At 49.4% G+C, this 138,748-nt stretch overlaps 1 protein-coding gene across 2 annotated transcripts; it reads right to left on the bottom strand.

Annotated features, from left to right (window-relative positions):
- Nucleotides 1-22,192: 22,192 nt before the first annotated feature.
- On the bottom strand, nucleotides 22,193-124,912 carry SH3BP4 (SH3 domain binding protein 4). 2 transcript variants are annotated; one of them, XM_025404976.1, is made up of 6 exons: nucleotides 124,715-124,912; nucleotides 81,334-81,407; nucleotides 42,890-43,139; nucleotides 34,912-37,271; nucleotides 25,131-25,319; nucleotides 22,193-24,292 (listed from the first exon to the last, which is right to left on the bottom strand). In XM_025404976.1, exons 3-6 carry the CDS (start codon nucleotides 43,005-43,007, stop codon nucleotides 24,068-24,070), a joined length of 2,892 nt encoding a protein of 963 aa, XP_025260761.1. In that variant the 5' UTR covers nucleotides 43,008-43,139; nucleotides 81,334-81,407; nucleotides 124,715-124,912; the 3' UTR covers nucleotides 22,193-24,067. The 2 variants fall into 2 exon arrangements, with proteins under 2 accessions (XP_025260761.1, XP_025260762.1); XM_025404977.1 differs by lacking the exon at nucleotides 124,715-124,912 and adding an exon at nucleotides 97,205-97,402 and having other exon boundaries at nucleotides 22,197-24,292; nucleotides 42,890-43,055.
- Between the last annotated feature and the right edge of the window lie 13,836 nt (nucleotides 124,913-138,748).

The following is a 138,748-nucleotide window of genomic DNA, read 5'->3' as shown; positions in this document are numbered from 1 at the left end:
TTTTTTTTTTTTTTTTTTTTTTTTTTTTGAGACGGAGTCTCGCTCTGCCGCCCGGGCTGGAGTGCAGTGGCCGGATCTCAGCTCACTACAAGCTCCGCCTCCCGGGTTCACGCCATTCTCCTGCCTCAGCCTCCCGAGTAGCTGGGACTACAGGCGCCCACCACCTCGCCCAGCTAGTTTTTTTTTTTTTTTTTGCATTTTTAGTAGAGACGGAGTTTCACCGTGTTAGCCAGGATGGTCTCGATCTCCTGACCTCGTGATCCGCGCGTCTCGGCCTCCCAAAGTGCTGGGATTACAGGCTTGAGCCACCGCGCCCGGCCAAGGTACCTTTGTCTACATCATAAGGCTCTCTTGACTCACCTGGTTGAATGGGCTTCTTTCTAGAAACCAAGTGTGATGTTGTGAAATATACATTTGGTCTTCCTCACTGTTTCCTAACACACAGCTCCTAAACTCCTTGGAATCTCCAGAGCGATAAGAGTGTCTTTTGTATGCTAATGAGATGACCAGTGGCTGGCAGCCTCTAGGTGGCTTCAGGATAGGAGCTGGTCACAGGAAAGACCAAGGTGTGATTGACGATTGGGACTTTCAACCTCAGCCTGCAACCTCCAGGGAGGGGAGAAAGGTTGAAGGTCAAGTTAATCACCAATGGCCAATGATTCATCAATCATGCCTACGCAATGAAGCCTCCATTAAAACCCAAAAGGACTGAGTTCAGGAACTTCCCAATAACTGAACATGTGGAGGTTCCTGAAAGATGGTGTGCCTGTGGAGGGCCTGGAAGCTCGGCACCCATTCCTCCATCCCTTGCCCTGTGTATCTGTTCTTTGGTATTTTTTGTAATATCCTTTACAATACAGTCATGTGCCACATAATGATAGACCACATGTAGAACAGTGGTGCCCTAAGAGTACCATACTGTGATTTTACTGTACTTTTTCTGTGTTTTGATATGTTTAGATACACATACACTCACCATCGTGTTATAGTTGCCTACAGTGTTCAGTACACTAACATGCTGTACAGGCTTGTAGCCTCGGGGCAACAGGTTATACCATATAGCCTAGGTGTATAGTAGGCTATACAATCTGTTTGTGTGAGTACACTCTATGATGTTTGCACAATGACAAAATTACCTAATGACACATGTCTCAGAATGTATTGCTGTTGTTAATCAACGCTTGACTGTATACCAGCACATGTGTCTCCTTGAGTTCTGTGAGCAGCTATAGCAAATTAATTGAACCAGAAGAGGGAATCATGGGAACCTCAATCTACAGTCAGTAGGTCAGAAGCACAGCCACAACCTGTGCTTGCAACCAGCATCTGAAGTGGCATGGGGGAGAAGCCTTGTGGGACCGAGCCTTCAACCTGTGAGATCTGATGCTACCTCCCAGTAGGCAGTGTTAGAATTGAATTGCATTAGGGACACCCAGCTGGTATCCATTGCAGAATTGGTTGCCGGTGGAAAGAAATCCCCACACATTTTGACGAACAAGGGTCACAGAAGTATTCTGTGCTGACTGTGCTATGATGAGTAGAGAGTAGGGGAAATGGAGTCTGTTTTTTCCTCTATCCTCTCACCAAGTGATTCATGAATGAGACTGAGAGGCTAATTGTGTGACTAACACATTTTAAGAAGACCGTATTTGGTTCATAAGCCACATGTAGAACAACCAGGAGAATAGGGTGAGAATGGCAAGGGCAGAGAACAGAACCCGCATCACCCAGTAATTCTGTTCCTAGTTTTTTACCCTAGAAAGATGGAAGCATTTGTCCATACAAACACTTGTCCATGAATGTTCACAGCAGCGTTACTCATGATAGCCTGGACACAGGAACACTCCAAATGGCAAAAGTAATCAGCAGAGAAACAGATAAATTATAGTATATCCATGCAGAAAGACATCCCACCTCAATAGAAAGTAACAAACTACTGACACATGGGCAATGTGGATAAAACTTTAAAACTTCTTCCTGAGCAAAAACAATAATTTCTTTTACGTGAACTTTTAGAATGATAATACTTAGCTATATTACAAGAAACTAATCTGTGGTTGCCCGGGGCTGGAGTTGGGGAATAAGATTAATGGCAGGGGCCAGGAGGAACCTTCCAGGGGTGATAAAATTATTTTTCCTCATGGCTGGAAGCAAGGATCCAACTTTACCATTTCTCAAAAAAAAAAATCATGGTCAGGCGCAGTGGCTCACACCTGTAATCCCAGCACTTTGGGAGGCCGAGGCAGGTGGATTGTGAGGTCAGGAGATTGAGACCATCCTGGCTAACACGGTGAAACCCATCTCTACTAAAAATACAAAAGATTGCCCTGGCATGGTGGCGGGTGCCTGTAGTCCCAGCTACTCAGGAGGCTGAGGCAGGACAATGGCATGAACTCAGGAGGCGGAGGTTGCAGTGAGCCCAGATCACGCCACTGCACTCCAGCCTGGGTGACAGAACGAGACTCCGCCTCAAAAAAAAAAAAAAAAAAAAAAAAAAAATCATTTGCCAGTCTAGATGTTTCTACTAAATGACCAAGGCAGAAATGAAGTCTTGACAAAAATAGGGTCAGTGGTTTTCAGCCAGTATGAGGAATATCTAAGGGAAGAGGCTGGTTTTCAGCCATTGTGAAGAATATCTAAGGGAAGAGGCGACTATTACTCACGATATGCTCTTATTTCTTCAGCAGTTTTCTTTGCAGGAAAAACAATGGAAAAATAAAAAAAGAAACATAAAACAATAAACAACAATAGAAAAGGAAACAGGTTCCTATAGGCCTGAAAGACTTTGGAAGAAAATGAATTCCTCAGAATGAATAGTGAGCAAGTTAACTAGTGAAAAGCTGGAGCGTCCTTCCTCCCCAGTCCCTGCCAACAGTAGGTCTGGAGGACGTGGTCTGTTACCCACTTGTAATCATGTCGGGATTCAACACCTTGTAAACGTGCATCATCTCATGCCATGTCCAGAGGGCTTTGAATTTTCACCACCAGCACTTGAGTGGATAGGTATTGGTATAACACCACTTTTATTAAGAGTGCAAATGCTAAACAAATAAGCCTGTTCGAGAGCAGTGGACGGAGATGGAGAGGAGGGGTAGGAAAATTTCCAGACATTTTTCTTTTAGGAAACTGTCTTCTCTCTCAAACCCTCAGGTCCAGAGCGAAGCAGGCTTCCCTAGGTGCTGGGCGAGTGGTTGGCCTGGCTGAGATCACATCAGATCTTCCAGGGTGGTCAAGGGCATGGCCTGAAGTGAAGGTCAGGCCGGGGGACGCCAGCCAGCTGTAGCCAGTTGTTGTCATGAATGCAGCCATACCTCCGACATGCCAGGCCTGCCTCCTTGCTGATTTCCACTCGAAGCACCAAGAGTCAAATCATTTCTCCTTACGTGAGGTCCAGGTTGACTTCTCCAAGGCTAGACCATGTTTTGTCTTTCTTCATTCGACTCTGGATATGTACGTATAACTCAGGCAGAAAAAGCACCGACGGATGGTGTCTGTTGCAGAGCAAAGTGTAGCAAGTGCAGTTAAAGGCCGTGAGTTTTCCCGGGAGACTAGGAGACTAACTTCAGCCGAGCTCTTGGGGGCTTATGGCGGTCTTTCATTTTGACAAAGTTGGGCTATTAAGTCACAGGTAATAATATTAGAACCAGGCACCTGCAGGCATTTTCAGGAACCTACCATACATCCAGGCCTCTGGGCATGAAATTGTTTTATCAAATATGATAGTAGTTTTGTTCCTTTAAGCAACTCTAAGCACCAATAGAGGATGCTGCTTAAAAATGACATTAAGAAAGGTGAATGAGCCCCAAGAGCTGGCTGACTTCTCCAAATGGGGGAAGCCCTCACTCTAGCACTGACAATGGCTGGCTGTTTGCATTCAGATGTAAACAGCCAATTAAACACTATGTCCAGCTCCAATTTTGAGTTCCACAGGGTTGTCAGATCAGACTGCCCGTATGAGAATTTGGATGGCCCAGCAATGGGATCCTTCCTTCCCTCTTTCCTTGCCGTCTCTTCCATTCCTTCTTTCCTACTCAATGTTCAGTGTGCCAGCCCCTATACTGCCTGCCAGGGATGCAATGGTGAGCACAGCCAGGTGGGACACCACCCAGAATCTCGTGGGGAGGTAGCATGAAGGAAATAGTTGTATTAAAGATGGTGTAGGCTGGGTGTGGTGGCTCATGTCTGTAATCCCAGCACTTTGGGAGGCCAAGGCAGGAGGATGGCTTGAGGCCAGAAGTTTGAGATCAGCCTGGTCACCATAGTGAGATCCTATCTCTACAAAAGATTTTAAAAATTAGCTGGGCATGGTGGTGCATGTCTGTAGTCCCAGCGACTCAGGAGGCTGAGCAATGGGAGGGTATCTTGAGATTATGGCTGCAGTCAGCTATGATGGTGCCACTGCACTCCAGCCTGGGTGACAGAGCAAGACACTGTCCCAAAGAAAGAGAAAAGAAAGATGAAGTAATTATAAAACAAGGTAAGTTGCCCAGAGTAAAGGGTTATGGGGCCTGTGAGACTTTAACAAAGAAGCCTCCAGGGGTTCAGAGGGCATCCCTAGGAAAGTGTTAGAGGGAGTGACCCAGGGGAGGGTTAGGAAGGGATGTGATGGAGACAGTCATCTCCAGGGAGGGGACCCCACAGACGGCCAGAGAACCAAGAGCAGCTCCCAGATGTGCTTTTTCATGTGTGAAATGTGACCCTTCCGTTCATCTTGTTCTCGCAGAGGCCTCTGCTAAAGAAGTGACATCCAGCTTGACAAGATGTTATTTTGAGTCCTCTGGAGTCCATTCAGATAAGAGATTCTGGCTGCCTCTAATCAGAGTGACCGGGCTGGCCAGTCACCCAGTAAATGTAGACTGACTTTAACAACAGCACTTGCGGGTCCCTGCATTTTTGATTGCATATCTCTTTAATTTTTTATGTAGCTCCCACAAGGGCATTTTAAAGATTTACAAGCTGTTCACAGGATGCCTCAAGATACTCGAAAGCATCAGACTACATGAAATACACCTGTTTTAAAATATTGTAGAGAGAGCTGTGATAAACAAAACCTATGTTAAAGAAACATGGCTTTCAATTTATCCTCAGAACCTTAATGGAAGGACTAATATTTTCCAAAATTACAGCTTTTGAATTGCCTTATGGCTATTTCTTTGCGTGTATGGAAAACATAAATCAAAGGTACTTTACACGATTTTTTTAAAATACCATCTTGTGTAACAGTGAAAGAGAAGCTGTGATCCAAAATCATTCTCCAGTAATTTCTTATAAAAAGCTGAGCAAGTATCTGTGTATTTTGGATTTTCTCTATTGGAAACTAAGAAAAAACCTTCCTCTTTTTCTTAGACTGTGGGTTTTTGCAAAGATACACTCAATTATTTTTCCTCATGTATTAAGTCATACAAATTTTCTGATTCTGGCGATTTCCGCTGCATTCAGGGCAACCATTATATTGCAATAAACAAGAGGGAAAATTTGGAGACTATACTTTGCAGTAGCATCTGTTTAAAATACAAAGGTCTCAAGTTAAACTTTTGGAATTAATGTAAAGAACATGGAAAATTTCCAAGGAAGAGAATGCTTTTAAGTTTATATTCATAATAGTTTCTGGTGAAATGTTACTATCAATTAGTAAGTTATTGTCCTTTGGAGAAATATCACACTGCAAATATTCCATTCTTGTTTTTCTTTATTTTTTTGAGATGGGGTCTTATTCTGTCACCCAACCTGAAGTGTAGTGGCACAGTCATAGCTCACTGCAGCCTTGAACTCCTGGGCTCAGGAGATCTTCACATCTGAGCCTCCCCAGTAGTTGGAACTACAGGTGCTAGCCACTGTGACTGGCTTTTTTTTAAAAAATAAGCTTTTATTTTTTATTTCCACAGGTTATTGGGGAATGTTTGGTTACCTGCATAAGTTCTTCAGTGCTGATTTCTGTGATTTTGGTGCACCCATCACCTGAGCAGTATACACTGCACACAATTTGTGGTCTTTTATCCCTCATCCCCTTCCCACCCTTTCCCCCGAGTCCCCAAAGTCCATCATGTTATTCTTATACCTTTGCATTCTCATAGTTTGGCTCCCACTTTTGAGTGAGAACATATGTTTGGTTTTCCATTTCTGAGTTACTTCACTTAGTATAATAATCTCCAATCTTTCCAGATCACTGTGAATGCCATTAATTCATTCCTTTTTATGGCTGAGTAGTATTCCATCATATATATATATATGTGTGTGTGTGTATACATATCATCATATATATGTGTGTGTGTGTGTGTATATATATATCACAGTTTCTTTTTCCACTCATTGATTGATGGGCATTTGGGTTGGTTCCATGTTTTTGCAATTGTGAATTGTGCTGCTATAAACATGCATGTACAAGTATCTTTTTCGTATAGTGACTTCTTTTCCTCTGGGTAGATACCCAGTTGTGGGATTGCTGGATCAAATGGTAGATCTACTTTTAGTTCTTTAAGGAATCTCCACACTGTGTTCCATAGTGATTTTACTAGTTTACATTCCCACCAGCAGTGTAGAGGTGTTCCCTGTACACCACATCCATGCCAACATCTATCAGTTTTTGATTTTTTGATTATGGCCATTCTTGCAGGAGTGAAGTGGTATCGCATTGTGGTTTTGATTTGCATTTCCCTGATCATTACTGATGTTGAGCATTTTTTCATAGGTTTGATATTCATTTGTATATCCTCTTTTGAGAATTGTCTATTCATGTCCTTAGCCCACATTTTGATGGGATTATTTTTTCTTGCTAATTTGAGTTTGTTGTAGATTGTGGATATTAGTCCTTTGTCAGATGTATAGATTGTGAAGATTTTCTCCCACTATGTGGGCTGTTTACTCTGCTGACTGTTCCTTTTGCTGTGCAAAAGTTCTTTAGTTTAATTAAGTCCCAGCTATTTATCTTTGTGTTTATTGCATTTGCTTTTGGGTTCTTGATCATGAAATCCTTGCCTAAGTCAATGTCTAGAAGGGGTTTCCCATTGTTATCTTCCAGAATTTTTATAGTTTCAGGTCTTAGATTTAAGTCTTTGATCCATCTTGAGTTGATTTTTAAATAAGGTGAGAGATGAAGATCCAGTTTCATTCTCCTACATGTGGCTTGCCAATTATCCCAGCACCATTTGTTGAAAAGGATGTCCTTTCCCCACTTTCTGTTTTGTTTGCTTTGTTGAAGATCAGTTGGCTGTAAGTATTTGGGTTTATTTGTGGATTCTGTATTCTGTTCCATAGGTCTATGTGCCTATTTTTATACTAGTACCATACTGTTTTGGTGACTGTGGCCTTATAGTATAGTTTGAAATCAGATCATGTGATGCCTCCAGATGTGTTCTTTTTGCTTATTCTTACTTTGGCTATGTGGGTTCTTTTTTGGTTCCATAAGAATTTTAGGATTGTTTCCTTCTAATTCTGTGAATAATGATGATGGTATTTTGATGGGAATTGCATTGAATTTGTAAATTGCTCTTGGCAGTATGGTCATTTTCACATTATTGATTCCACCCATCCATGAGCATGTGATGTGTTTCCGTTTGTTTGTGTCATCTATGATTTCTTTCAGCAGTGTTTTGTAGTATTCCTTGTAGAGGTCTTTCACCTCCTTGGTTAGGTATATTCCTAAGTATTTCATTTTTTTTTGCAGCTAGTGTAAAAGTGGTTGATCCATGCAGTTATCCTGCCTAGAAAAGGCTTTCAGTTAAAATTCAAGGAAACTCACAGGAATAAAGTTGATCTTACTTCATTCGACTTGAACTCTGTGTAGATGGAAGTCTTATGGCCCACAGGCAGTCACTGTCTGCACTCTTAAAGACTTGTTTGGTCCTTTGGTTCAAGATCATTTCTTGTCAATTCAGCTCCCACTTTTTCTATCAAGCCACTTCCCTGGTGACCAGACTCATTCTCTGCTCCACCTGTGTCATATACTTTTATCAAAATAAAACTTGAGTAGTTAAAAATCGTGTCAGTACATTCATCTTATATTCCAGTGACACTAATGAATGCAGGTTGTGAGTCAGACCCTCTGGCTGCACCTTCACAATGGGGCTATGAGATCAGTTTTTAACCCCAATTGATCCAGGAATCTGTGCTTGCCAGCTCACAGGGGAAACAAAGCCATACATGGCAGACTCCACTTGAGGCCTGAATAATTTCTCTTCACTTCTATTCTTCCCGATGAGCAGCATCCCTAGGGATACATGGTTAGATTGTAACCAATGAGTGAACATAACCCTCCACGCCCCACCCCAGGCTCCCTATAACCAGGGGCAACCATGGAGCACAGCTTTGCTAATGCAATGCAACAGAATTCCACTGAATGCAGTCACCTGCAAAGTCCTTGTTTCCCTTTCACAAAGAGACACACTGAGCTAGCAGAGACCCCTCCCCTTCCTCCTGCCTGAAAATGGACCTGACACCCAGAGGCGGACCGTGGGACAAAGCTACACTCTAAGGGAGGCTGTGTGTTCTGAGTAAGGGACGCTCACCCACCCTGGACAACACATTAGGTGAGAAAATGAAACCCTTTCCTCGCCACATCCGCTCTCGGTCGGGTTCCTGTTGCAGCCAGTGGAGTGCAATCCTGCAGACTGCTAGAGGTGCAGGTGCCTGTTGTGGGTGTGCTTTGCCTGATGTGTATTTGCTGAGAACATCTGGGCAAGGTGTGCCTGGGCATCAGAGTCAGTGAGTTGGTCCCTGGAGACTAACAGCCTCATACCTTCATTTTGTTTAGCTTTGTACAGGAGAATCCCTCACCAATACTCATTAACCTTTGAACAATATACTGACATCCTCCTTTGCCTACTTCTAGGCTAATGGTGATTAAGCTTTTGTGGATCACAAACCTGTGTGAGAATCTATTAAAAACTCTGCATAATCTCCTCAGAAGATGCACAAGCCAAAATTATCAAAACATTTGTGCATCATTTTAAGGGTTTCATGGACCCCCGATATGGTTTGTCTGTGTGCCCACCCAAATCTCATCTTGAATTGTAGCTCCCATAATTCCCATGTGTCATGGGAGGGACCTGGTGGGAGATAACTGAATCATGGGAGTGGTTTCCCCCATACTGTTCTCATGGTAGTGAGTAAGTCTTATAAGATCTGATGGTTTTAGAGGGGAAACCCCTTTTGCTTGGTTCTCATTCTCTCTTGCCTGCTGCCATGTAAGATGTACTTTTCGCCTTCCACCACGGTTGTGAGGCCTCCCCAGCCATGTGGAACTGTGAGTCCATTAAATCTCTTTTTATTTATAAATTACCCAGTCTCGGGTATGTCTTTATCAGCAGTATGAAAATGGACTAATACACCCCCTAAAACCCATCCATGGACCCTGGCTGCAAAAGTCTTATAGGAATACGCAATTCGTTTTGATTATCTGTCTGTATATGCCCACTTTGTTGATTAACAACATGTTAATTAGGTACTGGTTTGATTTTTAATTTTGCAAATTGGGGTATTTGCTCTATTCCTTGGGTACTTACAGACAATTCTAAATTGCTCTCATTTCATAAATTATCTGTCGCAAAAAAGTCTGTAGAATTATGAAAATTACATGGGCACTGAGTAAGATGCTGAACAACATCAAAGGAAACACAATGGAAACTGGGTCCTTCTCCAAAAGTTGAACTGCAGGTCCCAGCAAACTCATGACCAAGTTTCTTGAGTGTCATTTTAGAAATACTTCACGTACAGCTCTATTTTTTTTCTTTCACTATAAACGAGAGATTTTATACTCACTGCTCTCTTTTTTCCCTTTACTGTATCTTGGAAAGCCTTTCACACCAATAATTATAGAGCTGCCTTTTCCCTTTTAATGGTGGAACAGGATGCCATTGTCTAAATGTAGTGCGAGCTCTGTAACTACTCCATTATTGACAGACATTTATGTTGCAGCAAATTTTAAAATCCCTCTTGGTTCAGGAGGTCTGTGTGCTGTCTCCACGCCAGCCATCAGAGTGTGCAGAGAGAATGCAAACTAATGATATCTGCTTGGCCAAAGGAAATCAAAACAAAAAGCATCAAATCGATGGCAAGTCTTTTTCCACTTCTTACCGTCCTCTTCATGTCAAGAGTGAGAAATTACAACTTTTGCTATTTACCACTTTGAATTAAGTCACTATTTATTTATCTTGCTGGTTTATTTTTGTTTTGTTTTGTTTTTGTTTTTTGGCTTTTTGAGACGGAGTCTCGCTTCTTCGCCCAGGCTGGAGGTTTTTGACTCAGAAAACCATCACCTGAGCATGATGGCAGCAGGATACTGCACACACGTTACAGCCTTGGAGCCGCATTTAGATCTCGGCTCCACACTTCCTAGCTGTGTAACCTTGGGAAAGTTGCTTAACCCCTCTGTGCCTCACTTTTTTAAAATTATGCTTTAAGTTCTGGGATACATGTGCAGAACGTGCAGTTTGGTTAATTCTGTCTACTTTACAGGCTGTTGCCAGAATCAAATGAGTTAAAAATCTCTAAAGTGCTTAGGACTGTGATGGGCACAGGGTAAGTGCTAAGTGAGTCTTGGCTGTTATTAGTCCAGGTGGCCTAGGAATAAAACTGGAGCCGCTTTTGCTTCTGCAGTCGTGGTGTTGCCCAGGGTAAGGAATGCCAGGAACTGGGCTTGTCTCAGAACCCTCCTTGACCCTGGTGGACACACACACACACACATACATACGCACACACATCCTCACCTGCACACCTCCCAGGGACTTACAAAGGCCTACTACGCAGGTACCAGTGTGCAAGAGGGGCTTGAGCCAAGTCCTGTCGGAAGACTGGCATCAGCCAGATGTGAGGACTGTGGATCTGCCCACGTGGTACCTTCCACAGAGACAGGGAACCTCTGTCCATCCAAACAGCCATGGCCCTTAGTCCCTGAACATATAGCCCCGGGTCAGCCCCAAGCCTCAGCCTGGCCAGGGGCACATGCTGTCCTGTTTCAGAGTTTCCAGCAAGGGGATAAGAATCACTCTCTCAGGCCAGGCGAGGTGGCCTATGCCTGTAAAGCCAGCACTTTGGGAGGCTGAGATGGGCGGATCACCTGAGGTTGGAGGTTCAAGACCAGCCTGATCAACATGGAGAAACTCCGTATCTACTAAAAATTTTTAAAAAGCAACTGGGTGTGGTGGTGCATGCCTGTAACCTCAGCTACTTGGGAGGCTGAGGCAGGAGAATTGCTGGAAGCCGGGAGGTAGAGGTTGTGGTAAGCGGAGATTATGCCATTATACGCCAGCCTGGGAAACAAGAGCAAAACTCTGTCTCAAAAAAAAAAAAAAAAAATCACTCTGTTGGATGCACAGAAAGCCTGAGACAGACACTGGGTAGAGAGAGGGGGTCCGTTGCTAAGCCCTGGCTGGCTTCTTTATCCCTCTCAGCGGGGGCAACCCAACAGATCCCACTCACATGATCTGCATCAAGAAGGCTCCCTGAACACCACTGCCTGGATTTTAATTACACTTCAGCGGGAGGTGCTGCAAGTCGGACAATGATTGGAAGCCAGGAGATGCAGAAGGAAGAGGCTGGAGCTGTGGCTGCTGAAATATTTAGAAACCACAAACAGAATCCCCGCTCCTCCCCTCCTCTCCAGACATGGCAGTCATTTGTTTCTTTTCTGTCTAGAATTTTACCAAAAAATCAAAAATGGAGCTTGTCCTCGCACCTTAGGACACGGAAGAATCCGAGGGAAAGCTTGCTAAAATGTAGATTCCTGGGCCTCTACAGGCATCAGATTCAGGAGACCTGGGAAGGCCTTGGAAGCTGCATTTTTACCAGGCGTTCTCCTGCTGAGTTTTCTTCAGGAGCTCCATGGGCTACACTTAAAGACACAGATGAGTGGCCACAGCAACTATGTTTTCAGAATGATATTAAATAGCGGAATTCTTTCATTTTCTCCAGATTACTAGGCTGGTACCTAGTTGGCCTCCTCCCAGAGCTGTGAATGAAAGAATATACATGGAAACCCAAGGTAATTATATTTCAACCAGAGCTCTGTTGTGATCTGGTTGATTTGCAAAATACCCAAATAAGAAAATTTTATAAAAATTTCAATAACGTGGCTGGGTGCCATGGCGCATGTTTGTAATCCCAGCACTTTGGGGGTTCGAGGTGGGAGGATGGTTTGAGGCCAGTAGTTCGAGACCAGCCTAGGCATCGTGGCAAGACCTCATCTCCATTAAAAGTTAAAAAAGAAAAAATGTAGCCGGGCACGGTGGTGGCACACAGCTGTGGTCCCAGCTACTTGGGAGGCTACAGTGGTAGGATCACTTGAGCCCAGGAGGTTGAGGCTGCAGTGACCTGTGATGGTGCCACTGCACTCCAGCATGGGCAACAAGAAAGAGATTCTGACAAAAAAAAAAAAATCAATAATGTAAGGAAACCATATATTTTTTTAAATTGTATTTATTCATTTATTTATTTTAGAGATGGGGGTGTCGTTATGTTGCCCAGGCTGGCCTCGAACTCCTGGCTTCAAGCAATGCTCCCATCTCAGCCTCCCAAAGTGTTGGGATTACAGGTGTGAGCCACTGCACCCGACCTAGAAAACATATTTTTAAGACATTTCGAAAGTAGTGATACTAATAATGACACTAAGAAACTGCTTTGTTTGAAGTGAAGTGTGAGTAACCATACAAAGCTCTTTTATTGCAGGAGAGAAAGCTGCCTGACTACACCAAAGGACTTTAATAATATTTGAAGTAGAATTTTGGAATATTGTTATATGCACATCACAAACAGAAAATGGAGTTGTTTTTGCTTGGTTATGAATTTCTGAATGTGAAAAAAAAAATCCCTGTTTTGATATTCTTGTGCGTGACATGGTGACATCAGCCTTTGGTATATCTGTGTATGTTTTGGACAAACTTAATATTTGAAAAATGATAGCCACCTCCCAGGACCTGAGAAAAATCCATAAATCTCTAGGGTCTGTGTGAATTATTTTTAAGTAGGTCAAGTGCCCTGAGTCCCTCAAAACACACACACATCCCCTTTCCTGTCTTTAATTTCTCAGCTCATCTATCATGTGGAAAATGTGATAATGAGGAACATATAAAGGTGTTGTACAAAGTGCCTGGAAGAACTGGAATCTGATTTTCTAAAGAGATGTTTAATGCATAATTATATCCTTATGAATTCACTGGCTGTGCAAAGAATCCACCCCATCCAGCACTCCCGTAAACAGGCACAGAGTTGCGTTTGTACCTGTCAGCGTTGCAGGTTGTTATGCTGATCTGTCGGTGTGAATTTTGCTGTAAATTCCTCATTCTATGTATGTTGGTTCTAACCAGGCTCAGAATTAAAAAAATGTAAGTGACTCTGTTTTCTGGATCTTTTCTTTCCTAGACAAAAAGGATGGCTTTGAGCCTCCTGGAGTTGCCAGGCAACCTCCCTACCCCCCTCTACCTGTCTTGGGCTGGCTCAGGTGTCAGGGGACTATTCAGAGAGAACTTTCAACACCCAGAAAGCTCACCTGAGGCTATAGATGTCCACCAAGTGTACCCATACTTGCTATTCTCGCCTAAGTGGGATCATCTACACCCTGGGTGTGAATTGATTTTACACTTCAAGTGCAGAAAAATATGTGGGTGTGTGAAAAATACAGCAAGCACTTGTTATTCCAAAGTGTGAGCTGCAGCTGAGTTAAACATACGTAACATTATAGCGGGAAGACCAGCAAACTAGAAACGAGTAGAGATGAAACTTTCTAGAACAAAGTCTGGATTCCCCCACAAAACATGTATTTGTTTGATTAAGAAAGAAGGAGTCAGCCGGGGATGGTGGCTCACGCCTGTAATCCCAGCACCTTGGGAGGTCGAGGCAGGTAGATCACAAGGTCAGGAGTTCGAGACCAGCCTGGCCAACCTAGTGAAACCTCATCTTACTAAAAATACAAAACATTAGCCCGGCATGGTGGCGGGCACCTGTAATCCCAGCTACTCCGGACGCTGAGGCAGGAGAATCACTTGAACCTGGGATGCAGAAGTTGCAGTGAGCCGAGATTGTGCCACTGCACTCCAGCCCGGGCGACAGTGCGAGACTCCGTCTCAATAAAAAAAAGAAAGGAGTACCACAAGGTACTCACAAAGCTATTCAGGCACTGGGACGTGGCCTCCATGCCCCTGAGGGAATTTCTCTGAAGATTTCATTCATCCAAGAATGTACTGAGTGTGAGTTTGAATTTATTGAGTGTGAGTCCAGTGCTGTGACATCCTCTTTGTCCATTTCACAGTCTGTGGGGTACACCAGGCAAAGACTCAACTGTGATACAGAGAGATTCAGGTTCTATTTGTGGTGAGGTCAGAGAGCTGTGGGAAAACGAAGGAAGGACCTTTCACAGAGGGAATATCCCAGAGGACTGTCCTAGGAGCGCGATTTGTAGAGCTGAATCCTGAAGGAGTAAACAGAGTAGGAAGTCAAGGTGCTAATTTGAAGGCAATAGAAATTGCCAAGGGTTGATTCTTCACCAAAGGGGCTTATTAAAGGAGACTTGGGCAATTCACAACAGGGTTGGGAGAGCTGAGCCCCACACTCCGCGCTAAGTTTCCAGGAACCCCGTCCAGAACTGACCTGGCGATAAACGTGTGGCTGCAGCGGGCGTGCCTGGCCCTAGAACAAACTGCCATGGCCGTATGTCCCCCACGGACTCTCAGCCGGGTCAGGAGCTCACCCTGGCGACCACGGCTGCCCTGACACTCCCGCCAGCTCCCTTCCCTCCTTCTGCATGAGTCAGAGCCTCAGAGTCCAAGCTCCACGTGGTGGATTCTGGTCATATGCTTAGATTTAGCTGCTAGGGAAGCTGTTTGTTTTTTAAGGGTCCTAAATACAGCAAGAGAGTTTCCAAGATGCTGAGCACCCGGAAGATAGGACAAAGGCCACCCTCCCAGTGAGGGCAGAAACAGCCGCAGGGGCAGACAGCGTGGAAATGCTGCAGGCAGGCATCCCGTCTCTCCCTCCCTGTGTTCAACAAGAGAAGTCTGGAACGATGTGTGTTATTGGCCAGCCTTTCACCTTGCCAAGCAAGGCATTAAAACACCAAAACAACTCCTGCCTCTATAATCCCCTGTCACCTTCAGTCACCAGGATATAGGACATTTTAACGCCAGAAAGAAGTGAAGGGCTTAACTTCAGGATCAGAGACAGTTATTTGATTTGCATCAATGTGACTTCATGAAAATCCTCTGTGCACCGTCTTCTTCTCTCATTTTTCGTGTACCTGTGAAAGCTTCATCGGGACCCACAGTGACCTCCAAGCTGGCATTTGGGAGCCTCCATTCATCAGCTTAAACCTGGGGACTGCTGATGGCAGAGGCTAAGCAGGGGAGGGGTATGAATCCTTTTTTATCTTGAGACAGAGTCTCGTTCTGTTGCCCAGGCTGGAGTGCAGTGGCACAATCTCGACTCCCTGCAGCCTCTGCCTCCTGGGTTCAAGTGATCCTCCCACTTCAGCCTCCCTAGTAGCTGGGATTACAGGAGTGTGCTACCACACCCATCTAATTTTTTGTGCTTTTAGTAGAGATGAGGTTTCACCATGTTGGTCAGGTTGGTCTTGAACTCCTGACCTAAGTGATCCACCCACCTCGGCCTCCCAAAGTGCTGTGATTATAGGTATGAGCCACTGCGCCCGGCCTGAATCCAATTTTTAATTTATTTTGTATTTTATTTTATTTTAAGATGTAGTCTTTCTCTTGTCACCCAGGCTGGAGTACAGTGGTGTGATCTCTGCTCACTGCAACCTCCACCTCTCGAGTTCAAATGATTCTCCTACCTCAGCCTCCCAAGTAGCTGAGATTATAGGCACACACCACCACACCCGGCTAATTTTATATTTTTAGTAGAAACAGGGTTTCACCATGTTAGTTAGGCCAGTCTCAAACTCCCGACCTCATGTGACCCACCCACCTTGGCCTCCCAAAGTGCTGGGATTACAGGTGTGAGTCATCGTGCCTGGCCTGAATCCATTTTAGAAGGACCCTTCTGGGGGCCATGGAGGATGAGCTGATGGGACAAGGCTGGAATTGCGGTTACAGTGAGAGGTGACAGTGCCCGGAAGTACAGGAGTCGCCGTGGAGAGGGAAGGAAGAGATGGAAGGCGGTTGAACCAGATGCCTAATGACCAACTCAATGGGTGGATACATGAGGGGCTGCTGACCAGGTTTCTACGTATTTCCACCTTTTCTTCTCACCGGCCGTCTCTCAAAGGCCTTTACCCTCTGGTCTACAATCTTCCAGCTACGCCTTAGATCCTCCCATTCAGAGCCGAGTCCTAGATCTGCTTTCCCTCCTGCTCCCCCATCTATGTCTTACTCAGCTTCTCCCCTGACCACAGCCTCCACCCCTCCTCTCCCCCAGTCCAGCAAAGCTGCTCACCGCAGCCTGGACCACATCCTCCCAGGACACCAGTCCCTCTTGGCCCAGCCTGCTCCTGTCCAGCCAAACGGCAGACGAGTTGACCCTCCCTCCTCCATGTCTGTCTGCCTTCTGCCTTCCCCATTCCTAGGCCTCTTCAGGCCGAGCCTGGCACTGCCTGACGGTCCCATGGCCTCCGCCTCCCTGTCTGCCAGTCCAGGCTGCTCACCACTGGCCTGTCTTCCCATCTCTCTTAGTCCATTTGTGCTGCTCTAATGAATGCCCAGCGCTGGGTGGTGTCAAGACAGCAGAAATGTATTTCTTAGTTTGGTGGCTGGGAGGCAAGGATCACAGCTTGGGCAGGTTTGTGGGCTGGTGAGGGCTGCTCTCTGCTTCCAAGATCAAACTTTGCTACCATCAAAGGGGAGGAATGCTGTGTCCTCACGGGCAGGGCAGAGGGGCAAGTGTGCCAAACGCTACTTGAAACCATTTTTTATTTTTTATTTTTTTTCAGGCAGAGTTTCATTCTTGTCACCTAGGCTGGAGTGCAATGGTGCGATCTCAGCTCACCGCAACCTCCACCTCCCAGGTTCAAGCAATTCTCCTGCCTCAGCCTCCCGAGTAGCTGGGATTACAAGCATGCACCACCATGCCCAGCTAATTTTTTGTATTTTTAGTAGAGACGGGGTTTCACCGTGTTGGTCAGGCTGGTCTTGAACTCCTGACCTCAGGTGATCCACCCGCCTTGGCCTCCCAAAATGTTGGGATTGCAGGTGTGAGCCACCGCGCTCGGCCAAAACTTTTTTTTAAGGGTTGTAAAGGCAGCAGCCTCCTGATCTAATCACTCTTTAAAGACCCACCTCTTCCTCCCATCGCACCGGCCATTACATTTCAACACCTGATGTTTTGAAACACATCGAAACCATAGCTCATCCCACTCTAATCCCCCCTTGCCCTTTTAAAGCAACTTACTCTCCAGCTTCTCTGAGCTGCTCACTCTTCCCCAGACTTCACCTCACAGGGGAGGCCTTCCAGGCTACCCTGCTCCAGCCTCGCCCTGGCCAGTGCATCACTGATTTTTCTTCCTAGCACCTCTCTCTCCTCGAGCATATGAGTCTAGTTCATTGCTGTTTCCCCACTAGCATGTGGGCTCCATGGGGACAGGGACCCCATCCCAGGGCCTAGAAGAATGCCTGGCAAACAGAAAATCAGTGTCTATCAATTAATAAACACCTCTCCCTGTCCTTTCTCTATCTTCTCAGGACCCCACCCTGCCTTGGGAGTCTCTTCTCACAGCCTTAGAATACTCAGCCTCGGTAGCATCCAAAGCTCCATCACGCACCAGGTGCTCTCCTCTTCCTCAAGCACTTTCTCCGCTTGCTGCCGTCTCCCTTCAGTTTCAGGTGTTGGCTCCTGGGTCTTTTTTTTTTTTTTTTTTCTGAGACAGGGTCTTGCTCTGTCACCCAGGCTGGCGTATAGTGGCACAATCTTGACTCACGGTGGCAGCCTCCACCTCCATGCTCCATGGTTGAAGCGATTCTCGTGTCTCAGCCTCCCTAGTAGCTGGGACTACAGGTACCCGCCACCACACCCGGCTAGTTTTTGTATTTTTAGTAGAGACGGGTTTTCACCATGTTGGCCAGGGTGGTCTCGAACTCCTGACCTCAAGTGGTCTGCCTGCCTCAGCCTCCCAAAGTGCTGGGATTACAGGCATGAACCAGTGCTCCTGGCCTGCTCCTGTGTGTTGATCTTCCTTATTGGATGCAAACTCCTAGAGGCCCAGGAACCATCTCTTTTCTCCCTTGCTGTCCCTTGGACCCTCTGCGTGCCCAGGACTGACATGGGCCGGCCTGTCTCTGACAAGCAGCGAGTGGCCCTCTGCCAACGCCAAGCTGCCTGCAGCTCACTAAGATGTATGCTGCACCCTCCCAAAATGAAAATTACGTTGAAAGTTGTAATATATATATATGACATAAGCACAAAGATTTTTTTTAAGGCCAATTGAAATGGAAAATTAAGAAAGATGACTTTAGATATTTAAAAAGTCACAGGTGCAACCAATTAATTTCTTCACATTTTCCTTCTCCCTCATTAAACAGAAAATTCTATCAGAGAAGCAAAGCTTTAAAAATACAATTCTTGCTAGCCTGGAGCAGAAAAGACTAATACAAGCACTTAAAAAATGTGTATAGCAAATCTGGGTGACTTCAGTTTCCTTAGGACAAGCTCTTTTTTCTTGAATAAGGAGAAAACATTACGTCTTTATTTTCATTAACCTGCAACTGGACGTTGGTGCTTCCTTCAAGAATGCACTTAGGCAAGGAACCTCTCTAGTATTAGGAGTTCCTGTGATGTGCCAAACATAGAAATCTCTGATATTTTTATTTCCGTCAATGCTTTTGCAGGTAGCGAAAAGCTCATCACTATTTTGAGTTTCCGGCGGATGTAAGATGAACTACTAGATTGTGTTATTTAATGCGTAAAGAAGTACATATATTACACCACAATTTCTAAAAATTGTTGGTAATTGTACGTAAACATAATTGCTTTCACCTGTGAGCCCAGGGTTTTTTTTTTTTTTTTTTTTTTTTTTTTTGAGATGGAGTCTTGCGCTGTGTCACCCAGGCTGGAGTGCAGTGGCGCGATCTCGGCTCACTGCAAGCTCCGCCTCCCAGGTTCAGGCCATTCTCCTGCCTCAGCCTCCGAGTAGCTGGGACTACAGGCGCCCGCCACCACGCCCGGCTAGTTTTTTGTATTTTTAGTAGAGACGGGGTTTCACCATGTTAGCCAGGATGGTCTCGATCTCCTGACCTCGTGATCCGCCCGCCTCGGCCTCCCAAAGTGCTGGGATTACAGGCTTGAGCCACCGCGCCCGGCCGAGCCCAGGGTTTTTATGTGCGTTTCCATAATACTGAGGAGTTTATTGCCTTTATCAAACTGCCAGAGGGGTTGATCTATGGCACAGAAGAGCTAAGTTGTTCATTTCAATCTATTTTACATAAAGCCAAATTTTATTGCAGCATAAATCATGGACCAAACTGACCACATTTCCCTCATGCCAGAGAATGATTCATTAAGGAACATAATGGTTCTTGGTATACACTTCATTGAGCTCCATCCCTGCAAGGATCATCTTTGACTTCTTAAAATCCAAGCTGGTTTTGATGCATTCATTGGTAGACAACTTTTCACTTGTTTCTTACATTGGTTGTAAACACAACATGAAGCCATTTTATTCACTCCAATAGCCAAAGCCGTCTTATTTGGAGATGCATTTCTATTGCAGAGATAAGAACAATTCCTCCAAGAAACCAATATTGATTGTGTTAGGCTCTTGGAATTCAGAGATGAGCCAAGACAAGGTCGCTGTCCTCAAGGAACTCAGTGTGTGACTCTGCCAGGTAGGGAAGGAAAGGTGCCACAGCCTAGGTACAGCTTAGACCAATGCAGGGAGCTTTATAAAAAGATGGTCGAGGGAGTGCTGGAGGAAGTCCGTGTGTGCAAGGACAGAGCAAAGGGGATGAGCCCAGAGTTGACCACACAGCAGGATGCAGGAAGGGCTCCTGTGAAAGGACTCCTTTGTCCTTTGGATAGAGGAGGACAGAAATGGAAGGGAGGACCAGGGGGAGGGTGTTGGAGTAGCTTGACCAAAAAAAGAGGATGAGCATCAAGAAAAAAAAGTCTTAATTCTGGTCATGGCAGTAGGAATGGTTGTGAAACCTGAGCTGCTGGAATCTGGACCACGGCTGGGGAAGGGCCCCAGGACCGAGTCTGAGCTTGGGCACTACTGTGGGGTGATGGATACTCAGAGGGGCTGGGGCCTGGAGGATTACAGAATAACTAACTTGACACATGCCCCAAGTGACTTGACATAAAGATGGCCAGGTGCAGATCAAGGCAAGAATTAATCAGGGACAAAATTGTCCTTTCCTCAAGAAGTCAGAGCCTAACTCTTTTCTAACTAAATCTTTTCTCCTGAATGAGGTCCTGAAGAAGACCTACAAGTACCATAATGTTAATTATCATTCTCAACAATGTCAATGTCCAAATCAATATCAATAACAAGCTGGAGGTTTAACTGAACTGCTTGAGCTGGCCTAGGAGTATTAGGGAGAAAAGTCATTTATATTCAGACTGGTACTGACCAATTGTGAACATGTGTAGGCCAAGAAAAAATTGTGTGAAAGGGGGATCTTGTTGCCTGAAATAATGAGGCGTGGTAGGGATGTTTCCCAGTTAAGAACAAGCTGCATTCCCCGCCAGCTTGTAGATTACAGTGATCATCTGGGCATAATATACTTGAGATAAGGTAAAGCAACACCAGCCACTCTAACAAGTAACTCTCACCTTCTCAGTGGCCAATCACAGTTTTATCTCTCTAGATACCATGTGACAGATACTCTGCTGAACAGAGCTTACGGGGGGTCCCTAAGGGACCTGGGGTCCTTCTGTCTGCCCCTGCCTCACCTTTAGGAACTTGGAGTTCCTCACGATCAGTTGGAAGAATGGAGGATTTCTGGAAGGTTCCTGCGAGCCAGACTCAACAGCAGGTGGCCCATAGCATTTTGGTTCCCATCCTCCAGTTGGACTGCACCTGACTGCAAGGGAGATGGGGAAAGACAGCCCAGTTGTTGGCTCAGGAAGAGGATGGGTCTTGGGGGAACACAGCAGTCCATCAGAAGAGCTTTCTCCCTTTAAAGAATTGCCTTCCTCCACCCTGGCTTTATATTGGGCAGAGGGCACCAAGATAGATTAAACCTGATTCGTGCACCGTTCTTCCCAAGCAGGCTACGCCCAAAGGGCCAGGCATGGAGCAGGGTGGTAGGTGAATTGTGCCTCTCAAAAAGACGTGTCCAAGTTCTAAATTCCACTGTGAATGTGACCCTACTTAAAGACAGGGTCATCCTAGGTGTGATCAAGTTAAGATGAGGTCTTGATGGATTAGGGTGGGCTCTAAATCCTATGACTGGTGCCCTTAGAGACAGATTTAGTCACAGACACGGAGAACAAGCGACCATGTGATAGCTTGATTTCAGACATCTGGCCTCCAAAACTGTGACAGAACACATTTCTGTTGTCCTAAGCCACGCACGGCACTTTGTTACAGCAGCCCTGAGTCAAGGTCCCTGCCTCTCTTATTGGCTATGTAAATTATGGGACCACATTGAGCCCTGTCCTCAATTGCAAAATGGGTGTGAGGACCCAGCTGGCAGGTGCTGCAGGGTGGAATCAACACAGGTACAAGGGGTGGAAAGCGTCCAGCTAACAGAGGGCTTGTGCTCACTCCCCAAGTTCCAGCCATGTGGCGGGTTCAGCCTCTCCTTGCCCCATGTACTGTGTTATCAACGTTGCTGACACACTGGTCCCCAGGTCTGGCCTGTTGGTGGTCTGACTCCCACTCAGCCTTCAAGCCTTGCATCAAAGTCATGTTCCATAAGCCCCATTCCTCCCCCTACCTCCAGGTGGAGTTGGTCTCCATTAGGAGTCCCCCATAACACGGTCTTCCTAAAGCAGGGTGTGCCCTTGCTTGCTGCAATCAGCACTTCAAGGCTGACGCCTGACACACAGAAATGACTCCATCCTAAACTTTTTATTGCGGGATTGGGGTTGCCAATTCACAGGACCCAGAAAAAAGCAAGGCATCGATGTGCTTTCCTTTGGGTGCCTGACGTAACACCAATTCCCATTTGGTTAGTGATGACTGAGTGACTCTTGTTTCAAGAGCAAGTTAAATGAATAGCAAGAAAATAGACACCTGCCACACCAGCTGTCATGCTGTCATCTAGGGGTGACTATTTTGGGGAGGCAGCCATTGGTCTATGTATAAATACTTACATTAGGTTTTATTTTTGTTTTATTTAAAGTTTGGTTGGGTACAGAAAACACACACACACTTAACAGGTGAAAATATCCAAATAAAATTTACTGCAACTTTTGTAGAATTTTATTTGTGCTACAAGACACGTTGCATAGGAAACTATTTAAAGCCCCTGAGGAAAAAATATCCATGGTTTAAGGTGCAACTGGTTTTGTTTCTTCTTTGGGGAAAAGGTGATAGATGATCTCTGGGAGAAATTATGGGGTGGAGTTGAGAAGCACAATCGAAGGTTACATGGTGGGATGATTGGCGAATTGTGTGTCCTGGTTCTTGCAGCATAAAATAGCTAGTGTTTGTTCTTATTTTCAGTCCATCCGTCTTCAGTATCTGAATAAGTAGCTATACAATGTTTCAGGCCAGTAAGGGAGTATACATTGATTACACTAAGGAAGTAACATGTTTCAGGAAAGCAGTTTTAGAGAATGAGATTTGGGATCCCAAATGGCCCCTGACAACTGCAGGCACACAGGTGTGTCCTGGCGCGTTGCTGGGGATCACCTCACTCTACTGATTTGCCAGGTATCAGTCCTTCCTCCTGCTCCCTTCCAAGACGTGACATCTATGAGGCATTGTGAGATTCACACAGCACGTCTGCACCCTAAAGTTATTAATGCGACACTGTGCCAAGTTCCTGATTTTATGGGAGACACATTTTCATTTTTACAAAATGCTCATCTTGCTCAGATGATCTTTACATTGTACAAAAAACCGTTTCATCCAAACTATTACTTCCTTCGAGGAGACGTAGGTACACCAGGAAGGAAGAGGGGTTAAGCCTTAGATGAAATGAAATGCGGAGTTTGGCAAATGGTAGCTGGCACCTGTGCACATCAGCATAAGGCGTTGCTTGTGAGGCCAACCACAGCATTTGCAAGAAGCACGAGAGTCGGTGGCCACCAAGGCTCTGATTCGCTCGTGAAGTTTTCTTCCTGTCCACAGAAGAGGCAGCAAACTCTATGGGAAGCACTGCTTTGACCCCAAGGAAAAAACAGTACAATGGCCTCGTCGCAGTGGGACCACTTCACTCTCAAATGGCATTGTTCTTGTCAGTGACTAAATGCAACTGGCACGGCTGCTTTCTAATCTATTGGTGGAAACAGCTCAGGGCACCTAAATGCTAACGCGGGACTTCACTCTGCCCACCAAAGCTCACCAAAGATTCACATGTTCTGTGGATGGTCATTCACTACGCGTGAGGCAAAGCTCAGAAGACAATCCAATCCGAGGAGGGAGCAGGACCTCAGGCCTTCCCAGAAAGAATAAGCTGTACCCGTTTATTGAAAAGCCACTTTTTCCCACGTGATTCACGTTCTTATGTGTAGGGAGTGAAAGAGGTCCAGCAACCGAACGAGTGTCTTTCTGGGCTGAGTGCTGAAATGCAAAGTGTGGCCGGGAATCAGAAATGCCCCCAGTGACCTTTAAATACCTATAGACATCTCTAACATAATTTAAAAAGGTCTATAACAACATAAAAACCTCAACAGCCTGTGCCCCTATTAAGTTTTCTTTTAAACCTTTATGGTCCATAAAAAAATTAGACACCACCTTTCTCATAGATCCCTTCCCCCCATTCTTTAGAAAAGTGATTTTAGATTTCAATTTACACTTAACAAATAGAAAGCTATGTGATTGGCAACGAGCTGCAACAGGCAGTCCCTTCAGGCCTCTCCCTCGATGGAGGAGGGTGGCACAGGATGGGTGTAGGCCTAGCTGGCGGGCCCTAAGTCTGTCTGAGCAGCTGTCCCTTCCTCCCTCTTCAGCTCCGTGGTGACCGCGGCACTCAGGGCAGAAGAGGGCTTGCACTCCAGAGCAGCAGGAGGGGAGGGGACCCACTCAAATCACGAAGTCGTCCTGGTCCGCGGGGCTGAAGGCGGCTGCTCTCAGAATGTCCAGGGAGTTCACCAAGATCAGAGTCCCCGTGAGGTGCTTCCAGCGCTTGGTGATGGGGTTTTTCATCTTGTCCAGGCCCAGGTGCAGCTCCTGGATGACATCCCGGTAGCTGTCCCCGATCTGATGGCTCCAGGTGAGTAAGAAGTCATACGCAGGCTTCCACATGGCCTGGGAGGTGGAGTCGTAAAAAACAAAAGGAGGGACAGAAGAAGAAAGATTAGGAGACAGAACGAGATTTGTTCCTATTCCTCGGTGCAGCTTCTGTAGTCACTATTTGAGACACTCTTTCGCGAGTGAACGAGCCCACAGAAAAAAACAGGGGAACCATCTCGGGGCCGGGGTCCACACACTCCAGAGGGAAAAAAGCAGGGGTTTGTGCAAGAGTAGGTGCACAACAAATGAATCATCAGAAAGGATTTCTCTTTCCTTACAATCCTTATGGCACTTTCTCTCTGTGCCATTCATTTGGAAATTCATCCCATTCATAAAACACAGCCTTGCGCTTGGGACTTCCTGCTTCCTGGATCTTGCAAGCCTGAACCGCCTTCCGGGAAGCTTACTAGGGTGCCCTCCGCAAACAAGCAAGCATACAAAGGACCTCTGAGCAACAGCCCGGCCACACCGGCTTTGGCCCAAGTTATGTAACGTACCAGGTATCACTCCAGCCCAGAACAGCTCACAAAGGCCTCTGTGTATGCGTCACTGCATTATTCAATCCTACTGATGGTAATTTAAGATCGAAATGAGCAAGCGACAGGCAGTTCTGTTTGTCTTTCCCATGTCGTGTGGGAAGGACATCCTAAAGCCAGGGCTCATGGCAACCAATCCAGAGGACGGTTCCCGCTCAGTGAGGCGCACCCAGTGCTGGGCACATGCGTGCACATTTCCACCCATCTCACCCTCATGGAAATGCCACGAGGCAGACCTTTTTACAGCTGCACTGCATGGGTCCAAAGAGCCAAGGGACAGAGGGGCTCAGTGAGCTCGAAGCTCAGCCGCGGCTCACCTCGCTGTCCACAACCCCGTTCCTGTCCCGGTGAGGAGACTCGTAGGCGTCCATCTGCTGCTTGGAGACCTTGGCCAGCTTCTCGGCCAGCTCCCGCCAGCGCTGGGCCACCTCTACGGCCGTGGTCAGGAGCACGAAGTCCTGGATGAGTCTGACCACCAGGCCCTGGCAGTCCATCTTCAGTAGGGCCTGCAGAGGAAGAGGCACAGTGTGACACAGTGTAGGGAGCAGGGCAGGCTTGCTCCCCGCAGAATTCCAGCAGATGGCGCAGGAATGGCCATGGGCTCTCTATTCTCCATGTTCCCTGGCCTACCAAATGTCCCCTGAAATCGATCACTGCCAGGGCTCACGGGAGAGAAAAGATGATGTGCAGAGCGTGCTGGGTTCACCAGTGTCTCCCTCCAAAGCCCACATCCCCCCAGAACCTCAGAACGTGACCTTACTTGAAAATGGGGTCTTTGCAGAGAGAATTAAGATGAGGTTCTTCTGGATTAGGGGAAGTCACCAACGACTGGCGTCTTCATAAGAAGAGAAAGCAGACACAGAGGCAGAGGGAAGAAGGCCATGTGAAGATGGAGGCAGAAGCTGGACAGACGCAGCCACAAGCCAAGGAACAGAAGGAGGGTTGAGCCAGCAGGGCCTAGGAGAGGCAGGCCTGCAACACCTTCTCCCCCACAGCTTCCAGACGGGGCCACCCTGGGAGCCCTGACTGAGACCTGTGGCCTCCTGAACAGTCAGAGGACAAGTATCTGTTGTTTGAAGCCCCTTGGTTTGTGGTCATTTGTCTTGGTAGCCCCGGAAAGCTAACAGACAGGGTGAATATGGAGTATAGTTGTCACCATTCCCACTCTCTGGGGATGCCAGAGAGAAACGAATGCATTTCACCAAACAGACACCATAGCCTGAGGCTGAAAGGGACAGAGGGCGAGCTGGACCTGCTGAGCGTGCAGTGCTGACCTTGTCCAGTTAGAGAGCACTGCGGGCCCACGAAGGCTGGTGGACTCAGACACAGGCCACCCAGGGAGGAGAAGGCAGAGAACAGAAGAGGCCTGGGGCAGAGACAGAGGGTGTACCACCAAGAACCACAGTGATCAGGAGATCCACGGACCTCCCCCAGGACTGTGCAACATGAGGAAACAGTTTCCACAACTGGTGGGACTGCTCCCATGCCAAAGCTGCAAGAACTTTGTACTGTGTCTTTAGGACAGGGATTACTAACCACAGAGGAAGTCAGAGGGGAGTTAACAGGACAGACAGCCCTGCTGGGACAGTGAAGTCCCAGCTGAGGCTGGAACAACCACATGCCGCCTTGGGACTCAATTCCCACCTAAAAACGGGGGCTGGATGGGACAGGCACTGAACATATGGCTCAATAGCCTAATATACGTGGCAGACCCCAGGCTGGGGTCAAACTCACATTTCTGGTTTAAAGAAACAAATCAAATTGGCTAGCGCAAGCCAGCAGGCCTGCTAGTCCTGCACACCGTGCCAAGTCACATGACTGCCACTGGGTGTCATGCGAGCGGCTCTGGCGCCATCCTAATTATAAATGAGGCCACACATGGTTAGCGTGCGGCTCTGAGCCAGTCAGGATGATGTCACCAGGAAGGCAGGAGAGCCGCACGCTGGGTCTGATTCTCGTCTGAGTCTCCTCTGCCATAGAAGGCACCGCTCACTGCCACCCTTCAAGCTTTCTCTCATCCAACAACGGGAAAGGCTTGGCTTCCAGGGCAAAGCGGCCCGAGGCAGCCCAGAGACAGTTTCTGAGGCTCCCGTGGGCCCTTGGACAGGCGAGTTGCTAAGAAGAGAGGAAAGTCACCAGGCCTGGCGTTCTTTCTCCCTACGCTCTGCTTTAGCACCTGAGGTTGTCATTTTAGGACTCCAAAGTGTGCTAGAAAACAAACAACTCCCCACCCCCGCCAACTGCACCACTGGTTGCCAGCGCTGTTTGGCCGACTATTTTGTGCGGACAGCTGGGTCGTCTTGCTAGCGCTCATGCAGTCGGCTGGGCTGCTTGCTTCAAAGCGAGCCCGGTTGTTTTAGACTGAGTATTCTGAGGTACATTGTAAGTTTACTTGGGGGGAGTCTAACAATACAAAAAGGTGACCTTTCTGGTGACGTGTGGCATGCATCAGCCAGAGCAGGTGACTCACGGTCCTTCTAGGTGGCCCCCAGCATCTCAATCTGTGCAATTTAAAAAGAACCATGAGCATCGGGCACGGTGGCTCACGCCTGTAATCCCAGCACTTTGGGAGGCTGAGGCGGGCGGATCACGAGGTCAGGAGATCGAGACCATCCTGGCAAACACAGTGAAACCCCATCTCTACTAAAAAATACAAAAAAACTAGCCGGGCGAGGTGGCAGGCACCTGTAGTCTCAGCTACTCAGGAGGCTGAGGCAGGAGAATGGCGTAAACCCGGGAGGCGGAGCTTGCAGTGAGCTGAGATCAGGCAAGCCTGGGCGACAGAGCGAGACTCCGTCTCAAAAAAAAAAAAAGAACCATGAGCACCAGGCGCGGTGGCTCATACCTGTAATCCCAGCACTTTGGGAGGCCGAGGCGGGTGGATCACGAGGTCAGGAGATCGAGACCATCCTGGCTAACGCGGTGAAACCCCATCTCTACTAAAAATACAAAAAATTAGCCGGCTGTGGTGGCGGGCACCTGTAGTCCCAGCTACTCGAGAAGCTGAGGCAGGAGAATGGTGTGAACCCGGGAGGCAGAGCTTGCAGTGAGCCGAGATAGCACCACTGCACTCCAGGCTGGGCCACAGAACAACTCCATCTCAAAAAAAAAAAAAAAAAAAGAACTATGAGCGACAGATCATTCTGATGGCTCCCTAGATATGAGAGGCTGAGGCTGACAGCTGGCTACCAACGAGGCTGGCCAGAAGCAGGGGGTTTGGGGACCTGGTGGCCGTTTCTGTTTTTGTAGAAGCTACTAGAAACTGAGGGCTTGCTGCAAGCCAGACACTGGGCTCCTCCACTCCCCAGAGCCACCCCACAAAGCAGAGCCTGAGTTCAACCCACTTTACAGAAAAAGCTGAGAGAGGCGAAGTGGGTTTCACACCTAGAAATGCCACAGCCAGAGCTGCCTCCGGGCACCCATCCCCAGCTCCTCCCTGCTGTGTAGGCTGCAAGGCGTCTGTTCTACAGATAAGCACAAGAAGCCCGCAGACGCCAGGCTTGTCCCGGGTCCCACAGCTGGAAGTGACAGGCGTGGGGGCAAACGCAAACTTCTTGGCACTCGGCCAGCGTCCTTCCCGATGCCGTGAGCCCCACAGGGCATTGGGAATTGAACCAAATTTAATACTGGTCTGGATTATGCTTCATATCAACTATTTATATATTTCAGAAGAAGGTCTGTTTCAATTTGAATTTGGATATATTCAAAATAAATTGTTTTAAAAAATGAAATGTTGCTAGATTTGTTTCAGCAGATAAAAGCATACAGGTGTGTATTCATGTGTCGGGAGGGTGTGTACTAAGTTGGTAGGCCGTCACATCCTAATTTTCTTGCTGTGGTGGGAGCCTCGTCTGCGGTCCTGGGAAGGTGCGCTGGACAACCACAGGGTTTGATACGAAGTCACTCAATGTTCCCCACTCAGGTCTTTCGTGGCTACTCAGCACACATCAAGCCCATCTGGCTGTGTGCACAGGTGCCTGGCTCCAAAGCAGCCTCATTTTCTAGGTAACAGAACACGTCAAAGTCACCTGCTTCTGACTCGAGTCATTCCTGGCACGAGTGATCAGAACTGCTCTCTCCCCAGGGGAACTGAGCACAGGTCCCCAACGTCCTGGGAAACACAGGTGTTCTCTGGCCCCTGGGAAGAAGGGCGCCTGGACTACACTCCAGCCAGGGTCCCATTTTCCACGGATCCTGGATGAATGGCGAGGTCGGCACTTCCAACACCAAGAATGAAGGCATCTTTCCCTCACTCACTTTGGCTCCACTTACACAACTTTTACTGAGTCCAGCCCTGGTTTAGTTTGTTACAAACCACCCGTACCATCGACAAGGCATAATTGATGCATATTTTCAAAGGGCAAATTTTGGGTGCCCACCAATTGTTAGCAATAGAAAAATCTCACAGCAGGAGGCTCTAGCTCTATGAGCCTGGTCCCTGCAGCTTCCTCTTTGTATGGGCACACAGGTACACCAGGAAGCACTCAGTGGACTGATGCACTATCCTGATTTCAGTTGGAATTTTGTTAAAGTGAGTACACTGTGAGTTCAGTCAGGGTTACTGAACTTTATAAAGGGACAGATAGTAATTTTGGCTTTGTGGGACGTACGAAGCCTGAAAGCCACAGACAAAGCATATGGGAATGGGCGTGGCTGAGTTCCAACAAAATGCCATTGACAGGAATAGCAGACCTGAGGGCTAGAGTTCGGCAACTTGTTTCAAGAGACATTCTTGGCCAGGCAGGGTGGCTCACCCCTATAATACCAGCATTTTGGGAGGCTGAGGGGGGAGGATTGCTTGAGTTCAATGAGTTCTACATCAGCCTGGGCAACACAGTGAAACCTTGTCTCTACTACAGACAAAAAAAAAAAAAATTAGCTGGGTGTGGTGGCACGTGCCTGTGGTCCCAGCTGCTTGGGAGGCTGAGGTGGGAGGACTGCTGGAGCCCAGGAGTTTGAGGCTGCAGTGAGCTGTGATCACACCACTGCACTTGCACCTAGGGGACAGAGCAAGACCTTGTCTCAAAAAAGGGGCGGGGGGGGGGGGGAATATTCTTATAAAGTACAAAGAAATACAATTCAGGCTTTTTTGCTGCATGTTTATTCCATCCTGCTTCCTTCCCAACATGTCCCAACACTGGAAGGGAAGCCTTCTGCACACAGCACCTGGACAATGGGCCCAGCCTCCTTCCCTTTCCCACGTTAACAGCCACAGGCTCTGGCTCTGGGGCTGCCTGGGAGGAACCCCCCAGGACCCCATCCAATGCACACTGTCCATCAACTCTTCCTCTTCTGGAAGTTAAAGTGCGTCTTCTCCCAATTCACAGAGAGTCCCTCCACACCACTCTTTCCCACCCCAATGCGCCCCACGCACTTGCTAGCTTCCTTATTTCTGTTAGTTTTCAAGTCTCTTTGGGTTTATTCCAGCCCCCACTCCACTCCTAAAACAACCACCCTCCCTTGCTTTGCATCCCACAGCAACTCCTCTTTCTTTCTCTTAGAAACTTCTCCACAGAGCCTGACACGCCTATTTCCCTACCTCCCACAACTTGAGCAAAAAGTCCCTGCTACAGCCATCACCGATGGCTCCAGGTCACCACACCCTATGGCTTCGTTCTTATGGTGGATCCAGGACCAGTTGTGACAGCTCACTCTGGCCCCTTAGGAAGTTCTCCCTGGGCCTGAGACCACCGTGGGCTGCTTCTGCCCCCATGGCTGATGGCCACTGCCCATGGCCATCTCCAGCCAACTCCCCTTCCTTCCCCACCATAACAGAGACCACGTGCCGAGTGCTGACAGTATGCCGAGAATTGGGAATAGTCTCTTGCACCAAAAGGGTGCTGCTGAATGCAAAGTTTTCTGATTCTCAAAAAGCTGGGTTCCCTTTCAAAGGCCTCCACCACTGCCAGATGCTGCTCCTCCTCTTTGCCTGACAGGAATCCACCAACCACACAGTGTTTCTGGCCAGTCTACAGAGGATGCACTGTGAGGGTTTCATGTCCCCTGCTTCCCCTCTGATGTCTCAGGGGGCTGAAATAAAACCCCACCCTCGAATCATGCCATTGCCACCATTTTTTTGAACATGGGACCACGAAAGAGCATAAGGCTTAAATGTGAATGTGCACGCTTCTCCTTTCATAAATATTTATGACTCCCCCTACAGCTTACTGAATATGTATATTTGGCCACCAATATCCATAAATTCTTGTTGCCTTTGCTCCTCCCTTGAAGTGTCTGTTTTGGCTTCTGGCAGGAGGCTGTCCTTCCCAACCTGTCAGAATAGCCACCCGCAGGCTGCAACCCTGTATGAGGAATGAGGCTCTCCTTTCCAAATGCACAAACCTTGTCATTCTTCAGCTGACACCATCACAGACAGAGGCTCTAGTGGGAGAGAGGTGGCCAGGACAGAGGGGTACTCTGAGTGCAGCCACATTATGTTGCTGGGAAGGGGCAGGCAGAGGCACTGGGATGCCTCACGCACGGGCTCTATCAAAAACAGGCGCAAAAATAATGGAAAGAGGAAATGGAACCACAGAACAGAAGCATGGTACGGCCACGTGAGAATGCCTCCAGCTTGAATTCTTAGCCCAGCCCAAGGCCTGCATTCATTCATTCATCACTCATTCATTCATTCATCACTCATTCATTCATGCATCACTCATTCATTCATGCATCATTCATTCATCACTCATCCATTCATTCATCACTTATCCATCGAGTGCCTCAGTGATTCTTACGTGCCGGGGCCCTTCCTCTCATGCGACCTATGTTCAGTTAGAGTAATAATGAGAAACAAGTGCACAAGAACATAAACTTGTTTCTTTTCTTTTCTTCCTTTATTTTCAAGACAGGGTTTCACTCTGTTGTCCAGGCTGGAGTATAGTGCTGCGATCATAGCTCACTGCAGCCTCGAACTCCTGGGCTCAAGCGATCCTCCCACCTCAGCCTCCGGAGTAGCTGGGACTATAGGTGTGCACCACCACATCCGGCTGATTTAAAAAAAAAAAAAAATGGAGAGATGAAGCCTCACTGTGTTCCTCAGACTGGTCTTGAATTCCTGGGCTCAAGCGATTCTCCTGCCTCAGCCTCCCAAAGTGCTGGTATTACAGGTGTGAACCTCCATGCCTGGCCAAAACAAACTGCTTCTGATTCAAGAAACACCACGGAGACAGAGGATGATGGGGTGCACGGGGCTGCAGGGAAGGACGTCCTGGAGAGATGGTATTTGAGCCGGCAGCTGAGGGAGATGAGGAGGTCTGGGAAAGGGAGCTTCAGGAAGAGGAACAGCATAGCATCTGCAGGGGCTGGAAGCCGGGCGAGCTGGGTGTGTTCAGGGCAGGGATGCACGGAGCACAGTGGCCTCCAGGGGTGGGATGGGTAGGGCAAGATCTTACAGGACTTTATGGGGCAGGGGCAGGGGTTGACCCCGTTCTAATGGCAGTGGAGAGAGGAACAACCCAGGTCTCATTTGATTCCTTTTTCCTTCCCATCTCCCTGCATACTGACCGTCTCAAACTCTCACACTTTCCCCATTGTTTAGACACTGTTTCCAACCCAAGGCATCAGAACAAGGACACAGAAAGCCATGATAAAAATAAGAGGCAAGGGGTGGCCGGGCTGTGACTCTCTGGGAGGCGCAGGTAAAGTGGTGGCAGAGGCAGCAGAAATTGTGACAGCCCTGTGATGACAAGCAGAATAGAACAGCCAGTTTTCAGGGTCTCCTAATAAACGCCCTGGGAGAAATCCATCTGCGGTTTCTAGAAGTTTGGTCAAAATGATGACTGACACAGGTGTCGGGGGGGTGGGGGAGGGGGGGCGGGTGGAGACACTGCAAAACCAGTTTTACTTTATCACCACAAAATCTAACCTTGCCTCAGGGAGCCGACCTGGCCAAGGGCAAGTTTCACTTCCTCCTCTCTGGGTAGAGGAAGGACTCGGGCATGGAGGACACACCCGTCCCTGGAGCGGACGGGGAGGCCCACCGATAAATCCCCTCCCAGAGATGCCAAGCAATTTGATTGAAAGAGTTTGATCATTTACGTCTTTTGGAAAAAGACAACAAAGCAGGAAATGAGTGTAAAAGCCACCTCCTTGGAGGTTATTTTCCGCCGCTGGTGTAGTAGTCCCGGTTGTGTCATTTTTCCACCTCTGGTGCAACGTCGAGGTGAGTGTCCTGGGCTCACCAACGCTGTCAGGTTCCATGACGGAATGCACGGCCATGGCTGTGGTCTCGGGGCCGCCCGCACAAAGCCTCTCACAGGATGGAAGCGCTTTGTGTGCCACTGTGCTGGGTGCACCCGTGAGGAGACCAGGCCACGGCCAGGCACCAGGTTCTGGAAGGTTATTTTACTGGAGAGAAGGGAGGTGTGCTCTGAATCACACACGGGTGATGGGTGATGGCTGATGGGAGGGACACAGGCCATCCCCTCCCTGCAGGTGACCCCATGTGGGCCCCGGAGGCTCCCCTGCTGCGTTTGTTCGCCTCCTCCCCACCCAAGTGCAGTGCCTTCCTGGTTGCCAAGGTGGCCCCTCTGACAGCCGCTTCCAGTTCTATCTCCCTCCCCTAGCCAATCTCGTGGCTCCATGCTTCTGGTACTGCACACAACTGCACGACACCCAGAGAGGGTCTCCCATCCCACTCCTGCCCCACTCCTGCTGGGCTGCATCCCTTCTGTCTCCTGGCTCAACGTGGGCAGCTGAGCCAGGTATGTGCCATGTGCGCCCCTTGCCTGCACACCTGTGTCTACAGGACACTCTGGGCTCTCCCAGACACACAGGGCTCAATCCAGGGGAGCCGGGGAGGTGGCAGAAAGGCCAGGGCACCAAGAACCACACCTCTCAGAAGCCAGGACGCAAGAAAGGCTGTGGGTTCAGAGAAACGAGGAAAGGCGGCACATGGCAAGGTCACAGGGTTTTCCCACAGGAATGAACACCATGATGCGCCCCTCTCCGGAGGATGGGGGTGGACTCTGTTCTATCACAGGGGGAAGTCCACAGGGACTCTCCGCCACAAACACCCCTGATGCCAGAACACAGGTGTCGCTAAGCCTAGCCAAGGTAACCGCCAGGACCCGGCTCTGCTGACGGCGGGGCTGCCTGCGGGGAGCGGCGCTGACAAAGCATTGAGCAAACGCTCCCCAGTTGGCTTGTGGGCTGGGGTGTAACCCACAGTCTGACATTTACTTCCCCCTTTTATTTCTTTGGATTCCAGTTCACAGTTGTGCCGGCAAAACAAATGCTGTCCTCGCCCCACAACTCAAACCAACACAGAGGGGGAAGTGGAAACAACACAGAGATGTTGGAAGCTTCAAGGAAGCAAAGGCAAGAAAAACTCACATTACAATGAACTCAGGCTTTGGGGCAGTGGTTCTTGAGACTCTGGAGTCACAGACCCTGTTGGGAATCTAACGAACCACAGATCTGCTCCCAAGAGATCTAAACTGAAGTGGCGAGAGCACAGGCCTCCTTCTGCCCCCACCCGCAGCGGGTCCACTCGGGGACCCTCGAGGAGCTCAAAGACTCCGTGGGAAAAGTGACTGGAATGCTCTCTTTGCAGGGTTCTCGGGTGGTCTGGGGCCTCCCAGGATCCCCGGTACACCCGTATTGCCAGATGCACACTTCAAGCCCCACATGTATATCCCAGGCAGCGGGACATCAGCCACAGACACTGTCGTGGTGACTTACACCATGGCCGACGCCCAGGCATCTTGGGAAGGTAAAAGGCTGTGCTGAGCCGCACCTATCTCAGGCAGCGGGACATCAGCCACAGACACTGTCGTGGTGACTTACGACACCATAGCCCACGCCCAGGCATATTGGGAAGGCGAAAGGCTATGCTGAGCCGCACTTATCTCAGGCAGCGGGCCATCAGCTTCAGACACTGTTGTGGTGACTTACACCACGGCCCCATACCCAGGCATATTGGGAAGGCGAAAGGCTATGCTGAGCCAGCCGCACCTATCCCAGGCAGCGGGACATCAGCCACAGACACTGTCCTGGTGACTTACGACACCGCAGCCCACGCCCATGTGCACCGGGAAGGCAGAAGGCTTTGCTGAGCCGCACCCCTGACCTCCCAGGCACCTGCTGAGCACTCACCATCACAAGCTCCTTCTGGAAGGACTTCCGGTCTTTGCTCTCCGTGTTGTTACAGTCCTCCTTCAGCTTCTCCAGGACGGACGCCACCCGTTCGGGCTCACTATCCAGCTCTGCCCGGCAGAAAAAGGTGAGCGGCAGGTTCACGTAGCCCAGGGCGTCGGCGAAGGAGCGCCAGCTGCTGATGTTCTCCATGAGCAGGGTCCTCACGGAGGCATAGATGTAGGTGAGGAACTTGCAGGGCCGCAGGATCTGCTCCAGCAGCACCGAGGTGCTCAGCTCGGGGCCCGAGCACAGGCTGGGCCGGGCCCTGCCGACCACCAGCACGTTCTTGGCGTGCACGAGGCCCACCCTGCCCTGGTAGTAGCCGATGTACCACTCCTTGGTCCACAGCTGGCCCCGGAGCCTGACGCGCTCCTCGCTGAGCAGGGCGATCCCGTCGCCCTTCTTGTACTCTAGCAGGTAGTGGTTCTTGTTCTGCCGCACCACCGTCTTGAGCAACTTACCAAACTTGAGGCTGGACACCGGGCGGTCCTGGAAAGTTGGGTACTTTGTAGTGGTGGCAAATGGGGACAGGATGATTTTCCCGACTTCGTTCTTCTTGAGAAACCTCCTTTGCCCGGAAGGCTTGATGGCACTTTTAGGGGGTGGCTGAGGAGTCTGGACGCAAAACTGGGTGAGGATGGCCTCCTGGTCGTCCTTCACCTGAACCCGCAGCGTGAAGTCAGAGAGCTCGTTGGGGTTCTGGGAGGTGATGGGGAAGATCAGGCGGCTCACCTTGCCCAGCTTCAGCTGGAATCCTCGCACCACTTTGGCCTGCTCGCTGGCTTTGACCTCGTAATTCGTCATATTGGAAAACATACAGACCTTGAGATCCTGGGGCCTGGATAAAACGAACTGGTGCTTGCCCCATAGCTGCAGGGCCACCGGGGCAGGGTTGGGTGCCTGGCGTGTGACCTCGCTGACCAGGAGTGTCTTTGGGGCACAGTCATGCCCAAAAATGGTCACTACTGTCTTGAAGGATGGGTGGATGTGTTTGGGGCCGTAGAGACCCACCGTGACTTTTTTATGGATGAAGTCCCACACGGTGGAAGGGTAGAGGATGCTTGGGCCGTGGGCAACGATAGCCACGTACATACAGGGCTCCAGGTTGTGCAGCTGTGCCTGGACCGTGTCCCCACAGCTGCAGTTAAGCGGGACGGAGACATACGGCCCTTCCTTTGAGTCGCTCCTCAGGCACTGGAGGCCCACTGTGCTTTTGCTTAAAAGGTCATTTTTTATCTCTGCTGACACTTTCATCTCCAAGATGATAGAGGTTTTCACTTCCAGGTTGCTCAGCTTGACCTCCAGCACGGGGCTGATGCTGCAGGACCTGTCACTGTTGAGCTCCAGCGGGGGGTCCAGCAGGGCTTTCATGGAGATCTGCTGGGTCTCCCCAGGGGCGACGTGGCCCTCGGGCACGTGGATACTGATGCTGGTGTCGGGAAGCTGCACAGCACCCCCGGAGCTATCCAGCTTGCACACGATGTTTGTCTCCACGGCTTGGGTCTGGCCCCAACCAGGGCTTTGGCCAAGCAAGTCCAGGTCATGGCAAGACCGGGCCAGCTTCCGGTGGTTTAGCCAGGCAGTTCGGAAATCCTCCCGGCTCTGAAATTGCTCGGGGGCAGGTGATTTCAAGCCGGTGAAGAAACTCGACGATGTGGGAGCGTCGGACTTGGCTTGGAGGACGGAGAGTTCCGAGAGACTGTAGGAGCGCTTGCTCCTGAAGAAGGGGTTGTCCCGCCTGACCGGGGGCTCTGCGTGGAGCCCGTTTGTGACTGGAAGCTCGTCGAAGATGTTGCCAGTGCTATTCGTGGTGGCTGAGCTGGATTCAGTGAAGGAGGATGTGCCTGTGTCAAAAAGGAGCAAATCCACAGTACTTTTCGGATTCAGCTCATCCAGGCTGGGCGTGACGGGCACGTTCCCATTCAGAAACGGGTTGGTCTGGACCCCGTTCCAGAAAGGGTTATTACTGTACGTTCTGCCTGGTACTTTTTTGTCATCCGTCCATCCCCCGAGCAGATCCAGCTCCTTGGCTACCTCGTCTGGGCTGTCTGGAAGATTGTCAATCATACCGCTGTCACTCAGTGTTGAGTTCCGGTAGTTCAAGGGCTGCACGTAGGAGGAGGGGATGTAGCCCATTTCGGTGGTGTTGTGTGCGTACCACCACTCACCGCCAGATGTGTCCAAGACGTAGAGATGGTCGCCCTTGGAGAACTTCAGTGTGGTGAAGTTGGTGGGGCAATAGTCCTTGATCGCAATCACTTCCTTCGCATTTCCAAAAGGTGTGGGGTTGTCTACTAGCAAGGCACTGGGAGAAGGCACTGTGCAAAACACAAAGAAAACAGACAGTGAGGGCAAGGCCGGTGGTGCATCCAGAGTGCTTCCCAAAGGAGGGAGGAAGGTGGTAAACCAGACAGGTGGACAATAACCCAGGCAAGTCACCAACAGAAACAAACCAAAATGAAATTCGGTACGTCATTTACCTGGCCAATGAACTGGTTACTGAGAGCACCATTGCTACTTGGTTACTTTCGAAATCGACAGCCTATACCCGGCAGAAAGACCACAGAGGAGCCTCTCCATCACTCACAGAAAAGCAAATCAGTGCAATGGAATATTTAACATGCCCTACGCCCTAGACATCTCATTTTGGGCAACTTTAACTTCTTAAAAGAACTGCTACTAGATACAAAGAGAAACTGAATGTGATTTACCTAGAAAACATGGTGACATGATGAGTTACGTGACCACTGCATGTGACCAGGGACTGGAAATTTTGAACAGTCTCCCAAAATTCCCACAATGACATGTCTGAGCCGATTCCAAGCCCTGCCTCTGGATGGAAAGATTCCCTCAACCTGCTTCTTAAATTTCCAAGCTCAACCTGTTCCTCATCCAACTGTTTCCTCAGATAAAGTATGAATTCTGAAGTCAGTTCCTTCCAACCTCTTTTATTCTTATTTTATGTATTTATTTATTTATGAGACAGCGTCTCGCTCCGCCACCCAGGCTGAAGTGTAGTGGCATGATCTCAGCTTACTGCAACCTCAGCCGCTTACGTTCAAGTGATTCTCCTGCCTCAGCCTCCAAAGTAGCCAAGATTACAGGTGTGTGCCACCACGTCTGGCTAATTTTTGTATTTTTAGTAGAAATGGGGTTTCACCATGTTGACCAGGCTGGTCTCGAACTCCTGACCTCAAATGATCCTCCTGCCTCAGCCTCCCAAAATGCTGGGATTACAGGCATGAGCCACCGCGCCCGGCCCAACCTCTTTTAAATGATCATTCAAAATCACAACATGAAAATAGACTGTCCACATACCTTGAAAATGAGAGATTACACCTAGTCATAGCTCATACTATCATTGAAGAAGTGTTGAAGCAGTCTGAAAAATTCCAACCCTTTAAAAAGTGAATCAAGTTAATTTATGGTTCCTGCCATTAAACTCTGTATGTTACCAATGTAGACAGCAATTGAAACAGCAAAAATAAGTCAGTTAAACAAGTGGTGTGTTTTGAAAAATAATGGGTATGATTAAATATCCAAATGTTTTCTCTCCTTCCCATACATGAGAAGATATATTCAGAAGATGAAGAACATTCTTTCTGAAGAAAATAAGCATATACACTGCTCCCCAGGACTCCCCTCCCCCACCTCCTACACTGCCTCACTTTGGGAGTCTGCGGCCATTCTGGCTTCCTGTAATAAACAACTGAAAGAAAGAAAGGAAACGTTTCTTTTGCTTTTTCTTTTCTTTTTTCTTTTTTTTTTTAAGTTGCCAAAGCAAATGACCAAAGCAAGGAATCCATTTTTAGGTGAACTAAACCTACATCTTTTCTAATGTGATTAAGTCCACAGTCATCGTATTCTATCAAATTGCCCCCGCCCCGCCCCAGAAAAAATCACCTGCCAGTTTCCTTTTCCTTTGAAAGGAAATAATCACACTTCCTTGGGAAAGTGTTAGGAAATCAGGTAGACAGTTTCTATTCATTTACATGAACTGGGTCCCAGAGATGCGCTTGGCTGGGAGCATCCCTGGGCCTTGAAGCCCCACGTACCTCCTCCTGTGAAATTACAGCAGGGGGTCTATCTGGGTGTCTCAGAGAACCTGGCTCTGGGATCACTGAACCAAGACTTGAATGGAGCCCTTAGCAACTGTGTGATCTCCAGAGCCTAAGACTCTACTCATGGTGGAGAAAAAGTATATTTCCTCAATGAGCTTTGGAGAGGATAAAATGCAAAGACGTAGATAAGGCACTTGTCATAATATTGCTTGTCCCAACTTGAAGAGGCACAGGATGTTATGTGAAACAGACATCTCCTGGTCCCAACGTTATCTTCTTCCATAGTTCTTATCACTAACCACTACATCATGTACCTGATGGGGTTCAGAACATGCTACCTCAAAATATAGTACCATGCATATTTTAAGCTGGAGGAATTGGAGAAACAGCAGGTGCAGGAAGAACTCCCTGCCCACCCCCTGAAGCAGGTCATAGACTCTCAAGTGGGAGGGGCCCTCACTGTATGTAGGGGACAGAGCATCCTATCTCCAAGGACACAGGGAATCTGCAATGCCCAGGCCTTGCTATCCTCTGGCTCGTGACACTTGCTCATGCTTTTTTTAATCCCATCACATTTTTTCCAGGACTCTCCACACCTCATCGAACCCCTCAGGCTTAACTACTTCTTTAAGTCTTCATTTCCTTATGAAGAAATGTCTGCAATATACATAAAACATAGATTAAGTCAGTTTGCATGCTTTTCTCTTATTAATGTCTTTTGTTAAAGGGGCCCAAGCCAAGAACTCAGAATTTTTCCTTCTCTACATACCTTACATATATATATATATACACACAAAAAAAATAAAATATATATATGAAAAATAAAATATATGTACATATATATTTTTTTTCAGGAGGGGAGCCTCCATCTCCCCATTAGGATATCAGCACTATTAGAGCCTGTTTTGTTTGCTGTTGTATCCCTGGGCCTCGTACAAGGCCTGGCACAGAGCAGGGGCTCAATGAGTATTTGTGGAATGAATGATCATCGTGCGTGCATAAATGACACAGAGAAGCCATAGTCTGTGTTATTGGATCCTGGCGCTGGTCAAAGCAATGTCTGAATTCCCCCCGGCTATGCTCTTGTGCTCTAAAAAAATCATAAAACTGACAAATTATTTAATATGAGATGGAAGTGAACAAAAACCTGTGAAAGAAAATGGCTCTGATGGAGAAGTGGGAAGAAGTGACGTGGGTCAGGCTGAGGCCAGAGGATACAGAAGCTCTTCTCCCCTATTTCTGCTTGCTAGTCATGATCTCCAGGAATATCAACCATTTTGTCTCCTTGACACATCTACTGGAAATGTCACATAAAGATGAAAACTAAATGGAAATTAAATAAAGCTTGCCGGCCATCAAAATCTTGCCAGAATCCCTCAAAGGTTATGTCCTTATTATGCTCCCCCAGAATAATTGCCTTACAGTCATTTCAAAACTAAGAAACCAAAGCAATCAAGCATGCTTTGTGCATAGCCTAGAATGTATCAACGAGAATTATCACTCAATTTCATCCAACTGAAGAATTAAGAACGGTTTCACTTAAAATTCCCAGCACTCTCCTTGGAAGAGAAGTCGCCACAGGTTTCACTCAAGGGATCAGGCTTACCCAAGGGAAACCACCCCACTCTTCCTTTCCAGAATCCCAGGAAGGTGGACTGTTGTGTGATAACCCCTTCTAGACGAGGCCCTCCATCAGTCAACTGCCACCAAGCAGCTGGGGACCCTGGGGAAGGGCTTCCATCCCATCAAATGCCAAAGAATCCCTATCGAATTACATCTTAATGAATTCTGAGGAGTGTTACCCAGATTCACAGCCACCTTGATTCTAATACAAAAAATCTCCCTGGGTTTTAGGAAGTTCAGTGTACTGAATAATACATTTCCTATCCCTCTGCCTACGTTCTTCCGCAGGCAAAACATTCATCAGAGCAGAAGGTTCCACGGCAGATATTTTGGCTGAAATAAATTCCCACCTTGGAGCCTGTCTATCACCGGGATGTGCGTGAAGCCTCTGGCTGGCGCACTGCCCGGGTCACACGTGGTACCTTGGAGGTAGACTCCCCAGGATCTCTGGGCGAGACCGGAGATCCCACGGTTCTGTCAACCTCAGATTCTCAAAACACCCTCCTCCTCACGTTTGAGGCTGTCTTGTTTGTCTTCCTCCTCTAAATTCGGGAGTCTTTTAGGGATAACAGCCAATATTTCCTCTGGAGCACTGTCATCATTATTATTATTAATTTATTTATTTTTGAGACAGAGTCTCAGAGTGCAGTGGTGTGATCTCAGCTCACGGCAACCGCCGCCTCCTGGGTTCAAGTGATTCTCCTGTCTCAGCCTCCTGAGTAGCTGGGATTACAGGTACGTTCCACCATGCCTGGCTAATTTTTGGTATTTTTAGTAGAGACGGGGTTTCACCATGTTGGCCAGGCTGGTCTTGAACTCCTGACCTTGTGATCCGCCTGCCTCGGCCTCCTAAAGTGCTGGGATTACAGGTGTGAGCCACCGTGCCCGGCCCGCTGTCATTATTTTAAAAAGTTCACCTCACTTGAAGACTCTGCCCTCCTCACTGTAACACTCTGCCCAAATCACACAATCTATGCTCCCTAGTCCTAGCTTTGACTCTGATGAGTTGGGCCATAAAGTAAAAAAAACCAATGTCCATTAACAGAATCTGAAAAATAAATGCTTCAGTTATTTATGGCAACACCCAATCACTGTTGCTCTCTTATTAATAACATCTCATACTGGCTAGCCTTTTATTTTAAAGAACATTTACAGCGATGCTCAGGGATGCCAGCATCAATCAGAGGCAGGGAGAAGATGTTTGGGATAAAGGGGAAGGAGAAGCTACTCAATTAGACAGACATAAACACAGTGCGTATAATTTCCAGTACATCAGGATAGAGGATTACAACTTTATCTGGGGGATAGCGGTTTAGTTCAAGAAACATTTACTTAGCACTGACTTTAGGCCGGGGCTGAGGATACAAAGGTCAAAGTCAAGTTCCTACTTTTCAGCTGTGCTCCAGGCAAGACAATTTCAACAGCTAAGAGAAAGCCAAGGGATGATGATATTGATGATGATGGTGCCGTCACTGCAGCTGCCAAGCCCCGAGGAAGCATGTTGAGAGAGACTGAATGTGGCCTAGGTTGGGGCAGATGTCCAGGAAGAAAATGCCCTACTGGTATCAACCTTGGTGTCCAAAAGATAGGTCTTCTCATGAACTCAATTTTATGAGGCCACTGGAGAAACCCGGAGACCCAGGGTTATTAAACCTTAGGACTACCTTCTAGAACAGGGGTTGGTAAAGCACGGCCCTGGGGCCACACGGCGTTGTCTGCAAAAAAAAAAAAGTTGTCTTGGAACACGACTGTGGCTATTTAATGACTTACTTCTGTGGCTGTTTTCATGCAACGAAGCAGCAATGAATAGTAGTGACAGAGATGGTATATGGCCTGCAAAGCTTCAAATATTTCCTATCAGACCGTTTAGAGAAAAGGTTTGCTGACCCCTCCCCTAAGCCACCTTTTTTTCTCCTCTAGTGGTTCTCACTATTTCATCTATTTGCCACACTCTCTGTTCCCCTGGGTTTCTGTACCACCAAGCTCCCTACCACACTGTCACTGAATTTTATCACGAAAAAAGAAACATACCCTGTATTAAGAAGGGGTTTCACTAATAAGGGGGAACCAAAAAATAAGACAAGCGGTTATGATTCCAGGGCCAAACCTATGAACACGGTGAAGTTTAAAGAACTAAACTTTAATGATCTGAATGCTAAACTGGCGATCTTTAAAGCAGAAAAGTTCTTGAGTTCCAACTTGGAAATCCCAACGTTCTCCCTGAGCCACAGTCCTGTTCCCCAGAAGCTCACCTTTGACATCATTAAAGCTCGTCTCTGAAAACCCTTCGCTCAGGTCAATCAGGGTCCCCTCTGACTTGCAGCGAGGGAGGCCGCTGGAGTTGGCAGCTCGGATCCGCTGAGCCGCCATCTCGAAACTCGCTTCCCGGGTAAAGCTGCTAAGGCTTCATATTTCTTCCTCCAGTTATCCCAGCAGACGCTGAAGCTTCCGCCTCAAGCAAACATGCTGCGCGGCGGCATCCACTTGGCAATATGCTTCTTCCTGAAAGTAGAGGAGGAAAAAAAAGTCCCCTGAGCAAGCGAAACATGGGTTCAATGGTAATTTTATGGGAAGTGGGAATCCTCTTTCTTCCAGGCTGTTCCAATGAGGATAGACCCATTTCATCCCTCCTGGCCCCACAGAGCAGAGCAGCACTTGCTCCTTGGCCTCTGTGCCCACTTTGTGCTTGTCTCATTGGCACCCTGGGCACACACAGCCCAGCAGTGTTTTCTGGCTATTTGCACCTGCTCTTCTTGGGAGCACAAGAGGGTTTGTGAAATGTGCTCCAGGCCAGCCCATTCATTACAGTCAAAGAGGAGGACAGAGTAGGACTGTACAGTCCACGCTGCTAGCTGCAGGGCTCGGAAAAGGAAAAATCGGCTTCTGCTTGTTCCGAGTGGTTGATTCCAGTGCAGGAGGAGTCATCATGGTGACTCGGCCCTGGGAAGCGGCCATCAATGGCACAGCCCAGCAGAGGCCCCAAGGGTGATGCTCCCTACCCATCCGCTGCTGAAATCCCCCCTGCACCCCAAATAAACAATTCTAAACACAACACAGAGCGGCCATAAGGTATTCTCAATGCAATGTATGCAGATGCAATGTATGCAGATGAAACCAGGGCATATTTACTGAACCACTGTAACTAAGCAGGAAAGATCTTTCCGTGGAAGAGACCCCAAGAATCACCCCTAAGGCCTCTGCTTTTTTTTCTGGACGGGCACACAGACAGGACAGAAGCATGTTACGGGTTCTGGATATGAATGAGGTAACTGGCTTTGAGCAGGCCCTTCACCAGGGCCCAGGAGAAGGGACAGGAAGAGCAGTGAGCCGATTTCAAAGCGGTGAATTTCATATGCTCTCCAAGAGAAACTGGCAGACACTGTCATAGCAGGCCACAGTACGTAGAGCTCTGAGCAAGCAAATCTCACCCCTACATAACCAGGCACATATACGATGGTCTGAGGTCCCTTATTGCTCAATTGCTCTATCCAGAGACAGCTGAGAATGTAGCTTCTGACCCAGTGTGCCGCCTTTACCATGCAGAGACCCGGAGGCCCTGGCACCACCCTTTGCAATGTTTCTGCAGCAGCCGGGACGGAACCCTGACCATCCCCATTCTTCCCCCAGGCTCCAAGTGCAGTGAGCACGGCTTGGAGGGCCCCTGTGCAGTAAGCAGAGCCAGGCGTGTGTCCACATGCTGCTATAGGGGCAATCTTGTGTTCAGTATTTAACCCTGCCGAGTCTCAGCCACCGTCACCACTGCATCAGAAGCTGCAATTCCAGCTCCGAGTGACCGGCGGACAGTGGCTCAAGGGAGGCATCGTTTCCACGTCAAGGCCTCAGAAGGCTGCACTCTGCACCTGAATGCTGTCTGGACAGAAGGCATGTATTACGGACTGAACTATGTTTCCCTAAAGTCCTATGTTGAAGCTCTGTCCCCTAACGTGATGGCACTGGGAGATGGGGCAGTGGGGAGTAGTTAGAGTTACAAGAGGTCATGAAGGTAGGGTCCCCATCATCAGATCAGCACCTTTATTTGAGACACCAGAGAGCTTCTGTTCTCTCTCCCTCTACCACGTGAGGACACATGAAGCCAGGAAGAGGGCCTTCCCAGGAACAGAGTTGGCCGGCGCCTTGACTTTGGACTTCTGGGCCCTGGAACTGTGAGAGATGAGCCTCCCGTGCTGGAGCCGCTGGGGCTGTGGTGCTTGAACGCAGCCGGCAGCAGGAGAGGAAGGCACGGCGGCCACCTCTCTGGGGAGGGGCAGAGCTGCTCTGTTGGGGGCCCTTCCCTTAGAAAACACCCACCTGAGGCCAGCTTCGCTGTCTCTCCTACCCAGCATGGTAGGGAGGGGCGGAGTGGAGACCAGCACGCACACAGGCCAGTTACTCACAGGAAGGAATGAAGCTGTTCTCCCCAAACTGGGTGGTCACAGATGTTTCCATCTTTCCCTATGAAGTTACGATGGTCAGGTCTGCATGCTCATTCCCTATTCCCGGCCCCAGAGAACCGTGCGTTGGGGAGACCACAGACTCCCTGGATGCCCGGGACCCAGACTGCCTGGCTGGAAGTGACGGAGCTCAGGCCAGGAGGCAGCCTCCTTCCACCCCACACTCCACCCCTCTGCTGGGGTCTGGGACGCTGAGGCTCAACACTGACGGGACAGCACCCTCGCCCCCTACCAGAAGCGGTGACCGAGTGGCTCTGTCTGCACAGCCTGCGTGCAGAGCTGGATGAAGGGGTCTTGCCGCCACTTGAGAGACACTCCTACCACAGCCAGGTAGCCCGGCAGCCCCCAAATGCAAGGGCCACATGTGCAAGCCCCTGGGCTGCTTGGAGGCCACTGCGGAGACCTCAGTGACGGCTACCTCCAGAGCAGCCTGACTTCAACAGGCTGAGTGAGGAGTAAAAATCCTTCCTATACAAAAATGCGGGATCATTTACTGAAGAGAATTGATGCGGAGAGAAAATGAAGAGACCCATGAGTGGGTGAGGGGAGGAGCTTCAGGACAATCGCAAGCCCACAACCAGCACTTGCCATGCGGCCTTTCACATGTGACGGTGACAGTTCCTGCCTGAGAGTCTCCATCTGACTGCACCCGAGGAGGAGGAAAAGTCAGGGGGTGTCAGCTGTGAGGGCAACTGGAGCCCACCTGCCCATCCGGTCAGGGACTGGGGTGCCCCCACCCCCACCAGTCCAGAGCTACTCTGAGGACTGCGCCGGGTGAGACTCTGGGTCACCGTGGCCGAACGAAGGCTCCTGTTAATCACTAATGTGTGCCCTTCCCACCGGGGCCACGACTCTCCTGCAGAAGGGAAAGGGCTGCCTCGGCCACCATGGTCACCCCGCCCCCTCATGACTATAGCATTGCCTGGTTTCCCAGTCACACCAGGAAGAATTATTTCATGGAGGGTTAACAAAAAGTCCATCTGGGCACAAGAGGGAGGCATTCCCAAAAGCTGCCCGGCATGTCCTGGCTCTGCAAAGCTGTCAGCAGAGACGGGCGTCAGGCAGCTGGGGCTCCACGCAGGCTGCTCAGGACATCGCCAGGCCCGATGGGGCCGAGGGCAGTAACAGGAACGGGGTCTGGAGAGCATGACTGGTGACACGGTGAGGCCCAGAGAGCTCCCACATGAGGTGAGATGCCAGTGAATGTTCAGTGAGGAGGAGGAGGCGGCCCAGAGGCCTGTGGAAGGCCTAACAGGTGGGCGCAGTGAAGACCTGGCTACACCAGTGTGGAGGGGCTAGAGGGATGGAGGGGCTGTGGTGGGGCCCGCAGCGAAGGCAGGAGGCCAGGTAAGCGGGCGGAATGTGAAGGTGAAGGTCAGTCTTGCCCAGGACACCCCGGAAAGCCACTGCAGCTTTCTGATTGAGAAAGAGAACTCTGGCTGTAGACAAGAGAACTCTGGCTGTAGACAAGGGAACTCTGGCTGTAGACAAGAGAACTCTGGCTGTAGACAAGGGAACTCTGGCTGTAGACAAGAGAACTCTGGCTGTAGACAAGAGAACTCTGGCTGCAGACAAGGGGAAAATGGAAGCAGCAATGTCGTTTTCTTTGAAAACTACTGACATACGGCCTCCAGCACCCTGGGGGCAGAAGAAAGAAGTCACAGAACTGCGCACGTGCTTTCTGGAGATGCAGTAGTATTTGTGTTCATTATTGATGGAGGGGTATGGCCACTCCCCTGAACCAGTGATGAGACAAAAAGCTAAAGTGTTCGTGGTTCTAGAAAGAGATCTGCAGTCCTCTCCCCATAGAGGAAGCCATTCAAGGAAGATGTGTCAACAACTGTGGACTCTGCCACCCTTGCCCCTTTTCAGGCTGAGAGAAGCCAAGCAGGGAAGTCCCACTCCCAGGGCCCAGATGCCACCATGTTCCCACGGGCACCACTGAGCTCACTCACAGGCAGCCTTCCCCTCCACGCAGCAGGTGGGAGACGTGTGTCCTGTGGTCCTCAATGCTCTGTAAATCCCCAGATTGACAGCTTCTTCCCCAGGGCCAGAGGGAGGCTTCACCCATCCAGACATTCGGGGTGAGTAACGGAGATGCCCACTGTCTGAACCCTCGGGGCCATTTTTACAGTACAGAAAGAGAGCAGCCAGCCCTGGTGTGGACTGAGTGTGGAGGGCTCCCCACTCCCAAAACCTTCCTGAGCAGGTGGAGTCAGACCGAGGGCTAAAAGGGAAGCTCTGCTCCTCCAGACACCACCGCATCTACAGAGAGCTAGCACGGGATGGAGAACGCAGCCAGCACCACAGGGCTGCCCTGTGTGCTCCTCGCTGGGATGTCAGCTCTGTCCTCTCTCCTACAGCAGAATCCTCTCCCCTCCCACTTCTCCTCCTCCTCCCAGCTCAGCCTGGTGTGGCCGCCCTCTCTGGTCACCTCCTGGCTGATAACCTCCCAATCTCCCCCGGATCACCCACTTCCCCTGATGGATCCTAACAGCATCTCTTATACCGAATAGATGTGGATGCTGACGGTTACATGTCCTCCCCTTATAGCACAGGCTTAGCTCCAAGCCCCACCAGGCACCATCCCATTGCGTCCTCAAGGGCCCTAGGCAGCAGGTACCAGACTTGGCTGCACTTTGCAGATTCCATGAAAACGGGCTTGGAGAGATCACTAAAGCAACTTGCCCAGGGTAATGCAGCCAAGACGTGAGCCTGACAAAACACTCTCTGCTCCCAGCCTTGCTAACTATTTCTTCCCACGCCCAGGGTTGCCCAGGCCTTCGCTGCCAGTGGCTGCTGGGCCCCTGGAGCTCCTCAAGCTCCTCGCCATCCACCTCTGGTGAGCCCTTGATTTTCTCAAAGTCATGCTGCTGTCCTGCTCGAACACCTCTGGACAGTGCTCACTGCTTTTCAAAGAAATCAGTCTGCTCTCCCCTGGCCTGGGATGCAAAGCCCCCCGCTCCTCAGTGTCCACCTGTACCTCCAGGATTACGTATTGCCGATCGCAACCCTTCAATCAATCACCGGCCACATTCGCTGGAACTTGCTGTGTCTCCAGCCGGCCCAGCACTGTCCACCTCTGTATTATTCCTTCAACTGCTGCTTGGAGCAGCCAGGCCTCACCCAAGCTTCCAGGAAGCCCGTCTTCTCTCTCCCCATCTCTTAGTTCCACTGTTCCCCAGCCCAGCGAGGTCCTAGAGTGACTCACCAGTGCACGGCCTGCGGAGCACAGATAGCCCAGAGCCTCAGATCCGCCTTACCCAGCCTGAGTGCCATGCCCGTGAACTGGTCCTTGCTTTAGTAGAAAAGTAGGGTTGTAAAGGGCACGTCGCTGTGATTGACTTTATCATGAGCTCCCAAAGGTTCATTATGCTATCTTTCCTAAAATTAGGTACTTGTATGAAAATGTGCACAATAAAACATTTTTAAAACTAGAAAATATTAGGAAACATGCATTACCTACCTTCCCAGGCACGTGCCATGAGAGAGAATGTGTGTTCATGGGTGTGGCTATCTCCCCTTGGCTAGAAAAACTGCTAAGGAGCCACCAACTCAAATGCCCAGGCAGCCTGAGCCCCCTCAAAGCACAGGTGGACATGGCTACGTTCCCATTCTGAAGTGGTTGCTGAACCTCAGACTCAGACAACCCCCTGTCCACCAAGTGCTCCCTTCAGTACCTAAGGTGCAACTTGAATTTCCTGGATCCAAAGCCAACTCTGGAGCTTGCCCCAAACCCCTGCCCCTGGCCTCTTCCATTTCAGCCATGTACGGCAGCTCCATCCAACCAGCCAAGAAGCTGAACATCCCTCCCCGTCCTCCCTGCCCCATCCCTCTCTCATGCACTCCTGGTGGCTCCACCTGCAGAACACAACCTCTGGCTGACCTCTCCCCAGCACCTCCACGCCACAGTCATCTCCCAACGCAATTACAGTCATCAGCAGGCCTGCCTGCGGCCTGGAGTCCACCCCTCAATTAGCAGCTGGAACATTTTGAAAAGTCAGTCAGACACCCTCAGGACTCTGTTTGAAACCCTCCAAAGGCTCCTGGGCTCTCATCAGCAGCTTCCAGTGCCCTAGAAGCCCAACATCATCAGCTCCTGTCCCATTTCCTGCTGTTCTCTGCCTCCCGCCACTTGACTCTTCTGGTCTCCATGAAGTTCCCCAGGTACCAAGCCCCTCCCACCACAGGGCCTTTGCACATGCAGTGCCCTCAGCCCAGAAGGCCCTGGCCTAGACACAAGATGCTCTCATCCCCTCATTTCATTCAGGTCTTTGCTCAAATGTCAATGCAACAGAAACAGCCCTCACCCCATCCTCTTTCTCTGCCCTTCTTTATCACCACTAGGCACACCATGCATAGACTTGTCCCTAGCCCAATTTTTCCATGAGAATCTGAGTGTTCGCAGGACATAGGATCATCTGTTTGTCTTTCTCTGTTGCTGTCATGTGCATGGTTGCCTCTCAAACCCGAATCAATGAATGAATTCGGTTTCAATAAAGATGACTGTTTCAGAGTTACCTTGGTAGGTATCTCTGGGATAATCTTTAAAGGAGCCAAACGGCTGATGTGACAGGATTATACTCAGGAGACTGAATTTAGGAATTCTACTCTATTCCTGAAACCTAAGCCACACGTCCTCAAAACACCAACAGGTTCCCTTGGTGGGCACCTCGGGTCTACCTAGACCGCCCAACAAGCTTGGCCACCCTCTACTCGGCGGGTCCCAGTGGTCACTTCTCCAGGACAGCCTGCAAGTGTAGGGCCCACCCTGGGCAGGGCAGCCACCACTGGATCTCAAGACCCCCTAGAAGAGCAGGGCCCATCTCACCTCTTCTCTTCCCAGCCGGGGTCAGGTCTAGGAAGACAGGAAGGCGTATTTGAGCTCATAACTGATAAGTTTTTCCTTTTTCTGTGCAAAGGCTGATTCATCTAGAGACAAAAGAGGCTGCTCTTGGCTCCTCCCCAGGAACCAAGAGGGCAGCCTCTGAACAGACAGCATCACTGCATACAGAAGGAATCACTGACAGAATCTGGCGGCAAACTCAAGAACTCGCACACACCCCCTCTGCTACGGCTGCTGTCACGCCATGCGCAGACTCCAGATCACAGAATATTCTCCCTGTGGCCTCTGCCAACGATCTGCCCCAAGGAACAATTAGAGAACAAACCGATCCAGAAAAACCAACCTAACGAGAGCGTGTCTGGGGTGGAGAAGGTCTTACGGGAGCCTCAGGCTGAGCGCACGGACTGTTCATGTTCTCCTCTGTTCTCCTGCGGCCACGAACCTGAACCCTGCAGAAGGAAAGCAGCCAGCCTGGAGGGAATCGAGGCATAAATACTGCCCTTGCTCCTCCCCTGCCAATTCCCTGCGTGCCTTGTTTAGGATGACTCATTCTCCATGTTTGATGATAATTTCTGGAGTATCATGTTGATTTCATCAGATTTCCTCCGGCTTAGAAAACAAAGAGCGTGAGTTTCCACCTGCTCTCTGTAATTTCTGTCACCAGCCTCTGTCAATGGAAACTCATCACATCTCCTCACCTCCCTCCCTGAGCAAGAGTGCGTTCCGGAGGACCCTGAAATCCACAGACGTTCCTCCCCAGCAGGTCGGTCCTCCTGTTACTGACGGCCTAACACCCAGCACCCCGCGCTTTGGACCCCATCGCTATAGTGGAAAAGCCTTCGGGGTCTGGGGGCCTGGGGTGGGTGAGAGGGACACCTGGCTTTCAGAGTCACTTGATGGGACCACAAGGAGACTATGGGTTTAACACCCCAGCTCCCTCTCTCACTCCAAAAGCAAAATCATGGAAATCTGCCTCCTACTCCTGACCCGACTGGTCTGGGCAACAGCCCAAGTGGAGTCAACACGTGACTGGTGTCCCTGCCAGGAGGCTTCTGGGCGTGGCTTGGCAGGGAATGCAAGGCTCCGACTCAGGGCTAGGACCAGCCCAGCTGCAGTGAAATCCAAATCTTTCCCGCCACCTTGGCAGATGCCCCTCCCTGTTACAGAAGCCTGATCAGCAGAACCTTTCCTAATGCACCCGGAGCACTGTCTATGGTCATACCACCCTGAACGCGCCTGATCTCGCCTAACTCACCCAGGGCACAGGAGGAACATGCTGCCCGGGGCTCAGGCGGGCTGCCTCTTATTGAGGGAGAAAACAGCACGGCCCATTGGAAGGCACGGGCAGCCACCGACAGGCACGCCGGCAGATCAGACTCACTCACAGTGCCCCTCTGGGGTGCATTTCCCTAAACAACTGAGTTCAGTTCAGGAGGTGGCAGCGGTTATTCAGAGCCAAGGCCACGCCACAGAGTGAACGAATGAGGAACGAGGACAGGACCACGCGTTCCAGTCGGAGTTTGAGAAAGGTGGGCATCTCCCGGGTGCCACATCTACCTGGGACCACGCACAGAGGTCACCTTAGTGAACATCTACTGAGTGCCGGGCTCTAGCAACGAGGCTCTGTGCTCAAAACTAGGGACAGAAACAAATGGAAGAGGGTTGGTTTTGAAGGAACCCATATTGGAGACACACCAACAAAATGGAAGACCTGGAGGGGAAGGAGCGCTAAGCTTCTCCGTGCCAGACACCAGGTTATAACTTGCACACATTCAAGGCTTCACTGTGGGTGCAAAGCTGGTGACTCAGACTCCAGAGATGCATGGAAGACAAGGGCCACGAGTTGCCACTAGGAGCTCCTTGCTTGCTCAGTTTTCACTGTAAAAAGTAAGATGGCTAGCGCGGCTGGAGTCAGGACTCCAGATGTTTTCACCGGCCAGACTAAGAACATCTGAGGCTGGGGATCGCCCAGACAGGCCAGGAAGGGGAGGGGAGGGCATGCAAATCCCTCTCCAAGGCCTGAGTTTCTCACCTGGCCTCCTCCCTTTCCTGCCTCCCCTCTCCCCTGCTTCTTCCCTTCCTGGTCCCTCCCTCTCTGCCTCCCCTCGACGTGATGCCTGGCTGCGGGGTTGTTCTCAGCACACGGCACAGATCTCCTTGTGTTCAAAGCAACCATGACAGACTCTTCAGAGGCCCCCACAGTCTGTGGGAGACAGTCTAAGCTTTCCAGATTCTTCACACCTTCCTCCGTACATCCCATGGACTCACCAAACACAGCTACTGTTTCTTCCAAAACATCTCCAGACCTCGTGCGTTTCTTCCCACCCACTTTCTTGAAGACCCAACAGGGTTCCCTATTTCTACAACATCAAAACCTACCAGTTGGAGAATGACCCCCCGAAACAGTGCCTTTGCCTTTGCAAATGGAAGTCCACCTCTTTTCCTAGCTCTCCTGGACACATCGTCATCGTCTCTAGGCATTTACTGCTTTTATCCCGAGCGTCGCACCGTTCATCATGCTTGCTATTTTTTCTTAGTTCCCTAACTATACTCGTTTCCTTGAAAGCTGGTGACTTGGCTGCTCTGTCTTTATAATTTTCCAGCACTGAGCGCAGTGCCTAGCCCAAGCTTGGATTGTCTCCCACAGACTGTGGGGGCCCCCGAAGCTCGGTGCTTGGTGCCATCTGTGGCACGGATGACTGTTGCGCTCAGACATTAATTCAGCATCACATGCATTCAGGACCAGTAAATACACAAGGGAAAGCAGGACCCGGACCTTCCCTCTACTGCTTATCATTAAGCTGGAAAGATACACACGTGAAACCAACACCACAGGAGAGGGGTGGGGGTCCCCACCATGTCTTCTGGGCGTGGATGGGACTGGAAGTCTGCAGACACCTTCCCTGGCGTGCTCCTAGGTCAAAGTTCTTCACCTACATCCCTCACCTTCCCCACCCTCACCCTGCCACTGAGAATCATGAAGAGCTCACAGACACACCAGTGTGTACCTGTCAAGTGCTCATCAAGCCTGGGGTTTAGGTGGACATTCGTGGCAATGGGCTTCTGTCAGTCCCCTTGAATCACATGGGAAGGCTGGCCTGCCCGTGTCAGACGACTGACAGCAGACAGGCTGTGAAGTAGGACCTTGTGATCAGCCCAGACCAGAAATACTTCCAAGCTCAGGTCCCCAGCCAGTGACCAGAAAGAAAAAGTGCAACTGTCTCTGAAGACGTTTTAAGAGCAGCAAGCAGAGAGTCCCATTCATTTGACTGGGGCTGGCCAGAGGGCTGAAGTCAGACTCCTGGCTCCCACCTGCCACTTAAGACTGCAAAGCATCGGCACTGGAAGGATCTGTGCCCTCCAAACACTAGTCACTGACTTACCATCTTCTTTAAAAAAAAAATCAAATGTTATTAATACTTCTTTATCAATCAACCCACTTTTTACAACTTGGTCATTTTAAAGGAAGCTTTCTATCGTACTCTAAAGAGACTTGATAGGTCTTTCCTAGTGCACATTAACTTAAAGGAATGTTTTAAAGTGCATCTTAGGTGCCATTCCGAAAACTGCAGAGCTAGCCAGCCCTACACATCTTATAGATGAGAAAACTGAGGCCTCCCTTTTATTGAAAGGGGCTTTCCCTGATTAAAACGCTGGATCTGAACAGGCTGGAGAGGGGAAGGTGGCTTCTAGGGTTTAATACTGTTCCTGATTCTACTAACAGTTCTCATTAGTGACATACACATGCCATGTCTGAGGCTCAAGGAATTTCATACGGTGAGGACGTGAGTGGAGTCCTGAAGCCAAAGCAGCCATGCGGATGCCACAGTCATTGCAAAAAGCCACAAGCAGAAAGCAAAACCCACTCAATGGATCTGCTGAAAAAGCGCCAACACACCCAGGATGCCTGACCTGTCAACCCCCTACGTGAAAACTGTGGAAGGGCCCTCAGGGTGTCACTTAGGAGAGATGACTTTGCAAGGTGTCACTCCTTAGTTTATTGTTTTAGCCTCTGCCTCTCAGCCAGACCTTCAGCCACAAAGAAAGGGAGCAACTGCAATTTTATCCACCAATTTATCAAGAATCTGGCCTCTAAGCAATTAGTACAATTTGTGAATGAATGAATTTCCCCACTGAAGAGCTCACATGTCCATGAATTACTAATCGAGATATCTAGAGCAAAAAAGCAATGAAAACTCCATCCTTGACCAATATTTATTAAGAAAATGAGAGGGGACAGAATTCCTGTCCCTCCTCCCCTCCCACTGTCCCTCAATATACCTGTCTTTAGGAAATCAAAGATGTAGATAAAGTGTTTAGTGATATGGAAATGGGAACAACCTGGTTCCTCACACAGAGATTGAGGGCACCGTCTCTCCATAAACAGCCATGCAGCCATTACAATTCTTCTTAGGCTATTTAACAGAATGGAAAATCCATACAACATGATATTTAAACAAATCCACAGATTGTATAATAAAATCTTCTTCTACTTTGTTTTCAAAAAAATAGCTTTTATAGAAAAAGAAGAGTAAATTTCACACTCAATGCTGACATTATCTCTAGGTAGCAAGCATATGGAGAGCTCTTTTCCTCTTCAAAATTTTCTTAATTTTCCTAAGATTTTTCTATAATCAAAAATGCTTTTTATAAGATGAATTTCCATTCTTTTTTTTTCCCCCCGTCCCTGAGATGGAGTCTCACTCTGTCACCCAGGCTGGAGTGCAGTGGTGCAATCTCGGCTCACTGCACCCTCCACCACCCAGGTTCGGGCAATTCTCCTGCCTCAGCCTCCCAAGTAGCTGGGATTACAGGCACCCGCCACCAGTTAATTTTTTGTATTTTTAGTAGAGACGGGGTTTCACCATGTTGGCCAGACTGGTCTTAACTCCTGACTGCAGGTGATCCACCTGCCTCAGCCTCTGAAAGTGCTGAGAGTACAGGTGTGAGCCACCACACCCAGCCTGAATTCCCATTCTTATTCCGAAACATGAGGCCTGATTCCAGCAGGTCTTTGCAAACTTTATAAGGCCATGCTATGAGCAAGTGAAAAGGATGCCAGCCGAGCTGATCCTGGATGTTCTCAGATACTTACTTGACTGAGCACCTCTAATCGTGTACTAATCCCGGTGGATCTAACTCCAGGATTCCCAATTCCAGCTCTATGATCTGGGGAAAGTCATTTTGCCATTACATGAAAATAAAAGGTACACCTATTTCTCTTGGCCTTATTACTCCACTAAGTAGGAGATATGGGCTACCGGCTAGAAAGATGTGAGGAGGGACAAGGTCAAGGAGTGGGGCTCAGCCAGACTCATCAGGCCCCAGCTGCAGCTCTGCAGAGGGAGCACCACCCTGACCCCGCTCCTCCCAGCAAGACTGCCACATTTTTGCTACTGTAAGTGGCACAGCAGTGATCATCTTTATATCCAATCATACTCAGCATTTTGGGTTATTTTCTTAGGACTGCTTTCAAGTACAGCATGAAGGGTTGCCGAAAGCAGTCCTGGAAGACTGTGGCAATCCATCCTCTCCACAGCAGTGAGTGTCCAGTTCTCACCCTTAACCAGCAGGTCAAGAAAAGCCTTGCTCATCTGACAACAAGGGGATGGGCCGTCAATGTTTCGATTCACCCGCTTTCAACATCTCAATCCACCCTCCTTTGAATATTAGTCAGAAATAGTTCAAGTACCACCTCTTTTTTTTTTTTTTTTTTTTTTTTTGAGACACAGTCTTGCTCTGTCGCCCAGGCCGGAATGCAGTGGCACGATCTTGGCTCACTGCAGCCTCCACCTCCCGAGTAGCTGGGACCACAGGTGTGTGCCACCACACCTGGCTAATTTTTGTATTTTATTAGAGATGGGTTTTCAGCATGTTGGCCAGGCTGGTCTCAAACCCCTGACCTCAAGTGATCTGCCCGCCTCGGCCTCCCGAAGTGCTGGGATCACAAGCGTGAGCCACCGCAACTGGCCAAGTAGCAACTACTTCTTAGTCCTACCTGGTGGATTATCATTTTGCACCCTCTGCTCAATTACATCCTAAAATCTCAGCAGGTCAGCTGCAAATATCTCCTCCGCTCTGTGCTCGCTTGCACTAATCCATTTGGTAACTTGATAAAGTCTCAATTATGTAATCGTATCAATCTTTCCTTTGTCATTTCTCCTTGATGCACAGAAAGGCCTCCCTTGATGACAAATTCAATAAACATTCACATCTATTTTCCTTTACTTAAAAAAAAAAAGGTTTGTGGACTGAGATTAATGTACAAAGAATTTATTTTGCTTTTCGGGGAGGGATGTTACAAAATTAACTAGCAAACAGATGAGCAATTACTCCTGCATGAATTCCTGAACAATCTGTCCCCTTCTGACTCATGTGATGTCATCTTAATGCATTTTTAAATGTGTACAGACACTAGGGTCTGAACCGGGCTGTTCTGTGTCATTAGTTTGCCTATATTTATCACAATATCAACCTTTATTTAACCATGATAGTTCTGCTGTGTTGGGCTACATGGAAGGTCTAGTTTCTATGCACTATTCTATTTCAAAGTCCTATCAGTTATTTTTACCTTTTTTTTCTTCCAAATAAACTTTATTATTATCATTTTTTTTGGAGACAAAGTCTCAACTCTTTCACCCAGGCTAGAGCACAGTGGCATGATCTTGGCTCACTGCAACCTCTGCCTCCCAAGTTCAAGGGATTCTCCTGCCTCAGCCTCTTGAGTAACTGGGATTACAGGCATGTGCCACCATGCCTGACTTTTTTTTTTTTTTAAGTAAAGACAGGGTTTCACCATGCTGGCCAGGCTGGTCACTGGTCAGGCTTGAACTCCTGACCTCAAGGGATCCACACACCTCAGCCTCCCAAAATGCTGGGATTACAGGAGTGAGCCACTATACCCAGCTCTCTTCCAAATAAACTTTAGAATAATTTAATAAAATGTCTCCTATCATCTAATTTCTGCAAAAACGTATTCCCACTGGCATTTCCTGGGTACTGCCCTACAAGAAGTGACAGCTTTATACTCTTCCATCTTTTCTCCCACAAATGTCGCTGGGTCCGCATTGATTTAGATATGAGTCCCAGAGCAGTGTAGGGCAGGGATTGCCAAACTTTTCCTGTAAAGGGACAGAGAGGAAACGAAGCTTTGGGTGGCCATATATTCTCTGTCACAAAGACTCAGCTCTGCCCTTGTGATCCAAAAGTAGCCATACATGATACAAATACATGAGGAGGAACACGTTCCAACAAAAATGTATTTATAAAAAACAGGAGGCAGATACAGTTTGCCTCTCCCCGGTGTCAAGAGTATGAGGGTGGGACACTCTGCCTGGAGTCTGGCTGATGGACTTGGGGCCTTGGCACTGCCAATCACCAGCTGGGAGGCTTAGGGCAAAAATCACTTGACCTTGAAAGGCGTCCTTAACTGCAAAATGGAAACAATGAAAACGCAATGAGATAATAGGTACACAAAAAGCACTGCTTCTAGGGTTGATATTAACTAAAAGCATAACAATAACTGTCGGGTAACACCAGCACTACCACCAACACCAGCTGTAGTAGTAACAGTAGGAGTCAGAAGAGGACTCAAAGTGTTTTCTTTGCAGAAAATCTTTTTAATACATTACGACATTTTAAATTTGGGTTTGGATGTTGCCATCACCGTGAATGCCGTCTCTTTTTCCTGATTATATTTTCAGGAGATTATTGCTGGAAAACCGAAGTCACTTATTTTTTCTTTTCTTTTTTTTCAGACAGGGTCTCACTCTGTGGCCCAGGCTGGAGTGCAGTGGTACAATTTCGGCTCACTGCAACCTCTGCCTCCCGGGTTCAAGCAATTCTCCTGCCTCCGTCTCCTGAGTAGCTGGGATTACAGGCATGCACCACCACGCCTGGCTAATTTTTGTATTTATTGGCAGAGACAGGGTTTCGCCATGCTGTCCAGGCTGGTCTTGAACTCCTGACCACAGGTGATCTGCTGCCTTGGCCTCCCAAAGTGCCGGGATTAGAGGCGTGAGTTACTGAATTTGCTCAAGAAGTCACTTATTTCTATATCTAGGCATTTTCAATTCAGTAACTAAAATCTTGTTTTAAAGACACCCATTCCTATAAACCTGCTTCAAGGCAAGCCAGAGTCTGCCCAGCTCAGTGGTGTCTGTCTCACTGCCTTTCCCGTTCTCTCTCTTACGTCGCAAAGAAGGATCTTCCTAGATTTGGTGGCTCTCCCTCAGCGGGGGCCACAAGCTCCAGCTTGAGTTTCTTTCTCATAATCTGGTCAATAATCAATTAAAATGTCATTTACAACATTTCCATATAGAACATGTAACTTGCTTTTCTTTCTCTCTTTTAAAGTTTTTTTTTTTTTTTTTTTTTTTTTTTTTTTTAAGAATTTCAGAGTATAGTCTGGGAACTCTGGCCTCAGATGTCTCATCTGGAAAAGGAGGAGCGGAATGGACCTCCTTCTAGATTGAGAAGGTAGCAGCAGCAGAAACAGTGGTGACAACAGAACTCACCCTTCCCTGGCCAGGTGCGGGGGCTCACACCTGTAATGCCAGCACTTTGGGAGGCTGAGGCGGGCAGATCGCCTGAGGTCAGGAGTTTGAGACCAGCCTGACCAACATGGTGAAACCCCGTCTCCACTAAAAATACAAAATTAGCCAGGTGTGGCGATGCATGCCTGTAATCCCAGCTACTCGGGAGGCTGAGGCAGGAGAATCGCTTGAACCTAGGAGGCGGAGGTGGCAGTGAACTGAGATCGCACCATTGCACTGCAGCCTGGGCAACAAGATCGAAACTCCATCTCAAAAGGAAAAAAAAAAAAAAAATCACCCTTCCCGCCGTCAAGCCCATCATCCTCACACAAGAGGCTTTCCCTGCATCTCTCCCCTTTTTCTGCCCCCAATCCAGCCCACTATGTCCAGTCAGTGTGATCGCCACTGTATTCCAGTCTGACCTCCTCTCTCTATTACCTGCTCCTGGCCATGTGCTCCATCACTCACCTGGATGCCCTGCAGCGCCCTCCCGCCTAGGCTCCCTGGTTCCACTCCCTCCACCTACCCACCAACAAAACCATTCTCCTTAGGGCACCCAGGCCTCTTTCAACAAATTAAGTCTCTCCAGGGGCATCTCGCTGCATTCAGAACAAAATTTCACCTCTTGACTAGGCCCCGAGGCCCTGCCCGTCCTTGTCTCCTCCCTGGTGCACAATGGAACCGTTCCTGCCCCAGGACCCTTGCACTGGCTGTTCCCTCTGGCAGGCAAACCCTGCTCCAGAACATCACCTGGCTGAGAACTTTTGCCACCCAGATCTCAGGCCAATGCCATTGTGCCAGAAAGGTCGATCTTACCACCCACCACTGCAGCCTTGCTCAGCGGGTTTTGCTGTTTTCTGGAGGGCACATGACTTACCTCAATCAACTCTGTCTTCAGGTCTTGTCTATTTCCTGGCTCCCTCTGGAAGGTAAGCTCCATGAACAAACTCCCTGTTCCCAGATGTGCCCGGATTCCCAGAACAGCACCAGGTATGACTTAGTCACTCAGGAAAATGGGTTAAAAAAAAAAACCAACTGAAACCCAAAGACAGCATCACACACCAAAGGGGCCCCTCAGAGCACCCCAGTCCTGCCTCCCTTTCTCCCAGAACCACTTCACTGTGGAAACAATAGTCATAATAATACGTATCTTTTTTGATCAAAAATTTCAGGAACTTTTGCTTGCAAAGATCATGGAGGGGTGGAAGAATGATTTACCTATTCAATAAAGCCTCCCTGAAGGCAAGCTTATGCCAGAATCATGCTAGATGCTTTGGTAACTAATGTTGGTGTTTAAGAGGGAAGTGGCAGCTTTTCCTGCTCACCTGCCCAGAGGCCTGAACCTGGCTATTGCACACTGGCCTGGGAGGGACAGCCTGTACCCGTTCCCCACGAGACTAAAATAGGCACAGGCACTGCTGTTTTGTTTCATTTATGGCTCTACCCTGCCCCCTGCCCAATCCCCTGGTTTTTGGAACTGCGCCTCACTCCGAGCAAGCATCCAGACTCTACAGAATGAACTCAGGGCCATGGTCTGAAATGAGTTCAGACCGGAAACAATCACCTCATCCAGCTTCCTCCCTCCTGCAGTCTCCCTGCCCCGCACCAAGGGTTTGGCTACACCATAAGCCACTTAGACCCTTGAACACAGGTAATCCAAGACCCTGTAAGCTCTCGTCTGCCCCCACTCTCCCTGGGCCATGGAGATCTGCCAGGTCCCCGGAATTAGGGCCTGTGGCTCACTTCCGCACAGAATGTTTATGTAGGTGGTGTTGATAGGACCCAAGATACGAGGTACCCACAGTGCTTTCTGCTCCAGTGGACCCACCAAGAGTCCTGCTGTGTTTTAGAAAGAACCAAAAAAACTGGTTGAATATCAACCATTTGATGTGGTTCAACCTAAAACCAACATTCTAAAATAATTCATTACAGATTTAATGTGGCACTGCCTCTAATTTCCTGAAAGGGATTTTAACACTGATAACACTCTACCCATATGAAAAGGCAAGGGAGGGGGCCTGACACATGGCACCCAGGGAATGACTCTGGGCCCCTGGAGGGCAGGGGAGATAAGCACGTGTGCAGAAATATCAATGCCCACCCGTGTTGATAAAGCTACTTATGCCCAGCCATTCATTCTGAGAAGCCAGACACAAAAGCTCGAGATAACCCCACAGACAAGGGTGAAACTGATTAATTAAAGTCTGATCTATGGATGACAGAATGCCAAGCAGCCATTAATATGGCTTAGGACTGGATTTTTTTTTTTTTTTTTTTTTTTTTTTTTTTTTGAGACTGAGTCTCACTCTGTCGCTCAGGCTGCAATGTAGTGGCACAATCTCAGCTCACTGCAACCTCCACCTCTCGGGTTCAAGCAATTCTCTGGCTCAGCCTCCCAAGTAGCTGGGATTACAGGCACCTGCCACCACACTTGGCTAATTTTTGTATTTGTAGTAGAGATAGGTTTCACCATCTTGGCCAGGCTGGTCTTTAACTCCAGACCTCGTTATCCACCTGCCTTGGCCTCCCAAAGTGCTGGATCTCGCCCAGCCAGGAGAGCATTTTAAAACATGAGAAATGTGAATATATTAAGTCTTAGAGTATTTTACCAAACAATATTACAGCATGGTCTCAATTTTCTTTGGGTACATGAGAAAGCTACAAAAAAAGAAAAAAAGAAAAGAAAGCAAACAGAAACTCACTGCAGGAATTGAGATCTGGATGATTTACGCTGTTGCTTATAATTTTTTTCTGTGTTCCCTGTATCTTCTGAAGTCAACGTGGTTCGTTCTTGGGGGAAGTGTGAGGTGGCATCCCCATCTCCCATAGACAGAAACCCGCATCTCTGCATCAGCTTGGAAGGGACGGACGGATGGATGGATGGACAGACAGACAGGATGGATGAAAAGATGAGTTGTGGTGGCTCACACTTGTAATTCCAGCACTTTGGGAGGCAGAGGTGGGTGGATCATGAGGTCAGGAGATTGAGACCATCCTGGCCAACATGGTGAAACCCCGTCTCTACTAAAAATACAAAAAAATTAGCTGGGCGTGGTGGCAAGAGCTCAAAGTCTGTGAAAGTTTGTTTGACACACTTATTTTTACTCAGCCTTGCTGCTTCCCAAATGTTCCAGTGTGGTCTGGAATGCAAAGAATTACACCAGATTGGGTTAACAGGTGCTTCATTACATTGGGTAGTATGATTTCTTTATTAACTACTGCTCAGTTACTAAATTTTCCCTCCATTGATAGCTGTGGAAACTCTGGGCTGCGCTTAGTGAAGGGTTAGCAATATTCACTGTACCTTAGTTGCATTTGTTTGAGCCATTTAAGGCCCAAACAAGGGGTTAAAGGATAACACAGAAATGCTTGTGAACAAGCGCCTTTTGGCTAAAACCTAAATGCCACCAGGCCCTGGAGAGGATGATACTGAGAAGTCACTGTGCTCCCATTGTTTTAATACCCTCTGTCCCTTCTAAAGATGCTGAAGTCCTCATCCCCAATAGCTGTAAATGTGACTGTCTTTGGAAAGAAGGTCTTTGCAGATGATCAAGTTAAGATGAAGTGACTGGGGGGCCCCAATCCAGTAGGATTGGCATCCTCATTTATACAAGGAGGAAATGTGGACACGGAGAGACTCACACAAGGAAACGTGATGTGAAGACCCGGTGAGACGGTGACCAACTGCAAGCCAAGAAGGGATGCTGAGGAGTGGAAGCCAGGAGTGGAGAATGGCACAGATTCTCCCTCACAGCTTCGGGAGGAACGGCTCTGCTGATGCTTGATTGTGGACATTGGGCTTCCCGAGCCGAGAACAGACTTCCACGGGCAAGACACTCAGCTGGTGGTGCTTTGTTACGGCGGCCCCAGGAAACAAACATTTCCCTAAAGGCTGAAACCGAGAAGGCTCGGACGCAGATCCCTATTCTCAGAACTCACTCCCCTTAACGCTGTGTGGGCGCTGCTTCCCGGGTGCCTCTCACATCTAACACCATGCGGACTCAGAGCACACAGAGGGCGAGCTCCTGAAACAGAGGGACGAGGCCTCCACCGCGAAACTCGGCCAGCCTCCACGCTCACTGAGTGTACTTTCCTAAGAGCCCAAACTATCCGGCATCGCCCGATCCTGCTCGCCATTCTTGAAGGATCAGGCTGACGTCGGCAGGCAACGGGTAATTATACCTCTATATCCACCGTGCAATTTACTAAATCCTGCTACGTCACCTTAAGAGCCACGCAAAGGCATTTCTTAATGGCAATCAAATCACTGGGGCTTTCACGGTAGCTTTCACTAAGATACTGGAGCTACCTGAACATTGCGATTAACTAGGAATGCACTCAAACCATTAGAAAATGGGGGGAGGGTCTTGGGAATAAAAGGACAGAGCAGAATGGAGACCCTGTAAGAGACGGCAGGCAAAACCCCCTTGTCCTCAGCCCAGCAGTTACCTTGGGAGCTCTCGAGGCAGTGTTGATCTCCCCAGAAAATCAAGTTCCTCCTGGTGGGGCTCAACTAGTCTGCAGCAGTATACGCACCAACGAACAAAATAATTACTAATGCAAATGAATGCCCATCCCTAGTCACAGCGCTGAGATCAAACTCCAAGGAGAAATTTCCAGCAGCTAGTAGGAGCTGAGTGAAAACCGGCCAAGGGTGGGAGATCCCAGCTTGCAGGGGGGCTGGGAAGCACATGGACTGCCCAGAGACATGGGGGACAACTGGAGAAGGGGGAACAGCTCCATACACAAGGTTCCTGCGTGATCATGGGGAAGACGGGCCGGACCTTCCGCACAGGAGGGAGGAAGGGCTGGCAGCGAACCACGCAGGCCAGGGAGAAGGCCACTCAGACAGCAGAGGCCTGAAGACCTCCTCCCTTCCCACACTGGCCAGATGTGCCCGGCGAGTCGGCATTTAGGGTTTTAACGTGTCTTCTCTCACAACTGACTCTCACCTCTGCTGATTCAAGAGAGTCATTCTGGGAAAAGACCAGGGAACAGAAAGGCTGTTTCGGAAACATTTCTTTTTATTACGAGTGGGCTGGTTTCCACAGCCTGGGAGAAAAGCTGTGTCACCATCTGCATTTAGAGAGCAAGCACATTCAGCATCCGGCCTCCAGCCCCACAGCCGAGGCGCAGAAAGGCCAGTTCTGCTCCCAGAGGCCTGTGTACTCGTCTGATATAGTCCTTGGCTTTCTCACCTGATCCTTGGTAAAATATTAAAAACTCATCCCCATCTCCTTCCTCCTGCTCCTTGGACCACAGTGGAGACTAAGTTGGGGTGATGGCACGGCACGAGTTGGAAACGCGTGTTGGGGTTACAAGTGTGTAATGCACTCCGAGGAGTAAGGTGGGTGACAGTAAGGGCCATGGGCTGGTGTCAGGCCAGTGCACCCTGCAGGCACTGCAGCCTAGCCGGCCGGGCAGGTGAAAGAGGGGAACTATGAGCGAGGCTTGGGGTCAGGCCAGGCCTGTAGGCACACGGGTCACCGGCAGTAAAAGGAAGAGCCTTCCCTTGCAGTGTGGCTGGTCATTGTCCCCACTCAGACACAGGGCGTGCTTTCTTTAGGTGGGACGTACAATGATCGAAACATGACAACCAGGATGAAAACTTGGCAGACAACTCAGGCGTCCCCTCAGCTCCCGTTTATAGAACGTTACAGGACACATTTGCAGCTACTACCCTTCTCGACCTGTGTAGATGGAGCCTGGTCAGCATGACCTGTCTGTGGGGTGAAGACGCTGGGTCACTGGCTGTGGCTGTCAATCACTGAACTGTGCCATGTGCAGCAGAAACCCAGGAGATGGTCTGCCGAGGTCAGGACCCTTCCCCTTCCAGTTACTGTTCTTGTGTTTCCTCTGGGCCAGCTGTCCCTCCCAGTGCTCTGAGCCACCGTCAGTTCCCCGTAACACCCACGAGCAGCTGGAGGGAAGATGCCAGAGTGTTTAAACCAACAAGCTGCTCCCTGCGTCCACACCGAGTGTGCGGGCACCAGCCCCATGCTCTCCCTCTAATAGGACCTAATCACTTTATTGTAACAGCTTATTGAATTGCGTGTCTCTCCAGCCAAGCTGTGCGCTCTGGGTCAGCAAGGGCTGTGTCTGTCTCTCAGTATCCCAGCCCCCACCCACAGCCTGGAATGCAGCAGCAACCGCTCAATGGACACTAGTCAACTGCACAGAGGGCTTCAGGGTGGCTCCCATCCATCTCCTTCTATATGAATGGGGCTGCTTCCCAAAAGCAAGACATCTTATGCTCATATCCTTCTCATTTCCAGCTGGTACAGGCATATGTTCTGACAACCAGAGTTATCAGAACTCCAGTCTTCCTTAATTTAAGTCAAGAGGAAGGACATTCACTAAATACACAGGTACTGAGCCTTTGCCAGGAATACAAAGAAAAGCAAGACTGTCGCTGACCCCAGCAGGTTTACAGAAATGGCAAAGACGAGTGAAATCAAAGAGACTATGATCCAGGGAAGACAGCAAGAGTCATTGTTATGGGTGGAACTGAGTCACCCCAAAAGATGTGTTTAAGTCCTAACTCCTGGTACCTGTACATTTTACTGTATTTTGGAATAGAGTCTTTGCAGATGTGGCCAGGATGAGGTCACACTGAATTAGGATGGGCTCTAACTCCAATCACTGGTGTCCTTATAAGAGGGAAATTTAAATCCAATACAGAGACACCAACAGAAGAGGGCCACATAACAATGAAGGCAGACTTTTTTTTGCAGGAAGGCAGCTTTAAGCCAATGAAGACTGCCAACAACCTCCAGAAGCTAGGAGAGGGAGGAAGGGGTCTCCTAGGAGAGAGAGGAAGGGTTCTCCGAGGAGAGGGAGGAAGGGTTCTAGGAGAGGGAGGAAGGGTTCTAGGAGAGGGAGGAAGGGTTCTCCTAGGAGAGGGAGGAAGGGTTCTCCGAGGAGAGGGAGGAAGGGTTCTAGGAGAGGGAGGAAGGGTTCTAGGAGAGGGAGGAAGGGTTCTCCTAGGAGAGGGAGGAAGGGTTCTCCGAGGAGAGGGAGGAAGGGTTCTAGGAGAGGGAGGAAGGGTTCTAGGAGAGGGAGGAAGGGTTCTCCTAGGAGAGGGAGGAAGGGTTCTCCGAGGAGAGGGAGGAAGGGTTCTAGGAGAGGGAGGAAGGGTTCTAGGAGAGGGAGGAAGGGTTCTAGGAGAGGGAGGAAGGGTTCTAGGAGAGGGGGAAGGGTTCTAGGAGAGGGAGGAAGGGTTCTAGGAGAGGGGGAAGGGTTCTAGGAGAGGAGGAAGGGTTCTAGGAGAGGGAGGAAGGGTTCTAGGAGAGGGAGGAAGGGTTCTAGGAGAGGAGGAGGGGTTCTAGGAGAGGGGGAAGGGTTCTAGGAGAGGGAGGAGGGGTTCTAGGAGAGGGAGGAAGGGTTCTAGGAGAGGGAGGAAGGGTTCTCCTAGGAGAGGGAGGAAGGGTTCTAGGAGAGGGAGGAAGGGTTCTAGGAGAGGCAGGAAGGGTTCTAGGAGAGGGAGGAAGGGTTCTAGGAGAGGGGGAAGGGTTCTAGGAGAGGGGGAAGGGTTTTCCTAGGAGAGGGAGGAAGGGTTCTCCTTGGAGAGCAGGGAAGGGTTTTCCTAGAGTCTTTGGAGAGACATGGTACTGCCAACAACTTGCTTTCAGGCTCCAGCCGCCAGACTGAGAATGTGTTTCTGGTTTAAGGCACGCAGTCCTTGGCACTGTGTTACGGCAGCCCTAGGGAACCAGTATGCCCAGCAACATTCGTTGGCTGCTGGGTGTGTGTAAGGCACCATTCTAAGTGCTTTCAATGTGTTAATTCATTTGTGTATCACAAGTGCCCTATGAGACAGATAAGGATTATGACCTCTATTTCACAAATGAGGAAACCGAGATGCAGAGAAGCCAAGCCTCTTGTCCAAGGTTTTCCAGCCACCAAACAGCTAGACTGAATAGTTCTGAGGCCTACTGTGTGCACCTTGCCCTGCGGGCCTCCTCGAAGCAGGCTGGGCCCAGTACGGGAGGTCAGCACCACAAGACTCAGACAGGCAACTAGAGATAAAGTGGGGTGGGCCCAGGGACAGAGCAAAGGGGGCTCACAGAAACACCCATCATTTCTTGCGCGCGAAGGTGTACTGGCTCAAGGTTTACAGAGAAAACCTGGGGTGGGAGCCACAGGGGCTGTGTGTACCATGGGGAGGGGTCTCCAATCTGCAAGTCAGGCTGCCAAGGAGGGGATGATACACCCTACGTAGTTTGGGGGACTCCAGGGATGGGATGAAGGGTAGATAAGCAGGGGGTAACCCTGAAAAAAGCCCCTCCAGGAAGCTCCAGCACTCACCAGAAGGAGGTGACTGAACATCTCCACCACGGCAGGGAGGGTCTGAGGAGAGGTGAGACTAACACATTTGCCCAGGAGGAAGAGGCAGGGCCTGGGGGTGACATGGAGGTGGCGAGGGAAAACCACAAACAAAGACGTTATTAGCTGGGATCCCCAAAATAGGCTGAATGTGGGCAGCATGGAGAAAAAGGAAGGTAGAGGGTTTTCTCCTGGACACGCCAATGTGGGGTACCCATAGGAGGAGCAAACACATGGCTCTGGCAGCGAGAGGTAAATCTCAATTAGATCTGGAATAGACTTTTGGGGAGAGATCCATAGAAAGAGGATGAGATCAAGGATATGGGAAGGAGGCAAGGGTCAAGGGCAGGACCCCAGAGAACAGTTACCATCAAAGGCGGGCCAGCTAGCAAAGAGCAGACACAGATGCAGAGAGAGGCCAAGGAGAGAGAGAAGACACATGACGAGAAGCTGAGAAATAACGCAGGCCAACGGAAGGAGCTGAATCCCCAAAGCACTCTTGGACGCAATGACCTAGGAGCTCCGCCCTCCAGGGTCCCAGGCACACCACGGCCCCTCTCTCAAACTCTCCATTAAGATCCTTTTATCTCTGGCCCATTCAGTGACACTTTGGTGCCTTCAACCATCCCGCCATACTGGAGCGAGCCTCTGAGTTTTGTTCCTTGGAAGTGGAGGGGCCAACTGCCTTTGCAGAGTGGAGGCCACAGCAGACAGATACACGCTGCAGGCCAGACGGCACCTGCAGAGCTCAGAGGGGAGCTGGGCAGCAGGAGGGCCCAGAGAGCACTCCAGGAAGCCTGCTTATCCCAAGTAATAGTCCTTCAGGTGGTAAGGTAGCAAGTATATTCTACCCGGAACCATTTCTATTTAAACAAACTCACCAATGGGTCAGTGATGAACACTTAGCTCTCAGCTATGGGGAAACACTCTTATGCAAATCAGCTGATTTCTAGACAGTCCCAGAGAATACAAGCTGTCCCTCCACCTGTCCCTTGGGCGAATGTCAGCCCAGCCCCTGCAAGCCAGCTGGAACCCCAGTGTTGCGCTGGTGTGGTGGAGGTAACAGGGCAGACAAAAACCGGCAGGCAGCAGCCAGCTGCTCCCATTGCTTTCTTTTTTAAAGCAAAGCATAAATGAGCAAAGTGTGTGAATCACCCCGTTTTTCAGTAGGGCCTCTGCTACAAGCCCATACCAGGTGGAGATAAAATGGAACAAAACTTACCCAACAGGTTTCCGAGCAGGAGAATGAGTTCCCCAGAGGCCAGTGGCCTTTTGATAATTCACAGCTTGTTTGCCTTGGAGTTTTTACAGTGACGTAGGGAGAGGTGCTTGGAAAGGGCACCAAGAGTGATCCAGAGCCAGAGGATACCGCCAGAACCAAGGGGAGCTTGGAGAAGCTTCTTTCTTGTCTCCAACTAGAAAGTACCGAAGGAGCATTATTCTACACAGAGGGTACCAAAAACAGAATCAGGAGAAAATAACCACCTACAAGGAGAAGCGGTACAAGAGGCAGCACCTCAAGCGTTCTCCGCCCCTGCTTTATTTCACCATGGTTCCTGAGCAGGCCTCAGCGGGTTCTTCCTGGCGTTTTCTCTCCGGCCCTCCTGGTGCCCTGCAGGGAGGCTGCAGCCCAGAGTTCATGCCAGGCGACCACAGTGCCCCGGCTGCATCAAAGGGCCTCCCTCCCACCAAGGGGCTGTTCCAGCCCAGGGCTTCAGGCTGGCTGAGCTGGGAGGCGAGGCTGGCAAACAGGCCTTCTTTCTTTCAGCTTATATACATCCTGCGGTGGCCCCTCAAGCTGTGCCACACCTCTCCGGGCACCAGCTCCCACCTAACAGCTCACGACACCGTTCCCACCCAGGCTGGAGAGGAAGGCCACGTCCCAGAGCAGCTTTCCTGACAGCTCCGAAACCTCCGAGCCACCCAGCTGTGGCTCTCCCTTTCCCGTGGGGGTACAGCTCACAGGGCACCGGCCACCCCCCACGCTGGTCCTTCTTGGCCTACTTCAAAGAGTCACCTCCCCTGCCTGTCTTTGATGTCCAACCTCTCCGGTGTCCATCCCTGCTCTGCTGGTCTCCTCGCTGGCGCATTCTCCTCAGGTGCCTGAGTCCACCCTGGGAATGGCTAGGAGCATCTCTCCTGATGCTCAAACCTTGTCTCTACTCTGCCTCCTCAGCATCACCCACAATTGCCCCCACGGGCTCAGGATGGCCACAGCCCAGGCTCAGGATGGCCACAGCCTCTCGAGCACTGCACGCCTGGCCTCTTCTTCCCCAGATGGCAAGTGGCAGCACCCAGAAATCCCTCATCCTAAACTCCTCCTTCCTCCAAAACCAGTCAATCAATTCTCTAGGTGAAACAGCAAACTTTGTCTGGAAAATGATTTCTCCATATCACCACTGCTGACATTTGGGGCCAGATCCACCTTTGCTGTGGGCTGTCCTGGGCACTGTACGATGTGCAGCAGCGTCCTCAGGCTCTACCCACCCCACGCCGGTTGGAACCTCCTCCCTCCTCCCTGAGTGGTGACAACCACAAGTCTCCAGACATTGCCAAATGTCCCTGGGGGGCTGGGAGAGGCAAGGTCGCCCCAGGTGAGAAGCCCTGTGGTAAAGGATCAGAGAGTCAGTATCTGGGGCTTTTCAGGCCATTTGGTCTCCACTGCAACCTGGAGGAAGCAGGGAGGAGTTGCTCTGGACCTCACCTGCCGTCTCTCCATCTCTTACCAGCTCCCCTCTGCGTCCCCCACCCCTGCCTTTCTGTAGGGACTCACCTGTCTCACCTGGACTCTCCCCCTCAACTGCCTCCACTCCCTCCCCTCTACTTGATTTCTCAGATGTGGGTTCACCTGACCCTAGGAAATGGAATTCATTTCCATCCTGACCGAGAAGACGACACCCTTTACCCACGGCCAGGCCCTGTGCTAAATGTTCCGTCAGCTCATTGAAGTCTCTGAAGCAGGTCTGATGAGTAGAGGAAATGGAATGGATTTAGAGAATGAACTTGTCTAAGGACACACAGATGCAGCATGGCACCCCCAATCTTCATCACTAAACATTAGGCACCATCAGCCATGTTGCTGCTGTCACTGAGGTCCTGCCCTGGTCCCCCTCTCTTTATCTCCCCTAACCCAGCCCCTCTTCGAACCCCCAGGCAAAACCCAGGTGGAGGGTCAGAGCTGGAGGGTCTTGGCAGGCGTGCAGCAGCACAGACGGATGCTTCCATTTGGGAACAGGCCTCATGCCCTTGGCCTTGCCAGTCTCATCTGAGAGCCCGCAGGGTGCTGGCCCAGCAGAAATCTAGGCTGGGCGGCTCCTGGCAAAGCAGAGCGAGGAGGGGGCCCCTGAGTCCACGGGCTCCTGAGGACACAGGCCCCTGAAAGCACAGGCCCTCTGCTTCTGAGAGTCCTGTGGTCCCGACTGCAGCCAGCCCAGCACCATCGGGACCTTCATCCGCTGGCTTCCTTCCGGAATGCTTTTGTATCACAGCTAAAAATCCACTAGGAATAAAAGGCACTATGCTTCGTTTCCTAAAACAAAATGCTACCCCACAGATTTCTGATGGATCCACTCTTGACCAAACCCACAATGCGTATGATACCCCCCAGGCAGCAAGTAGCCGCTCTGAGATTTTCTGAACACACCCATGCCCATCCCAAAGGAAAAGGGCAGGTAAGAAAAAAGCCTCGTGGAACAAAGCCCGTGAAGACAAAGGAGACCGAGGCTGACTCCCATCTCCCACCTGCTGTCCTTTTTCCATCCCGCTCGCTAGGTCAGAAAAGCTGTGGCCAGCGTGTGCTCTGGGTACAAAGCAGGCCCCGTTCTCAGGTCACTCCGCTCCAGCCAGCCCAGCACCGTGCCAGGACAGGTGGCTCCTGCCCAGGATGAGTGGCTGGGGCCAGACAGCGGCAGGGGCTGGGCGGGCTTCCTACTCACCCAGGGATCAAAACCTGCCCCTGGCGACTCCCACAGCCAGGAACACAGGCAGGCATGCAACAGCGGATTCCAACTGCAGGAGCTAAGAGGGCTTGGCTGTGTGCAGCCCCCACGAAGCCAGCCTGCTTGGGACCCTGGGACGGCCAGCGCTGTCTTGTTTACAATGGGCCACCTTCCCAAAGCCAGCATGCTCCGGCTCTCCTCCCGTTCTGCCCCCACTGCATTTTGTAAGATGTGTGTGAAACCTGCAAAGCCTGGATCCCTGGGAGGGTTCAGCAAACAAGCGCTTCCTTTGAAGCTCTGAAAGGCAGAAGCACAAGAGAGGTCAGCCTGTAGCCTGGGCACAAGGAAGCCGAGATCAACAACTAAGTGGGGTGGCAGAGGCGGGGGGGTTCAGCAACTCTGAGGGGTTCATGGTGTCAGGGGAAGATTCGCTGAAATGCAGGTTCTGAGCCTGCCTCGGAGATCTTCACTCACTCGGGCTGAGACATCACTCAAGGTCCCAACAGAAAAGGGGCAATTTACAACAGTGCAGGGACCCCAGGGGGAAGTGACACTACAGAAGCCTCTACTGGAACCTGGGGGAGACAGGGACCCCCAGTCAGGGGAGCCGGAGTCAGCCCCAGGTGAGGGGCTCCCCGACATTTCCCTCTCCACTGCAAGCCAGAAGGCAGGGGAGACCCTGGGGTGCAGCCAATTCAGACCACTCCCTAGGCCAACAGCACAGCAGGGCTGGGAGGGACAGACAGACAGACAGACAGACATGGCCAGCACAGGGGAGGCCCAGGAAGCTGCTTTTTCACCACAAGCCTCCTGTGTGACACCTGGGCAAACACCTGGTCTAGGTCTGTTGTTGACTACCCTGCTCTCCACAAGCAGCGCTTCCTCGCATTCCTGTGTTAACACCCAGGAGGATCTGCAGGTGGAGAGCACCTAGCACAGGCCTTTATATGACAGCGACCCTTGCTGGTCCATGCCAACAGCGAGTTCAACAACAGACCAAGCCCTAGCTCCTGGGAGATCCATAAAATCCTGGGGATAGGCATGGGATGGGGGAGACGGAATCAAAAGCCTGGGACCTCTCCAAGAACTTGGGAATGAGAGAAGACAGCTCTTAGAATAGAATTAGATCATACATGAGTCTTAGTAGCACCAGTCAAAAGAGCCAGAAGGTGGCAATGACCCAAATGTCCATCAACGAATGAAAGTGTAAACAAAAAGTGATATAGCCATACAATGGAATATTATGCAGCCATAAAAAGGAATGGGATTCTGACACATGCTGCCACATGGATGAACCCTGGAAACACTCTGCAGTGAAAGAAGACAGTCACCAAAGGCCACATACTGTATGGTTCCATTTATAAGTCATGTCCAGAATACACAAATCCATAGGAATCCATAGACACCAACAGCAGAGCAGTGGCTGTCAGGGGCTGGAAGGAGGGGCAGCGACTGCTAATGGGGGCCCTTTAGGGTTGAAAAAACGTTCTGGAAATTGATAGAGGTGGTGGTTGCACAACTTTGTGAATATTCTATACGGCACAGAATTGTGACATTTCAAAATGGTAAATTATATGTTATGTGAACTTCATTTCAATAATTTTTTTAAAAAATAATGAAACCCGATAAAGAAGCAAAGTCACTCTAAAGAGGCCCAGTGCCACCGAGGCCACTACAGGCAATGACACCTTAAGAAGCTGCCCACGAGGAACCCATCTGGGGCTAAAATATTATACACATGCACAGAGAACAGTCTGGAAAGATACATTGATTAAAAAGAACTGGGACACGGACAGCATTTTTTTAATCATGAGCAATAAACTACTAAAGCAGAGAAAAAGAAAACCTATGTTTAGCTAGGAGTTAGAAGGGTCCCTAGTCAGTCAGGCCCAGGAACAACGCCACCAACAGGAGAAGCCGTGGCAAACTTCACCGAGTGACAGCCAGGAGCTGGGAGCCTTTGGGGTGCTAACAGGGAGCCCCAAAGCCTGCAGTCCCACTGGAGCAGTGCATCCCACAGAGGGCAGTTACCCAGGGCCATCTTGGGTGGGTTTTAGGACTCTAAAAACCCAACTCAAACCAGCTAAGAAAAAATAGGAACAGACTGTGGCCCCTAAAATCACACCGAGGTGAGGACAGGGCTGGGGCCATCCCTGGAGCCAACTGGATGCAGACACTCCAAGTCCCCCAGCCTCTAGCCTCTGTCACCATCGCTGTGGCTTCAGCTTCTGTATGCCAGAGCCACATCTCCCTGCATAGGAGCGGGACTGGGAAGGCGTCACACGCCCATAACTGTGACTTCTCACTCCCACTTTACAGATGAGCAAACTAAGGCCCAACAGAGGTCAGCGAGCAGAGCCATGCAACTGTTCCTCACCAAGATTCAACCCCCTCTACCCCCAAGACCAGATAGTTTAGTTCCAGAGTCCAGGCTACACACAGGTGCCGGCAAAATGGGAAGAAAACAGGGTCTGCTTCTCAGCAGATGAAACAGACTGTAAACAGACTGTAAACAGCCCTCATTCTGCTCTCATGCCCCTGACCTGTACAGTGAGGATGCATTATCTGCACCTCCAAAGTATCCCCTTTCTTCCTGTCAAATGAATACATTGGTACCCTAGATTCCATGGCCTGGGTTTGTAGGATTGAAGTCCACCCCAGAATCTGCTGTTTGAATGCCAGGCCCTGGCCAGAGGAGAGCTCTCCTCGGTCACGCTGGTTCCAGCCCTTGGGTTCTACCTCCCGGGTCCCCACTATGGAGGACTGAAAGGACAGGGCCACACTGGCCCTGCTGCCAGCCATGCCCCATCCACCAAAGCCCTGGGTTTATTCGATCAGAAGCCTATTCACGTGTGTTAGCCTGAAGGTTTTCTAAAGAAACGTAGTATCCGAGTTGGGCAAACTATTTCATAGCAACTTAGATGCAGACCTGCCTCCTGGCACACATCTATGCCTGGGCAGATGGCAGCCAGGTTCAAGTTACTTCAAGTTCTTTTGAAATCAAGAGATCAAAGGCAGAACGGAATCAGCATTCCCGTTAGAGGTTCATCCGGGCCGTCCTTGGAATCTGCTACTGTCAGCCAACTCCTCCCTCTGCTGACAATTCTGGAATCTTGTGTGGCCTTCTGTGATCTGAACCCAGCCCATTTGCTCTGGGTACACTATGTCATGGCACTGGGATCAGAAGTTTCTGTTTAGGCCCATCCCTGTCAAATGCCTGACCCTTTTTGTTTTACTTGTTTTGTTTTTGAGACAGGGTCTCATTCTGTCATGCGGGCTGCAATGCAGTGGTGTGATCACAGCTCACTGCAGCCTTGACCTCCTGGGCTCAATCAATCCTCCCACCTCAGCCTCCTGAGTAGTTGGGGATACAAGTGTCACCAGCACGACTGGCTAACTTTTTGTGTTTTTTATAGATACCAGGTTTTGCTATGTTGCCCAGGCTGGTCTTGAACTCCTGGACTCTAGTGATCCGCCTGCCTCAGCCTCCCTTGGATTACAGGTGTGAGCCACTGCATCCGACTTGACCTTGGTTTGATGACTGTTTAGCTTCTCTGAGGCACAAGTTTCCTCATCTGCAAAACGAGGCTGCTAATGAATACTTGGCTCAGCCCACCTGTCCTTGAGATTATGCAACATAACAAACCCAAGAGAGCCTGGCAATCTATAAACCACTGTGCACAATGTAAATATAAAATAAGCCTGCAGGAGAGTTCTTCAAAACCTGTATAGTAACAGTTCTCTCCCGCAGCTTCCTCTTCGCCAAATCTGATGATGGCCCCAGAATTGCATCACTTAAAAACTTACCCTCTGGCCCGGTGTGGTGACGCACACCTGTAATCCCAGCACTCTGGGGAGGCCGAGGTGGGTGGGTCACCTAAGGTCAGGAGTTTGAGATCAGTCTGGCCAACATGGTGAAACCCTGTCTCTGCTAAAAATACAAAAATTAGCCAGGTGTGGTGGCGCACACCTGTAATCCCAGCTACTCTGGAGTCTGAGGCAGGAGAATCACTTGGACCCGGGAGGCGGAGGTTGCAGAGAGGTGAGATTGCACCACTGCACTCCAGCCTGGGCAACAGAGTAAGACTCCATCTCAAAAACAAAAAACAAAAAGCAAAAACAACAACAAAAAAACACCTAACCCTCCTTTGAGAGCCAATTCATAATTCCTCTTCAAATTCAGCACTGAAATGTCCAGGCTTGAATACCAGGAAGCCCGAACGATTCGTGAGGACTCATGTCTCCAGTCACCTCTCCACGGGCTCCCTGGATGCTGCCTCTTGCCCTGGACTGTGGGTTTCTATTAACCTATCTAGGGGAGCACCTTCGACTCTCAGGTATCGTTCAGAAGAAGACCAAATTCAATGAAAAACCTAAAGATAATGTTCAGAAGCCAGGTCTTCCCTGTTCTGCAAGTGGGCAAAGAATATATGTACTTAATGAAAAGCACAAGAAATAAAAGCTACATAAAGGGAAGGAGAGTTTTACACTCTGGTTTCTGTCAAGTGTCATCTCTGTTTCAGCTGTGCACTCCAGCCACGACATTCAGGCCCCATTCAGGCCCCTTAGGTCCCACCTCGGCTTATCTTATCTCCAAGTGCGATAGGCTTGTCTGAGGCCTGCCTCCAGCTCAGAGGTTGTTAACGTTTTTTTGAGGGTGCAAATCCTCTAAGGAATCTGACAAAGTCTCTGGACCCTCTCTTTAGAAAACCACCTCCATCTGTAAAGTTCTGCATGCAGTTTTAGGGGTTTCACAGACCCTCTCAAAGGGCCACGCCAAGGGCCCAGGAGCCCAGGATAAACACATCTGTTCTGTTACTGATAACAGTTACCTTCAGAAGACCAAGGCTGGGAAGAGCAGCAGATGCCCCAGGTCAAGCCAGAGCCTCTGTCAACACTGTTTATAATTAATTTCTCAAAAACTGGAGGCAGAGACGAGGTTGTACGCCCCAGCTCAGACACAAAAGTGAGCACCGTGTAAACGGGATTTATGGGCAATGACAAGGTAACAAGAAAAAGAATCAAGTTGTGTTTACTGAGAGCAAAGTCCAGAGCTGCCTGGGGGAAGGAAAGGGGTCAGAACGAGGTGACGCCTGCCCACAAGCAGCTGGGGCAACTGGGAGATACCACCAGTGCAGAAAAAGGCAGCTGGCAGTGGGGACAGGCCCCAATGTGTGGGGCACCAGATGGAGGGTAGGATGCAGGACAAGTCCCTGGCCTTTATGTCTCTGCTTCCTCCTCTGCCAAATGCAAGGCTGGGCTCCGTGATCTTTCAAGTCCCTCTGGCCCTCCAACAGAGTGGAAAGGAGATTCTGGGCACACCACATGTGGGGCTCCAGGACCTGCCTCCATGCAACGGGGACATGAACATCGCAGCTTGACGTCCTCTGTGTCAGTGGCTCAGAGACAAAGGATCAGAGCCCGACCCCAAGATCCAGGCTTCCCCTTCTGGCTAAGCCTCTTGCTGACTTCTTGGAAGGAGGGGCCTCATGTTATTGACTCTGGCCAGTGGATCATGCTAATCCCTCCTCTGACCTTCCTATCCCCTGGAACCAAAGGGCGGGGCCCAGATCAGGAGAGCAACCTGCATGGGAGAATAGCATGAATGAAATGTCAGGGACAGGGGTGGCCCCCCTCGTCACATCAATAACATATTAACAGTGAAGCCACACAGCTCAGGCTTGGGGGCCCTCCATACGCAGATGAGAGAAGAGAGGATACAGGACTTGCTTAAAGTGATGGGGTTGTGGGGACTTTCGAAAGGAAGGAAGAAGGGAAGGAGGGAGGGAGCTTGCAGAGAAGCCCAGCTGAGGATGAGTGATACTTCCCTGATTGCCTGGGGGTCCCTGTGGCTGTCACTGCCTGGCCCAGGCACACCCCCAGCCCAGAAACCCCTATGGCCTCACCCCTCCCCAGATGGATCAGCGGTGGAGACCAGGTACAGGTGAATCAATCCACAGCAGACCCAGAGCTTGAGCTGGCCCAACCAGCTGCTTCTGAGACTGAGACTTGGATGCTCAGAAACTCAAAAGCGGCCCAAGGGCAGGTCCTGCAATGGGCTTCTGCACCTTGACTGGCGGCCACTCCCGGGCCAGGTGTGTGCTGGTGGTGAGTAGCAGAGGCCAGGTGATGGAGCCAGCCCCACAGGTGAGAGGAAAGTCTAATTTTTGATGGCCAATTCATTTCTCAAAGTTTGAGAAGACTCACTATGCTCTGTTTCTGGATCATTCCAATAATCCTGCCCCCTTTTCTTCCTGAGCAAGTCTGAGGGTATCTTCAATTCCTTTTTAGTCTTTGAGAACCTTCAGAAACCCAGGTTCCATCTTTGCCAGAGGAAACTGAGGTCCAAGGAAATTGGTTTATATAACATGCTATTGTGCCAATAATTGAAATCTGTCTATGCTTAGTCAGAAGCTCTTTGCATAGGTCTTTTTCGGACCCAAGAATGAAATACATCCAGGTGCCCTTCTGAAATTGCAGTCAGCCCAGACAACTTTAAGGAATGAACTAACAACAGGGTGGGGGACAACTCCAAGCACAGAGACAGGAAAATCAGGGCTTTTCTGATTTGATGGGAAGGTTCTTCCAAACGGGAGCAGATTTCAGCAAGAGATTCAAAGACTCTTGAAATAAATCATAGTGGAGTCTTTCTTTGACTGACATCTTTTGTCCCCACAGCCTCAAGTATGTTAAAAATCCCTCCTGTGAACTCACGACATGCTTGCTTTGAGAGAGGTGTAAGGCAGGCTAGTTATGACACCACAGAACAAGCCTCTTAAGAAGGCAGGCGCCGTTCTTAGTCCAGTGTGTCGCCGGGAGTGCGGCTCACGTTTCTTTCTCCTCCGTGCAGATTCCCCAGCTTCCCTTCAGTGGCTGATGGCCTCACCAATGTGCACTTGCAATGGTTTATTCACTGAGGCCCTGCAGACATTGTCACCGGAATGCAGAGGCTTGGAGAGACGCTGAGCACAATCCCGTTCAGCCACTACATGGCCTCAAGTGCCCTTCTCCTCCGTTGGATTATCTGCTGATAACCCGGAGGTCAGGCCTTGGCAGGTGCAGAATCAGTGCCTGCAGGTCACCCCAAAGGACAGTCCAAGCAGACCTGGTCATGCTATTAAGGACACTGGCCTTAGTTTCTCTGTCCCAAGGATGTATGAAAGCCAGGATCACTGTCCCAGATTGAAGGCCACGGGGACTTAACCCAATGCAAACCTCAAAAGTAAACCAATTAGTGGTTGCCAGAGGCGGGGACAGGGGCAACGGGAGTGGTGATGTAGCGAGTACAGGGTGCTCTTCCAGGGTGATGAGGAAGTTTTGAAACGAGACAGAGGTGGAGGTGACATAGCACCAAGAATGCGCTCGATGCCCACTGCAGTGGTCAGCTGGACGTTATGTGACTTTCACTTCGAAACCAAAACCAACAAACAAAAAGCTCACCAAACGCACACAGGGCTAGGAACTTAGGAGACCCTCAGTCTGAAGTGACCGCTGAAGACTTTCCATATGGTCCAGGCAGGAGGTGCCCAGGCAGAGCCGGCGTGGCCAGTTGCCCTGTGGAGAGTGGGTGATTCTACTACCACCCATTTCTTCACTGCACCTTCAACTGTCGTGTGAATTTATAGTCCTAAGAAAAAAAATCATGTTTACCTGTTCATTTTTACGTCTCCTGTTTGTGGCTCACAATGTATTTCCATTGGCCAGTCTAGAGTGGGGGTGTGGTACCAGCCCACGTGGTTCACGCGCCCCCCCGCCCCAGGCACCCAGCTAAGCTAAGGGAACGGAGTGGTTTAGGGGGCACACAAATGCAGCTGGACTCCAGGCTAAGCTCCGAGACTTCTTTCTTTTTGAGACAGAGTCTCGCTCTGTCGCCCAGGCTGGAGTGCAGTGGTACGATCTCGGCTCACTGCAACCTCCGCCTCCTGGGTTCAGGTGATTCTCCTGCCTCAGCCTCCCAAGCAGCTGGGACTACAGCACCCGCCACCATGCACAGCTAATTTCTTGTATTTTTAGTAGAGACAGGGTTCACCGTGTTAGCCAGGATGGTCTCGATCTCCTGACCTCGTGATCCGCCCGCTTCAGCCTCCCAAAGTGCTGGGATTACAGGCATGAGCCACCGTACCCAGTCCACTGATACTTCTTAATCACCCTCTGAACTTGAACTTGAATGAAGTAGTCTGGGTTTCTGAGTACTCTGAGATGAGTTTCTCATGAAACAGGCAGGGTGTTCCCAGGACTTGAACAGACACAACTACAGAGGGTGGGTGTTGAAGCCGGAGGGGGCTGAAGCTCACCCTTCCCAGCCATCAGTGGGATGGTGGGAACAACCACAGGGGCAGGCCTTGTGGGGCCTCAGTCTCGCACCGGCTCTGTCCTCTGGCTGACACTCCCCGGAGGAGCAGTCGGTCGTCCTCTGCCGCAGGCCTCCGTTTCCTCAGTCGTTCTGGTCTCAGAAACTGAGCCAGGGAGCATTTCTGCTGCTTCCTTTGTCCTGAAGGACACCAGGCACCAGGATAAATTACCTTGGATGGTGATGACCACGGGAGCAGGAACAGGTTAACAACTTGAACCCACGAGGGGGGAACTACATGCAAATCACAAAATTTGCCACGGGCAAAACTCAGGGCACGGAAACAGAAACCCTGGGCAGCCCTGTCTCTCACTGACCCCCAGGCAAATCAGACTGTGACTATTCAGAGGCACCAAGAAAACACTGCATGTATGCCTCCGGGAAAACAAGGCAACACGAAAATCAGCTCCGTGGCCTGTGGATGGTCTCTAACTGCTGTGAGGACCTACGCCCCCAAGCACCCCTAAACTTCACCCAGAGGCGCATACAACGCTCCGCCCACTGTATCCGGGGCAAGTCTAGGTGCACCTCCCTCACCAGGCTCCCGGAAGCCTGTGTACCTGCCATGGAGACCAGCGGGCACCGCTGTGGGATGGCAACACCCGTCCCACCCTCCCGTTTCTCTTTCCAGACATCTTGCTGCCCCAGTAACTCTGGCACAGGGTCAGAAAAAGCAAACCACATGCGTGCCGCCCAAGGAACTGCTGCAGCCCAAGAGGGACCCCCATTAACCTTCTCCTGCTTTGCTCAGGATGGGGCCTCCTCTGGCAAAGCCCCAAATGCGAAGTCCAGCGAGGCGAGCCCATGTGGGGGCCCCCAGAGAACCACGCTGCACAGTTTATCTAGAGACAAGAACCCCCACGTCTCTCCAGTTTATCTAGACAAGAACCAAGCTGCGGTACTCGCCTTTGATTTTAGAAACCCCCGCTTTCTGACCAATGCCAGGCCAAAAGAATGCCAGGAATGTGGACGCCTTTCAGGAGGGTTCACCGCAGCCCAAAGAGACCACAGCCTCTGGGGCCAGGGGCTGCACTTATAAGGAAAGGCCTGCTGGTGGCCTCCGCCTGGGCTGAAGTGTTTCAAGTCGCTGAGGCCCCAGTGGGTGGAGGACTGACCCTACGACCAGAAAACCCCTGAATTCCTCACATCACTGTGAAAAGCCCTGAGCCTCCTCCTGAATGTCTCAAACCTTCTCTCCACCCTAAGGCACAGGCAGATACTGGAAAACAAAGAGACAGGACAGAAAGGGTGGGGGGAGAAGTTTAAACAAAATCCAGTCAGTTACCCTTAGTTTACAGGATTTAAGAAAAACCTGAAACCGTGCAAGTAGCTGCCTGCTTTACTTAGAAGGGTTTTTAAAATTCCAACATGGCCCAAACAGGAATCCCACTGTGAGCCGCGGCTTCTCAACTCCCCCTTTGGCCTTGAGCATCCAAATGTAGCGTTTACTGAGATCAATCCTTTCTGCTTGCTGGGGAAAGACTGGTATGTTGCTTTTTAAGCAAATGGAGGCTGTGCCCTACGAGGTAGGCGATCCTATCCAACCGAATTTACAAAGGAGGGTGCTCCTTCTACAGCCAACCAGGACGATAAAGGCCCAGAACAGCCAAGAAAACCTCCAGGAACATTTTACCGGAACACCATTTAATCCAGCTACTCCTCACGAACACCAGCCAAGGCTTCCTTGGAACATTTTCTGCCAGCGTGTTTCAAGGACAAATGCTCCCCCGACGCCCCAGGGAGGGTGACCTGTAACCGCGGGTCGTCCCCACCTCGTTGCAGGTAACCTCCTGCGACGTGAGAGCAATCCCTCCTTTGTGCACACACCACAGGAGAGGACAGCCAACCTGGGCTCTGTCCTGCGGCTGCTGGGGCGGGGATGAGATGCTAGCCTGGCTTCTCAGAAGAGTGAGAACGTTCCACGGGAGGCAACAGAAAGGGGATTCGCTGAAAACAGAAACACGGGGCTGTTCTGGGAACGCGCTGGGGCTGGGCTTCTGGATGCCAGGATGACAAACGACCTTCCCACACCGGGGCCAACACTGTGGGCTTGGAGGACAGGAGGAGAGCACCATGAGGGACAGGCCTGCAGTGCCTGCAAAAGGTCAAGTGTCACCAGAAGCTTCCACCCTCCTGCAGCTGCTCTGCACACATTTGGGGCCTGTCTCCCCATGAGTCCGGCACCTTGGTCATGACATGGTAAAGCGGGTCCAGGTATGGCAACCCACTCACACCATGCCTGCACTGCCTACCTGGTACAGCCACAGCCTCCCGTCGTCAGAGAAGTCCCAGGACACGGCCTTCTGTCCAGGAGAGAAGGGAAGTGCTGCAAGACAAGAAGGAAACACGAGTGAGCTTCAGTCCCATCCAGTGCAGAACTCAGGCCTGCTTCCCGCCAGGGCCCCTTCACGTCCTGGAGGACAGACGGGCTCTGCAGTGCATTTCCACGGCAGGTGAGGACAGTGGTGGACGCTGCCACGCGGCTCCCAGGTCCCCTTCTGAAACCAACTCTGGGAGTGTGGCCAGCAGAAGGACCTTGACCCAGGGCCACCCAGAACTGTCTCACTGGAAAGAGCCCTTCTCGAGGTCACATCAGCCCCATTCCTGGGCCAGCCTGCACCCAATGACCAGACCAGTGACCAACGCAGGGTAACAAAGCCTGCCCCTCACCCCACTCCTGAATCGGGGTGACTTGGCAGTCCAGCCCAGGCCAGAACTCCTGTGGGGTCAGCGACGGGCTGTGTGGAGGCTGCGTCCCAGCCTCACTGTCCTCTGCCCCTGCTGCTGTGCTCCCCAGCAAACCTAAACATCCTGCCCAGTGGCCTCTGCATCACGGTCCGCTTCACAGGGAGTCCTGCCTGTGACAATAGCTTATTGTGCCTTTTCTCACCCCAACACTGAGTCTCCCATCACCTGCCATTACTTCTGCTGCAACGACTGGCATTGTGAGCGCAACAGAAGCATCTTATCAGCTGCGCCCTGAAGATGAACCCCAGACATGCCGCAGCAGTGGGGTCTCCTCCTCAAGTCACATGGCGCTGACGTCACTACAGAGCCAGCGCCTTTGAGAGCAGAACTGGCCAACGTCGACGTGACAGGCGGGACTGCAGGTGCCACCATGACGCCCTCCCCCTCAAGCAGACTTTCTCCACAGGAATAACAGAGTGGGCCCCGGCGCCTTCCGAGGAATCCAGGACCTCATCGGACTATGAAAGAAGGAGTGAGAACTTCCTTCTGGACACCTTCCCTAAATCATGGCCACTCAGCCTCCGCAGGAACCAGACAGCCCAGAACAGACCTCCATCCATGTAAATATTTAACATGCAATTAAAAGAAGCACCACAATCACCCAAGAAGGAAAGAATCATTCCCTGTGGTGCTGGGACAACTGGCTGGTGTTCAGAGCACAGACCTCCCCACTTCAGGGCTTCAACTCATACCCAAAGATAAAATGAATTCCAGATCAATAGAACAGTGTGGAGCAGGACAGGGAGGGAGGAAAGGAAATTGTCCAGTAGATAATAGAAAATCTAGCTGTATAGTTGATCTCTACATAGACACGGACCTTCTAAGGGTACAAGCGATGTGCAAAATCACACAGGCAAAAGGAAAAGAATCAATGAACGCTAAGAAAAAGGCTGCAACAATGTGACAAAATATATGCACAAACACAACAAAAGATCTCAAACCAGAGAAGACAAAAACAAAGGGTGGGAAGAGACAGGTGGGACTGCAGGTGCCACCACGGCTCCCATGCAGCCACTCACACCTAGACTGACTTTCTGGACAGGAATCCCAAGGCGGCCCTGTTCACGGGAAAGAAGGCAGGATGCTGCCATCCGTCCATCCCCCTCCTTTGAGACAGGTCTACCATATTGCTCAGAGCTCTTCAGAATCTCTCTCAAAGTACTCGTTCTCCAAAGAGTCATCCCAAGACAGAGCAGTTGAAAATCTCATCATCTTAAAAGAAATAAAAGGGCACTGAAAAAAACCTGGGGGAAGTGAAACTACAAAGGGAGTTGGCTTCACGGTATACATCCCTGCCTTCTTCAGACTCTTCCCATTTCCTTCACCGTGAGCACGCCTTTCCCTTTTCTTCTTTCTGATTCTAAAAGCCGCTGCACCAGCATCTCTGAGAACCTGGTGCCTCTTCCTTCCTTTGTACCCCAAGCCCCTATGCCCTGGTCAGGGTACTGGGAATCTCCATCCTGAATTCTAGGCAGGCACCGGCACTGCTGGGCCCCTTCGTCAGGCAGGTCCGTTGCAGGCTGTCATAAAGGACAGATGGGAACTGCCTCAGTGGGGGCCCGCCTCCAGTGGCTGCAGTTACTACTGGGCAGGTGAGGAAATGAGGGGAGGGCGAGTCCAGTGACACAGAACAGAACACCCCAAGAGAACGTGTGGCCCGAACATCAGCTCTGACAGGGGCTTTGAGAAACGGATCCCCGGGGCTCATCTCAGCTTCCTCACTCTGCTCGGGGCACTTCCTGAGACAAGCCCAAGGCAGGGACAAGTGTATTTTCCCTGCCCCACCAAGCGCTCCCCAGAAAGACCCGGCTCCCCTCACAGGAACTCCCCAGCCTCCCAGGCTGTGGGCAAGGCCTGCCCCAAACCTGCCAGGTGCTGCCCAGACCCAGAGCCACATGGCAGGAACATGTCCATCTCCAGGTGCTGCCTAGAACCAGGGCCACGTGGCAGGAACGTGTCCATCTCCAGGGGCTCCAGCCCCAGAGCCACGCAGCAGGAACGCATCCATCTCCAGGGGCTCCAGACCCAGAGCCACACGGCAGGAACACATGGATCTCCAGGGGCCCAAGATGCCTTCCTCCTTGTGACACTCCTCCCCCAACTCACTCCACTCCACTCAGTCGTGGGGGCTACCGAGGCCACGGAGCTACCTGAAGAGCCACCCTCCAGCCGCCACAAGGAAAACGACCTGCGTGTGGCCCAGGGCCTCAACCTCCCCATCCTCGCTGCTGCCCAGCCCTCCCCAGGCTGCCCAGCTCCCGCCCCCCAAGGCGCAAAATAAATCTTTGCTGGATAATTCCAGATACCACCTCGCCCCCACTCCAAAAAGCTGCCACGCTCCTTTCTCTATTTAGAGAGAGGCTGCACTGACAACACCCTCCGTCACTGTGGCTTTCGGCACTGATTCTCTTCGCATTTTTGGATAAGGGCCCTGCAAGCCCTCTGGAGCTTTCCTTCTGGCAGGTTCTTTAGGTGGCGTCTTTACTTAACAGCCTTGCGGGCCCGAAACTGAGCCCAGAAGGCTCCCTGGACAGCGAGGATGATTGGGTAAACTCACACCTCATGCCTAAGTAAGGGAGGACCCAGCTTCCCTGACAAGGGACTCAAAGACGCCAGAACTGGACCCTGGGCAGGGACAGGTGCACATGTGGCCCCACTGGCCCCCTCAGTGCTGGAGTGGAGGGAGGAGAGAATCTGGCTCTGTCATGTCCAGAAGGTCCCAGTGGACAGATTCAGTGGACAGGACCGCTGGCCCCTTTCCACCTCCCCAGGAGGTTGATCACCTCCTGATCAACCTCTCCAGAGGCCCAAGGTTTCTGGACAAGGACCGGCCCTGTTGAGAAGAGGGGGGCACGATCTTTCACTTCTCCCATGGGCACCACCAGACACCAGTGTGGGCCCATCAGTCTTCAGGAGCCCCAAGAAAACCACGCAGTTTAGTGTGGGTGGATGGAATTAGCATGAAGTCTAGGGGATGCCTTGTTCTCCGGTTGTTTCAAGAAACATCAGTGTTGTCATTAACCATGATTTGGGGCAAATCGCCATAAACCACAATGCCAAGAAGACAAGATTCTGTTGTCTTCAGCAGCTCAAAACACAAGGGTCTTCTCCCACGGTGCAGAGAGAAGGGCAGTTATGTCACTTTGTCCATCTGAGTAGCTGTTTTAACAATGCTGACAGTCTCAGCTGATGACAAATCTGCAGAGGGTTCATCCCACCTCAGCGGGTCTGGGAGGGGGAGTGGACAAATGATACGAGGCTCGTGGTCCTCACTCCACCACGTCCAGACAGGAAGCTATACTCATACACAGAGATGACCACTGTGTCCTAAATCCTCATTTCGGAACAGTCAAAAAGACAGCGATCGCCCCATTTCCCAAATGGTACAGATGGAACTGTGTCCCGCCAAATTTGCATGTTAAGTCCTAATCCCCAGTACCTCAGAAAGTGACCTTATTTGGAGACACAGCGTTCAAGGTGCAATCAAGCTAAAGTGAGAGCACCAGGGTGGGTCCCAATCCAATATGACCCAGTGACTTTATAAAAGGGGAGAGTTTCAACAGACATGCACACAGAGAGGGACAGGTGACAGGACAACGGAGATGGGGGGTGAGGCTTCTACAAGCCAATGGCTACCGGCAAACCCCCAGATGCTAAGGGAGAAAGGCCTGGAACTGATTCTCCCTCAGCCTCAGGAGGAACCGGCCCCGCTGACACTCCTCTTGGACTTCCAGCCTCCTGACCTGTAAGATAATCCCTTTCTGTGGTGCAAACCACCCAGCAGTTTGTGGTTCATTGACAACAGCCCCGTCAAAGTAATTCATCAGACCTTAGAGTCTCCATCTGCAAATTGGGAAAAGGAATTCTCACAGCTCTGCCCATCTCAGAGGTTGCTGAGGGAGTGACAGCTTTGAAAATATTCCGTGAACTCTTCGCCCAACTCAACCTACAGGCCGGCCTGTGCTGACCACACCAAGAGCTGGTCCTTGCTGCAGAGCTGAGTTTTTCAGGGCCAGATCCACATGGTGAACATGCAGGAACACCCACAACTAATTTTGTTACAGCAACCTCAGGTATGGGCCCAAAAGTCCAACCCACTAGTTATGGGACATAGTTCTTGAAGGGTTGAGGTGAACCAATATTAGGCTGGTGTTGAGTAAACTGGAAAACATGTAAGCCTATTTCTTAGATTTCCAAGCCTCCACAGTGAATATCAATGGAGCCATTGGCCAGAGGAGCCTCTATATCCCGCATCCCCGACAGCTGGATGACTGGGGTCGCTCCATCCTCACCCACCACCATACATCAGAGCCAATCACTAGAACCAAACTACAAAGTAGAACTAAATACATGCTGAGTACCATTTATCCAAAATCCCTGGGACCAGAAGTGTTTCGGATTTCAGATTTTGGAACATCTGCATATACACAATGAGATATCTTGCAGAGGGGACCCAAGTCTAAACACTAAGTTCATTTATGTTTCATCCGTACCTTATACACACAGTCCAAAGGTGATTTTACGTAACATTTTAAATAATTTTGTTCTGCAGCTTTGACTGCCACCTGTCATGTGAGATTAGGTGTGAAATTTTCCACTTGTGGCATCACGTCGGTGCTGAAAAAGTTTCAGACTTTGCAGCACTTTGGATTTCAAATTTTTGGATGAGGGGTGTTCACCCGGAAAATTCTTGTCCAAATCAAAGGCAAACTACAGCCCGTGGGCCAAATCCAACCTGGCCACCTATCTTTGTATGGCCCGTGAACAAAGAATGTCTTTCTGTTTTTAAATAGTTGGAGGGAAAATAAAAAGAGTAATATTTCACGATGTGAAATGATATGAAATTTAAGTCCCAGTGTCCTTACCTAAGTTTCACAGAGCACAGCCCCACCCATTTATCAATAGCACTTCTGTGCAACCAAAACAGAGTAGCTGTGACACAGACCTTATGGCCCACAAAGTGGAAAATATTTACTCTCTGGCTTTTTACAGAGAAAAGCGTGCCAAGCCCTGTTCTCTACCCTTCCTACTTACGCACCGGGCAAAGGGCCAGGCGGGATGTAGGCTCAGGCCAAACGGAAGTGGGCATTTACCCGGGTACATGGCTGCATGCCAGGAGTGTTTGCCAAGAGACCAGCTAGGGTGAGAGATGGCAAGAGGGAAGGAAAGAAAATCAGACGGAGGTGTGGTCAGAAAGGGAGACGGGAATGGGCCCAACATCCATTTCAAGGTTTCTTTCTAGAGCTGGCTCCAACCTCAAAAAGAGGGGAGGCATCTCTGGCCCCCCTCCGGCAGCACAGTGACGCCATCCTCCTCCAGCTTCGGGTTCGCACAATCTGTCCTCATGCACGGCACGTCCAAGACTACAGGGGGGCTTCATGGCCTGGCCATGGACCCAACCCCAGGTTCTTCATTCTCTGTGAGGGCAGATCATTCCACTCTGAGACAACCAATTTACAGAACTGAGACAGCGGCACTCTGGCAGACGGACAAAAGCCTTTGTACTTCATGCTATCAAAATCAACGCTATTAAAACTTACACACTGACAACGTATTTGGGCAAGGGAAGGATGAAGCAGCCACGTGAGAGGGCCTGAAATCTCACCTGATGCACATTACATTTTCTTATGCAGAACACAAAACTGCTTCACTTACCTTTCCTATAATTACACAAAATTTCCAATTTTACAGAGAATGTGATAAGGAATGGGATATGACCTTCCTCTCTCCCATGTTAAACCTGGAATGAATACTAAGCATAAAAACGGGGGAGGGGCATTGAGACAACCACCCACCCAGCACCCGCAACAGCTTTGTACACCTGTTCATGAGTCCCCCCTGTACACCGTGAGCTCCTCCTGGCACCTGCGCAGCACCGAGTGGCTGCCTTCTCTGAACGCCCTTCCACCCTGGCAGGGCGGTGGAGGAGGTGGAGGCCCCCCGCCCTTCAACGTGAAGACAGGAGGATGATGAGACACAGGGCCCACTACACCTGTGGGGCCACAAGACCATTTTCTCATTCCCCTTTGGGCTCTGCTCCCCTGGCTGGAGCTGGGGGAAGCTCATTGTGGAAATTTTACATATTTAATTACTACACAAACTGATGGCAGGGGTGAGACAAGGGCAGCTCCCATGGCAACTCAAGTGGAATATTTCAGAAAGACTCACTAAAGGTGAATCACTTAAAAATGTGGCTGGCGGGCCGGACATGGTGGCTCACACCTGTAATCCCAGCACTTTGGGAGGCTGAGGTGGGCGGATCACGAGGTCAGGAGATCAAGACTATTCGGGCTAACATGGTGAAACCCCATCTCTACTAAAAATACAAAAAATTAGCCGGGCGTGGTGGTGGGTGCCTTTAGTCCCAGCTACTTGGGAGGTTGAGGCAGGAGAATTGCTTGAACCCGGTAGGCGAAGGATGCAGTGAGCCGGGATTACACCACTGCACTCCAGCCTGGGTGACAGAGCAAGACACTGACTCAAAAATGTGGCTGGCAAGCTAGATGACATTCAACACCTGAGAAAAATAGAGTCAACTCTAGGAGAACTCTGGGCACAGACGGCTTCACCAGTGTCCCCGTGTCATGGCACCATCTTGGACTGGAAATCAATCATGGAATCACGCATGTGGGTCACACAGGAGACACCAGGGCCAAACCCACACTCAGAAAAGACCCGAACCCAACAGAAAGACTGGAAGATCCGTGCACACTCAGCTTTTCCTTGTATTTTTAATGATTCTTCTAGACTTTGACTTTTTCAACTCACTGGCCAATCACTTCCGGAGCCTCACAAGCTGATCTAGCTCATCATTCTGGGCTCTACCGGGGCTGCGGGCGGTGAAGGTTTTAATCCAAGGTTTCGACAGTCACCACCTAAAAGCTAGCCAAGGACAGCGTCTCAAGGAAGGCGTCCTAGGCTTTGATTCTGACCTCGGAACTCTCTCCCATGAACAAGTGGGGGGACACCATGAGCCGCCCATGTTGGGGGAAGGCAGCCTGGGGAATGAAGGGTCTGGAGATGGTCATGAGTCAAACGAGAGGGTTCACGTTTCTCACCCCAGCTCCACGACCTTTGCTAAATGACTTATCTTTCCTGGGTCTCGTTTTCCACAACTGTAACGCAGAACTCTAGCGTACATCCAGTTTGTATGGGTTTCTCTTCTTTTAGTTTTTCTTCCAGCCTATAGACCATGTTGAGGGCAGAGGCCCTGTCTTTCATTTTGTTTTGTTTTCTTTGAAACATACCAGACACTGATTACCAAATACATAGTAGAAATGGCACACAACACCCGTGAAATTCTGTGACTAAGGCAGTGGTTCTCAAACACCAGCATTCACTGGAATTTCCTGGAGGGCTGATTATAATATAGGTTTCTGGGCCCAACAACCCTCAGTTTCTGATTCTGTAGGTCTGGGGTGGGCTTGAGAATGTGCACTTCTAACCTGCTCCCAGCTGATGTTGATGCTGCCTCTGAAAACCATTAGCAGGCCAGGCGGGGTGGCTCATGCCTGTAATCCCAGCACTTTGGGAGGCTGAGGCAGGTGGATCCCTTGAGGTCAGGAGTTAGAGACCAGCCTGACCAACAGGGTGGAACCCCATCTCTACTAAATACAAAAAATTAGCCGGGCATGGAGGCACACGCCTGTAATCCCAGCCACTTGGGAGGCTGAGGTTGCAGGGAGCCAAGATTGCACCATTGCACTCCAGCCTGGGCAACAAGAGTGAAACTTCATCCCCAAAATATAATAAATAGAATTATTAGCAGAATGTATCCTAGTTGATAATATACTTTCCCATCTGGCCTCTCAGTCACTTGTCACAACAACCCTGCGAGGTAGGCCACACAGGTATTATCATGCCATCATTTAGTAGATAAGAGAACTGAGACTGACCAGGTTTCAAAGACTCACCGGAGATCAGGGAGCGAAAAGCTGGGATCCTAACCCAAAGCCAGCAGCCTTGATATGCAGAGTAACGGCAAACACAAACGGAACAATCCCAGGACCAGACAGGCTGCAGTAAGACAGGACGTGGACAAGTGAGGGTGCGAGATTCCAGACCCGGCTCCAATCCCGCATTTCCTTTTCCCATGGCAGGTTATAAAATCGCAAGTCTTTCAAAGTAGAAGTGAACATTCCTGTCCTGAATCAGACTAACAATATTTGTGATGGAGTCTTGAAAGAGTTTATGCCCCCTAATATACCTTTAGGAGGCTGAAAATATCTAGGAAACATGAGTGTGTTGAAGACTTGGACCTTATTTGAATATGGACTCAAATCCTGGCTCTGCCACTAAATGCTGGGACCACAGTTAAGTCTTATCCTTCCTCCTCAACTCAGGGTGGGGAGGGAATGACTGGGCCTCCTCGTGAATAAGAGAGATAACGCCTGCACCATGGTCTCTGTGCTCACAAGTATGTATTGAGGGCCGGTTCACCTGCACATGGACCCTGAGCTCATAGGTATGTATCCAGGGCTGGTTCACCTGCACACGGTCCCTGTTCTTGTAGGTTTGTGTCAGAAGTTGGTTCACCTGCACGTGGACCCTGAGCTCATAGGTATATATCAAGGGCTGGTTCACCTGCACCGTGCTCCTTGTACTCATAGGTGTGTGTCACAGGCTGGTTCACCTGCACATGGTCCCTGAGCTTGTAGGTGTGCGTTGAGGGCTGGTTCACCTGAACATACATCAAGGGAGGCTGCTACAAACAGAGAGTCAAAACGCCTGTGGGCAGAGGGTCAAAAATACCTGTGTGCGGAGAGTCAAAATGCCTGCATGCAGAGGGTCAAAAATGCCCGTGCGCAGAGGGTCAAGAACGCCTTGGGTCTTGACCCTTGGGTCAGAAATGCTTGCGCACAAGAGTCAAACAACGGGTGTGCAGGTGAGATGCGCTTTCCCACTTCGTTCCCCTTCATTCACGCACACTTTGACTCTCTCCCGTATTCTTCTAAACATCTTCTGCCACGCTGACTGTTTGTAAAGTCATTAAGGCAGACGTTGGTAGGTGACTCAAGTCTTGGTGGATGGAGCTAAACTATGGTCCTTTCTTATGACTCCCAGGGGACAGCCACAAAGTGAGGACTTGGTGGAAGTGGAAGACCAGCTAAAGCAGATCTTTATACACTCACTACTCTGTTGCTGCGCTGTCAAAACGTTCTCCAAATGGTGGGTGTGATCTGCGGGAGCTCCACCACCCCAGCACACGGCAGCCCCAAGCCCGGGTCAGCCTGCAGGATGGAGGATGTGCTGCAGACATATAGCCCCCGGGGCTGCCCTGGGGTCAACGTCCCCGCCTCTGGCCTCCAGAAAGACAATTCTAGGGCATAGTATCATGGCTCCTCAAATGCGTCTCCAGCATGATGGAGCCCTAACAGTGGTTAACAGTGGCCACTAGCTCAGTAGCTGACCCCGATTTGCTTTTCCTCTTCCCTCTTCTCACTCTCTTCTGCTTGGATGGACTGCTGGGACCAGTCAGCTCCCCAAAAACATCAGCACCCAAGTCCTTGTCTCGGGCTCTGCTTTCAGGGGTTGCAAACCAGGACAGATGGTAAATGGAGTTAGACCACTGGGTTTTCTGTCCACGACATAGGCACTTGGTCGGTTCTGGTCAAAGCTAGTGGGCTGTTACGAATTGTTAGAAATTCCCAATTTAGAAAGCCAAGCAAATATTTTCTTCTGTTAATAAGATACACTTATACTCAGCAAAGAGGTTGATACCTCATCTGACATTTTTACATTTAAAAGGACAGGGCTTAGTGGCTCATGCCTGTAATTTCAACACCTTGGACAGCCCAAGCAGGGAGATTGCCTGAGCCCAGGAGTTTGAGACCAGACCGGGCAACACAGCAAGACTTAGTCTCTACAAAAAGTTAAAAAAAAAAAAAAAAAAAAATTAGCCAGCCATGGTGATGTGCGCCTGTAGTCCCAGCTACTCAGGAGGCTGGGATGGGAGGATCACTTGAGCCCAGAGGTCGAGGCTACAGTGAGCCATGATTGCACCACTGCACTCCAGCCTGGAGACAGAATGAGACCCTGCCCCGCACCAAAACAACAACAACAACAACAACAAAACCCATACACATACATATGCACTGTGGGTCATTTCCAGGCTGAGGATAACTGCCAGAGCAGGGATTCCTGACCCTTAACTAGGCCTGGATCCTGGTTCAGGCTCTGTGGCACCAGCCCACGTGTCGGCAGGGAAGCCCAGCCCCAACCTCAGAGGGCTCTGCTCAAACATACCTCCCTCAAAGCCGCAGAACCCTGCATGACTTTCCTATCGATGTTGTAGCAAATTACCACAAACTTCGTGGCTTAAAACACACACTGACTCTTCAACAGTTCTGGAGGCTGGAAATCTGAAACCAGGCTCACTGGGCTGACGTCAAGGCCAGTGCCTTCTGGAGGCTTCAAGGGGGCGAGCTGCTTCCGTGGCCCTGCCCTTTCCTGCATCCCATGGCTGCCTGGATTCCTGGCTCAAGGCCCCTCCTCCATCTTCAAAGCTCAGGACTCCTGTCTCTGTTCCCACCATTCCAGGGCCTCCTCCGGTGGTCAGATCTCCATCTCCCTCTTCAAAGACTCGTGATAACATTTAGGGTCCATCTGGGTAATCCAGGGTATCTCACCATCTCAAGAGCCTTCAATGAATCACACCTGCAAAGTCCCTTTTGCCAAATAAGGTAACACCTACAGGTTCTGAGCATTAGGATAGAAATATCTTTTTTGTAGAGGAGATTCACACACCATATCAAAAACACAAGCACACTATTGCTGCCCACTCCCTCCCCCGGTCTCGTCCACCGCTCTTGACATTCTTTTATCTATCATTTACTTCTCTCCTTTTTCTCCCACCAGAACAGCCCCCATGAACGCAAGGACTTTGTCCTGTTCACCGGGAACCACCTGGAACATAGCAGGTGTAGTCAGTGTTTGAATGGATGGATGATTTATAGAGTACCCATAATGCCAATGCGGGTGGACGCACGGGAACTCAGAGCTTCTCAAGCACAAATCTGTGGACAAGAACAAGAAGCACCTTGAACGGGCTGCGTGGAGTGCCCTGGGGAACTGGCATCTGGCTGTTTGGCAAGCTGGCCTGTGTGGCCTGTGGGCAGGAACCCACCTGTCCTGCTCACTTCTGTATCCCCAGCCCCTAGGCCTGCACTAGTGCTTAGCGGCAGCTACATCAATAGCACCTGCTGCCTGAACAGAAAAGGAAGCTTCCCCAGCACCTGTGACCGGCAGCTTGGTCTTGGGTCCACCAATCCACCGCCTCCCTGCCGATCTCAGCGGCATCTCTCCACCAAATGTACAGCCCCACTGCCATCACCATCAGTGTATTATCCTCGGCTCAAGAGCACAGGGTGCCCTGCTCCTTCCTGCCCCTTCCTCCCTTGGAGCCAGGCTTCTCTGCAGTTTGCCCTACCCCACGTGGACAGACTCCATGGCATCCACCGCCAACCCCCTTCACTCAAGCCAGGTCAGCGGCCCCACCCTCAGACTCTCCTACACACATCCCACCTCCTCCCATTTGCCCACTGCCTGTTACTAGGCAATGCCTCCTTGGTCCCCTCCCTGCCTGCACAAAAATTACCTCTCCCTCAAGGCCCACACTGAGGCTTCCCTGCAGCCTGTGTTCCCGGGTCTCGGGGATAGGCCCCCCTGCCACCCAGACTCTCAGCCCCATGGCAATTCTTCCCTGTGCACGAGTTTCTGACCATCTTTTTTGTTCTCCAGGGAAGATGATGGTTTCATTTCTCCTGTGCCCTCCAGCTGCTGGGCTTTGAATTCTACAGACTAAGAGTTCCATTCACGAGCTCCACACCGCTGGACAGGCTGGTAACCCTCCAGCCTCTCCCTTCCGCCTCCATAAAATGGGTACACGACCCCAGCCCAGCACCAGCAGGAGGAGGGTGCCAACACAGAAGTGGACAAAACCCTGCAAAGCCACAGGTGTGCCCACTGGTGCCAATAGCCCGCCTGGTGCCGGCGACACCCCTTTCAGCTGGGAGAGGCCCAGGCACCACCAGAGACCAGGACAGAGGGGCCTTCAAGGTGTAGCTGCGCCAGGAGAGGTCTCTAGACAAAACCCAGAGCACCCGGTTACATCTGAATTTCAGGTGTACAGTTAATAATGTTTTAGTGTACATTACCCCAGATATTCAAATGGACTTGGGTATTTGTATTTGCGCAACCTGGACCCCACTGCCTGTGTCAGTCAAAGGGGGTTTCCTAAAAAGCCCAGCCTCAGGAGGTGACATCAGAGGTGGCCGCCCAGGAAGCAGGCGGACACGGGAAGACGGCAGCCGAGCTTACAAAGAGATACACTCTGCAATATTTGCTTCCCACTAAAGAGCTGCTTTCTAAAATACATAAATAAAATAATCTTCTTGCTAATTATCAACAACGGATTGTTTCAATAATATTTTTCCATTCCGGTATGATTCTTCAACAACTCGGAAAACAAAGCAGTGACTCCCACAACAGAGATCACTGTGGAAACCGCTCACCTCCATCCCGAAAATCGTGACTTCACCTCGCATTCCACCAGAAACCGACTGCAGATCCTTACCAAAGAATCCTTGTGCAAACAAACACCAGCCAACTGTGACTGAATGGCAGGAAATGTAGCAGCTTTTTCTAATTTTAACTTTCTCCAGGAATGCATTCCTTCTAAACACACTGGGCAAATTCTCCCCAGACCCGTGCATTCCTCTGTAGTCAAACAATCACCTCCAGGGAGCCCAAGACAAACTGCAGATTTCAAGTGCGCGCTGGCCTGGCTGGGAGGGGTCCCTGGGCTCCAGGTCCCGTGCTGACTCACTGAACCATGCTCTCCAAAGTGACTAAGAGGTTGCAATGAGCTATCTGAACAGGAAAGCACTCCCAGACTAGAGGGTGAGCCACAGACGGGAACAGAGCCCAGCAGTCTCCACCTCAGGAAGGCAGCATCAAGCAACAGCGATAAACAGGGGCCGAGTCCGCAGGCATCAGTCCATGACCCAGAGACCAGGACACACAGGCCAGGATTGGGAATGCCGCAAAAGCATAATTCTGCAAATTATCCCCCCGGGACAGAAAAACTCAGAATTGTGCCTGATTTGATTTTAAAAGCCTATGAGGGCAAGGGACATACTGGGATGCAGTATCTGCAATGCTCATAACTAAGAGAGGCTTATTTTCCCGAAAATCCAAAGCACTCCTACAATGAGCCAGGCATGGTGGCACAAGCCTGTAATCCCAGCTACCCTGGAGGCGGAGGTTGCAGTGAGCACAGCTTGAGCACCGCTGTACTCCAGCCTGGGCGACACAGTGAGACCCTGTCTTAAAAAAACAAAAACAAAAAGCACTCCTACAATTCAATAAGAAAAGTGGGCAAAAACCACAAAAAGGATCTCCGCATGGGAGGAAATCAGAATGGTCCGTAAACATTAGCTTCTGGAAGAACATAAAAACACTCAGATACCATCTCACACCCATCAGCATCCCCCCAAGTGAAAAAAGGCGGACAATATTGAGGGAGGGCAGCATGTGGAGGAGCCTGGGCGAACCTGAAGGCTGCTGTGGGAAGCGGAGCTGGATTGGCAGCCAAGGCCCAGCAGCACTCCCTAGATAAACATTTGCACGCTGAGCTGGAAGTCATGTACAAAGACCTTCACAGCAAGTGTGGTTTCTGATAGCAAAGGCTGTAAACAACCTATTGTCCTTCAGGAGCAGAAAGAATAATTAAGCCAAGGCATTAACATACAGCAGTCCCCCCTCATCCCAAGTTTCCATGGTTTCAGTTACCCCTGGCCAACTGTGGTCCCAAAACAGGTGCTACAGTACAATAAGATATTCTGGCAGGGAGAAAACACATTCACACAACTTTTATTACAATACAGTGCTATAATTGTTCTATTTTATTATTCATTATTGTTCATCTCTCAGTGTGCCTAAGTTTGCAAACTAAACTTTGTCACAGGCACGTATACATAGGAAAAAATAAGTGTGCCTAAGTTTGCAAACTAAACTTTGTCATAGGCATGTATACATAGGAAAAAATATATCGTATATATAGGGTTTGGTACTATCTGAAGTTTCAGGCACACCTTCTGGGGGCCTTGTATCCCCCGCAGATAAGGGCGGACTACTTACAAGGGAAAGGAACATAGTAATGAAAGCAGATGAACTACAACTACAGATATCAACACAGACGAACCTCAAGAACATCACGCTGAGGCAAAAAAGGAACTCTTGCAAGACTATGTATTAGCTAGCTAATGCTGTGTAACAAATTGCCCCAAACAACAGACTTCTATTATTGCACAGTTTCTATAGGTCAGGAATCCAGATGCGGCTTAGCTGGGTGAAAAAGAGACCCTCTTCTTCAGGGCCTCTCACAGAGCTGCCATCAAGGTCTTGGTGCAGGCTGGGGTCTCATCTCAAGGTTAAACTGGGAAGGGGTCCTCCAGGGTCACCTGCTTGCTGTAGCATCCAGTTCCTCATGGCCATGGGACTGAAGCCTCAACTGCATGCTGGCTGCCAGGGGGTGGCCACCCTCAGTTCCTTGCCATGTGGTGTCTCTATATCGCAGCCTGCACCACCACAGCCAGCAGGGGAGACCATCTGTTGTCAAGGAGGAAGTTCTAAGCCCACATAACCTAATCACAGGAGGAAGGCGCAGCATCAACTTGGATGCATCCTACTGGTTAGAAGCAAGTTGCTAGCTTGGCTCACACCAAAGGGAGGGGACTCCACAGGATATGAACACCAGGAGGTGTGGATCACTGAAGGGCATCTCAGAGTCTGCCAGCCACAAAAGATATTGCATGATTCCATGTATATAAAAGTTAAAAACAAAAACAAATGATGTTGCTTAGAAACACAACCCCATGTGATAAAACCAAAAAACAGCAGAGAATGACAACCGCGAAATTCAGGACAGGGACTCCCTTAAATGCTTTGGGTTTACCCGATAAACACATTTTTGCAGGGAGGAAAGAGGATCGGCAGCAGGGAGCTGGGATTGGGAGGGGCAAAGGGAATTTCAAAGTTAAGTTCCATTTCTTGGCCTGAGTAGGGGCTATGCAAGCGTTCATTGCTTTTGTGATTGTGTAAACATTCCCAAATATTTTCAAATATTATCTGTATCTACTCAAAGTTCAGGGACCACATGGCTTGCTCCCTTGGCACCCCACGGAACAGTGAGGACAGGGGCTCTGCACCCTGTGAAACCTCAAGAAATGCAGCAGATGCTTCTCCGGCATCCCCGCCTCCTGTCCACCTTGCCCTGCAAAGAAATGCACCAGCTCTGACCCAGAAGCATGTCCAGCACCCAGAAACCCTGCTGTCTCTCCTCACCAAACCAAATGTAAAAGCCTCTAGCCTGACCTGGAGGTAGAGCCGTTCCTCCAGAGGTTCAGCCTGTTCCTCCGTGCCGCGGCATGACTCTCGGAGTTCACCAGCCTCTTGCCCTTCAGTTTCAAATGCAGGCCACGGATGCTGCAGAACTCGGTCTCTCTCCACGGGGCCAGGGCTGCCCTCCAGGACCTCGAAGCACCCTACCGTTGGGGCGTTTGTCTCTGTTTCAGTTATCCCTCGTAAGGCAACTGAAAACAACCATGGATTTGCAGGGAGTTGGGAGTTGCCCAGAACCACATCCTGTTTGGCCCTGGCACTGATTCAATCATGCCAATGTCACCCGGACAAAAGAACTTTCTACACAGGCTTAAGAAAGAGACGCAGCACCTGCAGCAGGAAAGGAGCCCAGCCGGAGAGTTCACCGCACCAGTCAGCGAGCAGAGTGCTGGACGGATGACCAGTGGGGCCTCGGGGCACTGTGGGGTGCAGGAAAAGAGTACCTGGTCCTGCAGTGACCGAGTGAGGGGGTCCCTGCATTTTTACCCACCCTTCTCACCTGGCAACACTGCTGCACAGGCTGGCAGGTACTTGTTGAATGAATTAATGAATGAATGAATGGATGAAAGAATGAATGAATGGATGGATGAATGAACGAATGAAGCTCTTCTCCAGGTGCAGTGAGGAAATGTCAAAATAGAAACAGACTGCCAGGTACGGTGGCTCACACCTGTAATCCCAGCACTTCGGGAGGCTGAGGCAGGCGGATCACCTGAGGTCGGGAGTTCAAGACCAGCCTGGCCAACACAGTGAAACCCCATCTCTACTAAAAAATACAAAAATTAGCCAGGCGTGGTGGCGCATGCCTGTAATCCCAGCTACTCGGGAGGCTGAGGCAGGAGAATCACTTAAACCCAGGAGGTGGAGGTTGCAGTGAGCAGAGATGGCGCCTCTGCACTCCAGCCTGGGTAACAAGAGCCAAACTCCATCTCAAATAAAAAATAAATAAATAAAATAGACCATCCAAGTTGGGCAGACTGGCCACTGGCAGCTGCAGGACACAGCCTCGGTGACCCCTGCTTAAGACTAGAAACTCAAGTGCAGGGCCTCAGGGTCTGTGTGTGTGCATGTGTGTGTGTGTGCCTGTGTGTGTGCATGCATGTGTGTGTGCCTGTGTGTGTGCATGTGTGTGTGTGTGCATGCATGTGTGTGTGCCTGTGTGTGCATGCGTGTGTGTGTGCCTGTGTGTGCGCATGCGTGTGTGTGTGTCTGTGTGTGTGCATATGCATGTGCGTGTCTTTTCCAGTGCAGGGCTCACTCTGTGCACTGACTGCATAAGCAAAACAAAAACATCTAAGGAGCAGGTGCCTTGGTGTGGCTGTGAATATTCACACTTGAACCAGCCCTCTTTGGGGGAGAGACACTCTCATCCTGTTTTCCATCCACTCACCCCCTAAGTCGGTAATGGGATTAGTGGGGGCTGGGGCCACAGCCACAGGTCCAACACCTGCCAATCACCCCAGAGCCGGGTGCTCTGGGCTCTGAGTTTCAGAGCCGTTTAATAATGCACCATTGTCCCTGCAGCTCTGCTCTGGTTCTCAAGTTCACTCGGCAAAAAGCTGATCTGTCTCTGTGTTTAGAAGCTCCTCACTGGCCAGGAGGGTGGCTCACCTCTACACGTCTGGGCTGGAGACAACAAAGGACATGCTGGTGGGAAAAGAGATGGGCCTCAGCCCAACTGGGAGGCCTGGACCCACCTGCCACGGCGCACCAAGCGAGGGTCTGTAGGAAAGCGAAGTTCCCGGCCAGAGAGTGGGGACCCTGGGCTTCTCCCTGGCAGGGGTGCCCAGTGTCGCCTGCCTGAAGCGGACACGGGTGCAGAGGGTCAGGCCTGGAACCCCAGCCTCCGACCAGTCTTCCCAACCACTCTTACCTGTTTTCTTAAATACGCTTTTTCTTTTAGGATAGATTTATATTCATAGAAAAGTCATGGAGATAATATAGAGAATTCCCACAGGCCCCCCACCCCCGGCTTCCCTGTGAATGTCTTACAGGAGGGCCACCTTTGTGGCACTAATGTCAAACAATAAAGCCCGTCCTTCATCCGGGTCTCCTATGTTTGTCCCTGAGGTCCTTTTATCTGTTCCAGGATCCCATCCAGATCACCACACGACGTTACGTGTCGTGTCTCTTTAAGCTCCTCTTGGCTAGGGCATCTCCCCAGACATTGTGTGTTTTGGGTGACCTTGACAGTAGAGGAGGCCTGGTTAGGTATTCTGTAAGATGCCCCTCGGCTGAGGTTTGCCTCATGTATTTCTCCCAGTTAGACTGGGTTGTGTGTTACTGAGGAAGACCACAGAGGCAAGTGCCCTTCTCGCCACACGATGCCATCAGCGTGACTTATCCATGCGATGGTGACGTTGGTCACCTGTCCAGCCCCTCTTAACCCCTTCCGCAGGCCCCTGCTTGCTTTCTGCTCAGAGATGCCCCTATGTCCACTACCAGAAGGGGGTAAACATCGGCTTCTGTATTTATCACGAAAAAAGAAGCCCGGGACCAAGAGACGGTAGCCCTGCTTAACTGCAGGCAGCCACCCATAAAATGCAACAGAGACCTTAACCTGGTACACACCTGCCCTGTCACCCCATAAGGATCTAAGTGAGATACTCAGAACTGTCAGTTGACTATAAGCTCAACACGAGTTTAAAATCTAAGTGACTGAATGAATAAATAAAGGTGACAGACTGGCCTGCATTTATAAAAAGGCAATTTCTAGGAGAAGGGCCCAGATACCACTTGTCCTGCCCAAGCCCTTCAAAGCTGGCCAGGTGGGCTGCTGCTGGGGTAACCTGGACCACCCTGCAGGAGCTACTCTTCAGGGGTGGATGGGGAATCTGCAGGAGTCCCCCACAGGGGTCACTAGATGAAAGCCAGGGCCCCTGTCCCTAGAAGATACAACCACACGCATCATCCCTGGCACCAAACTCGACACAGACTCCTGTGTTCTGGGGTCCTTGTTCAATTTGGAGAGCTCAGTTTCTATAGGGGACCTGGAGCTCAGTTTCTATGGAGGACCTGGAGCTCAGTTTCTATGGAGCTGAGGAGACAAGAAGCTGAGGCTGGAGAAAAGAAATAGTCTCTTTTAAGCAGAGAAGCGGGGAAGCCACTAGAGGTTAGGGGGAAACTAAGGTTGAATGATCCTGGTCAAACTACTTTTATTTTTTTTGAGAGAGGGTCTTGCTCTGTTGCCCAGGCTGGAGCACAATGGCATAACTGCAGCTCACTGCAGCCTCAATCTCCTGGGCTCAGGTGATCCTCCCACCTCAGCCTCCTGGGTAGCTGAGACTATAGGCACGCACCACCATGCCCAGCTAATTTTCGTATTTTTTGTAGAGATGGGGTTTCACCATGTTGCTCAGGCTGGATTTGAACCCCTGGACTCAAGCAATCCCCCTGTTTCAGTCTCCTAAAGTGTTGGGATTACAGACAGGAGCCACAGCACCCAGCCTCAAACAACTTTCATTCAATTTTTGACCCTCAAAGCTTGAGCAAACTGCTTGATGCCTCAGTTTCCCCATATATGAAATGAAGCCACTCACAGTGCTTGCCTCACAGGTAGGATTCTAGAATTAGGCCCGATCCTGAGGTTAAAGCCACATCAGACGATGGGACTCAGATGCTGGAGGTAAGAGACACTGCGCTTAGGTGCAGACAGATTTCTGGGCTCAAGTCTGGCCGCTGTGACCTCAGCAAGTGCCTGCACCTCCCCAGGCCTGGCTTCTCCACCAGTGAAAGGGAGAACAGCAGCAGCTCCAGCCAGAGCACCCTGCACCCTGAGTGACGCGTCTGCCGTCCTGCGACTGCTGCTGTCCCTGATGTTACTGCCATTTCCTGGAGGCAAGAAACCAATTCCCTGTGGGATAACAATGCAACCAACCAAAAAATGCCTGTCTCCCCAGGAGCTCTCCAACAACTGTCTCCACCAGAAATACTCAATCCCAGTACCAAACGAACCCAGAGAAATACATCGCAAGCCAACTTTCCCCTGTCCAGTTCCTGAAACTCTTTGAGAATTGCAAGGCAGCTGCCTGCCGCCCGAGCTTGGCCTGCTCTGAGGGATGGGACTGAGATGTGTGCTGGGCATGCTTCCCACATGCCTCTAATCAGACTAAGTTTTATTATGATCCCCATAACAAATCGCCACATGTCACGGGCAGGCAGGGCATGCCGGGGTGAAACGCGACCTGCAGCACCCTCAGTGTGGGCACACTGACGGGCTCAGATTCCTTCCCCTCCCCTCATCCTTGGCCAAAAAGCACCCCAGCACCAGCCAAGGAACAAAGAGGAGGCAGAGAGGAGCCAGAGAAGCTGGCAAGGAACCCCTCGATTTTTCGGAGCTAAGAGAGCTTGTGAACGCCCTGGGTCACGGACTGCATGGAGCCTTTGTTACTGTAAAATGCAACCAGGGAACAAAGACCCTGAGCACCAGAAGGCCTGTGCCAGCCCAACACTAAGGCAAGACCTGAAGGGCTAAACACAGAGGCTTTTTCTGGGCTTCCAAGTGGACTCAGCACATCCTGTGGTGGGATGCAGGATACTCCTGCTAGCTCCACGGCTGCGTGTCCATAGAGCTGCGTGTTCTGCCCATTTCACCAACGCAGCACTTTATGGAGCAGTGAAATGGGCTGGAGCTCATGACCTTCATAAATCTCTCTCTTTTTTTTTTTGAGACAGAGTTTTACTCTTTGCCCAGGCTGGAGTGCAATAGCGCGATCTTGGCTCACTGCAACCCCAGCCTCCCGGGTTCAAGTGATTCTCCTGCTTCAGCCACCTGAGTAGTTGGGATTACAGGCGTGCACCACCACGCTCGGCTAATTCTGTATTTTTAGTAGAGATGGGGCTTTACCATGTTGGCCAGGCTGCTCTCGAACTCCTGATCTCAAGTGATCCACCCACCATGGCCTCCCAAAGTGCTGGGATTACAGGCGTGAGCCACCATGCCAGGCCCTTCACAAATTGCTAAATGAGTTTTCCCACGACCAGTGAGGAGCTGCTGAGTTCTAAAAGCCTCCCCTGTTGACTTACTAGACCCGGAGCACTTGGAGACTGGCTTGTGTCAGCAGTGCAGCCTCATAGTCTCCCAAAAATCCAGGCTTGACCAGGTGCAGTGGCTCACACCTATAGTCCTGGCACTTTTGGAAGCTGAGGTAGGAGGATCCCTTGACCCTAGGAGTTTGAGACTAGCCTGGACAACATAGGGAAACCTTCTACAAAAACAGTTTTAAAACTTAGCTGGGTGTGGTGGCACACGGCTGTGGGCCCAGCTACTCAGGAGGCTGAGGCAGGAGGATCCCTTGAGCCCAGAAGTCACTCATCCTTGTGCCCTCCACTCCAGCCTGGGCAACAGAGCAAGACCAAGTCTCAAAACAAAACAAAACAAAAAATCCGGGCTTTAGATAGAAGGGTTTCTGGGAGCCCACAGCTGAATTAAGTGAGGAAGGGCAGGTACCGTCAGTTCAGGGGGGTACGTATTGCATATGACCGCCTCAGAAAGTCAAACTGCTTTGGGACTGACGGGTGCCTCCCGCATAAGAGGTGGTCAACAAATCCTCGATGACTTGACTTCAGGACAAAGCACTGGAATGACTTTTGCAAAGTGAAGCTGTATCTACTGCTTAGAAATGCTGCAAAGATGCCAATCTTAGCAAGGAAGATTGGCAAGGGAAATGTTAAAACTGGGAGGGCACAGGGGTAGGTGAACCACTGTGTTCCATCAGCGAGGGGTCACGAAACAACACTGAAAATAACTTCCCCGGAAGATGGCCTTCCACCTCCCGCCGGGGGTGGCTCACAGGTGGATGGTGTGTGGGCGACGTCAGCACCGCCAGTGAAACCTCCCAGTGAAAGAAGCAGGGTGCAGATATGAACACAAATGACCCCATCTAAAAAGAATGTCTGTGTGACTGAGCTCACAGTAATGGAGTTAAGAGAAGTCAGATGATTTTTAATTTCTTTCCGACGCTCTATTTTCTACATCTTCTACGATACACATGTAACTCACCAACAGACAAAAGGACAATTGCTGGCCATACTTTAGAGTCACCAGGAGGCTGGAGTCTCAGCCCTCGGGTCTGCAGTGATGTCTGTGTTCCGCATGTGTTTTTCAACACAACATACTTCAACTACATGCACTCTCAACGATCTGCAAGGATACAGGTGGCTTTGGAAGAGTAAACCCAGGAAAAAGGTTCGTTCCCACTTTCCACGGAAGGAACTTCTCTCTGCAGTCTGTTCAGAAATAAGCTCCCCAAGCAAATGTGCAATGAAAGAAACATACACTATCTAAAACAACTCACTTGAGCTTTACTTTTTCTTTTTTTTTTTTTTTCTTTTTTTTTTTGAGACGGAGTCTCGCTCTGTGGCCCAGGCTGGAGTGCAGTGGCCGGATCTCAGCTCACTGCAAGCTCCGCCTCCCGGGTTCACGCCATTCTCCTGCCTCAGCCTCCCAAGTAGCAGGGACTACAGGTGCCCGCCACCTCGCCCGGCTAGTTTTTTTTTGCATTTTTTAGTAGAGACGGGGTGTCACCGTGTTAGCCAGGATGGTCTCGATCTCCTGACCTCGTGATCCGCCCGTCTCGGCCTCCCAAAGTGCTGAGCTTTACTTTTTCTTTTCTTTTGTTTTTTCTTTTTTTTGAAACAAGCTCTTGCTCTGTACCCAGGCTGGAGGCTGCAGTGCAGTGGCATGATCGCAGTTCACTGCAGCCTTGACCTCCTGGGCTCAACCATCCTCTCCTGGGCTCAGTCATCCTTCCAGCTTAGTCTCCCCAGTAGCTGGGACTACAGGCGCATGCCACCTGCCCAGCTCAGTTTTTGTATTTTTTTGTAGAGACGGGGTTTCACTATGTTGCCCAGGTTGGTCTCAGACTGATGGGCTCAAGCGATCCTTCTGCCTCAGCTTCCCTCCTCCCTCCTCCATCTCTACCAAAAAAAAAAAAAAACTGAAGGGATTACAGGCATGAGCCACCATGCTTCCCAGCACTTTGGGAGGCTGAGGCAGGTGGATCACCTGAGGTCAAGAGTCCAAGACCAGCCTGGCCAACATAGTAAAACCCTGTCTCTACCAAAAAAATACAAAAATTAGCCAAGCATGCTGGCGCATGCCTATAATCCCAGCTATTCAGGAGGCTGTGGCATGACAATCACTTGAACCCAGGAGGCAGAGGTTGCAGTGAGCCGAGATGGCACCACTGCACTCCAGCCTGGGCGACACTGTCTCAAAAAAAAAAAAAAAAAAGGGCTGGGCACAGTGGTTCACACCTGTAATCCCAGCACTTAGGGAGGCTGAGATGGGTGGATCATGAGGTCAAGAGATTGAGGCCATCCTGGCCAACATGGTGAAACCCCGTCTCTACTAAAAATACAAAAATTAGCTGGGTGTGGTGGCGCACGCCCATAGTCTCAGCTACTCTGGAGGCTGAGGCAGAAGAATCGCTTGAACCCGGGAGGTGGAGGTTGCAGTGAGCCGAGATCACGCCACTGCACTCCAGCCTAGCAACAGAGCAAGACTCTGTCTCAAAAAAAAAAAAAAAAAGAAAAGAAAAGAAAGAAAGAAAAAAGGGAAACGAAAAAGGAAAACTTTACAGAAACTTTAAGTTAATAAATGCAGTTTAAAGAAGGGAAGCTGGCCAACATCATGAGTCGTCAGAGAGATGCAAATCTAAACCACCGTGAGAGACCGCCACACACCTGTTGAGACGGCTACTGTCAAAAAAAACAGAAAACAACAAATGCTGGTGAGGATGTGAAGGAACCGGAACCCTTGTAACACTGTCGATGGAAACGCCAAATGGAGTGAATGCTATGGAGAATAATATGGAAGTTCCGCAAAAAATTAAAAATAGAATTACCATATAATCCAGCAATTCCACCTCTGGGAATATACCCAAAAGAGCTGGGAGCATGGTCTCGAAGAGATATCTGCACACCCAGGTTCACAGCAGCATTATTCACTATAGCCAGGAGGTGCAACTCAAATGTCCATGGACAGATGAATGGATAAACAAAATATAACACATACATATAATGGAATATTATGCAGCCTTCAACTGTAACATCACAGGCCACAGCATGGATGAACCTTGAAGACACTACACTAAGTGAAATACACCAATCACAAAAAGACAAATACTGTATGATTCCACCTATACGAAGTACCTGCAGTAGTCAAATCCATAGCAACAGAAAGTGGAATGGTGGGTGCCAGGAGCTGGGGGAGGAGGAAACGGGTACAGAATTTTCATTCTGCAAGATGAAAAAGTGGTGAAGATTCTGCTACACAACTCTAAGGCAACTGAACTGTATGCTTCCAGATGGTTAAGATGATAACATTTATATTATGTCTTTTACCACAATTTTAGAATATTTTTTTAAAGGCAGTGAGGGAAGGCCATATTGAGTAGCCTATTTTGTTGTCTTCATGTAGTCTCTGAAGAAATTTGTGTCTGGTAACTCACGCTACAGCCATCACCACATCTACCTTCTTTCCATTTAGACCTGATAACCCACAAAACAATTCTAAAGCAGTTAAAAAAAAAGTCAACCCTCTCTCCAATTGTTTTTACTAGGCAAAAAGTGATCCCGATCCCCAGCGCTAATAAACAAAAAAGCAAATGACACATAAATCCCATCTGGGAATACAGACATGGAAACCTACGCAACAGAAGTCAGCTGAAGAGTGCACCCCAATTAGCTGGAATTAGCGGTGGAATGCAAGACCGGCACCCTGGGGGAAGGCGTTCCAGGAAAGGAGGGTGACTCACTGTTCACTTTCTATGTGTCTGTAATATTTGGAATGACTACAAAGGCTTTTATTATTCCTACAATAAAAACAGTTATGCACACCCAAAGTTTTGAAAAACCATGATCTCAGAAATGATACCACTCAAGACACGTATTCCAAAGGAGGTAACTGTCTAAACTGCTCATTTTCAATGCCAGTTGGGCCTATCCAATCACCTAGGATGCTTTTACAATTAAAAAGGCAGAGGTCCCAGCTGCAGGCCAATGGAATCTCTAGGGGAAGGACCTGAGCAATATCTTTAACCCTCACAGTTGATTCTGATGCACAGGAGGAGGAGAAGTCCCACCAAGGTTTACAGATGGGTTAAGGCTTCTCCACATTTAAGATTCCATCCGGTCAGTCCTTCAGCATCAGCGTTCCCAAGTGTTTTGAGTTCTGACCAACACAGCTAGAAGTAAAGCAGAAGCGCTCTGGAAACAAAGAGGGGTGTGTGTGAGTGTGAGAGAGTACGTGTGTGTGTGCGAGTGTGTGTGAGAGTGTGTGTGTGTGAGTGTGTGTGTGTGAGATAGTGTGTGAGAGACAGCGAGTGTGTGTGTGAGAGACAGTGAGAGTGTGTGTATGTGAGAGTGTGTGTGTGTATGTGTGAGTGTGTGTGAGACAGCGAGTGTGTGTATGTGTGTGTGAGTGTGTGTGTTTATATGTGTGTGTGACAGCGAGAGTGTGTGTATGTGTGTGTGTATGTGTGAGTGTGTATGTGTGAGAGTGTGTGTATGTGAGTGTGTGTGTATGTGTGTGTTTATGTGTGTGTGTGAGACAGCGAGAGTGTGTGTATGTGAGAGTGTGTGTGTATGAGTGTGTGTGTGTATGTGTGAGAGTGTGTGTATGTGACAATGTGTGTGTATGTGTGAGTGTGTGTGTTTATTGTGTGTGTGAGACAGCGAGAGTGTGCGTATGTGAGTGTGTGTGCATGTGTGAGTGTGTGTGAGTGTGTATGTGTGAGAGTGTGTGTGAGTGTGTGTTTATGTGTGTGTATGTGTGAGAGTGTGTGTGTGCACACACACACGTGTTTCAGCCTGAAAGCTGAGAAGGAAGGTCCCACCAGGCGAGGCAGTAAGGGAAAGGCTGGGGTGCACACATGCTTCCCTGAAGGGACCCACAGGCATCTTAGGGGCCCGCTGGAGGAGGCAGGGCAGGCACAGGCTCTGGATAAAACCCTGCAAGTCCAGCTTGGCAGGCTCCGTGTACTGTGTGGAAAAGTGGAGGTTTATTCTGTAAAACCACGAAGCCCTTGGAAGTCTGCAGGCCAGGAAGAGGCACGATCAGATCTGTGTTTTCAGTCCTTGGAACAGCAGTAAGGCCACAACTGGCGCTGAAGGCAGCCTGTGCTTGTCTGCTGAGCGAATCAATGAACGAATGGGCAGAAGGCACAAGGGTAGCCTCCCAGACAGAGTCCAGGGTCACAGAGCCACCTACTCAGAGCCAGCACACACTGGGACGCCCCAGGACTGCACGTGATGGCATGCAACTTCCAAACTTCAGGGGAGGGGACTCTGAGCATGAGGAAGGGGCATAGACCCAGACTCTACCGTTCCCCAAAGCCACCCACAGATCAGAGCACCAAAAGTACAAAACCAAAACCACCCACAAAATTCTGCAAAAAGCCAATAAATGAGATATCCTACGCTGCCAATCTGCCTAACAAGACTGGCAGCTTCAACAACACAAAATTAGAACCTCTCAAATGAAAGTTCCCCTGTGGCTAAGGGGAAGAGGCACCCTGGGGGAAGTTGCCCTGGGCTGGGATGAGCTTGAATGCTCTCCTTTCTAAAGCTAACAGCAAAGTCGCCTGGAACCAGGGTGGCTGGTCTCACTTCCAAATCATAAAGGAAAGAAGAGTTCTAGAAGATAGTCTCTTCATATAAGAAGGCATTGATGAAACCAGTGGAGTCAGATCAAACACCAAATATGAAAACCAGCAGAAGGAATCACTTGCACACTGTTTGCATAAAATAAAACCACAACAAATGACCTAGAAAGGGAGGCAATAAAAGGGTATCAGGAAAAGTATGAAATACACACACACAGGATTTCTCTACTGGTAAAACTGCAAAGCAACGGAAACATCCAATTATGCCGAAAGAATGACTAAAACATATGGTAAAAGCTGTGAGTGAGGATCAGGGAAAGGGCAAAGCAGCAGCCACACAGGGAAACCCAAGCCCGTCTCTTGAGATCTGACAGTCCAACAGACAAGACACGTGGCATGCGACGTGAAATACGATACAATCAAGCTTGATTTAACCGATCTATCTGAAATCCCATGTCCCAGAGAAAATACAATTGATTTGCAAGTATCCAAGGAGTAACCACAAACACTGAAGGCATTCTCAGCCAAAGAAAATTTCAATGAATTCCCCAAAGTAAAAACCTGTACTAGGCACCACTTAGCCCCAGTGCAATAATTCTAGAAGGTAACTAGAAAATAAGAGTAAACTACTTGAAAAAAAAAAGAAAGAAAAAAAAAACCTCTCTTGAGTTAAAGACTCCTTAGAAGGTACAAGGAGAATACCCCAGGGTCCATCTGGCTCTACAAACCCACTGGGCACCAGGTGGCCGTGTTTCTGCAGCCCCTCATGGAAACACAAGCCCCTAATCCCCACCTCATGAGTCTACTGAGGTTGCTACTAACAAATATTCCCTGAGTAGAGTTCAGATTTCTAAAGGGGAAAACCTAGAACACTCCATCTATTATCATTGCTACCACCGAGCTGACGAGATCCCTGACCACCCGGCTACAGCCCAGCTGCTCCCTTCGTTCCATCAGCTACAGACGGCTTGGTGGAACCAGGCGGACCTGGGTGTGGTCGCCCTCAACTGAGCAAGCGAAGGAGTGGGCTTCTCCACAGGCGACAGGAAACCCAGCAGGTGCCTTCACCATCTGGGTGGGAGCTTCCTGTCCTGCACTAATTCTTAGATGAACACAAAATGGCCAATCAGAGAAACCCCACAATGTACAGATACCTGAGGGCAAGCTTCTCAGGTTTAAAGAGTGTCTCTGCAGCATCCGCCACTCAGGGTGGCAGGGATCCTGGCTCCGATCATCTCCACCAAGGGTCCACTGTGGCTGCCCCTGTGCCACACCTCCCAAAGCAGGACTCAGCATCACCAGGTCACAAGGTAAGTGGCTTCAGTGACACCTGTCTGTGCAGTGGTGAGCACCAAGAACCCGGGCAGCCAGGGAGGAACGGGAAAGGGGAAACCTGACACGGATATGAAGCCATGAGAAGAATTCCTTGTTGCAATGAGCGCGCTCCAGTACCACTTAGGGAAGTGTAAGGCTGCAGCAGAAGCCGCAGGGCTGGGAGGTCGAGGACTGCTGCAGGAGACTCCAAGCTGGCAGGGAAGATACGGAGCCCACGTGTCAGGGTGCAGTGGTGAGACCCCAGCTCCATACTCTCTTGGTGTTAGGGCCTTCCCCTCATCCTCCAAGGAGTGGCTCCTGCTGTAGGTCTGGACTCATCCTCCTGACTACCCACCTGGCAATCTCCCGCCCACCCTCACACCTCATCTGGGACCTCAGGTTCCCCACCTCCCACAACACAGCCCCATCCTGCTCCCCAGTCTGGTCCCAGTTAAGCACCTTGCTCACCCTGGAATCGAGACCCGGTGGCCCGTGGCGGGGAGTACAGTATCATGGTTGAGACAGCCAGGACTTAACTCCTGGCTTCTGCCCTTCCCAGCTCACACAAGTCCCTAAACCCCGTGGTTCCTCAGTTTCCCGATCTGTTAAACAGAGAAAGAGTCCCTCCCCTCCTATGTGTTGTAAGGTTGTAAAGTGCTGAAAACACAGGATGGCATGCAGCCCTATTCTACTACTATTATTACTGTGAGCATAATATATGCATTATGCATGAACACCAAACAAGGATCAGAAAGACGGAATACATAAACATGATTAGTTAGCAAAGTAGGATTACATATTTTTAATATTTCTATTATCAAGAATAATGTTACCTTCATTAAGCAAAGCTTTTTTTACCTTTTCTGCCAGACAGGCAATGTTCACATTAGTTTGACACCAGGGCTATTTGCTGCCAATGAAAATAATTATTTCCAAAGTTTCAAAAGACCCTTATAATACAAAGGAATATTAGAGAGTCAAAATGATGTCCAAGTCACAGGCATCCTCAAACGTAGAATGTGAAATAGAGTTTGCAGAAAAGTAAAAGCAACATGCCGGTGCCTTGTGTCTCCAGTTCCCCTCGGTTAATATCCAGACCTAAGTGCCACACACAAGATTTACTGCTTGGTGTTTCAGATACTTGCTGTGTTCACGGACACATTAATTATCCTCTTGCCTTTAGTTTCATCATAAAATGGAAACAAAATCATTTACTCCACTGAGTTTTCCCGAGGATTAAGGAAGTGAAATAACCTAGTACAGTGACCGCCGGTAGCTGCTTTACAATTTTAGCCACCACCTCCCTTTCTCCTCCTTTTTTTTTAAACAGAGTTTTGCTCTAGTCGCCCAGGCTGGAGTGCAATGGCACAATCTCGGCTCACTGCAACTTCCATCTCCTGGGTTCAGTGGTTCTCCTGCCTTAGCCTCCCAAGTAGCTGGGATTACAGGCCATGCCTGGTTAATTCTGCATTTTTAGTAAAATGGGGATTCACCATGTTGGCCAGGCCGGTCTCGAACTCCTGACCTCAAGTGATCCACCTGCCTTGGCCTCCCAAAGTGTTGGGATTACAGGCGTGAGCGACCATGTCCAGCCTATTTCTCCTCTTTTCTCCCGAAGTATTTAAATTTACAGTTTACTTTGTTTCCTTAAAGACAACGAGAGGGGTGAGGTGTGGCTGGGCAGGAGATAACCATCCTGAACCTCGCCAGGCCAAATCTCAACCCAAACAACAATTGTTATTTTTGTACATTCCCTTCCAGACCCTATTTGCAAGCTCTACTGCGTTGCCTATTTGCAATTCCTAGTAGCACAAGAGGCCAACAAACAACCTGACTTTCAAAGTCACACAAGCGCAAGTTTTTCCCATAATGCCTAACTGGCAATCATTGGCTAAGCAGTAAATCGGAATTTTGTCCCGAATGTTACTCACCTGTTAGTCACAGCCCTCCAACACAGGTTCACTTTGGGAATCACTGCCATTTTATCCATCTTCCTGCTCATGAAAAATAACCCCCATCTTCCCAGAATAACAATCCGACTCCCAATTTAGTAAGCAGCCAATTTCTAGACAATTTCACTAATGACAAAAAATTCAGTGTTTATGACATCATCTCTCAGCTTTTCACTATTTCCTTTTCACCTTGAAAAACCAATGGTTTTCCTCTGAGCAAGTTAAGGACAGCCGGTTTTCCTATTGCAGCAGAAGGTTGTATTCAAGTTTTCACAGAAGAGATGGGATTAGCCAGATTCATGTGGGTTCAACACAGAAGTCTTTCTGAATGGCCAGTAAACTCAGCAGCTCATGGGAGTGCAGAGACAGTGGCTGTCAGGGGTCTGACCACCCAGCCCGGCGAGTTTCAGAAACTGACAATTAAAGCCAGGACATAGCACAGCCTGTCCACTGACCTTCCCTGAGGGGGAACTGCCCAGGAGTTCAAGGACTCAGCTGACCAGAGAGAGGTGCACTGATGCTGGGTGCCTCTCATGTGGTTTTCACTGGACAGTCTTCTCTTCTTCAACACTTTTTTCCCTCTGGGATGAAAGAACGCTGTGACTCCTTTAATGATTCAACGGTCAGCTTAGTTTCTGAAGTGTTGTTTTAGGTAATAAAAGTAACTTTTAAAAGCTGTACAGGGTGATTAATTAGGAGACAATTTTATAAGAATCTCACAGCAGGCCGGGAGGGAGAAGTACCACATGTGGGTCACCTGTGGGGTCATGGGAGCACTGGGCTGGGAGACTGACTCTGCTACACGTAGTGCCAGGGCTGTGAAGATGGGGATCTAGAACAGGATGTGATGCACAGGGTAACCTCCCCGCCATGCCTCGATGATGGATGGATCACCCCCTGTGCCAGGGAACCCCGGGCAGGTCACCTGGCCCCTTTCAAGTCGTGCTTACACATCTAATCTCATCTTCTTTGTGCACTTAGATACCAGTTCAAAGCTAGGGAAGCGCAGAAGGACGTGTCCGATCCAGCCACTTGCCCCGGAATCCCTCCCAGGTGCTCTTGGGAAGGGGTCTCACTATGGCCCTCTTTTGGTTCCTTGGACTCACCAAGTCACCCTGCCCAGAACCCACCAGTCCACTGCCCCCCTAAATCACCATGCACTTTCTGGCCTGCTCATTCTTCAGGTCCCCCTACTTAGTGGGACTTCTTTGGGGATCCTGTCCTGACCCCTAACACAACCTCATGAGCCCTGACCTTTTCCCTGGTGCACTTTAACACCCCTTCTCCCCTGCTGGGTAGCGAACTCCCTTTTAGCAGATGCTGTGTCTGGTGAGCTCCCCATTTACCTCCTCCACCTGGAATCCAGAGGGGCTCAGCAGTGAGTCAAGGAATTAAAAGGCGTTAAAGCGTGAACAAGAAGAGGGGAAGAGCCAGGACCATGTCCCAGAGAGTTAGAAAAGGGGTCAGCTCTCAGGCGCGATGTCGGTACCCCCCACCAAGTCTCCTGAAGGTGTCCCCCACACTCAGAACAAAAAACCAGAACTCATGGACAGTCTCCTGCTTCCAGGCAGCCCCTGGGGTGTCCTGGGAATGCTGGCCAGTCCCTTACCCGCCTAGCTGGGGTTTCACGAAGCCCCAAAGTGCTGCCTCATGTTACCTATAGGTGGATGACTCACAAATACTGCGGTGCCAAGACCCAAGGAGGCAGCCAGTCCCCTGTAGAAAACTACGCACAGGAGACAGGCCAAAAAATATTCCGTCCATAAATTAGTTTTCCTCCCTTGCCAGAAAGAAGGCTTGCGACACCAGACCGCAGTCAAAGATCCAAATTACAGTCTTGCAATCAGCAGGAGGCATGACAAACTCTCCCCTTAGTGAACCCAGAGGTCCTGAAAACCAAGTCTGCGCTTTTACCAGATGCCAGATCCAACTGCAGTCTGTCTTGTCACAGCTGATCAAGTGACACAGCCACAAAATCACTCTGGACACCCACGACGCCATGACCCTGGAGAAGCTCGCAACGACAGTTCCGAAGCTGAACGCATGAAAACCATCACTCATCCCCTTCTAGGAGGGAGTGGGCCTTGAAGACCTCACAGCAGAAACACCTCCTGGGCTCTAGGACACAGAGTTACCCCCAGATGTTAATGTTTCTGAAGCTGGCATGGATGTGTGCATCCTAAAACTGAAGTATGCGCTTAAGGCATCAACGCTACCCTGTTACCCAACCTCCCACTCCAAAAGCACAGGACGCAAAGCACATCAGGATCTGGAGAAACAGAAAGCATTTCCCCAAAAAGGACGGGAATGGGGAATGAGTAAGGCTGCTCTTAAAGTTCACCAAGTTTTATACAACAGATTCTGGAACTCTTCCCAACATTCCTCCCTTTTGAGGTGCTTTTCTATATAGTAATTACACAGTCACCCAACAATTAATATAATTAGAAGTTCTTCATAGATTTTAAGCACAATAAAAGTAAAAGATTCATTCAAAGGAGAAACTTAATATGCATGGAAAAATCTATATATCAGAGACGTTCATTGCAGTGTTGTTTATAATTTCAAAATAACTGGGAAGTGTCTATTCATAAACGCTTGTTAAACAAACAGGGTACTTACCTATACAAACCTGACATGAAAAATGAGGATGCAAATCTGTATTTATTGATCTGACAATAAGTCAACAATTTTAGATAAAAAGCTATTTTTAAAAGCATAGTATTGCTGAGCACGGTGGCTCACGCCTGTAATCCCAGCACTTTGGGAGGCCGAGACAGGTGGATCGCTTGAGATCAGGAGTTCAAGACCAGCCTGGCCAACATGGCAAAACCCTGTCTCTACTAAAATATTAAAATTAGCCGGGCATGGTGGCAAGTGCCTGTAATCCCAGCTACTCTGGAGGCTGAGGCAGGAGAACTGCTTGAACCCAGGAGGTGGAGGTTGTAGCGAGCCACCCTGGGCGACACAGCGATACTCAAAAAGCCTCAAAAAAAAAAAAAAAAAAAAAAGGGTAGTATTCATTCAACAAATACTTATTGAAAAATTGCTATATGCCAGATACCCACGGAAGACCACTCATTGTCCCAGCCTATTTTTGTCTGGAAGCTCTATACTTCCAAGCAAAAATATCTGAAAGATGCATATGCAAGTGTCCAGAGGGGTCATCGTGGGTGGCAGAATTCCACTGATGTGAATTCTTTTACATTTTCTAGTGTTTCTAAAACAAACACATACAAGCCTGTAATTTATTGAGTAATTTAAAATACATAAGCAGAAAGGGTTTTTTGTTTTGTTTTGTTTTTTAAAAAAGAGGCCAGGCACAGTGGCTCACACCTGTAATCCCAGCACTTTGGGAGACCAAGATGGGCAGATCACTTGAGGTCAGGAATTCGAGACCTGCCTGGCCACCACAGTGAAACCCCCGTCTCTGTTACAAATACAAAAATTAGCCAAGCGTGGTGGCGTGCACCTGTAATCCCAGCTACTAGGGGGGCTGAGCCATGAGAATCGCTTGAACCCGGGAGGCGGAGGTTGTAGTGAGCTGAGATTGGGCCACTGCACTCCAGTCTGGGTGACAGAGGGAGATGCTGCCTCCAGAAATTGAAAAAAAAAAAAAAAAGACAAAAGAAAATCACAAGCAACAATTCCGAAAACAACTCATATGTCTATAAAGTACTTACAGTGAACAAAGATGTTTCTCACCTCCCCACCCCACCCAAGAAGTCAGGGCAGGTAAAGACCTCTTGCAAACAAAAGCACAGGGGCCCCTGGCACTTGCTGCTGGTCCTTCTATGCTACCCGCCAGAGCCACACTCCACCCCAGGTCAAGGGACCTGTGGCCTCATCAAACACATCCCTCTCTTCACACACCCACCACCCCACCTCCTCCAGGAACTTCAGGAACTGGGCAAAGTCAGCATGGATGAGCCCTAAACCTTATTTAGACACAGGACCGCATCAAGCCCCTGGTCCACACCTACATGCTTTTTAGAGGTCAAGTTGAGCACCAAAAGAATATCAAAGCCCTACAGTCTGTTCAACTCAGATGCCGGAACATCACAGAAACTCTATTAACTCAATATCTAAGAATAAACTACGGCACATGTACACAAGACAAAAGAAGCAAGGCATGAAGAACTGCATGCTGACAAGTATGGGACTCAAAACCAATCTGGGGGCCAGGCGCAGTGGCTCAGGCCTGTAATCCCAGCACCTGGGGTAGGTGGATCACCTGAGGTCGGGAGTTCAAGACCAGCCTGGCCAACATGGTAAAACCCCATCTCTACTAAAAATACAAAATTTAGCTGGGCATGGTGGTGCACACCTGTAATCCCAGGTACTTGGGAGGCTGAAGCAGGAGAATCACTTGAACCCAGGGGGTGGAGATTTCAGTGAGCCAAGATCGCACCACTGCACTCCAGCCTCGGTGACAGAGCAAGACTCTGTCTCAAAAACAAACAAACAACAGAAACCACAGGGACAGTGATGCAGCCAAATCCACAGCTAGCAGTACAGTGGCATTTAGTGTGATCTCATTTAAACTGCCCAACTCTAGGAGCGAAGTACGATGGTCACCATTTTAGAGATCAGAAGGCTGAGCCTCAAAGACATCCAAAAATATGTCCCAGGTCATATCAGGAAGACAAGCCAAATATTCGGACACAGACAGGTGTGTGGGGCTGAGACGCCCCCTGCTCTTTCCCACTGTGATGTCCCCGCAATGAACCAGGTCCCAACAAAGAGCCACGGAGCCACCACTGGAAAAAGGAACTTCTCATATTGCAGTCTGTGAAAACGTCATTCCAGCTATTGTTCCCTGACAATGGCTGGGAAACAAAAAACAATGTTAGAAGAACATGATGCGTGAGCCATGAAATTCTTACCAAGGATTTTCCTCCGTACGATGACTTTCAGTTTTGCAAATCAGGCTGCTTCATATGTGATTGATTTCGAAGAAACAGCTGTGTACAGAAGTGTCTCAGTGCCTAACACAGGGAAAAGGCCAACAACTCTGGGAAGAATCCGAACCCAGGGAAACATCTTACATTACACAGTACAACTGAGCATTTCAAGTGTGTGCGCATGTGGCCCCAAACAGTAGCATCTGCTTTCCCCCAATTTAGTAGTTCTGAAAATCACAGGTGGCTCCAATAAGATACACATATTAGCAAAAATGGGCACTAAGTGAACTCCTGGGATTCTGTTTTTGATGACTAGCCAGTGCCTGATCTCCTGATGTCACCCAGAGTCAGCACCCCCTCACACAGGCCTGAAATGGGACCAAAATTCAAAATTGCGTCGATGTCCTAGTCCCACACTGTAAAGGAGAGAACCAATGGTTGCTGCTCAGTTCTGAACTGGAACAGAGCATGCCTCTTACAAACATCTGAAATATCGATTCCCCAAATCACAAGATAAAAACAAAAACCCAACTTTCCCAAGGGGATATCTGGAACAGGAGTAAGGAAAAGTGAGACCAGACCACAGCAATAAGAACCACAACCATATTTTTATTCACCACTTTGCACTGGGGTCTAGGCCCTGGGCCTAGCATTCTACATGAATTATGTATCAGTATTACATCAATCATTATTTTCAGTTAGATCTGAACACAGGACCCTTATTTTCCATTTATGCACAGGACACATACAAATATTTGACAGCACTTGTCCATCAACTATGATTGACAGGAGGATTTAAAAATGCTTAAATGCACATGCATTTTAAGAATACTCCATTTACCTCTTAATATCTTAAAGCTATTAAAAAATCAAATCCTTGCCGGGCAAGGTTACTCACGCCTGTAATCCCAGCACTTTGGGAGGCCAAGGTGGGCGGATCAAGTGAGGTCAGGAGTTCAAGACCGGCCTGGCCAACATGGTAAAATCCCATCTCTACTAAAAACACAAAAATTAGCCAGGCATGGTGGTGCACACCTGTAATCCCAGCTACTTGGGGGACTGAGGCAGGAGAATCACTTGAACCCGGGAGGCAGAGGTTTCAATGAGCCGAGATCGTGCCATTGCACTCCAGCGTGGGCAAGAGTGAGATTCCGTCTCCAAAAAAAAAGTCAAATCCTCTTACAAAGGGCAACAGTGGAAAATGAGTAAACAAAGGCAAGGTAAACCTACCTGAATTAAAAATGAAATTGCACAGAACTATGGGGACGGCCACTTGACAGTTCTTATAAGCAAGCTGTTTATTATTCATAGGGAGGAATTACTTCTATCATATATTGTAAGTTTTAAACTGCCAAGATGTCAAGAAGAGAATATTGGAGTTGTCACTACATGGCTGTATGAAGTCACCACCCTAAGTTTTCACCTTGCCCAGCCTCGCTTGCTCTCTCTCTCTCTGCCAGCTCTTTCATGCACTGGGCATGGTGTCTGAGGGGCTCCTGTGTATGGAGGATGCAGAGATCATAAAATGCAACTGCTCCCAAGCAGCGCCCTGCCTAGGGGGACAACAGACAGGTAAGAAAGCTAGGACACAGGCAGAGCCAGGTGCAGATCACTCGGGTGTGTCTCCGAAGGGAGTGTGAACTGGGCCTGGAAGAGCAAGTGAGTCTGGTGAACTGTGTCTTAAGGACAAATGGACCCCCTCAGCCAGCCCTCCACAAAGGCTAGTGGGAAAAAGTTGCAGATGTATGATCTGAAAAAGCATTTGGGGAAGGTCTTTTAACCAGCTGCTCCTGGTGATGAGTTATTCACACCCAATGCTTCCCTCTCAGTATCTGCGGCCACTCCCCAGTGCACGGGTACCCCAAGGAGAATTTTCCGCCCCCTGCTAGAATCCCAGTCCCTCTGACCCAACCCTGGTTCCTTCCTGCCCTGTCTCCACACCATCAAATACAGTCCAATTTCTCTTATCACCAACATTCTTCTGCGTGGCTTCCACTCTGCACTATTTCTTCTATTAAAGGAGTCTCTCCACTACCACAGTGACAGGGTTCCAGTCCTCCCGTCCATAAATCCTCAGCACATGATAGACCCAGAACTGTCCCGTCTGCTTTGAGCTCTCAACCCCCTCTCCCCCTACCCCCACGTTTCTCCTCCTTGGCTTCAGGGCCACGCAGGGCACTTGTTCTCCCATCCCAGCTGCTCCTCCACTGGCTCCCCCTTAGCCTTCCTGCCCCACCCAGGGGTGACCCAGCAGTGTGATCCTAGCCCCTGCTCTTCACACTAGGTTCCTATGTGTGAGCTCTTACACACTCACCGTCCAACTCTAAGGAAGTGAGCCCAGGCCCGCCCTCTCTCAAACAGCCCTCCTCTGGCCAGCAGGACAGACTCTGCTCCAGACACCCTCCAGGGTCAGCACCTCCTTCAAGCCTGCACCCCAGGGGCCACGTATGCCTCTCCCCAGTCCCAGCCCCGCTCACCAAGGCTGGCTCTGAAGTTGAATGACGTTTCCCTCCCACATGCTTACTGCCTCCAAAGAAAGCTCTCACATTTTAAAATAATTTTACTGCTAATTATGATGGAGAAAAAATAATCAGCTTATGTGTGCACCCAAGCTCAAGCACTCTTACGAAGTGCTCAGCTCTGGTCCTCGAGCCATAGGATTTCTCTTTCCTTCGCCTGGGTGGTCCCAGTAAGCCCCTCTGCTTTAACATCTGAGAACAGCTCATCACACCCACCCAGGGGGTCTGCCTGGCTTCATCCTGACCCCCTGACTTCCTGGAAGGAAGACCCTTTTCCTTTCTAGACCAGCAGAAGCAACCAAAGCTAAACAAGTATGTGGACCTCATCAGTGTAGGACACGTGCCCCTGGAGGAGGACAGACCTGCTCGGGGGAAGATGGGCTCCACCTGGCTCTCCTAGCCCAGCACTTCCTCACCGGCTCCCAGGCTTCAAGGAAAAACATTCCCTGCTTTTCAAGGGAGATCTTACTTCCTTGGGCTCAAATACAGGGTCTGCCACGCCCTGCCCCAAATTGCCCCCCCACCCCCAACTTTCTTCTTGAACAAATTATTACTGCATCCCTGGAGTTCAACGTGGATATACATTACAGTCACCCGGGAAGCTTTCCAAATCTACAGAGGTCTGGCCCCACACCCAGACATTCTGATTCAACTGGGGATGGGCCTGGAACATGGATTGTTGTTTTTTCAAGCTCCCGGGTGATTTTAAAATGCAGCCTGAGTTTTGAAGCCTTCTACTCTTGCTGGCCAAATTTGGTTACTCAATAGTACCCAAATCCTTTTTCAGCACTGCTCCTAGGCAGACATGGACCAAGCAGACGTGAGGCCACGATTTCGGCTATTAAGTGATGGGGCAGACAGGAGGGGAAGCGGGGGTGTCAAGTGGGTGGGCTCAGCGCAAGGAACGGTGAGCAGGACCCAGCTCTTACTGGCTCACACAGATTGTTAACTGTTTAGTGATGTTCCTAGCCCAAACCGGCAGTTTGAAATCAGGCTGGGCGCGGTGGCTCACATCTGTAATTCCAGCACTTTGGGAGGCCAAGGTGGGCGGATCACCTGAGGTCAGGAGTCAGAGACCAGCCTAGCCAACATGGGGAAGCTGGTGTCTACTGAAAATACAAAAGTTTGCTGGGCGTGGTGGTGCACGCCTGCAGTCCCAGCTACTCAGGAGGCTGAGGTAGGTGAATAGCTTGAACCTGGGAGGTGGAGGGTGCAGTGAGCCAAGATTGCACCACTGTACTCCAGCCTGGGCGACAGGGTGAGACTCAAAAAAAAAAAAAAAAGGAAAAGAAAAGAAAGAAAGAAATTAGCCGTGGTGGGAGTATTTACATCACAGAAATTGGCAGATACTGCAATCAAAGTTCTGCTTTTTCCTCAGAGAGCAGGTTTACCAGTACACTATGGGCTGAGGGACCTCCTACATTGGAGGGGCTAGAAAAGCTTTCTTCAGGCCTGCAGACTTTAGTAGCTCATAAAAATGGGACAAGGGCAGGGCAACGTGCCTTACACCTATAAGCCCAGTGCTTTGGGAGACCAAGGCCAGAGGATCACTTGAAACCAGGAGTTCAAGACCAGCCTGGACAACATAGCGAGACCCCATTTCTACAAGGATTAAAAAAAAAAAAAATTACCCGGGCGTGCTGGTGTGCACCTATATAGTTCCAGCCACTCATGAGGCTGAGGAAGAAGGATTGCTTGAGCCCAGGAGTTGAAGGCTGCAGTGAGCTATGATTGAGCCACTGCACTCCAGCCTGGGTAACAGAGAAATCTCAACACACACACACACACACACACACACACACACACACACAAAGAGGCAGGGTTGTCCTCAGTTATGCAGATTGGGGGGAAGATTTAACAAAAACTTGGAACCATAAAATCCTTTCAAAGGAAGTATTCTTCTCAGTCTCTACAGAAGAATTGGGCTAACAGGCTTCAGCAAAGAGAGCTCCCCTGAGACAAGCTTTTATTGTACAGATAAGAATAATCTCATTAGTATGTCATTTATTTGATTGTAAAGAGGAAGGTGGAACCCTTATTGTACATTTACTTAACAGCCTTCCTATAATCTTAATCTCATTCTAGTGACCTCATGTGCCCAAATGCGCTCTTTTCACGGGACAAGGAAAGATGTTGTACCAAATCCTGAGTTATCCCAAGTTCAAAGTCACAATCTTCCAAATAAACCTTGCTTCACCCTGGCGATGGGGTGAGGGTTTCAGGAACAAAGGTGCAAAATGGCTGCCTTCCATTTAGGCTGAGAAAGCATCACATGTTTTAAAGATTTCATCACCTTCAGAGTACAAGCTATTTTCTAATTGGGTGAAGGAGGCTGGCACCCTGCTATTTGCATGCCTGTATCTTCAGGCTCCAATGTGTGACTGAGAGCCGTTTGTTTCTTTAATCTCAGCACCCTGGGATACGTGATGACGAGCTCTGGACTTGGACAGATCCAGATTCAAATCCCAAGTCAAGCACTCATTAAAGTCTAAGGTTGGAGGAGTTTCTTAAATTCTCGTGGCTTCCCTGTAAAATGAAACCTCTGGTAGCTTTCGTGAGGATTCAAAAGGGCACACATGTGGCCTAGCATATGGTAAACCCTCAACAAGGGGTACCTATTTCCATCCCTCAAAATACCCCAAACCTTAAATTAGAGGAATTCCATACAGCAATTCTACCTCCTCAAATTCACATGCTTCCTGACGACTTCAGGAGGCACTGTTCACCTGGAAGATGGGAGGCTGTGATGTTCTAATGGGATTTCACCCTTCTTAAACACCGCACACAGCCTTTCTTTCTAAAGCGTATTCTGCACTCCCTCGCCATCTGAAGACTGATTATTGAGACTTTTTCCCTTTAGCGAGGTCACGGTGGCATCAGGTGCTGGGTTATGTAACACACGGATGCCCTCAGGGCCCACCGAGGAGCTGGTTTCGGCTTCCTGGAGGATACTGAATCAAGTAGCTGGACTGTTCCCTGGGCGTTTGGGGGCTAAATGAATTGTTTTTCTGTCACTGCTCCACAGGGTGGTGGCAGAATGTGAGGCTTCTTTTGTGCAAATAGCTGGGGAGACCAGAGACCTAGCCCGGCTCCCCAGAAGCTAAGTGTAAACGCTGCTTGGCCTGAGGCTCACTCCCGGCCAGGAGCAAAGCTGACCCGCGCACTGAGAGTGCTCTGAGAACTCTATTTAGTGCTCGGTGACCTTTTCGGATTCCTGGTTGTCAGGCAGCGACCTCGCAACAAAGACCTGATGCCCACCCCCAGGGCCTTGGGAAATGTCCCAGGGGCCTGACTCCAACTTTCAGAAGAAAAATCACAACACAGCCCCATTTAGGTGTGGAATTTGAAAACAATAAAGCTAAGGGAAATCCACATGGCTGGCCAATTGTAAACAGCAGTTCCTACTCGGTCAAAACAAGGCTGGTACCTGAAACAAGGAACGGGGAGGTCTGCCCGGAGCCAGGGGCCAGGGACGAGGTCTGCAGGGCCGCACTCTGGAGCTCTTAACCTTGTTTGGGTCAAGGGTGCTGTAAGAAGCTCCCCAGGAAGAGAAAGCACACACACCTCCCACACAATCTCAGGGGAGCCAAGGGCTCTTAACTGGCCAGGATCCCAGGATTTAAAACCAGGAACACCTCCCAGGACTCAAGGGCGTAAACCACATTCACCATTCGCATATCTTATGATCAGACCAGAACCCAGCATTAGAATAAGAAGAAAGTCTATTCAAGCAGCCCAGAGGGAAATAATTCCAGGCTGCCGGATTAGCAAACAAGAGCAATGAAGAAAATCCAGGAAGGTCCTCCCTCCACTGAGAAAAGTAAGAGCACAATACATTCACAGACAAGGCACCCGGTGAAGGATACTTTATCAGCAATTTTCTCAGCCCACTTTCTGGGTCTTTCCAAAATCCCCGGTTGAGCTGTCATCTGCAACTAGACAGACCCTGATCAGATCCACGTGCTGGTGGTAACCACAATTTAAAAAATGAAACTATCAAATGACAAACTGTTACAGAAAGAGGATCTTCTACCCTGATTACTTTGTGGTTGGCGGGGTGACATGGGTGCCTGGGGACAAAAGGCATGCTGTGAAGTACCTCTCCCCACCTGGGCCTTTGGTACCCGGAATTAACAAATGGCATGGCTTCTTATTTATTGTTTTATAAGATCACTAAAATGTAGTCTTGGGACAACAGGAAAAAAAATAATAAAGCTCACAGAAGTGTCCTGGGCTTCTCCTCAGCCGGTCATTGTTCATTTAGTAAACAAGTGAGCCATACAAATCCCTAGGAAGCCAGGTTTGTTCAGTTCACGCGTCCTCCCAGAACTAACTGTTCTTTTGGATAAGCATGGCCCGGGCATTCCACAGACCCACAAACATCAGGCAGTGGGCAATCTGGGGTCCTGCCTAAATATCACTGCCCCCTTACTTTAAGAAATCTGCCTACAAGCAGAAAGCAGAGGTCGGGGAGAGGGATTTGACAGTGCTGCCTCCTCCCAAGCTTCCCACTCTGAGGGATTTGGCCGAGTCCCGAGGGCACTGAGCAGGGAACCAGGAATATTGTCCTCAGGGCTCCACTGGACATTCCTGGAGTCTGTTTCCTGGGCAGGGCGGCCAGGTGAGAAGCAGCCTATACTACACTGGATGACCACTGCAATGAGGAACAGCAAAATGTTCCCCAGCACCTTAAAGTACAGCCGCTGTCCATCCACGGATGTCAAAACGCTCTGCAAACCACCCATTAATTTTTATGGTGGCCTGAGAAGCAGATTGAGAATCATTACCTTCATTTTTACAAGGCAAGGAACCAAAACCACAGAGGGCGGTGAGGATTCAGGCCTCTCCCATCATTCCATCTGGGCCACGGATCTCAAGGAAAGCCCCAGCCCACAGGGAAGGGGACTCGTGGCCAGCAGAGGCTCTGCCCGAGTAGGGAGCAAGCAAAAAACGCAAACTTTGGAGCTCAGAGACGATCACACGGGTGAGAAGGGGAAGCTGCATTCAGGGATTCTCTGGTTTAGGCAAGAATGGCTCCAGTTCTAACTTAATGTTCAACTCTGCCAGGCTGTGACAACGCTGGTAGAAACTGTGGGATTGGGGATGGCTTCCTGTTTGCTGTTTATATTTCTCTTTATCTCCAGCTTTCTGCCCTGAGCATACATTGTTTCTGTAATCAGAACAAAAGTTATGCGAACTTTATTATTATCCCGGATAAATTCTATAGTTCCAATCTGCCTATTAACTTGAAAAGAATAAGCAAGAATGCAATCTCGCACAGTGTTCTTTTTCAGATTTCATTGATCCATCAGGTTCCACGACCCTTTGCTCGCTGAGCCCGGCGGCTCTTCCGCGGCTCCTCCCGCGTGGCATATCTGGGCGCCCGACACCCGGTCAGGGCCAGCTGGGCCTGTCCCCCAACCCCGTCTACACCGCAGGCCCCGGGCTAGGAGCCGCGGGACCCAGGGTTGGGGTCCCAACAGACACCCGCCCGTGCCGCGGAGCGGGCTTCTCGGTAAACATCGCTCAGAGAACAACGCGCCTCTATCCCAGCCGGTCCCCGCCCGCGGGCCGCCGGCGCTGTCACCTCGCGGCTGCCCGGTCACCCGATCGCCAAGCCAGAAACCGGAGTTTTCAATTTCATCCTCACAGGAGGGATCTCCGAAGAAGTTGAAATATGCATTGTCACCAACAAGTTTAACTGGAGACCGCGCGTCCTTCCCTCCTCCCCAGCGCCGCGCGAGGGGGGCGCCCCGACCCCTCCACGCCCTCCCGTAACCCCACGGCCCCCACGAGCAGAGCGCGCCCCCCGATTCGCGCCCGAGGACGCGTCCGGTTGCCCAGGGAGGCCACCCTGCAGGGCCGCCCGCCGGGAAGTGGCCAGAGCCGGGGTGGGGGGGTCGGCCCGAGCGCATGCGGGGGGCTCCGAGAGCTGCTCGGCCCCCGGAACCCCGAGCCGGGTCCCTGCCCGCCAGCAGCGGGGCGACCCGAGAGCCCGGGGGAGCGGCGAGGGGCGCGCGAGGCTTCCCCGAAGCCGCCCCGCTCCCAGGCACCCGCGCAGCCCCGAACTCAGGCGGCGGTGGCACGATCGGCGCCCGCGAGGGAGTGCAAAGCCCCGAGCACGACCCCGCGCCCCCGCCGGCCTCCAGGGCCCTGCCGCCCGAGGCGCTCCCCGCAGCCGCCTGCCTACCTGGCTCGCATGGCGTCCCCGCGGGCTCCTGCGGCTCCGCTGGTCGGCCGGCGGCTCAGCCCAGCCGGGGGCGCGCGCGGCTCCGCGGGACTCACGGCGGCGGCGGCGGCGGCGGTGGCTAGGGGCCCGGACCGCCGAGAGTGCCGGGCGCGCTGGGCCCCCGCCTCGCCGGGCGGAGGGTGGTCCCGCGCCGGGGCGGGGGCGGGGGCGGGGGCGGGGCGGGGGCGGGGGCGGGGCGGGGTCGCGGGGGGCGGGGCCGGGACCAGAGCGGAGGCCGCGGAGGGGTGGTCCCGCGCCGGGGCGGGGCTTCGGGAGAGGGGCGGGGCGGGGCGCGGCGGCGTGAGGTTGGAGAGCTTGGGGCGGGCTGGGGGTGGTGCTGCGGCTCCGGGTCCCGGCGGAGATGCAGTCTGGGCGCCTTCTCTTGTTACTCCGCCCGGAGCCGGCCAGGGTAGCGGGGTCCTGGCCGCCCGGCATCCCCAGGTCTGGGTCCCCGGTACCGAGCAGGTCTGGGTGCTGGCCCGCGCTCCTGTGCTCCCCCGCACCCCCATCTCCCACCCCTTCTCCGGGAACCCCTAGCGAGGACCCCTGGGGCGGTGCGGCCCCCCCCCCCGCGAGCGGGCGTGGGCGAGGGTCGCGCCGGGTTCGGAGACGTCTTACAACACCTTGGCGGAGGACCGTGGAGGGAAGGCAGGCGCGAGGCTGCGGGGGCCGGCGCGAAAGTTACACACTAACAAGAGGGAAGGCAGTCACGCTGAAAATCATAAAGGGAGGAGAGCTTCCTGCGAAGCGGAATACAGATTGAAGGGCTCTGGTCGGAATAGTTTACACTTCGTCTGACCTGGGCGCTTCTGGGCCCCCGGCGCGTAAAACAGGCCTGGCACGTAGTAGGCGCTCCATCGATGCCCAGTGAGTGAACGTACCACTTAGCTATGTGGCCAGCCACGACTATGGACCGACACATCTAATCCTTAAAAAAACAAACAAAAAAAAATTGGCTACTCTCCTTAGTCCATTTCACACGAGTGTTTTAGAGCTCGGAGGGTTGGTTCGCCACAGCAGGAGAAGGGTAGAACCAGAATCTGAACCGAGGCCGATTCGAGAGGCTGGAGTCTAACCACTGTGCCACTGCCTGGGGCCCTCGGGACTCGCCCACCCCCACCCCGGGAACCCGGAGCCCAGGAGAAAGCGCGGGTCTTTGCCGGGGAAGAAGCCAACATTTGTTGCTCCGAGACACACACAGTCAGTCCTCCCCATTAACCCCCAGGCAGATATTGTTATTGTCCCCATTTTATAGGTGGCTTGAGACGTTAAACATTATGTTATGATTGCATGGGGCGTGCCAGAGTCTGAATTCAAACCGGGAACGTTCAGACTCCCAAGCCCCTGCGGCTGCCCCAAGCCCTGCCGCTCCTGCCGTCTGGTAGACCTTCCTTTCTCTAAGGAATCTGGTTTTCTGCCGCTGCATTTGAAGTCTGTGTTGAAGTTTCAGGAGACACAGGTGGACAGAGACACCGACCTAGGGCTCGGGAGAAGGGTGGACATTGCTGTTCTGATTTTGGTGTCATCCGTGTGTAGATCATGGAATTCCTAAAAACGGATACGAGCATCCCTAAAATATATGCGGCAGATTTTAAAAGGAGGCAGTGAGGCGAAGGGGCAGGTGGAGGAAGCAGAGAAGCCTCCGAACACAGGAAAGTTTCTGGGTGGCTAGAAGGTCTGATTGGTGTAGGGATGTGTCTGGAGTGTGCCTGAATCTCTGGCAAGTTATCTCGCCTCTCTGTGACTCAGTTTCCTAAATGAGTGTGAAAATGAAAGGCAGCATGCAAAGTGCTCAGCAGACTGCCTGGCACATAGTAGCTTTTAATAAGTTTTAGCGGCTATTAGTACTGCTATCCCAAATAACATCCACACTGTGTTTTTAAAAAAATACCTATAAAAACATTGAAAAAGACAAGCCAGTAGAAAATGAACAAAAGCTATGTAGATAATTCCTGAAAATGGCTCAAAGCATGAAAAGCTCCTTGACTATACTAGTGAGGGAACTAGGGCTAAATACACACACACACAAAATCGAATGAGAAAACACAAGGCCTGTCCAGGCAGCTCAGTTCACTGAGCAGAGAGGGAGGAAGATACCCTAAAAATCACAAAGAACAAAGTGCCGTGGAAATGCAGGATAGAACGTGAATAAACAAAGCATTACAGATTTCGCCTGAGGAAGCAGAGAACGTGTCTTATGATGTCCACATATGTATGCGCAGTACTGGCTACAGTCATGCCTCAAACATCCTCAAACCAGTCCACATCCTAGAGAGGAATTAACAGAGGTCAGAATGTTTAAACAAAGAGGGGGGTGGCGGGGGGAGAGAACATATTACCTTATATTCTTACTACAGTAACTGGAATTCTTCTTCAGCTGGTATAAGCCAGGGAGTCAACATTACTGGTTTAGGTGTAAGTTGTTTGTGAACTGTTTTCTTTTTGCATCCTGGAAGGCAGAAAGGTCTCTAGATGTTGCTTCCTGTTGAATGTGTGCTTTTCTTCCACCAATTTTTGTTACTTGCTCTTCTAAAGGCCTCTGGATCAAAAGAAAAAAAAAATGAGCTATTCATTCGTAACACTCAGTTATTCAATAAGCTTTCCAGTGGGAACACATACAGCAAAATCAATAACTTGGGGTTTTTTTTAGTACAGAGATAACACATTTGTTTCAAAAGGATTCGAATGATTAGAGAATTGTATAGAGTAAAAAGTAAGCATCGATCCTAAGGTCCTACCCTTTCCCAGATTCCATAGTTAACTGTGAATTATACTCTGCCGGAGGCTTTCCCCAAGCGTCTTGGGGAAAGCGTTTGCACGTGTTGGGTGTGTGCATGTATAGAGGATACATATGTGCATGATTTGTATGGGTATATATACATGCAAATGCACCTATGTATAAAGACAGTGTGGTGCGTTCTAAAATCAGGCTACCTAGCTTTGAATGCCAGCCCCACCACTCACCCGCTGGGTGACATAAAGCCGGGTCACTCAGTGCCAGTGTTCTCACCTTGGAGTGGGTACAGTGCTCACCAGGATTAATGGAGGTGGGGCATGGAGACTGCTTAATGTAGTGCTGGGCGCACGGCACATTGTTTACAAATAGAAGCTGTTACTATTAGTATTTACACACACATATACACTATTCTTTGTTTCACATTAATAAGTCGAAGACAGTGAAATTCGGACGTCTTGAAAGGACTCCACTTGGCAAATCTCTCGGTGAGCACGGGCTCCTCTGTGTTGGAGTGTACTCAGTGTCTCTGTCGTCTAGGAAAGTAAGATGCACACAGACGTGCAGGGAAAGATTGGGGTAGGTTTGACGGTCAATGTGCTGCGTCTGTTACTAACACCAGCAACAGTTCAATCACACCAAGCACCACCAATTCATCACAGGGACTTCTCAGAATAGATGTAACACTCCCAGAAAAAGCAGCCCGGGCAAGAATAGCTCCCAAGTAATACACGCTATCCTGAACTCTACATAAGTCCTCTAATAAGTTATAATGTTCTGGCCACCTATAAAATACACTTCACATTAGGAAATAACTACTCAGAAATTGCATGTGGCCCACCACGAAAATATCTCCCTGTGGACAAAAAAAAAAAATGTTTTTTTTCTCAGCAGTGAAATAAAAAGAATAATGTTCTTCTGGTGAAGTGAAATCATCAATGACCAAAATGTCCATGTCACAGGGAAAATAGAATACAAATGTACAAAGCACAGCTAAAGGAGCAAAGAAGAACACAAGACATAGGATATTTTTCAAATGGAATCCGTAACAATAGAAATTGAATCGTCAATGCGGGTGAATGGAATTTTAAATTAGTTGTCTCTGACTCAGAATGCGGAGAGAGGACCTGTTATCAAAATGCAAGCCTGGATACATACCCTCTGTTGGTGATAAAATTTGGGTATTTGTTCCTTTGAACTCTCATGTTGAAATATAACTCCCAATGTTGGAGGTGGGACCTGGTGGGAGGTGTTTGGGTCATGGTGACAGACCCCTCGTGGCTTGGTGCTGTCCTCCCCAATAGTGAGTGAGTACTTGGGAGATCTGGCCTGTAAAAGTATGTGGCACCTCACCGTCTCTCTCTTGCTTCCACTTCGCCTTCTACCATGAGTAAAAGCTCCCTGAGGCCTCATCAGAAACTGAGCAGAGGCCGGAGCTGTGTTTGTACAGCCCGCAGAACTGTGAGCCAAATAGATCTCTTTTCTGTATAAATTACCCAGTCTCAGGTTTTCCTTTATAGCAACACAAGAACAGCCTAATACAGTGGATTTAAGTTGAGGGAGAAAATGCTGCTTACATGATTCACAAGCCTACAGAATGACATGCATTTGTTCAAGAAATATTTATTGGACATCTGCTGCATGCCAGCCCCAGAGCGTGGCCCCAGGGAGTGAGAGCCCTGGTGAGACAGAGGCAGCTGAGATTCCAGAGTGAAGCCAGGCAGAAGGGGAACCACAAAGCCTACAGGTGGTGAGAAGCGTCCTAAAAGAAAGCACAGGCTGCTGTGAACTAGGATGACGTGAGACCTGCTTTATGTGGGAGGGCTGGAGAAGGCTCTAGGGGAGGTGACATTGGACCCAAAGGGAAAGGAGTGGAGAGGGGCATGCCAGGCAGAGGGAGCGGCATGTGCAAAGACCCTGAGGCTTGAAAGCGCTTCACACCCTCAGGGACTGAAATGACACCAGTGAGACCAGAGAGAAAAGAATGAAGTGAATGGAAAGAGGGAAAGAGAGAGATTCCAAGGGGACCGTGTTGGGAAATGAGGGCTCGTGGGGCATCTAGATGCTGCTCATCCTCTGTAACTTCCCCAGCAGCTTGGAGAACATTACTTTGCCAAAAATTCCGTGAGACACTAGCTATAAGAGAGAGCGAGACTTCGGTTTTGCCAGAAAATGTTGGGTGATATGTTTGCCATTCTGAGAAGCCTCTATCCTTCCAGTTCTAAAAAGTTGTGACAGAGAGCCCCCTCCACACGGCTGACTGTCCTTAATAAATTTATATGCACTGGGCCCAGGCATGGTGGCTTACATTTATAATCCCAGCACTTTGGGAGGCAAATGTGGGTGGATCATCTGAGGTCAGGAGTTTAAGACCAGCCTGGCCAACATAGTGAAACCTCATCTCTACTAAAAATACCAAAAAAAAAAAAAAAAAAAAAATTAGCGGGTGTGGTGGCGCATGCCTGTAGTTACAGCTACTCAGGAGGCTGAGGCAGGAGAATCACTTGAACCTAGGAGGCAGAGATTGCAGTGAGCCAAGATCCAGCCACTGCACTCCAGCCTGGGCGACAGAGCAAGAATCTGTCTCAAGAAAAAAAAAAAAAAAAAATTCATATGCACTGGGACATAACCCAGGCATCCCAGGAACATACAGAATCCAGAAGGGATACAGAGACAAAATGATCTGCTGAAAAGAGTTCTGTGGCTTTAAGGAAACTTCCAGAAATACATCTAAACAAATATTCATTACCTTGCTCATTTATTCACTTATCCATTCAACAAATAATGTAGAATGCTTGCTGTGAGTCAGGCAATGTGCTAGGAGCTGAGGATAGGAAGATAGGTATGTTCTAGATTCTTCTACTTAAGGAGTACACAGTTGCTATCATTCTATATAGTCTATAGAATGATAAATAGTTGGATAAGTGTCAGAGTGCACAGAGGAAGGCGACCTGGACCCATCCTGGATGTAGGTGGGCATGGGTATCCTCAGGGCTGGATGATGAAGGGTGAATATGATTTGTTAGTAGGCTTAGAAACAGAGCTGGGGGCCGGGGGCAGTGGCTCACGCCTGTAATCCCAGCACTTTGGGAGGCCGAGGTGGGTAGACCACCTGAGACCAGGAGTTTGGGACCAGCCTGGCCAACATGGTGAATTTTTCGTATTTTTAGTCTCTACTAAAAATACAAAAATTAGCTGGGTGTGGTGGCACGAGCCTGTAGTCCCAGCTACTTGGGAGGCTGAAGCAGGAGAACTGCTTGAACCAGGGAGGCAGAGGTTGCAGTGAGCCAAGATCACGCCACTACACTTCAGCCTGGGCGACAGAGCGAGACTGTCTCAAAAAAAAAAAAAAAAAAAGAAAAAAAGAAATAGAACTAGGGGACAGACTTCCCAGGCAGAATCTGCAAGTGCAAAATTTGGAGATTTGAGGGAGTTCCAGGAAAGGATCAAAGGGCTTTCTGTGTCTGGTGAGGAGAGTGGGATATTTCTGCGAGGCCAAGGAACACCAGGCCAGATATGCAGGCTACCTCAAAGCCCAGAAAGTCCTGCAAAGAATAGAATCAAAACTGTGCAAGGCCAGTCATCGTCTGCACAGTTAATATTTCAGTGTCAAACTATGAAAATTTGACAAAGGCATTTTGGTGAGTTTGGGAATGTATAAAAGAGGTGACAGGTTTGTATCCCACAGCCAGTCTTGTGATTAGGAAATAGCACGAACAGCAGAACATTCTGTCTAGAGGGCTAAGATTTACCCACATTTGTTTCTCTGGTTCACACATGGCTTTTCCACATGGCCTGGGAGAAGTTGCTTTATTTCTTAAAAAAAAAAAAAAAAAAAAAAACAATCCGGGCCAGAAGCAGTGGCTCACGCCTGTAATCCTAGCATTCTGGGATGCGGAGGCTGGTGGACCACCTGAGGTCAGGAGCTTGAGACAGGCATGGCTAACATGGCGAAACCCTATCTCTACTAAAAAATGCAAAAATTAGATGGGCGTGGTGGCGGGCACCTGTAATCCCAGCTACTTGGGAGACTGAGGCATGAGAATCACTTGAATCCCGGAGGCGGAGGTTGCAGTGAGCTGAGATTGCACCACTGCACTTCAGGCTGGATGACTGATAGGAGCTGAGGATAGGAAGATAGGTATGTCCTAGATTCTTCTACTTAAGGAGTACACAGTTGAGACTCTGTCTCAAAAAAAAAAAAAAAAAAAAAAAAATCAGTAACTATTAGTCATGTCAACATGAATATCAATTGTATTTACAGAGGGATTTTAACTGGTGTTTTCTATTTACATCAAAAAAGGAGAAAGATCTCAAATAAACAACTTAACATCGTGCCTCAAGGAAACACAGAAAGAAGAATAAACTAAGCTTAATGTTAGTAGAAGGAAAAAAATAATAAAGACCAGAGGAGAAATAAATGAAAAACACTAAAAATAAAATACAAAAGATTAACAAAACGAAGGGTTGGTTTTTTGAAAAGATAAATGGCCAGGTACAGTGGCTTATGCCTGTAATCTTAGCACTTAGGGAGGCCAAGAGGGGTGAATCACTTGAGGCTAGGAGTTCAAGACCAGCCTGGCCAACATGGTAAAACCCTGTCTCTACTAAAAATACAAAAATTAGCCAGGTATGGTGGCATGTACCTGTAGTCACAGATACTCGGGAGGCTGAGGCACAAGAATTGCTTGAACCTAAGAGGCAGAGGTTGCAGTGAGCCAAGATCTCATCACTGCTCTCCAGCCTGGGTGACAGAGCATGACTCTGTCTCAGAAAAAGAAAGAAAGAAAAGATAAACAAAACTGACAAACCTTTAGCTAGAAAAAGAAAAAAAGAGAGGACAAATAAATAAAGTCGGAAATAAAGGAGGAAATATTGCAACTGATACTACAGAAATATAAAGGATCCTAAGAGACCTCATGGTTTCACTGCTGAATTTTACCAAATACTTAAAGAATAACTAATACTAATCTTTCACAAACTCTTCCAAAACATTAAAGAGGAGGAAATATTTCAAACTCTTTTTATGAGGCCAGCATTAGTCTGATACCAAAACCAGAAAAAGACACTACAAAAATAAATGCATAAATAAGTAAGTAAAACTATGGGCCAAGATCCCTGTTGAACACAGATACAAAAATCCTCAACAAAATACTAGTAAACCGAATTCAACAACACATTAAAAGGATCATTCACCATGATTAAGTGGAATTTATCATAGGATAGGAAGATGGTTCAACAAATGTAAATCTACAAATGCGATACACCACATTAACAGAATGAGGGACAAAAACCATATGATCATGTCATCAGACACAGAAAAAGCATTTGGCAAAACTTGACATCCTTTCATGATAAAAACTCTCAACAAATTAGGTATAGAAGGAATGTACCTTAACACAATGAAGAATATATATATAGAGAGAGAGCACACAGTTAACCTTATACTCAATGGTGAAAAATTGAAACCCTTTCCTCTAAAATTCAGAACAAGACAAGGAAACCAACTCTCACCACTTCTATTTAACATCATATTGGAAGTCCTTGCAATTAGGCAAGAGAAAGAAATAGAAGGCATCCAAATGGGAAAAGACGAAGTGAAATTGTTGCTGTTTGTTGATGACATGATCCCATACAGAGGAAACCTTAAAGATTTCACCAAAAAACTGTTAGGACTAAGAAATTAATACAGTAAAGTTGACTATTACAAAAGCAACACACAAAAATCAGTAGTTTCTATTGATTTGTTGACACTATGAACAAACTTTCCAAAAAACAAATTAAAAGAGCAATCCCATTTACAATGGCTTCAGAAACAAAAACAACTTAAGAATAAATGTAGCCAAGTAGGTGAAAACCTGTACACTGAAAACCATAAAATGCTGATGAAAGAAATTGAAGAAAACACACATAAATAGAAAGATATCCTATGTTCATAGATTGGAAGAAGTAATATTGTTAAAGTGTCTGTGCTACCCAAAATAATCTATAGATTTAATGAAAGCACTATAAAATCTCCAATGTAATTTTACATAAAAATAGAAACAATGATCCTAAAATTCATGTGAAACCACAAAAGAAATCCAAATAGCCAAGGCAATCACACACAAAAAGGACAAAGCTAGAAGCATGATACTACTTGAATTCAAATTATACTACAAAGTGATAGTAATTAAAACGGCATGACACAGGCATAAAAATAGACACATTGACCAATGCAACAGAATAGAGAGCCCGAAAATGAATGCACATCTGTACAGTCAATGGGTTTTTGACAAAGGTGCTAAGAATACACAATGGGAAAAGGACAGTCTGTTTACTAAATGGTACTTGGAAAATTGGACATTCATATGCAGAAGAATAAAACTGGATCCTTATCTCACCCCATATACAAAAATCAACTCAAAATGGATTAAATATTTAAACATAAAATATTTAAAAAAAATAGCCAGGTCTCAAGACTTGAGACTTGAGACTATAAAACTGCTGAAGGAGAACATAGGGGAAAAGCTACATTAGTCTGCATAATGATGTTTTTAGATTTGATTGCAAAAGTAGAGGTAAGAAAAGCACAAATAAACGAAGGGGATTACATCAAACTAAAAAAGCTTCTATACATTAAAGGAAACAATTAACAATGAAAAGACATCCCACAGATTGGGAGAAAATATTTGCAAGTCATATATCTAATAAGGGGTTAATACCCAAAATATATAAGAAACTCAAGCAACTCTATTAGGAGAAAAAAATATCTGATTTTTAAAATAGCAAGAAACCTGAATAGATATTTCCCAAAAGAAAACATATAAATGGCCCACAGGTATACGTAAAAATGTTCAACATCATTAATCATTAGGGAAGTACAAATTAAAACCACAATGAGACATCAACTCACACCTGTCAGAATGGCTATTATCAAAATGACAAAACGTAACAACTGTTGATGAGGATGTGGAGAAAGGGGAACCCTTGTGGGCTGTTGATGGGAATGTCAATTAGTACAGCCATTATGGAAGACAGTATGGGAATTCCTCTAAAAACTAAAAGTAGAATTACCATATGATCCAGCAATCCCACTTCTGGGTATTTACCCAAAATATTTGAAATGAGTATGTTGAAGAGAAATTTGCACTTCCGTGTTCATTGCAGCACTATTCACAATAGCCAAAATATGGAATCAACCTAAGTGTGCATCAACAGTTGAATGGAGAAAGAAAACGTTGTGTATAAACACGGTAGAATACTATTCAGCCTTTAAAAAGAAAGAAATTTTGTAATTTTCGATAACATAGATGGGAGAGAAAAACATTATGCCCAGGCACAGAAAGACAAATACCACAGGTTCTTACTTATATGGGAAATCTAAAACAATCAAACTCATTGAAGCCAAGAGTAGAATGGTGGTAACAGAGGCTGGGGGTTGGGGACATGAGGAGGTGAAGGTCAAAAGGTACAAAGCCTCAGTTAGACAGGAGGAATAGTAATTTTTTTCTTTGAAATCTGTTGCAAGGCATGGCAAATATAGCAAATAATAGTGTATTGTACATTTCAAAATTGCTAACAGAGTAAATTTTAAGTGTTCTCACCCCAAAAAATGATGAATATTTGAGGTGATGGTTGTATTTGTTGGCTTGATCTAATTACTTCACATTGTATTCATGAATCATATCACTTTGTATCCCATAAGTATTTACAACTATAGCTTGTTAATTTATAATAAAAATGATAATTAGATATAATCAGAAAAAAAAAATTGGTGTTTTCAAGAATGCCAGGGAGATGTGGACACAGATTCCATAGCAAAACCTGCAAATTTTTCTTCTCTTTTGTTGTTGTGTCTACTGGTGGGTGGACTTTTCTCTCCGTGTGTAAGATGTTGGAGAAGGCATTCTCTCTTATTCCCTCTGTCTTCCTCCCTGGCTCCCATTCTCCCTCTTCTTTTTTCATTCTCCCCTCCATCCTCCTCTGCTCTCCCTGCCTCTCTTCTTTCCTTCCCCTTTTTCTCTTGCATTATAAGGAGCTTTCTTTACCGCTTATCTACGTTAGCCACATTTCTGTCCTTGTTGACCTTTTGAGGGCCAGAGAGAAGCATAGATTTGAGATTTCTGTTTAGATAGCACGTTACTCACTGGGGAGAGGTAAAGGTCTGGTCAACACGTGGTTCTTAACATCTGGAAAGTCAATAGCAAACCTTTGTATTCCTGGCCTCTGGTGCATTTTGGGTTGCCTGCCTGCCACTCTACCCCCTCCTTGGTGAACCGTACCCTCATCTTCCTTTAGGGAGTCACACTCAGATGTGTGCTTCTGGTGGCGCCCGCAGCTCCTGACTCCAGGACCAGCCAGTCAGAACCTCCAAATCTCAGAGGCAGACACCTGAGCCAGGTCAGGCCAGGGGGACAGAAACCCAGGGCTTTTGCTGGAAGCATGCGGGAGAGAAGCTGCAAAGTAAGCGATGTCCATTTCTTATTTCCATTTTGTTTTGGTTATAAAGGGCAAAGGAGGAAAATGATTTGCTTTTTTATGCTTGCTTGTGCATCAGGTGCTCTTGAGAGATAGTTTGAGAAAGAAAAAAAGAAAACAAGAAGTGCCTTGGTGGGGTGCTTGTTGTGTGTGGGGTCCCATTTCTCCAGCCCAGTAAGTGATGAGGAGAGCTCACGCTTGCTGGGACTCTAAGACAGTCTGGGCCTGGACCTCATAGTTCATTCTTCCCCAGCAGCATGCTGGCCTGAAAGCAGGTACCGGCCCTGGAGAGGAATTCGGAGGCTGCCAGTGCCCCGCACCTCTGGTCAGTGCAGAGCAGGGCAGCAGTTGGAGCTGTCACTAAAGACAGGCTGTGTAGGGAGAGGGCCCACTGCGGGCTCAGCTTTGGGGTGATCTCTCCCTAAGCTGGTAGTTTTGTGTATCAGCCTGTCTCCCTAGGGGTTCTGGGAGGGCACAGAGTGGAGGGCAGGTGGCCCTGCTCCCTTCCCAGGTAATGGGCATGGTCAGAGAAGGCCACCGTGGGGGCAGTAATCTCACAGGCTCACTGTCTACACACACATGGAAAGAACAGGGAGGGCGCTTCCTGATTTTCTCCTCTGAGCATCAGAATCTAAATTCTCATAGATGAGGGCAGGAAGGAGGTCGTCTGAGAAGTTCTTTTAGACAGCAACAAAAGGACTGGGTCTCAAAAACTGTCACTTATTAAAAATGTATAATTATATGCTGCAGGCTAAAAGTACAACTGCCCTCCCCCAACTCCTCCTACCTCTGTTTCTGATGTCAGTTTCTAGTTCCTCCTCCTCATAGAAGCAGGGTATGGAATCTAGGCAATGGGACACTGGTTTCCGGGCTGCTGCTTCATCCTGTATAAACCTGATATATTTCATCTGCACAAGAACCAGTCACCCGTATCTCTCAGGGGAGGACTCCCAGACCTGACGACTGGCTCTCTGTTTATGCACTTGTTCCAAATGCCACCTTTGGATTCCGAGTCTTTATCAGTTGTTTACATGGGAAGCTCTTCCTGGCATTTATTCTGCTCTGCACCTTTGCAGGTGGATCACCCCGCCTGGGCTGGGGTGCCCTCTGATGCCCTAGCCTTTGGGTCTAGCGTCTCAGGCAGCTGTGGAAAGAGTCGGGCAAAGGCATAGATTGTCATCTTCAGATCTCTCTGCGTACTTTCCAGGGTAGCACCTTCCCCAATAAACACCGAATCAAATTGAACTAACAGCTCTTGAGTGCTGCTTCTGAGGCAGATACTATGTTGCACACATTGCCTCCTATTATTTTCATTTTTACAAAATCATTCTCAGTGATTAAATACTTTGCCCAAGATCACAGATAGCTGGGAAGTGGCACATGACAGGCTCGAACCCAGGTCTCCGTAACAGCAGGTGTTCTTCACCTGCAAGGCTTGTGCCTACTGATGCTTCCCCACAGGTGAGGGCCGTACAGTCCTAGGTGTGCCCACAGCTGCCTGTGTGACCTTCAATAGGTCACTTTTCTTCCTACATTTGGGTCAAATAAGCAGATGAACTAGATCATCTCTGAAGTCCCCTCAAGCCTTGACAGCCCAGGTTCATGTGTTCATTTAATAAACAGTTAAGAGCCTACTGTGGGCCAGGCATTGTTGGAGCCCCAGGGAATATTGCAACGTACATGCTGTCACAGAATTAAAATCAGGTAGGGGTAACAGGCAATACATGACAACATAAAAAAGTCTAGGGGAGGCGTTTTCCTTTCTCCTTTCCCTAGACAGGAGAATCACTACAAAGGAAGATCATCGAGAACTCGAGGGAAAAAACGGCCGTTCAGAAGGAGAGGGGCTATTCCCATACACGGAGGCTCCCAGCGCTGCAGTGTGCCCCGAGCACAGGCTGGAGGCTGTGATATCTCTGGGGTGGGGTGGGATAAAGGCAGACCGTTTCTTCAGGCTTACTTTTCATGCCCGTGTGTGCTCCAAGGGGATTTAGACAGTTCATGATGAATAAAACGAAGTCCATAAAGCCATTAAAAAGAAAGTATATGGGCCGGGCGCGGTGGCTCAAGCCTGTAATCCCAGCACTTTGGGAGGCCGAGACGGGCGGATCACGAGGTCAGGAGATCGAGACCATCCTGGCTAACATGGTGAAACCCTGTCTCTACTAAAAAATACAAAAAAACTAGCTGGGCGAGGTGGCGGGCGCCTGTAGTCCCAGCTACTCAGGAGGCTGAGGCAGGAGAATGGCGTAAACCTGGGAGGCGGAGCTTGCAGTGAGCTGAGATCTGGCCACTGCACTCCAGCCTGGGCGACAGAGCAAGACTCTGTCTCAAAAAAAAAAAAAAAAAAAAAAAAAGAAAGTATATGTTTAAGAGCCTTGTAATATGGACTAAAGATGGAAGGAGTTATTTTTGTTTGTTTGTTTGTTTTATCCCAGCAAAACTTGGTTGAGGTATAAGATTTAACACCGAGCTCCCAGGTAACCAAAGAAAAGGGAACACACGGGAAGTTATGAATACGCTTATTATCCACTAACAAGAATTGTATCACTTATCCAGATAGACCAGCGGTTTTCACCTCTGACGTGCACAGCGCATCTGATGGATAGATATTTCTTCTCTCGGTGTTCTTAGAAATTTCTCTCTGTTCCCAGGGTTGTGAAATTTCTTGAGATGTCACTTTGTGTTCTGTTTTCATCTATTGTGATTTGTGATGAACAATTTAACAGACTTTCAATCTGGAAACACACGTGCTTCTTGTGTTTAAATTGTGGGAGATTTTCCTGAATCTTTTTTCTTTA

Source organism: Theropithecus gelada, chromosome 12, assembly GCF_003255815.1.
Source record: "Theropithecus gelada isolate Dixy chromosome 12, Tgel_1.0, whole genome shotgun sequence".
Classification (NCBI taxonomy): Eukaryota; Metazoa; Chordata; class Mammalia; order Primates; family Cercopithecidae; genus Theropithecus; species Theropithecus gelada.
Note: the sequence above shows the minus strand (reverse complement) of the source record. Positions and strands in the feature narration are given on the sequence as shown.

Bases quoted from the DNA above. Each gene is read 5' to 3' on its own strand.
- SH3BP4 (XM_025404976.1), bottom strand. From the start codon at position 43,007: ATGGCGGCTCAGCGGATCCGAGCTGCCAACTCCAGCGGCCTCCCTCGC. The intron at 37,272-42,889 runs GTGAGCTTCTGG...TGTTTTGCACAG, and splicing joins GAGCTTTAATGATGTCAAAG to TGCCTTCTCCCAGTGCCTTG. The intron at 25,320-34,911 runs GTGAGTGCTCAG...CTTCCTCTGCAG, and splicing joins TCCAGAAGGAGCTTGTGATG to GCCCTACTGAAGATGGACTG.